Here is a 115,743-nt window from a genome sequence, read left to right on the forward strand (position 1 = left end):
TTTGGATTTTTAAAAGTATCACTTCCATGATTTCTATTTCCATGACCACCATTTGCATAGTCTAGCAGCACAGAATGAATAGAGTTGAAGATTTCTTTATTGTAATGTGGACTCCCTTGAGTATCCTCCATTTCAGAGATTTCACAGAGACGCACAGGCTTTAGTTTGACAAAAGTGCAGGGGTGAGAGCAGGGGACCTTCATACTTAATTGAATGTCCATTCAAAAACACTTGACTGTTTTTTTCCCATAATAATAATTGGACTCTCTTCTTCTGAGAAAGGATCTGAAGCAGCAATCTGTCTCTAATTAATGCATTTTCTCCATGATTTGGACTACATTGTTGAAGTTCTGAAAAGAGCACCGATGTGACAAAAGCTGCTTATCAAGCAGCTGAAGTCAGTGAAAAAGATGATTCTTTGAACAGAAAGATATCTCCAGAACTCATTATTACAGGGATTAAATGTTGATAGGCTACATTTGTGTGCTTCTGTCTGTCTTGGTTCCCTTTCCTTTCTGTTTCTCCTCTATCCGTGTTTGTTTTGGATCTTCTTGCTTCACCTAGGAGGGTACATGGTACAGGTTCATCTGTTCAGCATAATGAAGCTATGAAGTCATCAAACTGTGAAGGTGACCCTTTTCTGTGCACAAACTGTTCTGGATGCTTTTTTTCACAGCTGCACACACATTAGAAAGGTTAAATATTCGGATCTTAGTTAAAAGTCAATATTGATTTGCAATATGGATTTACATCTGAGGATGGAGGCAGAGCAAGCCGACTAAAACTATGTTAGCACGTTGGAGGGGAGACAAAGGGGTTTGCAGCAGCAAACTGGAAGTGTTTGATACGTGTACACAGTCGCACAGGCCAGGACTGCACCGCAAACAAATGTAGGCCACATAATCCTGTGGGAACAGTGCGGCCATCAGAAGGACGTACCGCAATACCAGCTATCGGGTTGATACGATACGGGGATGAGAAAGGACGAGGATCATTTCAGAAGAAAAAACATATTCTGCAGGAGAGAAGCTTTAATTACAGACTCGGGGTGCTTTGTTGTGCTTTAATTGTTGAAGAGAGAAAATTAGGTGTCTGAGACAAAGAGAAATGGGGATTTCAAGTTTGTAGAGGAGGCGGTGGGAGAAAGAAAGGCTTAGGGATGAAAGCAAAATGAATGCAGATGGTGGGAAACACAATGGAGTCAAATGAAGATATTCAAAGACAATTTAACATAAATTCCTTCCACCAGAAATCCTCAGAGCAGCTCTGGATTGTGAACAGAAATGACATCACTTTCCTCACCAGCTTCCCCTAACTAGCTTCTATATTATATGTGATCTGTATTTATTATGAATCATCCCAATGACAAATGTCCATGAAATGCCATAAATGTTCTATGTGTGAGTAGATGTGTTTTATTCAGGTGATGATCTTGATAATCGTAATGGCTTCCCTGTGAGAGCTGTAGACTCTGCAGGGGTTCCTGTGAGGTTCTGCATGCACCGAGGAAGCCTGTGGGTTTGAGAAGCTAACTGGGTCACTGAAGCCAGACTTCAAATCCCAGCACCACAAAAGCTTCCACTGCCGTGAAGAAGTATTTGTGCCATTCCCTGCAGTTTTTCATCTACTTTTGCTTTCTTGTGGCACTTAGATGTTTCAAATAAATGCAGAGATATGATGTAATATGATGCAGAGATAACCTGAGTAGACAAATTATTTTCTATTTAGTCACATTAAATGGTTTTGAGCTTGAACAGCATGTTGTAAGGTCATTCCATTCAGTCAACCCATTTCAGTTGGGTTTAAATCTGGACTTTGACTAGATCACTTCAAAATATTTATAAAAATATCCGTCCAACGTTTTCTGCTTACCCCACCTTTAACAATAGATTTCTATAAGATCAAATAACTTTAGATTTACTCGTTAATCGAAAGCTTGCATCCCTGCTGTACAATCAACAAATCACTTTTAACAGATCTTGTCTGATAACATGAAGTAGGCAAAAAATCTCAAGAATTACACATTATACATTGATCTAAAGATATTTAAGAGCAGATGGAAAACAAAACCATTGGGAAAGGGTTATAAATCCACCTCATGCTCAGTCACACATTTTGGTGTGAGTTATGTAGCAGGTCAATGACCCAAAAAATAAAGCCAATCCACTTCTGTAAGGACCAAACAAGCAAAAAATTAAATATTTTGTTTTGATGGCTGAGACATCTGATGAGTTTTCTCTTGTATCAAGATGGCCAACCACCTTTACATAACATGAAGGGTTAAATTTTTCATAATATGATAAATAAAAAAACAAAACAAACATTAAATATAAAAAAATGTGTCAGCTGTATTAGATGCTGACTGAAAATTGTGGTTAAGTGAAACACTTAATCCCCCATGAACAGAAAGATGTTCATACAAAAGTCTGTGGTTGCTCTTGAAGGAATGTCAAAACTTTGTTCTTTAAAGTTCATTAATTCACGACAGCCCTCAAAATAAACCATCCTGAGGAACTTGTGTTTATATTTAAAGAGAGAACTGCATAATGTACATTTTACATCCCACACAGGACTCATTTTAGACAATTTATCTTCTATGATCCTGCCATCTTTATTTCTGTATCAACTGGCGCTGCTTAAGAATGACTAGTGGTGCCATCTGCTGGATGGCACCCAAACTACAACACTAAAAGGAAATCTAAGTGGAAATGATTAGTTTATTGATTAGAAATAATTTTAATTTGATCAGGCATTAATTGAAATTTAATTGTAATTATTTATTTGCATCCCTATTGTACAGGTCTGGCAGTGACCTGACCTGCCTGTCGCTGGATGAAGTCAACTTTCCAAAAAAACTGGGAAATCAGGGCTAAGTCATGGTTTAACAAAGGAGACAATTTCCATTAATAAGTGAAATCAATAACATTAACTAAGGTTATCTTTGTCGAATATTAAAATATTGGATGATCTGACACTTTTAAGGGTGACAAAAAAGCAGAAGGAGGCAAATACTTTTCGACAGCACTGTGTGAAGGTTCCTACATGCGCAGATGAAACCTGTGTGTTTATGAAGCTAACTGGGTCACTGCAAGCACATTTCAAATCTCAGAACAACTCCAACTTATCTGTTGGACTTCAGTTCCAGCTTTAAAGTAATGCTGCTGCTGTCAATTTCGTCCTAAACCCATGGATGAATATTGAGGATTGAGTCAAAGCAAAACAGAACAGCTCAGAAATTGGGTTCATATTTTCTATGCAGGTAATTTAGACAAGCAGCATGCAGAAGAAGAATGGGAGTGATTTCTCATTTACGTCTAATAAACTCCAATAAATATGCAGCCTAGCTTCTCCTACAGCAGACAGTGAGAGTGCAGCTGTCATCGGTTTCTGCGTCTCAGCGTGAGTCAGGAGAGGCCCTCGGGCTGAAACAAGTGGCTCCTTCTTCCTCTCATGGTCCATCAGTCTTTAACTGGACAGCGCCAGGGAGTTTCCTTGTAAAGAGGAAACTCTCCAGAGATTGTTATTTATTGCTCTTGCTGGTTGTTAGAGCAGCTAATGCCAGTTGCATGTATTTAATCATCTGTTTTTCTTATGTTCTCCATTTTTGAATGTTTTCTTATTATCAGAATCACACACGACTCTCTTATGTCTCCATCCTCCCTTAGTTCATGAGTCCTTACAGCTTTTTGGTGTTTAGTTAATAAGACACACCTGTTCATTGCTCCACTAACCATCCTCCTCTGTTCATACTCTCCACAATTTTTTTCCAGCCATTGTCAGATCTTCCTGTTTCCTGCAGTTATTGTTTGCCTTCAATAACTTTTTAAAACAAACATTTAATGAGGCATTCACATGGCAGCAATTCTCTTTAGTGCAGAATTGAAAAGCAGAATTGGAGCCTCTTGCACAATCAACAAGAATGCAGCAAGTGGTTTCTGGATGGTAGGTCAACAACAAAAGACTTGTATTTTCCAGCAGCAGCGGTGAAACCAGCTGACCAAACATGCTGGAGCTCAGCCTGGGTTGCTAGGTGACGGGCTGGGCTCGGCTGGGGTTGCTAGGTAACAGTACAGTGTGACTTAACAATTGGGAGATTTTTGAAACGGCTCACTGTCCAGGCACCAAAAAACATTAACCTATTGCCTTAAAACAGCTGGGCATTTTTTTAGACACAAAAATTCACATTTTGCTCATTTTGTACAAAAATGTACAAAATGTGAATTTTGCATAATAGGTTTCCTTTAATACACCTCAGAAGACTATAGCAAAAGCTGCAAAGGCCTTTCACGCTCCGGATGATTCTTTATGTATGTCGGCTTCATCGAGTGTGACAGTACTCAAACATTGCTTTTTCTACTCAAAGGCACACAGCTAAAGTTTCAGTCCTCTTGTCACTGAAGCAGTTGTCACTGCTGTCCTCATACCAAATAAGATGGAGTTGTGAAAAACTGAGAGACGGCTAATTAAGGCAAGAGTGAAAGACAGGCTCAAGGCTGGTGCCTGCCACGACGGGAAAGGGTGAAGCTGATGTGTGAAGTAGAAAATGACCTCTGCAGGAGGAGGAATTGATTTAAATATGAGGCTGGTATTCATATTTAAGGACTCAACAGTTCGCTGTCCTCGCAGTCTTCACTGAGCATTATGAAAAGAGAAAGAGTTCAATGCTTACAACTTGAGGAGACAAGTATAAGAGCGTCTTTAGAGCTTGACTGTGTCCTCTGATCCCGAAGAATCAAAGACAAACAGGACCTGGGATTAGACACTTCAGACTTACACATTGTGACATTTCACAGCACCACTGCAGATACAGAGGACTTTTTTTGGACCTGCTTTCACGTCCAGACGTTAACATGAAGTGACATGCTTGTTAAGACAGCAGCAGAAGTCGCCCAGAATCAGTGTTAAACACCAACCAGGATAGTACATTTACAATGAAAGCCGTTATCTATGTGAACCCAAACAAAGTTTGTCACAAAAATAGCAAAAACTACCATAAGAGCCATCAGGCAATTTCATTAAACTGTTCATGTTTGGTCTTAAAGCTGCACTGAGGAAGGCATTTAAAAAAAAAATTAAACATCTGACTCCCTGATCACCTTTAGCAGCAAAGTTTAGCTGCTTGATTTTAGAAAGTTTGGGGAAAAAAACAATGCCACTCCAGTCTTTACTGGACCAAAACAGATAAAATTCAGTTAACAACAGCAATGAAACCTTCATAAAAGCACATTGCTCAAGGCATTTTTAAATGGCTACAAGAAAATTAGGCTGTTTGGAAATAACACAGGTCTATGCAAGCATGCAGTATCTTAACAAATACTGTTCTTTTATTAGTGTTGACATTTATTTCTGTAGCTCCATCAAATCTGAAACGTCTCTCTCATGTCTTCTATGGACGGCTTTTATCATTCCTGCTGCTCCTTAATTCTCAGGGAACTTTACTTGGATCAGACTCAAAAGCACCAGAGATTTCTGAAATACTGGCCAAATTTCATGTTCTACTGATACTCCAACATCCACGCCTGCCTTTGCCACTTACACCTTATTGAATGCCAGACAGAGTAAAGGTTGGAAGAGGATACCTCCAGAAAGAAATGGCATACATGTACTATCTGTCATGTAAATGACAAGCAGAAGCAGAGATTTGAAAGCTTTTATTTTTTTATGTTTTTATAGAAGAACGACTGAGCTTTCCAACACATTGAACTACTTTTTGTCCTAGCAGTGTTGAGAACATTTCACAGATTTCCAGCTAATTTTTAGTTTAGTGCTTGAAGTAGTTAGACACCCATAACCAGCTAAAAACCAATCTTTGATATGTATAATTAGAGAATTGAGATGGTTTATTTGACTTTTTCCACACGATTGTATAATTTGTTTAGACTTTTCTTTTTAAGAACTAAATTTGACTACAAGACACATTTTTTCAAAATAACAAAAATGTTATACAAGAATAAATAAAATATCAACTATACAGTTTTAGTGAAAGCTGATTACATCAATTTCTTAAAAATTGTAGGATTAATTTGTTTGCTGCCCATTGATTGAACTAATAAAAATGTTGCTACTCTTGCATGCTTGGGTCATTTAAAGATAAGAACCAGAAATGTCTTTGATAAGAAAAGTAAACCAAATTGAGTTTAAAGGTTTTTGTTAAGCCAAGTTTTTCCTAGTTTAATAAACCCTTTCCCCATAAGAATAGACATTTTAATCACAACAGCATTGGTTCTATAGGAGACCAAAGTTTATATCAGAAAGAAAAATTTGTTAGTCATCTTAGTTTTAGATTATTTTAATAGAAATCCAAGGAACAACAGAGATTAAACATAACGTTTATGTGTGTATACATTGCTTTCCTTTTTTGCCACCAGAGGTGAAAAATACATGAATGCATGTCACAAAATCTCCCACACACCTTGAAAACATTTACCAAATCCAACAAAGGAGATATCAGCTCAATATATTTGCACAAATGTTTTCTGATGATACTTTATGATTGGAGTGAACTTTAAGACATAAAGCATTTGAAGCTAAGATACATGCTTTTAACTATAGCTTTTAAAAAGTGTTTTCTTTCTTTTTCTTACATTCTATTTCTAGAAAATAGGTGTTTATTTTATTCTTCTATATCCTACGTTGTTTGTTCACAAACGTCACAAATATTCGGACTCTTTATGCTACAACATTCCAGTATACTCACATATAAGGATTGGCGACCCGTTAATGTTTCACTTGGCATCGCAGTTCTGACAAATGGAGGTCAAACACCGTGACCTCCAGAAAAAGAAAGGAGTCTCACACCGGCCACCATGGGGGGTGCAGGGCTAGTCGAGGACAGCGGAGGGAGGGGGACGCACGCAGCAGTTGGGCCGCCTGACATTTTGCAGCATTGACCTGAAAATGTTCTGCTGCCTCCTTTTGTTCTTTTTCCCACGCTGCGGCGAATCAACGCCGGAGATGGATTTTCGGAAGGAAGTCTGAGCAATCAGCTTCCTCTCCTGCTCCCTGATTTTGCACTGCAGGTGGCTCTGAATGGCAAAACCAAGCGACTCCGGGTCCACAGACGCCCCATAGACCTCCCACGTCATCCCCTGTTCGTCCCAGACGACGTCATGGACGCTCTTATCCTTCTGCATCTCTGACTGATCGTCCTCCTCCTCGTTCTTCTCTGGCTTTATCCCCTGCTCGGCTGAATTTGTTCTCAACTTTGATGCTGTGTTAGCTGTTGTTATGGTTGCTGGTGGACCTTGAGAAAACGCAGAATTGTTTCTGTCAGCAGAAGCGCCGGCCGTCTCTGGGGAGGGAGCTTTAGCGGTGGAGGATAGTTCAACTCCACTTGCCACTGTGTCCTTCTTGTTGCTGTGCTCAATGTTGATTTGATAAACTGGCTGAATGCTGCTCAGAGCTGATCCAGGTTCCTTGGGCTTGGCTCCTAACCTGGAGTCAAGCTGCTGGGCCATGGTTGTTGAGCACAAATCTGCAGCTTGATTGGGGCACATCTCTGCCTCTACGGTGAGTTTCTCTGAGGTGGAGAGGGAAGTTGTGTAGATCTGATAGGAACCCACAGCTTCATTAACTGGAAAAACAACAGCTAGACTCTGCGCCTCTTCCCTGGGGACTCCACTGCCAGCGAAGGGCAGCAGACTTGGACTTGTACCCACAGCTTTACTGGTAGTTTCTGCTACAGCCTGGACCTCCATATCATGACACTGCTTGGCGGGCGAAGCAAATGAGGTCATAGTGGAGGCCTCCTTGTACTGCATGCTGAGCTGCTCTCCTGTGCAGACAGCTGTGTCAGTTTGGCTCATTTCCTCAGACACCTGCCCACACGTTGGCTTGCTTTTTGCAGCCTGGGGCACACCAGATGAATCCTTCTGTGAAGATTCAGGGTGATGTTTATTGGAGGAGACCTGTGTTGCCTTTACTACTGGGAAATCCCTCTCTGAATGTGATGAACATATATTTGTAACCGTAGTGTGGATTTCTGCTCCTTTACCTGCTGGTGGAGGTTTAGTAGAGGTAACAGTTTCCATCCTGTGTTCAGGTTTTTGTGAGTTATCTGGTTCTTGGATTTTCTGTAATGATGCGGTAGATTTGTTTTGTGGAGCCTTGACATCCTGTTGAGATGAAGGCGCTGCTTTTTGTGACTGACTGGTGCTGCAGATATTTTTATTTGTATTTTTATCGCTGGTCTCTTGTGCTGTGGGTTTGGTTGAAGATGCCATCTGGACAGGCGCTGCCTCTGAAGGACTCGTCTCTTTTGCAATGCGTGCGTCGATCTTTGATGCTGCAGTTGCAGTCAGTAAACCAGCGGCGCATGTATCCTTTCCATGAGACGTTTTTATGTTAGCATTCGAGTCTCTGTGGTCAGTTTTTGTCTCGCTACCAGCTTGACCTGTTAGCGACAGGTTAGCGGAGTGCTGCTCACCAGCTGTCCCAGGTTCAGATTGTGTCCGCTTCCCATTGCCGCCTGCAGGCATGTCTGCCACCACACTGCTAACTGCTTCACCGCCCTTACATGAGGATTTATGGATGTGTGGGACAGGGTTGGCAGCGGCACCTGAGATAGGCGGGTTATCCTGCTGGTTGGAAGATGTGAGGGCGGTGTTTGGACAAACCTGAGAGAGTTTGAGGTGCGACTCGTCACCCCAGTTGGCGTTAGACTCCTTGTTGGCCAGTGGGTCCGCCACAGCCAGCTGAGGTACCATCTGGACTGTCACTGTCCTTTTAGGATTAGTTCCCATCCCGAATTCACAGTTTGGATCTTCAGATATTGTTATACTCCAAAAATGTGGGCAGACAGACAAATGCAGCTCCCTAAGAGAAGAGGGTAGAAGAATAGAAGTAGTTTACTTTAAATGTACACTGATCAATGCATCACCAAGATTTTTTCGGATTAGACCTGCATGACACACTTTGTGAAATTGATTTTTCACTTTTTGTAAATTGCAAAAATAGCTTGTTAGAGTGAAAGCATGTGAGAAATCTATAAAACATTTTTACACCTGTTTTGAACTCAAAGGAACAAAAAAGATGCATAATTAGACTTTTACTTTATAAAAGTCTAATTATAAAAGTTTTGAAATGTACAATGCATTAGACTTTTTAAACCGTAAAGCCACGGTTTTCTTAGACCTTCATTTAGATTTAGATAAATAGCAGTGGGTAACTTTTATTTTAAACAATATCTTTTGTACATATTTGTTAAAACTGTCACTGTGTTGTGATAATATAATAAGAGATAGATAATCTGTGAAAAAAGTCAAGCTACTCTGACTTCTCCCTATTGACCTGCTGTCATCTGAGAAAGTACACAACCAATCAGAAACAACCAATCAGAGCCAGGAGGAGAGCTGTCAATCATTCTTGTGTATGTGCTGCACAGACACTCCCCCTTTCTCTCCGCTATGCTATTACTGGTTCACCACAATGGAGCCTGCTATGAATAATAATAATAATAATAATAATAATAATAATGGCCACTGGCCATTAGCACATTTAACAGCTCATACTTGATTTAGACCCTCCTCCTGGTTCTGATTGGTTGTGTTTGACTGGGAGTTGCTCATTTCTTCAGACAACATTAGTAACTCATGGGAGGAGGAGAAACTTTATCTTTTCACAGATTATATTGTCACAATATAGTGACAGTTTTAATAAATATGTTAAAAAAAAACATTTTTGTAAAAATTGCTTACTGGAGCTTCAAAGTGAGAGTTTTCCAGGGTTTTTTTGTATTTGTCATTCTCACTATCAATGAGACCTGATTAAGAAAAAACGTACTTATTTGAACACAAATAATTGGTGGGTCACTAGAAACAAATCTGATTATTCAGATCAAATAAATTTTGATTTATAGACTGCAGTTACAAACTGTCACTCTACGTTAAGCTTCAGCTGCTCTGTCTTTTGTATTTGTTTTTGCTACTGTCTCCACACCATGCATGGTCTTACTAGCATCTTGTAAACCTTCACTTCTCTCTTGCAGCTATCCAGTCACAAATCACTCCTGACACTCGTCTCCTTCCACTCCATCTTGCCTGCACTCCCTTCTTCACCTCCCTTGTGCAATACCTGTTGCTTTGATCGGTTGACCTCAGGTCCTTACTAAAGTACCTCTCTCATTGTTGCTTCACTGTTCCACCTGTCTGCTTCTCATTCTCGCATGCCTTCTGTCTTGCTTCTGCTAACTTACATTCCTCCACCCTACATACAGTACATTGTTCTCTCCAGGCTCTTTACTTTCAATGCAGATCGCAACATTGTCTGCAAACGCGATATCCTTTGGGACTTCACTATTTCCCTCCTTCGATTTAATAACACCTTTCCACTGTCTTACTGTCTTTGTATGGGTCATACTTCATCTTCACATACTTCTTTGCCTCTGCTCTTCTCTTGGCTTCCTATCTATTCTCTGGATCCTCAAAGACACAATATAACACCTTCTGACAACACTTTCAAAGCGAATGTCATAAATATGTTGGTATTTCCCTGCAAGAAATGATTCTCACTTCAACAACAATTCTTTCCCAAATCTCAACTTAGTCTCGATCAAGAGATACTAAGACATATAAATGTTGAAAAGAGGCTACTATATACAAGTTCAGTTTGATTTAATGTTTATTACTGAGGTTTTAGACTTTTTTGATTATTTAACAATTACAAAAATCATAAATCTTTATATTTACAAATTATGTAATGCGAAGTAGTATTTATTAGGTATGATATTCCTGAAGAACTCTCTCCGAGAGATAACAGGGGTGTGATGATTCAATCAGCTCACAAAATGAGACAATGCAAGGTACAGTGCTCATAACACAAGGTTAGATCTCAGCAATATTATGAGGAAAAGAAAGAAGCTGTGTTTTTTATTTATATATATAGCAAATAATTCACAAATCAAAAACTGTATTAAAATGTTTACCTATTTTAGGATACTTTGATTCTAAGGTGCTCTTCATGCATCTTAGAAAAACAGACAATAAAAAACAAATGAAATAAAAGCATACAGAAAATGCTATCTGTGTTTTCACAAGTAAAACAAATGTTTCATCAATCTCAACCATCTCTGACCAGAGTATAATTTTCCAGTCCAGGTAATCTGTCCAGTTAGATTTTTGAACAACAAACGATCAAAGAAATTCCAGACAAAAGAGAAAAGAAGCTAACTTTAGCATCTGAATTCTCAGTGTTCACAAATGAACTGAATCATGTCTGTTATTCTGTCAACTTCTCTTTCTGTCAGCTGAATACTCAAAATGCTGCCAGATTTAAAAGCGCTGTCAGTTTCGTTGATGCTTTTGTTACCAAGTGTTGTCAGATAGCAGTTTACGAGGAGACTCCGGGCAACTCAAGAACTATTTTCTTTTTTTTTCTTCAAATTAAAGCCACCACCACAAAGTTATCACAACATCACTTCTCTATTAACCCTTTAACAATATTTTTTACCAGCGTTGCACTGAGAAGTATCTCGTATAATGAGCTCAAAAGTTGCACAGTTCCACCAGGTGTTTGCTAGTTGCTGCTGGCTAGTCTGTAGGATCTGAGCTGGGGAGTATAGAGAGAGGGATGCTGTCTGAGGTGGAAGTTCAGAAGCTTGGAAACTTCAGCTCAGAGGAGGAGTTGCGTCTTGAAGGCGGGGCTAGGTTCACCCAGGCGTTTTGCACAGCTGAACGGTTGCCATGGAGATGAAAGGATTTATCAAACATGCATGGAAGACTCAAGGCAACACTCCATGTATATTTTTGATGAGGGAACAACATCATAACATGATGCAAAGCTAAAAACAATACATACTACCCCTGTAAAGCACACACCTTCCTACAGTACGTCAACCCACGTCAACAAACAAAGTTACATTCTGAAAGCAACTACATAGAAATGAATGAGACAGACTTGAACTTGCCAACCCACACTGTGGGAGATGTGCCTCGACATGTCTTTGCACTCCTAATGGATGGTGTGTAGATCTCTGCGGACCTGACCTTGTGGAAGAACAGCACTAGGATCAGGAAACAGGCCCGGCAAACACTGCTCTCTCCTAGTAGCATCCTCGTAGCATACGACAGAGCTGTGGCTCTGATACTGCAGATGGTGGCGCGAACAATCAAAGGAGCTTTAGGCTCTCATTTGGGTGCATTTTTTTGTGAGTTACGTAAACATACAGTGATCCACACCAGTATGCAGGCAGATCTATTGAGGATACTCCTCTTTGACAGCAGTTCTGCCTTCAACATCATCATTCCAGACATACTGGTTATCAGCCTTCTCCTGGATAAGACTAGCTAGCAAATTTCCCTCAGACAGTGAAAGTGAGGTTCCACCCGTTGTCACCATATATGTTTAACAGCATAGATGTAGAAGTAGTGTTAGGTTAGTTCTGATTTGTTCTTTTTGTTAAATTTTGGTTTATGGGTTTTAAAGATTTAAAGAGGAGCAGCAAAAACAAATGAAGTGGATTAGCAGTTCTTGTTAGTAACTGATACTACCATACAAGATATATTACTCTGGTGTAGATCATCAGATACAGTCTTCAGGCAGAGGCCTCTTCAGATTTACTGTAAGACTGACTGCTACTGGAGATCTTTACTGCCCACAGGATCACTGTTCACACAACTCTGAAAATATTTTTACAAAATGAGATCTGACAATATTTAATTCCCCTCAGAGATAAAGTATTTGAATTAAACACTGGATCTATTATTCTGATTATGTAAAACTGTGCTACAGTTCAAATATTTTATATATATTTTACAAAAAATTATGTATAAAAATGACAAAATCATATATTGTTAATGTAAATTTGGAGTTTATTTGAAATAGTATTTATCACATATGTTTTTGTGTATTTTATGTTGTTAACTCTTAATGTTATATAAGCTTTAGGTTCAGCCTAAATCTCTCTGGTTTTCTATTTCTTTGGTTTCTTTTGGCCTTCAGTTTGTATGTTCCTAAACTGAAAAAACACATGTACATTTTCTTGGTAAATTTTGGCGCCTTTGTACAAACAAAAAATTGCTCAAACGCCTACATCTCTTTAGGCCCACAGTGTACTTATCTTCTGATGATTTCCAGCAGGATAAACCACCATGCCATGGTGAAGGTTAAATAATTTGCTGAAATAATGCAGTCAGAGCAGTAATTAAACCAAAAATGTATAAAAAATATATACATTTTGTACTTAAGATAAAAAATGTCCAGCGCAGTATTAATAAGTTGAGCAGAAAGAGCTGAGGTTTTCACATGTTGAAATACTTTATTAGCTGCAGATGATGAAGAGTTCACTAAGCACAACATTTTATTGCATTGTGGGCAATTAAATGTTCATTTCATTATTTAAAAAAAGGAATTTAACTGTTTGTTTATTTTTACCTTTTTGTGTATTTCTAATATTAATAATATAAGTTTAAGTGGTCAATTGAAAAATCTGCAGAAAGTGCCATTTTTATCCCGTTCATAAAGTAATCATCAGAATGATTAGTAGAATAATCGATTCCTAAAATAATCATTAGCTGTAGACCTAATCTGCAGTAATAATGTGATGTATCATGCTAATATGGAAACCTCTGAGGAAAGTTTACGATACCCTGGAAGCTGTTATGTGTCATAAAAGAGCGACCTGCAGAGGATAGTGAAGGGAGCTGGGAAAATCATTAAAAGATCCTTTGAGTTCCTCTCTGTTCCTGGTTCTGTTTATAAGGTTTTAATATTTCTTTTTCCAATGTGAATCTGTTAAAGATCCCAGATGATCTGTGACCTGTTGCATGCTACTGGTTGTACAACAAAATGACCAAAATGACAATAAAGTATTTTTTAGAGGGCATTTGTTCATTCTGACCCATTTGCTTTCACAGTGCTTTGCAAGAACATCTAGTCAGCAGTAAGCTGTGTTTACATCCTCTTTTGTTCAGTAAAGGGATTCATGTAAATTGACTGCCTTGACCTGTGGTACCTCATAATTCTCCAAGTGGTGATGAAGGACTTTCATCGTTCTGCTCAACATGTGAAAGCACCATTCTGTAAACAAAGTGCCATCAGAAACAGAGAAAATCATATATGTTGTCTTTGCATTGAGTGAGGATGCATGCTTTAGTAGGTATTACAGTAAGTTTTTTTTTAAATTATAATGTTAACCTCAGCTTTTGACCATATCCATCGTTTTATATGTGTGTTGTAATGATTATATGTCATGCAGCCTGTCTATGAGCACTCGGCTATCAGCACAATTAAAACAAACAGTTGGTTGGTGGTTTGGGTCATGGACAGGTTTGGCCCATCTGTGTGTGTTTGCTCTGCCACAATGAATCCATCTGTCAGTCCTCAAAGTGCAAATGTTTATAGAGACCGTATCCTGGCTGGGATCCTTGCTGGTTTCGAGGTTTAAAAAAAAAATCTAATATGGAGCAGTTTGCAAATGACACGAAACAAAAACTGGAGTGCATGAACAGCGAGAATTGATGCAAAGCAGTCTGCATTCAAGTAATGCACTCGACCTATTCAGGCCAATTAAGATCTGTGTCATGCACCGGAGCTCCTTGTCTCTGGGAGATTTGCAGCTCTGATCTGACCTTGCAGACATCTGCGAATAATTAACATTCTGATCATAAAGAAAAGACGAGGTCGCTTTACCTTGATGTCCCGTGCGATCGGCTGCCGTTTGCGCGCCGCTGTTCGTGAGATGAAGCAAAATCCCGGGAATGAATATGGAAAATTCACCCCAGTGTCGGTGACACCAAGCCACGCCTTCCTCCAATCTCAGAGGTATTGATCTTCCGCGGCCGAGCAGCGCCAAATCGGAGCCCGAAGTCGACCGACTGACCGTGCGGAATGAGTCACCGCCGGCTGACCGACGGACGCCGCTTCCCAGCTCTTTGTTACAAACTGAGGAGCGTTCATGAAGCTGCCCGCTTTGCAGCAGCATCCCAGCCAGACTGAGCCGTGCCAGGCAGCATGATGACGGGATGAATGGGAGATGTGATGCAGCATCCTATCTGTGGCCGCCGCAGACGATCACAGGAGGAGGGTCACTTATTGCACTGCAAATTTATTACTTTAAGGTCCTGCCGCTGCTGCTGCCTCCTGAGGAAGGCGATCATTTTCCAGGAGCAGAGGAAGGTTATTTCATCAGCGCCGTTTCTGTCCTGCACAGATGGGTTCGTGAATGAACATTCAATCTGAAGCGGTGCTTTTGACTCAGTTGAAATGTTTTTAAAATTAGATTGTTTGCTGGTTTTTCATTTTCTGTGGCCGGTGTGGACGTTGAAATAAACGACTTTATAAGGGGGCAGGGCCGCTCCCAGAAAGTTCTGGAGATGAGGGCAAATAATTCAGCAGTGGTAAACCAAAACCAAAGAGTCTGGAGTTTTATTTATGGATGCTGGTGTGTCCAAAAATGATATTTAGGTCTTATTTAAAATAAATCCCGATTTTCTTTAGGAATTTTTGAACAAACAAATATTTTGAAAGTTCAGGTTTTCACATATAACAAAAAAACTAACAAATCTGCTTTAATATGTTAGAAAATGCTTTCTTATATAACATTTTTATTCTAGTTCACTTTATCTCTGTTAAGTGAACTGAGCATGAGTCCTGGAATAATCTGAGAAAGGGTTGACGTATAAAAAAGAGTTGTTGTGAAAAAACAAACTGTTAAAATAAACAGAAATGTAAATCATTAAAACTTGTAATTCATCCTAATTTTATTAATAAAAAACGTAAAAGACTGACTGGCTAGTTGCTGGCAGCAAGGTAACTGGTACTGATGGAGAATAAAGCTTTTGTGTTATTAGATAAATAGTTGGTCTTTAAAATTTACAAAAGTAAGTAAAAACAAAAGTACTTAATAAGTAAAGCACTAAAGAAATGCTTCATCATTATTTTTTTTGTGTTCTGCACCTAATTACCAAAAGACATCATGAACCCTTCTAGAACTTAGCAGGTTTGTGTTAGCAATACCTAATTGGCTGGACAATGCAAACCAATGTGGTATGCCCCACATTGCCTGCCAGAAATTAACAAAATAATCACAAATGCAGGCAAGAGAGAGGCAGAGGTGGAGACAAAATATTTCATGTCAAACAGAAACTTGCAAATGGATGAAATGAAGTACATGAAACTTTAAAAAAAACAACCCAAAACAAAGCAGGAACATGGAGGGAAGCTGACTGAGCCGTGCATAATTGAGCAGACAAACCTGCAGAACACAGTTCAAAACCGAAGAAGACAGGAAAAACTCAGAAACAGGAAGCTAACAGGAAGTAAAGAGAACACAGAATAGAAACTGGCAGACCACCCAAAAGAAAAAAGAAACTCAGAAGCATATCTACTCAACAGATTAAGCAAAGTCCAACACATGACAATCGTAATTTTGTGTACTTCTATAAATTTATTTGAACTTTGCTAATGGGGGTAGTGGTGCTTGATTATAAAGCATATAACTACTGTAAATTTTAATTACAGTAAACAATTACTGGTGCAGAAGTTAGCAGTTGTTTGGGCTTTTCTTGGATTCAAACAGGATCAAACGCTTACATGCACCCACAATCATATGTGGATCTCTTTCTTTGCAAGTTGCATCTGTAACAGGTGGTATCAATGAGTCTCACAAGTCGTTCAGGTGGGTCTCAACCAGATATTTTATTTTTTTATTCTGGGGGAAGAAGGGAAAACAAATGAACAACCTCCTCAACTCCTTCTCCCTGCACTCCGACTCCACAGCAGCACAGAACACCCTCTGCGGGAAAAAGGGGGGGCAGAAGAGCTACGAGGGCTGGAGTAAACTACGGAAGCCCAGGAAACACAAACGAGGCGGAGAGCAGAAGGGCGACCCCCGCAGGCAAAAACAACAAAATAAATAAAAATAACTGAATAAGATAAAATTCACAAATTCTCAATATAAAATGAATAAGAAATAATAATTTAACAAAGAAACACATTTGTAACTCTGTTACACTCACCCCCACTGAATTTTATCGAACACGAGCATCAACCACACAGTATACATCATCGGAAATAACATAAATCACAGATCACCTGGGGTCAGCATTAAGAACACAGACAACTAACGTATCCCATAAGGATGAAGTGGTATGAGGGTAGCGCTTATCCCCCAATCCATCAACTGCCTACAGGGTGCCTTGTACACCCCACAAAACCCCAACACACAGTGTAGTACAGGCTCATCACACAATACAAAATGAAAATATCATGTCCAGACAAAACAAAAAAACGTCAGACCCAAGAAGATTATAGTTTAGCTGGCGAAGAAATCAATCAGGAAAGGCCTGGAACATTGATTTGCAAACAGCTTTAACATCGAACTTGTTCTGAACGACATCCTGCCTGGACATAGTCTGTATGAGCCTGTTCACAGGTTTGACTAGGCGACCAAATCTGGACCTAACTTCCGTCTGTGCAGTATAGTCATCACAGTGCACAGTCGAGGTCTGGTCAACAGTATGCAGAATGTCAGAAGCATCATCTGTATGGCCCACAATACGAACGCTGGGATCTGGGTCCCTTACATCCACCGGGACGTTCACAGCGGTCAAGGCAGCAGAGTCACCTCCCACAGATTGACCTGTCGTGTAGCTCACGGGCAAAACTGAGCAGTGTTTGGGACTGGAGGTCATACTCCGTAAGTCAGCTACCTCCCCCACTGATGAATTCGGCTCAGACAGCTGTGTTATCCATTCAATGGTTCTCCTCTCGGAATCCATAGGCGTCGGATCAGGCGAAGGGTTCCCCACCCCTTCCAGAACACCAGGTAAGTCCCCAACACTGCCACAATCAAAGCCAGCACTTGTCTCATGCATGGTGTTGTTGTAGCTCTCATGCAACGTTTCCTCCTCTCCTCCAAAGTCATCTGCGTCTGGGACTGAGGATGCATTAGCAGAGAGTGAAAAGGCAGAAGCAGAATCAGATACTTCACATGTGGGATCCACTGGGAGGAAACTGGCCAGCATCAGCATGTTCCTGTGAACCACTTTTTTCTGTCCAGTGACTGTGTCACAGATCCTGTACGTATGTGTCGTTGGATTAATATCTGTCACAGTGTAGATGGTTGATTCCCATCGGTCAGCAAGCTTCCTCTTACCCCTCTCTTTTTTGTTGGCTAAGAGCACTCTGTCACCGACGGCAATGTCAGTGCCCTTAACTTTCCGGTTGTACAACCGAGCATGCCTTCTTTGTTCTTTTGAAGCATGGTCCTGAGCAATCGTCATGGCCTCCTTCAGGTCGTTGGTAAGACACGCCACATACTTGTCATAGTTCCCCACAGCAGAGTCATCAAGGACAGCATGAAAGAGGACATCGACAGGCAGGCGAGGGACCCGGCCAAACATGAGGTAAAAGGGGGGGTAACCTGTTGTCTCATGAACCGCACAGTTATACATGAAGGCTAGTGTCTGTAAACGTCGTGGCCAGTCAGCCTTCTCTTCAGGGGACAATGCACGGATCATGCCACCTAAAGTGCGATTGAACCGCTCCACACTTCCATTCCCCATCGGATGATATGGAGTTGTGTGTGTCTTTCTGACACCTGAGACCCTGAGGAGCTCACTTATTAGCTGACTTTCAAAATTAGCTCCTTGATCACTATGAATTCTCTCAGGAAAGCCAAAGACACAGAAATATCGGTCCCAGAGAACCCTCGCCACCTGTTTAGCTGTCTGGTCTCTACATGGAAATGCCTGAGCCATTTTTGTAAAGTGATCAGTAATCACCAAGACATCAACAGACCTGTTTCTGGAATCTTCGGCTGACCAAAAATCAATACAGACAAGCTCAAGCGGTCTGGTTGATGTTATAGACTCCAATGGAGCTCTGCCCTCAGGCTCAATGGTCTTACTGACAATGCATCGCTGACAATGTCGAACATGGTCTCTGACATCTCTGTCCAGAGTCAGCCAGAAAAACCTCTGCCTTGTCAAGCCGAGGCTCCTGAACTGAGCCTGATGACCTGCTCTGTCATGAACTCCATGAAGTACCTCGGTCTTGAGCGAGTCAGGTACAATGTACTGGAATCTTTTCGCTTTGGTATTCTGGTCCCGAGAAAGCCTGTACAGCACACCGTTTCGGACAGTTAGTTTATCCCAGTGCTTTAGATACTTTGTCACAGAGACAGACTCTGCAAACCTCTCTCTCCTAGAGGGTCTTCTACGCCTCTCAACATAGTATAGAACACGAGAGAGAGTTCTGTCTTCCAACTGTCTGTCACGGAGTTCACATTCAGTGTAAGCAGGTAAAGTGTCTTGACCAGATGGAATGAGCTGAGGCAGATGATGGACCATTTCAATGGCACGGGTTCTCGCGCCAGCATCCCACTCCACTTGTGAGTGTAACACAGCAGACACATCCTCCATTGCAACAGACTGGGGAAACAGTTTTAGTGGGCTGCATGTTGACTGAGCGTTAACACTCACTGAGGAGGGTTCTTTCTGACCACTGGATGATCGAAAGGCAGTCTGGATTGAGGAGTTTGACACATCTCTAACTTCAGCGAGAAGATTGGCATAGGGTTCAGCGAGCAGCCTGCGGCCAACAGTCTCTCGAACAAATGGCTCACGACTCAGTGCATCGGCCACAATATTCTGCGGGCCTGGGATGTACTTGATGTCAAAGTCGTAACTCGCCAATTTAGCCACCCAGCGCTGCTCACAACAGTCCAGTTTAGGCTTAGTCAGAATATGAGTCAATGGATTGTTATCAGTCCAGACTGTGAATTTATGGCCTTTCAACCAGTGGCTGAACTTGTCACAGATGGACCATTTCAAGGCCAGAAACTCCAACCTGTGAGCTGGGTAGTTCCTTTGTGACCGGGACAAAGACTTGCTGGCAAAAGCAATGGGCCGAGCACGTGTCTCACCCTGCTGAACCTGAGACAGAACAGCGCCTATGCCATCCAGAGATGCATCAGTGGATAACACAAAAGGACAAGTGAAATCTGGGTGAGCCAACACAACGCTTTGCGTCAGTGAGGACTTCAATTGTTCGAAGGCTTGTTCCTGTATCGTAGTCCAGTCAGAGGCTTTCAACTTTCTGGATGGCAGTTTATTCTGATGATGTCTGCCTTTCCTCCTGTCACCCTTTAACAGATCAAACAGTGGCTTGGCGATGGCAGAGTACCCGGGAAGGAAATGTTGGTAGTAGTTTATCATCCCCAAAAAGGATCTTATCCGCTTCTGAGATGGAGTCACGCCATCTGGTTCCATAAGTTGGGCCGCAGTCATGTTGGCGATGATCTCAACCTTACTTGGGTCCGTTGAAACACCATGTTCGTCAACAATGTGGCCAAGAAACTTAACAGATCTCCTCAAAAAGAAACACTTTTTGGGAGCCAGTTTCAAATTGTGGCTTTGCAACCTAGCAAACACCATCTCCAGGCGCCGTAAGGCAGATTCCTCATCAGGCGCAAACACCAACAAATCATCCAAATAGCACAGTAGACTCAGATAGTTCTGGTCTCCGAATATGCTGGTCATCATGCGCATAAAGCTCCCAGGACTATTGCAGAGACCCTGTGGCAGACGATTGTATTCATATAAGCCCATAGGAGTAGTAAAGGCAGAATACTTCCTGTCGTCCTCGTGAAGTGGCATATTATAAAACCCAGAGGTCAAATCCATGGTACTGAACAGACTGTTTCCCCCCAATGCTGCCAGACAGTCTGCCTGATGGGGAAGGGGATGGGCATCTCTCAGGGTTCTCTTGTTCAACCAGCGAAAGTCTGTGCAGATACGGAGATCTCCATTTTTCTTCCACACGAGAACTAGAGGTGATGCGTACTCGCTTGTGGATTTTCTGATAATTTCCTTCTCTTCCATCTCACTCAGGACTTGCCGCAGTTTCTGATACTGGCCAGGGGGCACTCGCCTGTATGGAAGCCGGAAAGGTCGGGTGTCGGAGAGGTTTATACGGTGCACAAACCTCTTTGCTTCTCCACAATCAAGATGGTGGCGGGAAAATAAACCCTCATACTGCAAAACAAGGTTAGCCATTCTTGTTCTGCAGTCCTCAGAAACTTCACAAGACTCGATATCAACATCACCGAGCCCGACTGATCTCAGCGCATCTGTGACCAGACTGGCATCCGCAGTAGGTGGCATTATAGATTGTCCAGAACTAGCAAGTCGAACCTCTGAGCACTCTGCATCATCCATGTCTTCCAGCGCCACAACGGGGTAGACATCAGCTAGCTTTGTGTTGCGTCTCAATAACACAGGTCTTTCGGACATATTGATGAGCTTTAATGGAACCCACCTGTCTCCCCACAATGTGGTCACAAGCTTTGCAACCAGAACACCTCGGGGTGCCGAGCGGGATGACGTGGGCTCTGTCATGATGGTGCTGCCTGGAGAGACAGAAGTGTTTCTGGGTAGTTTTCCCCACACAAGATACTCTCGTCCAGGCTCAAGGCAGGTAGCTGAGTTACACTTTACAGTACCGATTTTATCAGGAGCATTTCCATCCTTCCATGGATTAAGACCAGACAGCATGGACAGGAAACGTTCAGTTTCTGGATCCCCAGAAGGACACGGGGTGGACACCGTCTTCCAGTAGGAATCACACTGCTTGAATTGATGCAGGATGTGTTTTATGACATTAGTGCCCAGTATCAAGTCATCATGCTGGCCTGGAACAACGAGTGTTGGCACCACCATTTTACAGCCATACACTTCCATCTCCACATCAAAAGCACATTTAGGCTTAACACGAAGTCCGCCACATCCAACAAGAACCACATCCACATCAGATATGTTTTGGTCAGTTAACACTCCAGCTTCTTTCAGCTTCATTTCAGCTGCTTCACTGATGCTGCAGGCCATTGAACCACTGTCCAGCATTCCGCCCATTTTAAATGTCCCACCCACGTTCACAGAAGTGTAGAAAAGACTGTTACTGCTGCTAACTCTGTGAATATTCTGATAAATAACAGCTCCTGAGCTACTACATGAGTTCTTCTCTGAAGTGTAAACAGTCTCAGCATCTGACATGTCATCAGTTTGGGAGTCGTTAGTGTGACCTGCACTGCCTCCCTCCGAATACAGGTCCTTTAGTTTCCCTCCGACTGGGACTGGGAAGGATTCTTCATGGGGCAGTTCAGTTTGGTGTGGCCAGGGGCAAAACAGACAAAACACAGCCTCTCAGACATACAGTGTGAAGTAGTGGTGTGACTTGAGTCATTACAAACTTTGCAACCTGCCACTCTGTTGCTTTGTTCACGAGGCGCACGCTGGAACCTCCCACCCCGGGTAGGATGAAAAGTATTGCGTTGCTGCATTCTCTCCATCATTTGCTGAAACATGTCGACCATTCGAGTGAGAAGCCTCTCCTCTGATTGCTGAATATGTTGTGTAACAACTGGCACTGAGTCTTTGTTTCTAGTATCCTGGAGACCACCCTGACAGGAAACTGCTGGAGACTGGCACGAAGAATGATGCTGAGATTGGAGAAAGGAGGGTGAAAGTAATGAGCTAGGAGGAGAGTAACAAGGCTCATAAGCTGCCAGACCAGGTGACACCGGGGTAGGCAGCTCTGGGCTGATGGCAGCAACCTGGCTTCTTAGCTGTGGAACACCAGTTGCTCTGCTAGCTGCCCTCAACTCTCTCTGGTAGTCATCAATCCTTAACTGAACATCACGTGAAGTCCACTCACGAGCTGGCTTGCACTTCAAAATGCAGGATAACTCCGGGTCAGGGCAGTGTTTGACGAACATGAGAGCCACTTCATCATTCATGCTTTCCGTCTGTTTCCCACGCTTACGCTGACCCTCAAGAGCTAAGTCTGCTGCCTTGTTTAGTCTTATCCAATAATCAACAGGGTTCTCCCTGTGTCTGGGCAGAGTAGCATAGAAATCGGCGAGGGGGAGGCATGATGGGGTTTCACTGAAGTAATGGAGAAGAACATCATATATCAGTTCAGGATTCTTTGTAACATCAAGTGAAGGATCACTGCGCAATGCAATCTGCACCACATCCTTTGCCTTGCCCATTAAGTGGCACATGATCTCCTCTCCTTGACCACAGGTAGGTATGTCTTGTTTTCTGAGGTGCATTCTAGTCAAGTCAATCCAGTCACGGATTGAACATTTGTCAGTGTGGTCACCTCTGTATGTCTGAAGTACCCTATCAGGTCTAACATGGACTGTCAAATGAGATGGGTCATGTCTGTCACTGTCACCACGTGAGTTCTGAGTGACACAAGAAGGCTGAGGTTCACTGTTCATATTTACAACACCAGCTGACATTAGTTTAGAAACAATTGATTCACCAATTTGTGCACCTAACTGGCCAACCATGTCTGTAAGGTGATGAAGGGGATCAACATCACTGCAGGGTGTGGAAGTAGGGGGATTCTCCCTCATGAACCCATCAATAGCAGTACAACTTTGGCTCTGACCTAGCCCTGATTCTGCACTAGCATCATATGTGAGTTTTGAATGTCCTACATCTCCACTGTCAGCAGTACGGCTGAACCACACACCCCGACCTTTAGGTAATTTAGGAGTAGTAAACTGATCCATCTCTGATACACCAGTTACCTGTAACCATAAAAGGCACCACAGTATTGTTTCCAATCAAAGAAAAATACCAAAGCAGAACAATCACTTAAATTGGATTAAAAAAAAAGTAGCACACCATAAAATAATTGTTTTTTCTTTTTTTTTTTTTTTATATTTACTCAGTGATCGTAAAAGAAAGTGTTGTAATTCCAAGTCTCTTATTGACCTGACCACAAAAGGATCCCGAACTGCAGATCAGGTCAGGTGCACAGCAACCACGGCGAAGAGCGTCGAGCTGATCTGTAGATCCGAAGGGTCACGGCACCAGTGTAACAGGTGGTATCAATGAGTCTCACAAGTCGTTCAGGTGGGTCTCAACCAGATATTTTATTTTTTTATTCTGGGGGAAGAAGGGAAAACAAATGAACAACCTCCTCAACTCCTTCTCCCTGCACTCCGACTCCACAGCAGCACAGAACACCCTCTGCGGGAAAAAGGGGGGGCAGAAGAGCTACGAGGGCTGGAGTAAACTACGGAAGCCCAGGAAACACAAACGAGGCGGAGAGCAGAAGGGCGACCCCCGCAGGCAAAAACAACAAAATAAATAAAAATAACTGAATAAGATAAAATTCACAAATTCTCAATATAAAATGAATAAGAAATAATAATTTAACAAAGAAACACATTTGTAACTCTGTTACACATCTTCTGCTGTCAGATTTTTGGAGCCATCAAGCAGCTTCTGGCAAAGCTTGGATATTTGACCTCTCTGCTGACAGAATGGGTAGAGATCCATGACACATGTTACTGTCACTGAAGCTTTTTCTCCATAAATAAAGATGTAAAATCTATTAGTTTAATGTTTACTTTATCTATTGCACTTTTCTTAAGTCTAAAACCTTCTCCTCGACACTCCCAAGGAAAAAAAACAACATTTTTTGACTTTGTGGCTGAAATAACTAATTAATGTGTTTTTCTTGCACAATCTAATTAATTTAATTTCAACTGTTAAATTTCTAAAAAAAAAAAAAAAAAATCTGACACATTTATATAGAAAATTGTTTTAGTGCAAAGCAATGAAAGGTGTTTAAAGACATGCAAACCATCTGTTTATGTTTTCAAACACTTGCTGCTTTCACATTTGCAGTGAACGGAGCTGTACACTGCCTACTTATTATGCAGTAGTAGAATGGGACCGTTTATGAATCCTCTGTGATATTTGCTAATGCGCTGCAGTTGACCTGCTCTTCTCCGCCTCTCACTACTTGATTCATTCTCCGCAGGGCTGCAGTTGGTTGAGTTCAGGCATTAATTTCAGACCCTCTGATATGGAGAAAATACACATGCAAATTGCAGTGTAGATGTTTGGATCATTTAAATATCTCTCTCTGATCTCTCTCTAGCTAAAGTTTCTTATTATGTCATTGTGGAAAGATTAAAAGTGGGCCCACTTATCTGGATAGTAGGACTTATTCTTCTGCAATATTTCACAACGTTGGAACATAAAAGAGGGAAATCTTTGATCACTAATTCTGTAGATTCTCCAGATTTCTGGGTTTCCTGTAAGATTTAGATCTAGAGACTATGAAGAAAGTTGAAATTTAGGTTATAAGTTTTGGTTCATTATCCCACTCAAAGATTTAATTACCAAAGATTTCCAGGTTACTAACAGATCCATCAGATTTTAACTTCAAATTCTCTGGTAATTCAAAGAATTCATGAAGTCATACACTGTGACAAGGTTTCCTGGGCTTTTAAATGAGAAACAAGCCCACAGGATCACAGATCCACTCCCATACTTAACATTAGAAACAAAGTACACTCTCACATGTGTTTGCAAAAAGCTCAGTCTTTGTCTTATCTAACCAAAACATAAAACCCCCACCACAGTTCTAGATTGAGGAAAATATCACTTGTAAGGACAGGTAACATTTTTTAAAATTCTTTTAAATTCACAAATTTTACAAATAAAGTCTTAAAATTACAAAATATGCTTGGTACAACATAAGTTTTGTGTATTCTTTGTCCAGGTTTTTGCTTCTATTGCAGTTTTTGTTAAGGATTATAGGAGCACAAACTTACAGCAAAACAATCAGCCCCTGCTAATTATTTTTAGAAAATGTATGTCTATATTTGTATGTATGAATATTTCAAATATTGATTTGTTGGAATTGTAAATTTGTTTTGTTGTATACAAACACTAGGGCATAGTTTTGAATTAGAGTTGATATTTTTAGTAGTGAACGTTATTTGTAGTTGATACGTTACGGTTGTAAGAGCTTGTTTTTGTAGCTTACACTATCTTTTTGTGTGTGGGTTTGTGCATACAGCTCCTACGGTGAAACTCAGGGTTTACTCCCAATAAACCTCACTGTTCATCAGTAAAGCCACAATCCTTCATTTGGGGGAGGGGAGTATGCTACACTGATGTTTATTTCATTTTTTATTTTTTATTACTGCATCCTCCTCAAACTTACCACGGTCTCCTTGGAAGCAAAACATTAAGAAATGAGGGCTGATTAGAGGCTTTTGCACAATACTGCTACTGAGTGTGCCATTAAGTAAATAAAAGATCAAATTTCTGTCATTTTTAAATTCATGATGTTTTAAAATAGCCCAGTCTTAATTTCAGCATTATAGTCTGTATTCTAACTCATCCTCCTCTAATCTTCAGACTATTGCTAGAAACTAAGTGCTTTACTTTGGGGATTTGCCTTTCAAATATAGCCTGCCTCAGACAGGAGCTCTTCTTCTAATGCAGTAATTGTATGGGATACACCTCCAGCCTGTGAAAACCCAGAGGGACTGATTAGGTGAGAGACTGTGACTTAATTAAAGTCAAGTGCACCAACGGTGACAATCTGAAGATCGGCAGCATTGTTGATAAACCAGATTGCTGCTCAAGCATGAGGGGAAAACGGTCTGTGGTTTTGTGCTGGATCTTGCTGTTGTTTTTAACAGTGTAACCTCTAGTCTAATAGCAGCAGAATTACTCATCTGCAAATAAATACTCATTATAAACACCTCATATAAATTAATAAAACTATTCCCTCAGTGAACCTTGCACCATTTTTATTTGTAAATTGTGCAGCTTACCTGGAATGACTGGTTTTAAACATATTTTAAGGACAATGGAGAATGTTTTGCATTATTTGCTGTTACTTCAGCTTTGAACTTTATCTCTGTTTTTTGTACATTCTTGTAGATGCTGCATCTGGCCTGTAGTTCTTTTTAGCTGAGATACTGCAGCTAACAACTTAATGTTCTAAGTTCATAGATGATACCGTTGCCCTGTCTTTCAGTGCTTAACCATCCTTGACAAAGCCATAGGCTGAACTTCTACAGCAAATTATTATTTTTATGTTCTCTTTCGTTTCCTTTAAAAGGGTTACAGGGTTTCACAATATAAAAATCTGCCAGGAAGCAGCAGTCAGCATGTTCTTATACATTGTCGGTTTTTCTGTTTCGCACTAAAACGCAAACTGAATATATGAATGTTTTTCTGCTTGAGTTTGTTTTCTGGGAAAAGCCCAGAAAACTGGAAATCGATGCTCCAGGTCGTGTGTATTTTTGTTCACCAGATGGCGCACTTGTGCCAGATTTGAGTTGGTGAGTTCAAAGACATTATTCATTCAGTTCCGTAATGTAATTCCAGCTTAATTTTTAAATATCTTACATCGTTTTGGCTAGTTATTCTTTTAGAAAAGTTTTAAAGAGACTCAGTGCAACGACTATTTGCTCTTATATGTCATAAACGTTTTGTTTTGTTAGTGCATGTAGTTGAGTAGCTGTGTGTCGGATTTGAATATGAACGCACCAGAATCATAGCGCCGTTGTCAAGAGATACGTTGCTAACCTTTTACCTCGAACACACGGGTTAGCTTCGAAGTAGAAGGAAATACTTGAGTTCTGTAACATTTTCCAACAAAAATAATAAGGTAAGCAACAGCACAACTGGTTTTTAATCCTCTGTGCTGCCACCCGGTGTGTTTGCGACGTAACCAAGTCCTGGTGATGCAGGAAGCTAACAGACAAATCAATGGCAACCTGTTGTTCTGAGCTGTCACTTGTGAATTGAAATGCTAGCTAGGTTAGTCTGTGAACGAAACTATGGATTATAAGCTGACAACTGGGTAATGCCAACATGCTTTGGTTGCTAAATGGCGAGTAAACTCGCGGAACATTTGTAAATTAACGGAATAATCATGGTCATTTGAAGTTAGCATCGAGGCTAACACAATTCTGCTATTGTTTTGTCTGTTTCAGCCTCATGGATGATGTCATTCTGAGATTTTAGGCTGAATATTTATGCCTACACTGACTTAGAATCACCCGACCTTCTCAGACACTGACTGGGGACGATTTTAATGCCGTAGGGACTTTGTTGCTGTGAAACAAACAGATAAGTTTAACTTGTGTCCTACTAACATCGACGGAGTGGTCGGTGAGAAAGTATATTTACTATCAATTTACTATCAATTCGTGGACCGCGAGTCTGTTGAAATAAAGAAATCAATCAATCAATTCAATAAGTTTGTATTTTTATCTGAAAATATAAAAATAGGGGAAAACTTTCAGCTGTAGTTTTTGATTTAATAAGATTAAATCAATCAGGAAAATATCATATTTGCTAAATAAATGACAAGTCAGAATATTATGACTTGTCTGTTATATAGATCATTGTACTTCCAGTAAAGTTTTATTAAAAAAAAGCTGGAAAGCACGAAGGAATAACATTATGTGCAGTCAGAATTTTTATTACTAAAGTATCAGGCTTTTATTCTAAATCTAAATCTTTCCTTACATTTATGGTCAGTGTATTATATAATTTTTAGAGCAGAAAGAATATGTTATTTTCATATTCACTTTTATTTGAATTTTTCCATTAATTTTGTGAAACTGATATCTTTTACTCAAAAGTTCAAAGAATCTCATGACCCATGTCTTCCCACGTTGACACTGGCTTTTTACTTCCCTTTCGTAAAATGTTATTTGTACTTCATAATTGTGGATTAATTTATTTTCCTTTATTTTTCTTTGTTAAATTATGGAGATATGTAATCAAAAATGCTCAAAGTGGTTCAGTATTTATTTTAGTTGTCTTATTATTTTGTGGTTTTAGTCTACACTTTGTTTTCATTGATGATGAACTGTATTTGGGCCTGTCAGCTCTTTACAGAATGTTTTGTTGCGCTCGGATAAAACAAAAACGACTCTGAATGACCTCGTGTTGTTTGACAATATTTATCTGAATCGCATAACCCAAATTTCTGGAAAGTCTAATGAGATTTGAAGAAATTTGCTTCAAATTTGCATCCAAGCAAAAAAGAAATATAAGTGGCAGACAGCTTCCTTTCCTAACCTAAAATGTCTGAAATTGACCAAAAAATGAACAAAACCCCATTAACTCTTTCTTCTCTCTAAAGATACAAATGAAAATGCTTCTAAAATGGATTTAGAAAAATGCAAAACTTTGTTCAAGTAACTCCTGCATGTTTCTTTGCATATATTGCAGAAATGATTCGGCGTATCTGGCAGTATATTTACACATCGTTGCTGAGAAGTTGGTTAAAGTGGCTCCTCAGGAAGTCTACAGGGACTTGTGAGCTGCAGAGGATTTGCTCTGGAAGCAAACCAGGAGCCACAATGACAAAAAAAGCAGGTAAAATGCTCCTCCTCCAGTACTCCTCTTGTTGCTGGGCAGAATCCCCCTTTCACTAATCTGCTCCCTGTTTCCTTGTCTTCCAGAATACTCTCTTCAGTCATCTAAAAATAAAGTAAGATATGCAAGCTAAAATATTGTACATTTCAGATTCAGTTGAACCACTTCTTTTTTGTTATCATTTATTCACGATATTTAAAAATAAAAATTATTTTATCTAACTGGTGAAAAAACAACTTTTAATACAGTTAAAAACCAGAAGTTGATATACTTAATAAAAAGACGCTTTACATTTTTTTTTCTCACTGTCTGAAGTTAAGTCAGAACAAACTTCACTTGTTTCAGTTAGAATGATCTAAACTACTTCTATTAGCTAAAAGCTACAACAATGAGAGAAAGAATATGTCAGAAATTTATTTCATTGTCTTTTAAAATATGCAGCTGCATCATAAAAGAGGATAAAAGCTGACTGCATCGACTGTCGGACCTTTTTATCTTCAGACTGGTGGATTTTGTGAACTTTAAAATCAGCAGATCTTCTTATTTTAATCTGTCCTTATCTTTGGCAAACCTTGCCAAGTGTAGAAAGAACAGATCTAAATGTAATGTATTTCTAAAGCCATTTTCCAAGCCAACAGTCTGAGAATACTGGTACTTTTTCTTTCTCAAGTGAATTTAAAAATCTCTCAGGCTGATTGTTGTTTATTGAACTTTTTTTTGTGTGTGTCTGACGCACTTCTCTGTTGTTTTTTTGATTGTTTTTCCCTTCTCAGGTTTTGAGAGGAGCTTTGGAAACAAGCAAGGAAAATGTAGAGAAACATGTGGATCAGATTCTGAAAGAGAAGGAAATCAAGCCCCATTCAGATCAGCTGTACGTTTACTTTTACATTTTTATCCACGTGCTGATCTTCGACTTAGTTGTTTTGTTGTAGGTTTGAGTGACTCATTGCTCCTTTCTCTGTTCGTCTTGCAGATTTAAGGCAAACCTGCACATCTGCCTGCTGCAGATAACAGGATACAACCAATTGTATGTTTGTGTGGAAGACTTGAGGAAGGAAGTCTTCAACTCGGATAATCCAAAACACGAGGTCATGCTGTTAAAGGTGTGGGTTTTATAGTTTTGTGCAGGGATGCACGACATGTCAGGTGATGTTAGTCAATTTTTAACACATCAGTATCGGTCCGATAAGTAAAACTGGGCCGGTATTAATAATTAATGTTTATTTCCATCACGGCTGCAACTAAAAGCTTTTCAATAATCATTTATTCTGATAATGAATCGGATGAAAAAATTGGCACATTCTGCAGATTTTCTTTGTTTAACCACTTAAGCTTTTTTTACACAATATTAAAAATACATTAGAATATGCAGGAAAGGAAATGATTCAATTACTTTCTTTAAATAAGAAAGTAAAAATGGTATTGCCTAAAATACAGTAACAGTATTCCTTTTCTGTACCCTTGACTATTTGTTGCAAAGGCTGCATCTGCAGCTAAAATATGAAGCAAAAGGTGCATAACATGAGATTTATTTTACAGAATTGGAACCAAGTGAAGCTAAAATTGCCATGTTTATATTCTTTGTACAGTTTTGACTCAATTACTGCTCTGAGAATGTTGTTCTTTCAGCAAAGGGCCACTTTTAAAGTCTGTATATTCCAGTTTGCGATTAATCAGTTGCTAAATTACTTGCTGATTATTTCAATAAGTGATTAATCATGATTGATTTGATTAATCGTTTCAGCCCTAATTTCCATCTTGTTGCCGATTGTGCTGCTGGGTAAGTGGGAGGGGCTTAGTCAATGTAATATTAGTGAATATTTTTTAATTTGCTGAAATAGCGATATTAGTATCGGTATTGGTCCAACTTTTCAAATCGGTGCATCCCTTAATTTGTGTAAAGAAGTCACTATGAATTAGTTTATCTTCTGTGTATGTTTCTGCTACGTTTATCCAATCCTTTGTAGTTTTGAAATACTAGTTTTATTAAGTGAATCACTTCTTTTGTTTCTTTTCAATCAAGCCGCTGCTGCTGTAGATGATAGCGGACATCTTTGTTCCTGTGGTCCATTCCAGATGCCGTTTGGATGTTTGACTGTAGAACTTTGTGTTTTTAGCTTTGGGACTTGTTGATGCCAACAGTGAAACTGGAGTCCAGGGTAACGAAGCAGTGGGGAGACATCGGCTTCCAAGGAGAAGATCCAAAGACGGATTTCAGAGGAATGGGCCTGCTGGGTCTCCTCAACCTGCTGTGAGTAATTATCACATCCCTTCATAGAAACTTACACTTTTTAACACAAATTAAGTACAAATACAATTCTCTAACTCAGTAATAGAGGATTTAGAAGAATATAACATATTGTAGCTCTATACAGTGCCTCCCAAAAGTATTTACACCCCCATCTCACATTTTGGCCCATTATACCCAAAGCCTTTGCTGTAGTTTAATGGGATTTTATCCCATAAACCAGGAGTATGCAACCTGTGACCTTCTACAATAGCTCTTTTAACTTAAAAATGATAAAGATCAAACAAATGTTTTTAAACATAGATATCATAACAAATGCATATTTTTTTAGCAGTTTTCTCATAGAATAACTGCAACGAATTTGCATAAAAGTACTAGAAGTTTCTTGAAATCTATTTTCTGGTTTCTAGATCGGGGATTATAGATGTAAATTGTATTCCTTTAAAAATACTGACAAATTTCTTAGATATTATTGAAAAAATTCTAAGTTATCTTTCTTTCGAGACATTTCTTTTTCTAAAAAAGTTTTAATTTGGTGGATTTAGGGCAAAAATGTCTCTTTGGGTTGCAGAACTCTGCTGTAGAGCAACACAACGTAAACAAATATGGAGTGAAGGGAACTTTATGCATGGGTCTAAGAAACGTTTTACTAAAAAAAATCTGAAAAGTGTGGCATGCCTTCTTTATATAGCCAAGCTAATTTCTATAGAACATTTCAGCAACAGAGCAGCTTAGATTGCTTTACAACATGAAAACATAATAAAATAGCCAATTATGAAACATCAATACATATTGTCAAATGCTATAATCAAAATAATCAAATATATTGATCAGCGTTCCAGTTATTATTAATTAAAGGCAACCCTAAGCATGTGGGTTTTAGGCTTGATTTAAAGGGTTTTCTGGACGTTTGTTCCAGATTAGTTCATAAAAATTGTAGGGTTGTTCTTCCTCTTTCTTCAGTTCTTACAGGGACTCCATGTTTTACTGGATGAAGTTGTTTATTCAGAGAATTAACCCCTGAGTTGAGCTGAAATAAATCCTGACGTTTTTTGTTTTGCAGCTATTTCAGTGAAAACTACACAGCAGAGTCTCGCCAGGTGCTGTCTCGTGCAAACCACCCCAAACTGGGGTAAGAGGCAGTTATTTCAGCATCATTTCTGTTTGTTTGTGGAAACCTGCTTGCATAATAGACGTGAAATGTGTTTCAGGTATTCATATGCTATAGTTGGGATCAACCTGACAGAAATGGCCTACAGCCTGCTGAAGAGCGGCGCTCTGAAACCACATTTCTACAATTCAGTCCCAGGGCCTCCAGAGCTCAAGGACTTCCACCAGTTTTACTGTAACTATAGAGCTTCATAAATCCATTCAGACATATTTAAGTTCCATATTTGGTCACAATGCAGCCACAAACCTCAATGTGTTTTTTGGGGATTTTATGTGATTGACCAACACAAAGTAGAGCATAAATTTGAGAGGAAGAAAAATGATACATGGCATAAAAATTGGAGAATGCACTAATGTTGTCAATACTTTCCGGATGGCGATTGTGGCTCAGTGGGTGGAGAAGTCGTCTTGCAAACTGAGGGTTGTGGGTTTGATTCCAGCTTCCTCCTTAACCTCAAGCTACCTGCCAATTGGTGTGTGAATGGGTGAATGTGCCCATTCACTCACTAATGGGTCTAGTCAAACACTTGACGCCCGCCCCATGACGTCATGCTGCACTATGTCTATACTGAGGTTTGTGGTTGTGTTACAAAATGTGAAAGACTTTTTCAAGCCACTGTGTCTGTTCCACATTTCTCCTTCTCAGTGTGGAAGTTTTTCTTCAGCCTCTGTTTTACTTTCCAGGTTATCTTGCGTATGAGTTTGATAAATTCTGGGTTGCCGAGGAGCCAGAGAGCATCATGCACTTCAATCAGTACAGAGAAAAATTTCACAACATAGTGAAGACTCATCTGCAGGACCCTGACGTGTCTCTCACACTGAATGTCGCTTGCAATTAATGTGATTCGACGCATTTCTGCCTGTTTACGTCCCAGTTGGATCTGATTGAAGGAGGCGGGATTATCAAAGAAGACCCACAACCAACAGCAAGCAAACTACAAATCTAACTTTTTCAGTTTCTTTAGTGGTGCCCAGTCAACCTTCGTCCAGAACAGCGACTATTTTCCACATGCAGCACAAACCCGAATCCCTGTACCTCCAAAAAGTGACCATTCCAGAGACTGTAAAGAGAAATGAGAACTGCTGCAGAAACTCATGTGGAGATCATGACTCATGAGGCTTTAAGCACCGTGGTGATCAAATTTTCACATAAAAAATGTAATTACCATGTTTCCTTGTGTTTAAGGTCTCTGTGTTGTGACAGATTTACCCTCAGGTTATTCATGTTTATGTCCTGAGCTCATGACTTAAACATAAAACATGGCGCTCCATCATTGTGCGTGGTTTAATATCTCCCCACTCGTGTCACGCTTGCACCCTGTTTTCAGTCTTTTTATTTCCCAAGACTGAGGTTTTTATTGCTCATTACATTTTATGCTACAGTTTGCAGTTTCGAGAAACTTTCTGCTTGAAGTCAATAAATTTCACATTTGAGTTAAAAATTGTTGGTGTTAAAGTGACATATACGCAGCATAAAATCTGTAGGACACATAAAAATGTATTTAAGATGAACAAAAACATGTTTTACACGTTTTAATAACAAACCATTTTATTAAGATGTAAATAAGTGCTGGTTTAGGCTACCTGAGCAAGTTCTGACATGCGTTACTTAAAGTGCAAACTTGTGTCAACGGCTTTCGCTCCCGCAGTGACTGCATTGGTTCCAGAGTATAAAAAAAGTTACGGTAAATACAACACTGTCTTCAGGGAAAATAAAGCTTCAACAGAAGCTGGTTTTCCCTGTATTAGAGGTTAAACGTCCAGGTTGTTTTAAGGTTTACGTTCAGGCTTTTGAGTCTGGAATCTCAGTTTGGTGCTTCGATTCTTCTGGACATCATCATGGCTCTCTTGATTTGCTCGAATGAGACGAACATGACGACGTTCCAGGATCCCAGTCTCAGAAACGAAGGCATAAACCTGGAAAACAAGAAAATTATCGATACCAATGTAGAGCTATCGTAAAAGTATTCATACCTCCTAAACTATTTTGTTGGGATTTTGTGTAGCAAACCAAAACAAATTGTGCATCGTTGAGAAAAGGAAGGAAACTGTTTGTGGTTTTCAATCTTTTACAATAAAAATCAGTTAAAAAAATTGTATTCAGTCCCACTGGTGTCAAAACTAAGGAGGATAGAAAGAGTATAAGATCAGATTTCAGTTGCCAGTGAATATCAATTGCATTTTATTCTGGACTTTAACTAGGCCATTCTAATATGAATGTCTTGATGTAAACCATCCCACTGTAGCTCTGGTTGTGTGTTTTTGTTTCTGTTCAGTGACCTTTGCTCCAGATGACTGTGTTACACAGAGTCTTAACAGGTTTTCTTCTAGGATTGCTTGTAATTATTTCCACCCATCGGTGGCGCCCCCAAGTGGTGGCCAGGGGGTGCTGTGGCCACCCAGAGAAGATGACCACAATTGTAATAATTCATGTTCAGTTCATACAAACACATACAGACATCTTCAAACAAGACACAAATGTAAAACACAATAAATGAATACATGAAAAGTCTGTGTGCCTATATTTACTTCCATTTTTGCTTCTTTCTTTGAAATTATTTTTTCTTTACTTCTTTCTTCACTTTTTTGTAATTCTTTTTCTTTAATGCCTTTGCTTTCTTTAGTTCATTCCTTACTTCTTTCTTTTTTTTTTTTTACTTCTTTCTTAATCTTTACTTTTGTTTAATTTCTCTACAACTTTATTTCTACTTTATTTCTTTACTTCACTTTCCTTGCTTTACTTTTTTCTTCTTTACAACTTTATTTCTTTCTTTGCTTTTTCCTTTACTTCTTTTTTCTTTACTTTCCTCTTTACTACTTTCTCTCCTTATTTGTTTCTTTGCTACTTTCTTTCCATGTCCCACCTCACAACCTCTATGAACATTTTCTACGGTCACCACTGCCATCCATTGTTCCATCAACTTTCAGCTTCCCTTTCTCTAGTATTGAACAGTATTCCCACAGCATGATGCAACCACCACCACGTTTTATGATGTGGATATGGCTTTACCAGATTAGTTGTGTTTTCACCAACAGTCCTCTAATTCAGTAATCAGGTGGCTGATTGTGAAGACCCTCGGTTTTTATTTACCCTTTGTAAAACGCAGTTGGTCCCTCTTTAGTCATCATGGTCCAGGCGCAGTTGATGGCGCTGCGGTACTGGCCTGGCGGAGAGTTCATGTATCTTGTTTTCACCACATCCACTGGGGAGGCAATCACCGTAGTGACAAAGCCTGCTCCGAACGCAGACACGAAGTGGCACGGAAGATTATCTGAAGGGAGATAATGAAGGATCCCATCAACTGTGAGGTGATTGTTCTGGGTCTGTGTCAGCAGTTTGAATAATCTGAATGGAGCGGAGAGGATGGTTGTGATAAATCTCACATTAACTACAGTATTTACAGCTTTCTGTGACGGGACATTACAACATGTTCTGTACTGGGCTGGTTATCAGCTGCAGGGGAGGTGAGTGGGTGTGGGAGTCTGGTCCAATTGGTAAACTCCTCTCAAACAGAGGAGTGTTAGAGCATATTATGGAAGGTTGTTGAAAACACACTCCTATCTCATGACTATGTATTTTTAAGTAACTTTAGAACCTGATGTAAAGCTAAAAAAAAGTCGATTTTACATAATCCTGTTTCATTATTATATAATAAGTTGGCTTGCCATAGAGTCCCAGACTGACGAACTCTTACCTGACAACAGTTTGTGTTTGAGAATGGCCTCTTTGATCAGGTCATAGGTAACCAGTTCTGTGCAGTTCACCAGTGCATTTCTTGTGATGTTGGGTAATGTTCCTGAAGAACACACCCACACTTAAAGCATTACTCAGCAACATTGTTTGTGGATTTTGTCCCCTGATGTGGGAACCTCTCCTCTCACCTTTCCACAGGCCTCGTAAGCCCTCATTGAGGTAGATTTGTCTGTAGGCTTGCATTGTGCCGTTGTAGCGCCGCGCCACGCCGTTCAGGTTCATCTGGGCCTGGAATCGAACCTTGACCACGTCGGTGGGTTGTGCAAACGACACGGCCATGGCACCTGTTGTGCAGCCGGCCAGTATCCGCATCAGCACGCCTGGATCTGGAGAGACGTGGAAGAGGAGGATGTTCTTAGCTTGTTTTTTTTTTTTTTTAGAATTTTACATGTAGAATCTCTTTGAATGTCGCAATAGACGGACTGTAAGATTTTGCTCATCCATCAAGCATGAAGAACCATGCTACATGCTAACCTGTCCTAAAACATCCTACCAAATATTTTGGGAGTAGTTTCTAAACATAGTTTACTTGAGTTAAGACAAAACTCACTTACAAATAACTTTTTAGCAATATAGGAACTTGTATTACGTAAACATTTTCTTACTTTTGATGAAGATGGGAAATTATTTCACTTATAACATGGGAAAATGTCTTGTTTTTAGTGAAATCATCTCCCAGCATACCTAATACTTCTTCATCAATATTAAGGTTTTATTGACCTCGAACAAGTTCATGAATCGTGCCAAAAAAGTTACTTGTAAGTTAGTTTTGTTTTATTTTAAGTGTACTTAGAGATTTCCACTAGAAACTAGATCAAAAGATTTTGTGTTTTTGCAGTGTGCAAGTGAAATCCTACTTTCTTTGCCTCCAGTGTAGAAGTTTTTCACGTTGTCATAGAGACCGATTCTGATGGAAGCGAAACACAACTGCCTCTGCAGTCCGGCCACCAGCCCGTTATACAAGGACCTGGGCCCCTCGGTCCGGACCATGGTGCTGATGGTACCAAACACCCCTCTGTAGCGGATGCCACCCACCGCTTGCTTCTCCCCTTGAATCTAAGGAAGAGGTGCCATTTAGATTTTTCCAGAAAATCAGAAGATAAATCCATTCTGTTGCAAACATCCTAATGTGTACTCATTTGGTAAAATAATATTTTTACAGACAAAGAAGTTTTTTTTAATAGTAATTGCAAAATGTTTATATTTTGTGAACATAGACTTTTATAGTCTATGTTTTCCATTTATTGATTACTAAATTAGTTGATGATTATTCCAGTAATCAATTAATCATGATTGATTTGATTAATTGTTACAGCCCTAGTTTTTTGTTGCCATTTCTGTTCCTGTTGAAAGGGAGAGAGGGTTGATCAATCTAATATTAGTGAATATTGTCAATCGGCCGATATTGTGATAATAATATTGGTTGTCTATATTGGTCAATATGAATATTTCCATTCATAGTGGCTTCTTCTAAGACTATTTATGCATCCCTAAATTTGTATGAAGTCACTATGAATTAGTCAGTTTATCTTTTTTGTATATTTCTGCTAAATTCATCCAAGCATAGGCTTTATAGAAATACCATTGTATATTTTTAAAATATAATTTTTAAGTGAGTAATTTTTTTCTCTTTTTCTTTCAGCAAATTGCCATTTTTAATGTCTGCAAACTCCAGCTGAGGATTAATTGATTACTAATCATCAATAGATTAATAAATCAATTAATTAATCATGACTGAGTCGATTAATCGTTTCAGCCCTAATTTCCATCTTGTTGCCGTTTGTGTTTCTGGAGAAAGGGGGAGAGGATTATATTAGTGAATATTGTTGATTGTCTGAAATTACATTACTAATATTGGTTATCAATATTGATCCAACTTTTCAAATCAGTGCATACCTAAATTTGGGTGAAGAAGCAACTATAAATTATTTACGCATCGAAATTGTCTTTCAGGAATATCTTCATATATTTTTGAAATACTAGTTTTATTAAGTGAATCATTTCTTTTTTAAAAACAAGTAGTTGTTTGTAGAGCCTGTATTCTCCACTTAACAATTAATCGATTATTATTTCAACAATCAATTAATCACGATTATTTTGATTAATCATTTCAGCCATAATAACTGATGATTATTATTATAACTTGCTGGTACCTGCAGTCTGACTTTGGCTGTGTCCAGAGGAAATGTGACCATGTCCGCTATGCAGGCTGCTGCTCCGGCACTCGCCATCTTCACCCCAAGAGGAGGAGGCACGTCTGAGGGCTTGAGTCCCACCATGTTCCCTGCCTCTGCCAACAATAAACATAAACATCTTTGATTTCACATTAAATCAGGGAACACTGACGTCTCAGTTAGAGCTGCAAAGACACTTACATTGTTTAGGTCTAATTAAAGGTTCTTGTTTTGATCCTGAGATGTTACCAGGCAGGGTTTGAAGGACCAGATGGTAATCCTTGAAGGGCCCTTCTAGCACAGAAAGGGAAGAGGCGACTTTCGCTCTGTAATTATATACTTACTGTCTGGTTTTTTATGGCATCCGCAGAGAGGCGTCACCGTGCACTTTTGTATGCCCGGGTTCAATCAAAGTCCACTCCCTGCGAGATAATCAATGTTCAATTCACCTCACGGGACCTTTCACTAAAAACAAGAACAACACATTCTGTTGAGAGTGAAAAAAATGTTTATATCTCAAAGTTCTTAGACATAATTTAACATCTTTATTTTATTGGTTTATTGGGATGCCCACATCTGGTGCATTGAGTACAAATATGTGTCAGAAGATTTCCCACATAAACATTCAATAATATTAGGTAATTATTTACACAGCAGGAACATCGCTGATATCTGATGAGGTTTTTGGGGGCTTGTCCGGGCTTTCAGCCAATAACAGCACAAACATGCAAACAGCAGAATCACAAACCCAATCTTCAATCACTTCTGCAGACTTTACAGTATTCACAATTTCATGCTGGGTTTTGTTTACTGACTTAGTCTGAAGATATGTCTGTCAGTTTTTTCATGCTTTCTGGCTGTTTTTTCAGTTGGTTTTGTCAAATCAAACATGAGGAGTCATAGATCTGAGCAGTGACGTTCATACATGACTGAAGTTCAATCCACAGAAGATAAGAACTTTGAAATCACATCGCGTTATGGCAGAAGCTGAGTCTGTTATATAAGAATAAATGTACATATGCAGTGACTGGCAAAAGTATTCACACTCAGACATTTTTAGATGTTCATGTTTTCATCCGCAAACTTTAATTTATTTTTGAATGAGATTTTAATTGTGAAATGGAAGGAAAATGGTTCCGTCCGTCCGTCCGTCCATCCATCCATCCATCCATCCATCCATCCATCCATCCATCCATTACTTCGGTTGTAATAGTGAAAAGGAGCAAACTACATCAGAAAGTAAATTAGAAAGTAAATTAGAACAAATGCAGTTTAGTTCTGATTTACAGTAACTCCTTTCTTCATCTACAGGTTTAATAGGACTGTTGATTTTTTTCATCTTTAATCAGCTATTCAGGAAATGGTTTGTCAGACTGATCATTTTTATTATGTTGTTTATGTTGCCAATTTCTGACCGACTTGTTTTATTACCAAAATCAACTCGTAAAATGGGAGACAACATCCTTTAAAAGCAGCTATGAAAAAACTAATTTATTTGCAGACATCGAACCATTTAAAAATGATATGCAATGTACTGTAAATTAAAATATTCTATGATCTAAGGTCTTTAGTTGAGCCTACCCAACTATAATGGTAAAATTGTAGAAGGAACATTTATAGGAGATTCAAAGCTATAATAACTTTCAGCCTTTTTAACTGTTTGGGACCTGAAACATTTTGAATAATTTCACTTAATAAAATTTCCCTTTTAATGAAATGTCATACGAACTTGGACTCTTTCAACTGTTCCCTTCAGACAAGCATAATGTTCAATGGATTAATAATTTATTGCTCCCTCAGGAGTCCAAAAAAGGCTTGTTCCCACCAACCAGTGGCATTCTGAGCTGTGATTGGACGACTGCGACCACAACCCCCAGAAGCTCGGACATTAGAGACGGATGAGCGGAAAGAACCGAGGCTTGTTTTTCTCGCTGTCTGACATACACACATGCTGTGAGAGAATTAAGACTGAAACTTAACAGATTTTAACTATAATAACTCTTTTGGTCAGATGTTTCCATCAGAATCACAACTTCTATTTGCTTAAAGATGATTTTGAACTTTTGAAACGGAATACTTTAGTATTCATTAAACTTATTCTGTAAGCTGAGTACTGTTCTTAGAAATGTTAGTTTTTTTTAAATGTATTGATTTTGCTTAAAAAATCTGTGGACTTTGCTGTGTTAACTCAGTGTGTGCCAGATTAAACTAGTGTGTATCCACGGGTTCTCTCCACAAAGTGAAGGAACACAAAGCCGGCCTCTAGCTGGACGTGTTTGGTATCTTCACGGGCCATTAGGTCAGAGGTGGAGTGGCAAGCAATATAAATTTATGCATCCAGTTGAAGAGTTGCAACAAAAATGACTGTTACATCCACAACTCCAATTTCTAATAAGTGGAAGAAAATAGATGGATGAAAAATAATCCACATCAGGGGTGTCCAAACTTTTTGGCTTGGGGACCAAAAATATCAAGTTGAAAGAACCCAGAGGGTCGCAAATAAACAATATTTTAAATGTAATGAGAAAAGCAATCGGATTTCTGTATGAGAAATATGTAAATTGTAGCTTTTAAACAAACAAAAAAAGGTTTGCCAGATTAAAAGAAACAAAAATACAGCAAACCATATAGTATATTTTTCATCTTATTCTGGATTTTTTGCGTCTTTTTAGTAATAACAGAATATGGCTCTGCGAGTCTAGCTTCATTTTGACAAGCTTGTTAATCTAAACTGCCTTTTGTCTCCTCTTACTCTAAAAAGAAATTATATTCAAAGTGAAAACCTGAATGAATACTTTGTGTGTCAACTGCATGTACTGTGATCAAGGGCCATTCAAAATTGTTCCGAGGGCCGTAAATGGCCCCCAGGCCGCACTTTGGACACCACCGATATGTTTGGCTCAAATAAAGGAAATATGAGAGTTCTGCCACTAGATGGCAGTCACGCACCATTACAGGAAGGTGAATAAAGCTCTGAAGGCAGCAATCTGAATTAATGATACTGATTTTAATTAGACGAGTGATACACAACGCACCAGAATCCAGAGCAGCAACATGTGGTCAAATAAATTCAACATATTTACAGTAGAAAAAAAAATTATGTAAAAATGCACAAAATAAAAAAAATTAAAAAACGCATGTCTGGAAGGACAAAAATGTAATAAAAAAATAAAAGGCAAGCAGATGCAGTAGTGAGCTTTGACACATTGTAAACAAAGAAGCTCTTCATTTTAGTGTGATAATACTGAAAGAAATGAAAATATTTTCTCTGTAGCTTAAATAGAATGTTTTAGGAGTTGAATAGAATCTGTCTATGCATTTGTTGTACAGGTTGGTTTCATTTTTTGTCAACTGAAGAAAATAAATAATCTGCTAAAGTGACGAACAGCATTAAAGTGAACTGGAGTGTTTTCACAACAATGGATCTCTATCGCTCTGTCTTCTGGCTTAGCAGCAATCAGAATTGCAACTAAAGGAAGCAACAGTTTGACCAGATGTGATAAGTGACGATACACACTGTAGAATTATTCATATCCTAGTTGGAACCATACTGTACAGAACTGTGCAAAAGTTCTTTAAAAGTTGCTTGAACTTTTATATTTCCCGCTGCTAAATTTTCAGTAACGGGTTCAAAGGTTACAAGAAGATCTAACAGCTCTGAAGCAAAGTATAGAAGTGGTTTCAAACACTATATGTGTGGACATCTACACAGCCTAGTTGTACAGAGATATCAGATTAATACCACGTATGCATATTGTCTTATAAAGGTACAGCCACTACTTATACACACTTGATTTTATCTGAGCAAACCGTGAGCGAGTCTCTACACTGCAAAAACTCAAAATCTTACCAAGTACGTTTGGTCCATTTTCTTAGAACTCTTGAAACTAACTTACAAGTAACTTTTCAGAAAGATATGAGAGCTTTTTTAAAGCCAATAATTCCTTAATATTGATGAAAACATTCTAGTTCCACTGGCAGATAATTTCATTTATAACTATGTGTGCACCGATTGCATTTTTACGGCCAATTATAAGCTTTAAAAAGCCTGACCTGCAGGTTCTGATTTTGGCCGATGCTGATTTTTGTTTGTCTGAAATGTTGCTAAATATAGCAAGAAATTCGCTGAGTTGGCAACAGTGGGTTGACTATTGTTAACAGCCAACGAGCAGAAAGTCAAGCCTCTCTCACTGCAGAGCAGAAGAGGACAGAGGTTGATTTTTAAACCGCCAAGTAAGATCGGTGGATAAGATCAGCTTCACATGTATGTGTCAGCTGATCAATGATCTGATTAAGGAAATCAAGACTGATTTATCAGTGCACCCGTACTTGCAACATGGGGAAAATATCTTGCTTTAAGTGAATAATCCTCCAGAAGAACTAGAACTTTCTCATCAATATTAAGTGATTATTTACCTAAACCAAGCTCATGCATTTTCCTGAAAAGTTACTGGTAAGTTAGTATACCTGAAATAAAACAAAACTGATATATTTGCACTAGGAATTGGACCAAAAATACTTGGTAAGATTTTGTATTTTTGCAGTGCAGTCTTTTCAGACGACAGGATCTATTGATTTACATAGTAGGTTTTAAATTTCTGGTAAAATACGTCATTAGAAGCAGTTTTGGTCACATTCTTTCACATATACACTTGTACAATTTCCTCCATAATCCTAGAAAATGTTACAGAAACTCTTCAGAAGCACTTTAGTCCTTCAGCCAGAGAGAGAGATCTCATAGTCACTTGTGGACAGCAGGGGGCGCCCGACTTTCCGCACGTTCTTGGCGTTGGTGATGCGTGCCGCCACGTCCACCGGCTTCTCGAAGTACCGCACCAGAGCCTGCTCGGTGAGGACGGAGGCCAGGAACTGCTCGAAGGTGATGGCCCAGTCTTTGTCGATGCTGGTGCTGTGTGGCAGGCCGCCGCCGTTGGGAATCCCCCTCCGTTCGCGCTCCGAGGGCCGCTCGTCGCTGCGCACCAGCACCGTGTCATCGGCGATGTCTTCGCACTGCAGCTTCTCGTCCAGCTCGTGGGAGCCGGCGCTCAGCACCGAGTACGACGACATGGACGTGTCGTCTTTTGTTTCGTCGTCGGAGATGAGCATGGCGGACGACGTCCCCGTCTCCTTAGGGGACGAGTCTTCCAGCTTGATGTCCTGCATGGGCGCCAGCTCCTCGCTCACATCCTGCCGCTTGTCGTCCTCGCTGGGGCTCGGCTTGTCCTCCAGCTCCGCCGGGATGAAAACATCTCCCAAATCCGGAGGGTCTTGGGTGAATTTGAGATCCACCAAGTCTCTCCTGCACAAACTCGACTCTGAATCCGTCTCCTGGCTGGGGTCTTTCCGGCCGCTGGAAGTGAAGAGCTTCCCCACTTCTCCCATTTCCAGCAGCAGACTGGTGACGGTTGCAGTGGCGTGATAAAGCTCCTGCTCAGCTACATCCTCACTGAACATGCTGTAGAGCGTCTTACAAAGCTCAATGAACTGACTCTGAAAGACAGAAACAATACATCACAATTCATATCATTATAAGAAATTACCACAATAAATGATAAACATTATGATAAATGCCCACATCTAAACAAGGGTTGCTGGTGCCTATGGAGATTTACTCTACACTGAGTAAATCAGAGTGTAGAGATCCATGTAAGATCCATGGATCCACTTTTTCACTTCCAATATGTGAGGTTTAGTATCGGCCAGTACCAGTCCGATACAAAAAAACATTGCTGAATTAACTTAAAAAACGTATTTGTCTAAACACACAGACATAAATGTACTTAATTATGATCTCTAAGCACAAAGCCATTTCTAGATCAAATCCTACCTGGTTCAGCTTTGGAAGGTCCTTTGTGCTTTCTCGTTTGGGCTTCGTCTCCTCGTTCCACAGTTTCAGGTAATGACGGTAATCAGGAGTGTTCAGTTTCTTCACTGTTAAATAAATATGAAGAATCTCTTCAAGGTTTTCACATTTAAATTAGACGCTTGGGTTCCATATTACAGTTAAGACATTCTATAAACAGCCACACATTTTCTTGCCAAGAGCCAGAAACATAGTAGTAGCATTTAGTAAAATTGCCTTTTGAACTCATAACTTGGGTCAAACATTTAGGTTTCCACAAACGTCTCACAATAATTTACTAGAATTTTAGTCCATTGCTCCTGACAGAACCTTACTCAAATGGAGGAAATTACTTGAGCGCTTTAGCAAACTCTAAAGCTTTAGCTTTCTATGTTGCTTTTTGAGTCATGGCTTCTTCCTCTGCGAGCGGCCTTTCAGGCAGGGTTAATAGAGGACTAACTTCACTGTAGATAATGACACATAATTAGCTTCAGCCTGCATACGCCCATTCCACACACAGACACATTCATCTCAGACACAGAACCTTCTTCTTCCCTGATGAGGTTTTTTATTAAGCATCTTTGATTGTGTAGTATGATTCTCTCACCTTTTTCAGTCTTGAACGTAACTCTGACGAAGCCATCATCCTTCTCGCCTCGACCCTTTGGGTCCCGACCTGAGAAGATCAGTAGTAAATAAGGAACCTGAGCTACAATCAAAGCATACTCATGTTTTAAAATGGTCTAGTCAAAGTCCAGATTAATACCCAAGGTGAATCTGTGGCAAGACACAACATGTTTTTTTTTAAATTTATTCACTTGATTTTAATTGTGTATCTTATTTGATGGAAACATATCTATATATATCTAAATCTACAGACAAAGTGAGTTCACACAATATTGACATTGTGTTTGTTTTTCATACATGATTTCAACAATTAACACTGAATTTTGTCATATTAATTTGCTTGTTTGATGGGCTTGAATGGAGAAACAGAAAAGTGGTTGAAAAAAGCAGCTAAACTATTCAAACTTTTGAAAGACCTTAAGGATAAAAAAATGGAAAGTCTGTTTGAAAGGTAGAAGCATGGACTTACTTTAAATAAAGGCAAAAAACTGGTTTATTGTTGCCTTTGACTAGTAGTAAATGAGACATTTATCAACATAATTTATGTGTACTGATGATTTTGATAATGGAAAATTGTTAAGATGTAACAATTAACTGATGTAACTGATGTTTTTATGGTATATAACACTTGTTGCTGAAATGTGCTTTACAAACAAACTTAAATGTATCCATTGAAAAGCTTCTGCAATGCCATCTAGTTCAATCGGCATTGCTTCAATCAGACAGTGGGATTTGTGGTTGCATGGTTAACTCGATTGCATCCTTCACATGCAAATCACATCGCCACAAAATCTGATTGTACTCGCAAACTGCATGATAAAAATCTCCAGTCTGCTTTCTGGGTCTGTACGCCGATCTGCTCTGACTAAACCTGAAAAATAAAATATGTGCTCCACAAAGAAGTGATCTGTTAGGAGTTTTAAACTTACTGATGGATGTTTCTGGGGTGATGTCTTCGAAGAAGTACTGAGTGGCTTCAAAGGCCGAGTCGGGCTCTTCTTGCTCATGAGTGATCTCTGGGGAAAAACAGTTTCTTTACAGAATTAGGCTAAAATGAAAAAGTTCAAGGAGGCTCAAAATTTTTTTATCCTGTTGAAAAACAGCATAATCGCTACAGCAGTGCAAAAAACTAAACTTTACTTTGTTTTCTGTCTAGATGCTAGTGCAAATATTTTAGTACACTAAAAATAAGATACGTAGCTCTATTCCACTGGCCATATAATGCCACAATGTAATATTTTGAAACTAAATTAACTTCATAGAAACACACTAATTTAAAAAAAACTCTTGTTTTTTGATAAAAAATGTTGGTCTTAAGATGAGGTGTTTCTTTTGGCCGTATCAAAATAGTTTTATTTTGCAAAACCGCAATCACAGAAGTCACAAGAACAACAACCAGATGTCACTAATGGCGGAAAGACAAATTAGAAGACAGGAAGTAGTTGGAGGATGATGGCACAGCATGTTTTTTAAATTTGTTTATGTGATTTTAATTGCATTTCTTATTTAATAGAAACACTTTGTACTTTGACATTTGTAATGGAGTGCAGCTACTGTTCAGTAGTATCAAATATTTGTGCTGCCTGTCTGTCACTCACCAGGTAAGACGTGCATCTTGTAGAGGAGCTTCAGCTTCTCCGTTAGATCCCCATGACACAAAACACCTGCAGCACACAACATCGAGTTGAGAGCTGAGACAGAACCAGCTACATCCAGAACGGATGTGTTCGTAACCCATCCCTGCTAACCCAGGCCGTTGATGAAGTCTCGGAAGTTGAGGAGGGCGTCCCCGTTTTCGTCCAGCAGACGGAAGAAACGCACCGCCAGCGGGTCGGAGTGGGCCCCGTTGGCCCAGGGGAACAGCAGGGCGAACAGGCCCTTGAACAGCTCCACGTCGATGCGGTACTGCTCCAGGTAAGGCAGGCTGGGGTCGTGGTGCTCGGTGGGGTTACTGCTGCTGCCCCAGTAACAGCTGCTCAGGTGCTCTGCCTGAAGAAGACAACAGAAGAGACGGGTACAAACTTTAAAAAATGCAGCTGGAACTAAAGTGCTGTTTGTTTTGGCAAATGGACAGAATGTTGGTAATTCTGACTGACCTAAAACAAGAGAAGTTTGATCTGATTTAACTTCAGACAGTGAGAAATAATAGCAAAGCTTCAAACTGCCAATAATTATTTTAGTGGTTTTTGGTTTCTGTTCAACAACTATGATAAAAGATAAAAGAACAGCATTTATTGTTTTTATTACTGTGAACTTTCAGTTGTTTTATTTAGTGCTGTACTGGTCACTTGTTTTAAAATGGTTTTGTAATTTTATGAAGACTACAATCATTGCAAAGTTGAAATTTTAGCGTCTTTTGTGAGCGATTAGCATAATTAGTGCTGCTGTAACCACAGTTGTTACTGTGTGTGTGTGGGGGGGGGGGGGGGGGGGGGGGGGGGCTGTGTGTGTGTGTGTGTGTGTGTGTGTGTGTGTGTGTGAAAAACAAGTGCAATTCTGCAGCGATATGGTCAACTTTCCCATTATCTGCTGAAAGCTTTTCTCTCTGACTCTCTGAAAGAGGATTCTCTTTCCTCAATAACAACATTCACACTGAAGAGTGTTGCTGCACCACCTAATAGCGTTCAGTATGGTGATGTTGACTAAAAATTAAACCTTTTTTGATTAATCTGTTTAGCGTCAATCAAGCTCAAATTGTGGCAACCTTCTTTCTATAATGATTAAGATTATATCTTGTGTTTTCTTACAATGAAAAAGTTGCGACTCACCTTGAAGAGCACATAAAGCTCCTCCAACTCATCAATACTGAAAGCCGTCTCTGTCACAATAGTTCGAACCTGGAATAAAAGAGGACAAACCGTGAGAATCTCATCTCTAAAACGACATCAAAGCTTCTTTCATTCTCATCCAGTTACTTTTCTGCAGTTAGATTTAATGAGCAGCATGGAATAAACCATGCGTGAAAATGAAACTCTTAATGATTGCAGACGTTTCTCACCACGTTGCGTTTGGTTGTGTCCTCAATGGTCTGAATGACCCTCAGTCTCTGTTTGAAGCGCATCTGTTCAATCACGTCTGCGCGAATCGAGCCGAATTTCTACAGAAAAGGAAAAAACACAGACATGAAGGATGGATCTCTCTCAGTACACTGAAAAAAATAACACAACATCTTCAAGTTATTGTGTTAAAAACCGGCCTTGCTAATCAGTCAGACAGATACAAGATGTTTTACCTCATAGGAGCTGCGGACCAGTTTGAAGATGTCCACCTCTGGATGTGGTTCTCCGTTATCGGTGAGCAGAGAGTGAAGGTGAGGGATGGGAGGGAGGGTGCTGTCCTTATTGGTCACACTGTCCAGGTACCTGCACACAGACAAAATGAGACCGCATTAAAACAGACAATGATTGGGTCAGCAGCATAACAACACAAAACATAACAGAAACAAATTAGTTTTAAGTTGCTGCTGTTCAGCTTCTAATTAAAGCTGCATGTACAGAAATGTGTCCAGATATCCACAATAACCAAAATACAGTCCCAAAATATAATTTACAATAACCACATCTGCTGTTTCTGTACAGCAGCTACCAAAGTGAGATGTTTCTGCCTAATTACACCTTTTATTTTATCAAAGGCTGAAGGAATGAGACTGTTTTTCATTAGACCTGTAAATGTTATTTGGAAAACATAAAAGTGATTTTCTATTAAATTAAAAACAGATTTTAATGCTAAAATGCCAGAATCTGTAAGTTGTTGAAAGAAGTTTTGTGCTCTAAGGATGAACTGACTGAAATTTGAAAGCTAAAGTGTTAACTTTACTGCTGTTCTTGCAAAATATGTGCACCGACTTATCAGCTTGCCAATTTATTGGTGCCAATTTCCTTAATTTTGGGAGATTGGTGATCAGCAGATACTTGCATGTGATCCTATTTACTGATCTTATCTACCTCAGCAAAGGTCTAAAAATCAACCACTGTCCTCTTCTGCTGTCCCGTGGCTCTTTAAAGATCAGTAATCGGCTTTCAGCCAGAAAACTGTAATCAATGCACCCCTAGTTGCATCTCTAGCATCTCCTCCTCCATACCTGCCCAGGACTGTCATGGCCTCTCCGTCGTCCTTGCAGCCCAGTAACTGGTGGATGCTGGCGTGCAGAACGGACAGCGCCAGCTGAAAGATGACCTTGATGCCGTCGTAGAAGAAACAGTCGACCACCACCACGGCGCTCTCGAACGGCATGACAGACAGGAAGAGGGTGAGGAACCAGGAGAGAGAGATGGTGGATATGACGCCCAGGTCCTGCATGCAGTCGTAAAGCTGTGGCACGTACTCGCGGGCGAGCTCCTCGAACACTCCCTGATCAACCAGGGCTCCTAAACGTGAGGGTACGATGCTGTTACATCTTCACACACACAAATCACTAAATCAAACGTCTAGCTGCATGTGTTCAGACTGACCCACTACTCTTGTGTTGTAGTAGTCAGGCAGCATCCTCTCGCAGAGAGCCACGAGGAGCCAGAAAGCTTCTTCTTCTTTAGCGTAAAGCAGCAACACGGACGTGACGATGTTCATGGCCTGTCGAGACAAGAAAGATTCAGAAACAGAACAGGAAGGCAGCAGCAGCTGGGGACGTCCAAGTCGGACGTTTTGAGTCCCGACCTGATACTTCCAAAAATACATTAAAAAAATTAAGAGTGAAGAAACAGATCCAGGATAGAACTGGACGATAAATCAATTTAATATGTTGCGATAGACACATGATCTGTATCAAAAGATAATACGTCTGATAGAATATTCTGATCCAGTGTTCAGTTCTGGATCACTGAACTGCACAGCATTCTGGGAGATGTAGGCAGAGGAAAAGCTTTAGAAGCTCAACCTCTCTCATCTACCTTAGCTAGGTTGGTGGAATCAACTAACTTACTCACTCTTTGATTACCTAGCAACTCACTCACTCTTTGGTTACCTAGCAACTCACTCACTCTTTGGTTACCTAGCAACAACCTGTTGAGTAACTTGCGCAGCAGCAGTTTAGAGTTTCACCAACGTTCCTCATAACTGCTTAAAAATAAAAAATAACTTTGTGGAGTGAAAACTGCGGATAAAACAGGAAAGGTCCCATTTACCAGTTTGGCAGTATTTCAGACTAATCAATAATTATCGATATTGACTGATACAAAATGATAATATAATTTTTGTCTCATCATACAGCCCAATCCGGAATGTCCCTTATTTTTTTATTCGCCTTATTTATCAATGTTTGATTCCGATCCAGTCTGATACCACTTGATCGGGCCCGATTTCCAATCTTGTGATCGGATAGCGACACCCCTCGCTGCTGTTGCCGGGTCATGTTTGGATAATCAGAATCACGTCTTCACCTGACAGTATCCGATGTTAGGGTTCCTGAAAGCGTAGGCGGTCAGGACCCTGCGCAGTGCGGCGATGCCCATCTCGTTCTGGAAGGCCGGGTGCTCCGGCAGTGAGCGGTGCAGGTCCCTCTCGATCTCCTCGGTGGCCAGGTTGTACTTCCCCATCGATTTCTCCACCAGGTCTTCGTAGTAACCGGGGTGAGTCGTCATCTCGTTGATCGCCCCTGTCCAGAAAAACACACAGGGTTTAAAAACTGAAAGCAGCAGCATGCATGACATCTGAAATTATTTTTCAGTAAACTAAATATATATATATATATATATATATATATATATATATATATATATATATATATTACCTTATGTATTTTACATATAAGGTATAATATGTTATAGTGCAGATACAAAGTAAATAAAACTACTATTCTGTTTTTGCTGCATTGTCAGATTTAAATGATTCTGTTAAAAGTAAAATAATGTGTAGAAATCTCAATAACTAAATATATCCTATGTAAATCAATATTATTTGTATTTTAGAAATTTCCACCCAAATTGGAAGTTTTTTAAGTTTGCGGCACAAAATCAGTTTTGTTCTCCTTTTCATCTTTTCTCAGTTTAAATTAAAGACCAGAAGCTACACATTTAACACCAGATATAGTCTATAAATGTAGTTTATATGAACAAAATGGCTTCATTTAACCTGTTAATTTAAACCTGCAGCTGATCGTGCTCCACCTTCAAGGACGGTTTTTATTCATGTAACACATCTCTGCAACAAGGCAGTACAAAGTTCTTTACACCATAAAAACATAAAGCATCAACCATTTATGAAACATGCAATAAACATTACATTGTCAAATATGATTACTAAAATAAAATGAAATATGTTGATTAACGTTCCAGTTGTTATGAATCAAAGGTCACGCTGAGCTGGTGGGTTTCTAGCCCTGACTTAAACGAACTCAGTGTTTCAGCATCTTTGCAGTTTTCTGGAATTGCGTTCCAGATTTGTGGTGCGTATAAGACTGAATGTTGCTTCTCCATGTTTGGTTTGATATAATTATGCTTCTTGCCAAGCTGGTTTTCATACCATGTGGTGTAAAATGACGCAACAGCTGCATGTTTCAGAGATCAGGGAAGATCAAGGTGATTAAAACTGAACAGTGAACTCTGCCTTCTGCACTGAGGATGTGTTTACTCACTAACAACTGGGTCAGGCCGTCTGTGACCTACCTTCACTCAGGTGATGATCTGCAGCTGCAGGCATGTGACACATGACTGTGGTTGTAAACTGAAACCTCTGGATTGTGTTCTTGCTTGCGGCGTGCTTTGAGTGGTGAAAGATTTCGCTACACGAGCCGAAGCTTGAAAAATGACACACTGCTGCTGTTCCCTCTGATTCAAGTAAATCCAGTTGTGTTGGATTAGTTCCCGTCAGTTCCATAATTTGCAACTCTGTTTTTGCACGTCTCCTTTTTCTATATTAACCCTTTACAGGCTGAAATTGACCTGATAATTGCCTTTAAAACTTTTGAGACGTTTCTGGAAATATTTTGTAAAAACGTGCAGTTCAAACATTATGTAATAGCAAAGGCCGACACCTGAGTTTTTCTTTTACATCTATTGTCTTTCTCAAACAGTTCAAGTCTTTTTGATCAATTTGTACAATTTTGTTCCAGATTTTTTTAATGCAAAGTGATTTAACAAGAGGACCTAGCAATACACTTAATAACAAAGCTAATATTTTTAAACAAAAAACTATGACCGTGCCCATTTTTAATATTGGACAGGCATCCAAAAGTATTCACACCTCTTGACCTTTTCCACATTAAATCCACAAATTTTGATACATTTTACTGGAATTTTGTGACGTAGATAAAATTATTCGCCTAACCTGCTTTAGATAAAGCAGCGCACATTATTCCAATTTAAAAAAGAATTTAATGTATATTTGTTCTTTTTAGGTATTTTGAACATTGTGTAAAGTAGACCCAAGTGGTTAAATGAACAACCTGCAGAATGTGCCAAGTTTCAAATCAGATTACTCGACTTGAACGTCAGAATACTTGATTATTAAAGTAATCATTAGCTGCAGCTCTGGACAAGAGCATTAATGTTCAGTTGTAGCCGTTTTACACAGAAAAATGGGTGAAGAACATTTCAGTGTCTATGTTTGCAAAGCTGGCCGAGAAAATCTGCAGCCGGAAATGCAGCAAAAAGGTGGTTCAGTAAAGTATTAAACTTATTGAGGCTGAGCACAGAGTAGAGGCATTTTCCTTCCACCTCATTATGCACTATTTTGTAATGGTCTAAAAAAATTAATTCTAATTAAGAACATTGACGTTTGTGGTTGTAATGTGACAGAATATAAGAAGGTTGAAGGAGTATTAATGCTTTTTGAACAAACTGCAGTTTAAACTAACTGAAAATGAATCAAGCTGCAGACGTTTTAGAGAAACTTCTCCCAGCAGATGTTAAACTGTTGTTCTCTAATCTGTAAACAGGAAGTCTTCGTTTCATAAAAAGCGCCTGAAATACGCTTCGGGTTTCCTTTTCGGCTCGGTGTGTGGTTTCCAGCACGGGTTTCTGCAGGTAATGCGTTTGAATTGCTTGCCCACCTGAAAACAGCAGCCACAGCTCTCCCCTCATGCTCTCGGGGATGCCTTTGAGGACGAGCTCCTTCGTCTTCTCCGTACGGTACATGCACACCCCCTCGCCAAACTCCGTGAAGTGGTTCTTCCATGCCTGCTCCTTCAGGAACTCCTTTGCCTGAGAGGAAGTGAATCGGCAGGGATCAAAGGTCGGGCAGACGAGACGAGAGGATTCCTACCTGCAAATCGTAATGGGACTCACCAGTTTGGGGTTAAACTCCTCAGGTGAGCGGCGGCGGTACATGGTCATGAGGGCCTCTGAGGTTGTCGGCACGCTGTTGTCGTTCAGGTTGAAGGTGCGCTCGACGTCTGAGGCCAGACTTTGCTGCGGACTGCAGGACAGCAGGGAGCTGGGATGGGAGTAAACCTGCAGAAGAGCAACATTTAAATGTATGTTTGACAGGTGAGGCAAGTCCCAAAATGGGCTTTTAGCTTTGATGCAAACAAAACTCCTCAGCGTTTTAGCAGTTTTTCTGGAAGCTTGTTCTGGATTTGTGGTGCATAGAAGTTGAATACTGTTTCTCCATGTTTGGTTCTGGTTCTGGGGATGCAGAGCAGAACCAGAACCAGGAGACTTGAGAGGTTTGGAAGGTTGATACAACAGCAGCAGATCTTTAATGTATTGTGGTGCTAAACTGTTCAATGATTTATAAACCAGCAACAGTATCTTAAAGTCTGTTCTCTGAGCTGCAGGGAGCCAGTGGAAGGATGTTAGAACTGGTGTGATCAGTTCCATCTCCCTGGGTTTAGTGAAAACGCCAGCAGCAGCGTTCTGGATCTGATCTTTAGGCAGACCTGTAGAGACACTGTTGCAGTAATTAATGTTAGGCTCTGCTAGTTCCTACTTTTAACTGAAAACTAAAGTATTTCATTTAGAAATTCCACATTTATTATTTTCCTTGTATAGACTCTTATTTATTTATGCATGATCTAGAGCAATATCCTCCTCAAACAGCAACTCCCTACTTTTTGTCAGAGGCAAGAAAGATCTGAATGAACCCCGACTCTGTTTGTACCTCGTCATCCGAGCTGTTCAGGCTGCTGTTCAGCTCCTTTTCCAGGTAAATCTTGGAGGTGGTTTGCTGCAGAAAGTCGGAGATCCTCTGTACCAGGAAGTCTCTGTCTTTCAGGTTGGCAAACAGAAAAGTCATGCGATTCTTGGTGCTGATGGAGAGCGGGCTCGGCAGAACGTTGGAGCTGTCTGCCTTCTCCACGATGGTCACCTGCAGGGCATCGAGAGAAATTAGGAGTGAAATCAAAGAAAAAGAAAAACAGATTAAATTTATGTCTCAACAATCTTCAAAAAAAACAAAAAACTAAATCGTTTAGATTTTCCTAAAGAAGACTCTCCTCAAATCACAAGTTGTATTTTTACAACCTGCCTTCCCAAAGCAGACAGGTAGTGACACGCCACGACATGCAAACTATTACAACATGACCAAACTGTATTTCCTTCCTCACCTCACGCAGGGGGATGATGAGGCTGCACAGCGTCTCCTCCTTGCTGGTGAAGCAGATGTAGTTGGTGGACACAAACATCTGGCCCAGGATGTGCATCTTGTTAAATGGCGTCCACAGCGTGCAGTCTGTGTGTCCATCTAGTTTTTCGTCTTTGGGCAGACGGAAGAGTGCCCGGTAACGCTCGCTCTTTGCTCTCGCATCCAGATCTCTAAAAGGTGCAAAATGCTTGTATTATATGATGTTTAACAGAGGAACTTTGAAAAAGATTAAATGTTTTAGTGAAGTTTTACAACTTATGTGAATGAATAGACCAACAGACAGTGCAGTGCACAGCAGCCAAGTCAAATATTTGTCTAGATAAAACATAGCCAATAAGCACAGGCTCAGGCTCGGTTTATGTTACCACACCCTTTTGTATCCTGCACTGCAGAAACACACAATCTTACCAAGTAGTTTTTGGTCCAGTTTCTTGCACAAATATCTTAGTTCATTTGAAATAAAACTACAAGTAACTTAAAAGTCCTACAACTTTTCAGCAAGATGTAGGAGCTTATTTTAAATCAATGATTTCTTAACAATGATTTTAAAAAGTGTTTGTTCCATTGGAGATGATTTTACTTATAAGACATTTTCCCATGTTATAAGTGGAAAAAATTATAACAGTGGTATTAGTACTTTTTCATCTTGCTGAAAGTTTACTTATAAGTTAGCTTTGTATTATTCCAAGATATTTGCACTAGAAACTAGATCATAATTACTTGGTAAGGTTTTGTGTTTCTGCAGTGTAAGAGTCACTTCCACTGACACTTCATCTAACGTTAGCGTGGTTACGTTAGCTTTCTCGTACCTCTTCAGTGCCGACACCTTCTTGGGCGACTTCTTCTTCAGCTTGGGCAGCGAGCGGTCCAGTTCGAAGCCTTTGTTGTCCAGCAGCCGCCGCATGGCGATGTTGGCCAGCTGTTCCGCCAGTTTGAAGGTCTCGTTGATGTTTAGGAAGACAGAGAAGAGGTGCTCGTTGGTGCGAGTGCTCACCTTGATGACATCGGGCAGAAGAAGGGTGGCGCTCTTCTCCAGCTGGGTGATGTCGGCCCAGCGGACCACCAGTTTGGCTGAGAGTGACAGAGAGAGGAAATGATACGGTTCAATTTTAGACATGATTAAGCTATCCTTAATGAAGGCTAGCTGTAATTGAACCTTGACTTAAAAAACTTGTAGAGCTCATTTTTAGCTAAACTAAGGTTGCATTCACACCAGCCCATTTTAATCTGCTTAGACCAAACTATAGATTGTTTAACTAAAAAGTCTAAACAAACAAACCTCCCCAAAGGTGTGAGAGGCATCCACACCTTTGGGGAGGTGTGAATGCATAATCAAACTTTAATGCGGACTAAAAGAAACAAAACCTATGTCTTGGTTTGGTTGAAGTGAACTCTTGTGATGCTTAAATGTATATGTAGACGTCAAACAGTCCAGAGACCCCTCCAAAAGCATAAAGTGAACTATAGTGAAGGGCATTCTGGGTAAATACAACCAACACAAACTCAAGAATCTAGCACTAAAGGTAGAAATGGCTCTTGGTCTTTTGAGAAGACAAAAGAGAAATCCTACAACTGCAAAAATCTGACAACACTCCATTTCTGTTTTCATTTCATGAAGAAGGAATTTGCGCTCAGCGTCTTTTTCAAAAATGACAAAAAGGTTTTTGTGTTTCCTTCTGTAGTTCTTAGTGCAGCGCCACCACAGGCGAGGCGGTGTATAGGTTCATCAATTAGTTTGGATCATTTTAAACAAAGCAGTGTGAAATGTAACAAATGGTGCAATTTTGGTCCCCAACTGAACAGAGTCTGAAAGACTATCAGGTGTGAAAACACCTGAAAAATGTTGCTAATCAATGAACCAATGGTTGAACCAACCAGAATTTATACATCTCTGATAAATATCCTTCGATATGCTGATGATCCTCAGCTATATTTCCAATCCAATGAGCCAAATCGACTACAAGCATCTCAACTTTTTAACTTTTAACCGGTGATGGGATGTATTTTAATACACAGATAATACACACCTTCTTTTCCCAGTAAATATGAGTAGAAGCAGAGGTGGTTGATGCTGAGGTAAAGCCATCCTTGCCGGGGAACCTTCCCCTTCCAGTAGCTGCAGGAGTAATAGTTGACCAGCTTCTCTTCATCTGGCATCCCGAACAGTTTTCGAAACTTCGAACTCGCCTCCTTAAATTTGTCCGTGTCGTCGTCCTCTTTGACGTCATGATTCTTGTTGAACTCTGCGATTATCCCCTGGAAAAGAAACAGAAAATTGACAATTACAGAGACAACAAGATGCTGAAACTGAGAAACTCAGTGGCATTACTGTTTTTTTAAGAGTCAACAGCCTGAAAAAATTTTTTTAACAATATTTTATGTATAAAAAGAATAATCTGTGATTTTTACAATGATGCACATTCAATTTAAAGAGATGATTTTGGATCTGGTTTTACTCAAATAAAAAAAATGCTTTGAAAGAGTCCATATAGTGTGAATAAATACTATGCAGATTGATTGAATGTCAATCAAATTCTTTTCACCCAAAAAACAAACAAAAAAAAGCCAAGAAAATGTAATGTTTTTGAAAACAAGACATAAAGGGGCTTTTCTGCATGAGGCTGAGGACTTGCCTGCACTTTTCCTTTCACAAAGGTGGTAATGTCATTCTCGTTCTCGAAGATGGACAGAGTCTGCAGCAGGTTGTGTTCGAGCCACTCCCAGTGCTCCGTGATCTCTTTCCGAGACGTTCCTGCAGGACGAGGAGGACAAATAAAGGAGGACTGAGGAAATGCACTGCGCCTATGGTGCTATCATGCTGCATGGACAGTTAATTTATGAAATCCACTCTTTGTAAATCATTTGAAAACTTTCTCCATCTTTAAAATAAAATTTTTCAAAACTTACTGTAAGTGAAAAAATATTAAGGCTTTAAAAAGCTGCAATAACCTGGATGGATTTCTCTGCAAATCATTAAACAATTTTGAATCACTTTCAGCATTCAGTCTACTCCTACCATCAATTAGAGTAAATCCTATTAAGTCAAACTAATTCAGCCGTCTTTTTCTAAGGTTCGGGATATTACAATACGTCAGCTAAGGCCATAATTTGCAGACAAGTTGAAAAAAATCAAAAGAATCTATAAAAATAGTCAGGAGAACAATACAATACAAGACAGCTTAAGGCACTTTACAAAAAAACAAAATCATTTCAATTCATTCAGGCATACATTTGAGTTGATCCTTGTTAACAAACAGTACAGTATGCTTAATTAATTATTCAAAGTAGTTTAAAAAGTTTCCATCTAAGGAAACCCAATAGATTGAGTCATCTGAGAAATATGGACCAACAATACTAATAAAACTGAATATTTCCCTGACATTTCAGAAAGAAAAAAGAAAAGCAGGACAGATGTCTTTCCTTCCAAAGATTCTGGATAACAAAATTAAAGACGTTTGTAGGAGAATGAGTTATTATCTAATTAAAACCAATCCGGGAGCAAAATTAATTCAGTATTTGTTAGTTTTCTACAATAATTGTAGGAGATGGTGTCACAATCTGTATGAAAAATTTACAATAGTATGTCAGAGTGTAATTTTTGCAACCTAAAATCTAGGAGTTTGACCACATCAGACATCTTTATACGGGACTTTATGAAATAAAGAGAAATGTCAATATGTGGGAAAAACCCCAAGAAAACCAGCAGTATGTTTATATTCTGGTACCATGTTTTTATTTTTTCTAGAAACAATGAACAAAGAGTCTTTCATAGTAAATTCAATATTTGGCTTTTAAGCGGTACAGCCAAGAAAACAAGACCATGAGAGCGAACCCCTGGGGCTCCGAGAAACTGTTTCAGCACAACAGAAGAGCCAAACAGTCAGCAGGGAGTTTATCCAACAGAGGAAATGAAGATAAAACCCTGCAAGTCAACAACACACACTTTAAACTTTCATTTCTGATAATTCTGTTCTGGCTTTTTTTATTATTTCAAATTAAATTAGTTGATGCTTAGATGTGACAGCAAAACAGATTATTTAGGTAGAAACTGATCCCAGAACAGCGATGGCTGCCACACGCTGCAGCCAGCAGCCCTTTATTTAATGGACCCTGGCCACATTAGACATCAGATTACTGGGAGGAGGAACAAGGAGCTGGGAGGAGACGAAAAAAGAGCCAGATCTATTTTAGAGTCAAGCTGTTGCGTTAAAATGTCTATTTCAGACAAATGACTCCGTTTAATTACAAATTGGTTGTTCACCTGTATAAATAAACTCAACTGTAACCTTCATTTAATTAAAAAGAAACAAAAAATTCCTGCCAAACGACGCAGAAAGCCAATCAGGGAAACATGCAACATGATGCGGATAAACGTGGCGAAGACGATATATCTTGTGATATGTAAACAAATAAACAGTGTTCATCTCAGCGTCCTTTTAAAACAACAACAAGCATCGCCACATATTGCTATTGTATCATGCAGGAAGGCATGGCTAATATTTGCCATCCAAGCAGTTCTTTGCAACATTAATATTGCATAAAGTGATACTGCAATGTTGATAAATTTGCAACATTTTATGCAACCCATGTCATTCAGCCTTTATCTGACTCCATACAGCTAAAAATAAACTTACAATTTAAGGTGTGGCAGCTCAGTTTATTGATCTCTTTTCGTTCTTGAAGATGAACATGAGGTGTGGGAGTGAAAAATGTTCTCATACCGTGAGCGATGATCCAGTAGACTAAAGAGTCCGGGGTCTGGTAGAGGATCCGATAAGGAGCCATCCGAGCACTCGAGTCCAGAACGACATCCAAAGTCCCAACAAGCAAACCTGCAACCGCACAAAATAAATTATTAAGCAAAAAAACTGAAATCTTAAACTTCAGATTGTTCTCTAGCAAACAGGAGGGGAAAAAACATTTGATGCAGATTTTGATACCATAAATTTGTTGCAGACAAAACCAAAGTTATCTAAAAACATGTCAGTATTTTTTCCATTTCAACAGGGAGAGCGCCACAATTTAAGTTTCCTGAGGCTTCAACTTATGTTTACTTACTAAGCAGTCATCCTCTGCAACACCGTTACTGCCCAGCATTTTTCAAACAAGTCCTACTTAAATTATAGATGAGTTATAACCAATGGCCTTATTAATAGTTAATAAGCCCTTTAATAATGTATCCATTAGTTGTAACCAATTAGCATGAATCCATTTGAAGTAACTGACTATTCGTCCAGGTTTGTGTGTTGATATGCCAGCGCTTCTCAAACTCAAATCTTCCAACTTAGCATGTTAAAACCGATAATTTAACATCAAGTTAACGCTGTTTGGGCTTTTTAACCAGTCTTGCCCAGGAACATTTAAAATGTGGGCCACAGTGCAAAGAAAGGAGAAATCGTAACATCTGACCTGCAGAAATAAAATGTTAAGTAAATACTTTTAAACAAGAAAATGCCGACTCTGTTCAGGCCCCGGCAGATCCAGAAACACGTAGATAACTTTAAATCAGAACCTGATTTAAAGTTAAAGGCATTACAATTTCAAACTAGTGAAGAAGTTTTTGTGTAATTTCAATATTCAGTTTGTTTCAGCTCAAAGTTTAAACTCTAGTGGAAGTTTCTGAATTTCTGCTCATTTGAATCCTTTAGCTCAAGTCACAGGCCCAAGACAACTTAGAAAGCATCAAAAGTTCTTATTGTATGAAGGTATCAGTCAGGAGAAGTGTACAAAACCACCGATAGGAAAATAGTGACATAACAGACTTTACAATTGCAAGGAGGTCGACAGCAACACCCAAGAAGCTACATGTGAGAACAACTTAAAAAATGTTTAGCATTCTAAGCTTTTTCTAGATAAACACTAAAGAGCTCATTTATTTAATTATTGTGTAAACATTCAGCTGAATAAAGTCTGACACCTGCAAAATTTGAAATCTTGGTTATTGACTTGAAAATTCTTCAAATAGTTAAAATGTTTATTTTGAAATGAAGACTTTATGCAGCAATTCCATTACTTTTCCTCCCACTCTCTTGCTTTTTTCCCCTGTAATCATAAATACAAAATCTAAGGGTATTACACAACATATAAAGTATGTCAAAATTAAATTGGTGCTTTCACAGGCAGATCTACCTTGAACTGAAGTGAGCATTTAGCATTAGCTTCTACTAAGTTTGTGTAGTACTTTCGCATCAACTACCTTTTAGTCAGTGGTCCCAACCACCCACAGTCTCCTTTAAAATTCAAACGTCAGAACCAAGTAGGTTTGCAAGACAAGATCCTTTCCAAGTTATTTTTGTTTTAAAGCTCCTTTGTGGCAAAATGTATGAGTCATATATAAAATGAGTAGGTGGGGGAGGATAGAGGAGACAAAGGAGGGAAAAGAAAGCTTCCTTATTAACAAAGGGAGCAGCTGGTGTGCAGGAAGAAAGCTCAGATTTCTCCTTAATATTCCTTCTCATCTTACTTTCAGCATTCAGCACCTATTTAGCCATGTAAAACAAAGCTGACACTCAACATTCTGCTAAAGAGGAAGCTGCTTTTGCATTCATGACATGTTTGACTACAGAAAAACAGCAAGTTAACGCCAAGTCACTGCTGACGCTTGCATGCCGACCTGAAAAAAACAAAAAAGGCTTGAAGGTGTTGGTGTAAACCAACGTGTGAGGAGCTGCCGCTCCCTTCAGAAATCTTGTGGTGAAACTTTGTGAAAACCTGCAGCTCTGGACTCTAGTTGCCCTGCATGACACAACAGGCTCAATCAAGGTGAGAGTTGAGGTTTACTTCAGGAAAACCAAATGAGAATAACGGTGCCAAGACTGCGGTGGAAACAAATAAAGTCTCTGGGTGATTTCAGTAGAAACTATTAGCTAAATCTGTCATTTTTTTAGTCCAGCACTGGATGAATCTGTGTTTTCCTCTTCTGTGTTTGATGCCAAACATGAAGCCTGCAGGATTAACTCATGAAAACACAACGTGTTCACCCCACACAACCTAAAAACCAAACAAACAACAAAGCAGCTCTAATAGTCCAGTTATCCTTTCTGACTGGAAAACTCATGCTGATCAAAAATAAACTCTAAAAAAAAAGAAAGAAAAAGTCATATGATACCCTGGTTTCTCTAAGAAAGAGACAATCAGATGTTCCTGCTGTTCGAGCGAAACGAATCACATTCTGAGCGTGTTTTTCCATGTGGTGTTGGAACAGGAAACCAGGCTCACAGCATGTAAACAGTTACCTGATTTTCGGTCCTCCCCCGCAACTTGAAAAGAAAACAGAGAATCTGTGGTGGGTAACCACAAATGTCAACAATAAGCCCACTGACCTGAAACTGATACAGAAACCGACCAAATTAGGCTACCCACAGCAGGGTAAATATACGTTCCCATCATCTCTAGCCATCAATCTTCACTTACAATAAGTGTTTCACTGCAAGCTGAGGCCTGCAGAAGGAGAAGCATGATCCTCTTCAAACAAAAATAATCTGTATTATGAAATGCGGTGCAAAACGAGAATAGTTTTATGCTATGAGCCCCCTCGTGTTCAATTATGAAACAAATGACTCAACAGTCTGCGACTTAAAGCATTTACAGTGAGATCAAATGGGGTTTTGTTGTGTATTTTCCTATTTTGCTAAAAAACAATTCCCCTCCTGCAGCTTTTTTCATCAACATGACGCCTGGAATATGAGATACAACAATAACATACCAATCAGGACTTTCTGACAGCCCACATGCAGATATGATCACTGCATTTCCATTACAAATGCGTGAAAATCTTTGTTGATATTCTGCTGATGTTGAAACAATTTTTCAAACAATTGAAGTGTTTCTATTAAATAAGAAATTAAAATCACCCATAAATAAGCTTGTTCACTCGATAAGTTATTAAAAATCATGTCAGCGACAAATGTGAACAGCTACATGAGATATAGTCATAATTCAGCCATGATGCCAACACTAAACACTCATCAACCAATCAGAGGAGACGTTGGAGTCTTGTTCAAGTCCCGCCTATTTGGGAGTGGCTACTTATAACCCCTCCATTTCGGCATTTTGGGGAAACTGTGTACAATTTTACAGAACAGTTGTGGATTCGACACATTTAAATGTTTAAATTTATGAACTGTGATGCTGTGAGACTTTTGGTCAAGCCAACTGAGATGTTCGAAAAACAAAAACAAACCATCATCTTCCTGCCACTTCTTGTCTTTGTCGTTTGCCCCAGTAGTAACATCCAGTTGTTGACTTGTGTAAAGTGAAAAAAAAAAAGTGCCAAAAGAAAAACCACCACATTTTAGTGCAAAAACTATGAAAAAAAACTTGCGTTTTTTCTAAATTAGCTTGTTCCCATTTCGCAAATTTATTTTTATAACTTCATGCAAAGCTTCAATTAACTTTCCACTTTGGTGTCTCTATAAAAGATCTTCTGTCTGTTGACCTTTTACTCACTGCTCTGACTGACAGGCAGATTTTCAGGCCTTAAATGCAAATCTGCATACTTTCTCATGCCCTGATCTTGGCATAAACCTCAGGTGGAATCTTCTGGGGAAGGAATTAAACATGGAGCCGTGCACATTCAGAGAAAGGGCCACCTGCTCTAAATGTCAGCCTGGAAAGCATCCAGAGACGATTACCATTTTTCTATTTCTCAGAGGCCACAGTGTCATAGTGCTGCATCATGCAACCTTCTTCACACTTGATCGGTTTCACTGTATTCTGCACAAACTGCCCATTCAGACTACATCCTGTCGCGTTTTACGCCCGCGCTGAGCTTCTGGTTTACATGCTCTGCTCTGGTGCTGATGGTGGCTGCTCAGCATCCTGGAGGAAAAGCCGGAGGGCCGTGCCAGTGTTGCCGGGCACTGCTCAGTAGCAACTGGCACGCACAGCAAGTCAGCAAGCACAGCTTTTATATAACCATGACATCATCCCCTGACACTACTTGGCACATTTAATATTGCCAAAGCAGAGACTTGGTTGGTGTTTTTGATGAGAGTTCAGTAGATGTGGCGCAAATAAAATGATCTAGTTTTATTAATGCAGCTCTTAAATAATACTGGTGCTATACTGGTTTCCATTCAGGATAACAGACGACTCTACAGCTGTAATTCAGTATACAAATCAAACAATCAACTGGGGATCAGGTAATTGGCAAAGGAATGGGAAGACTAAAAAAAGTTCTAAACAATTAAGTGTCTGAACAAGTATGAACAGGTATAATGAGCTTTGACACCTCGAATATAAAACAATAAACTGGAGCTGAAATGTGTGCGGTTTCTTCAGATGTCTAAATAAAGCAGGGGAAACGCGCAGCAAGGAAATTTACTCTCCTTGCTAAATAAGCAAGATTTTATTTAACAGCTTCTCGGATTCAGAGGCTTTGACAAAAACTATTAATACCAAAAAATATTTCCACCCAGGAACTTCTCTGAATCTTGTTTCTAATTTTTCTATAACGTTTTTGTTTAATCTAACTGTGTTTGAAGGTGTTATGCGGCAATAAAGTCATTGTTATTTAACCTTTGGAATGACTGAATAAAAATGAATTGCTGGTTGAGGCTTAGGATCCGAACTGAAATCTATTCCACCGTCTGGAAAGCAGAATGAAGCCTGTAGTGACTTTACTTAACAGTAACGTTACTCAATCTGCAGCAGAATCTTTTCTTTTCTGACAAATATGATGATCTGCATCATTGTGAATAAAGATCTGAAACTAAGGCCCTGTTTTGGGGGCTGTTTCTTTTTTTTTTTAAATGGTAACTTTTTCACACAAAAAGTGTTTTAGAGGACCCTAAATGTTTTTTTATGGATTATAATATATTAATTTTGATGAATTAATAACAGATTTTAATGTGTTTAGAACATTTCATTGTGTTTTGCTTTTTTAACATGCAAAAGTCCCTGAGCTGGAACTTTTGTTGCCTGTTTCTGGTACGCCCGTAAATTTGACGTACAAATAGCAGCGATGATCAAGGAAGCCACTTCTCTTGTACAAGATAATGTTAGCAAAGCTAGCATCAACAGGAATCTAGATAAGTAGTGTCTTAAAGCCTCCATTTGAAACATTTCCTTCAAATGTTTAGACAGGTTTTTGTCATCTATTCATAGACTTTGACCATGTGACAACCAGTCAGGACGCACGTTGATAAGAATTTGGTGTAAGGGCCAAGAACTTGTGCAATCCATTTGGCACCTAATATCCTCAGTGAAAACAAAATACGTTCATCGTTATTGGTGTCTATTTCTAGAGATTTTTACCCCAAAATAGGATTTAAATGTCATTTATCAGGTCAATTAGAGGGTAACTGGTGTGAAATATTGCAGATATTGACTAGCTATCATCCACACCAACATGTTTTAGGTCAATTCTTTAAGCTGCGATCGGTATTTTACTTTTTTAGTATAAAGGATCTGTGTCCAAATAGTTTGGACTTGATAGCTGTTGCTGGTCACTAAGCTGCATCTGATTGAAGGTTTGTCATTAATCTGACAGCAAAGAGACTGCAGCCCTCTGTGGTCTGCTTGTAGCCGTCTGAAAAGATAACATCACTAAAATCACGACTTTTCTCCAGCACTAAACAGGGCTGGTATGAACGCATCCTTAGGATGTTTAAGCCCTGTTTAGGGCTTAATTAATCAAACTAGCTTGATTAATTGATTGAATCAAACTAGTTTGAATTTAGGCACCATTTGAATGCATGATGTGAATGCCAAGAGGACCGGAGACTGCTCCAAAAGAAGGAAGTGGACTAAAGTGTAGGGCATTCTGGGTAAATACAACAAAAACAAACTCGATATTGTAGAGCTAGCAAGAGAAATGGCTTGAAAAATCCTATAACCGTTAAAATCTGATGCCACTCTGTTTCTGTTTACATTTTGTGAAGAAGGAAGTGTCTTCTTCAGAGGTTATCGTGTCATTTCCTTCAGTAGGTTTTGGTGCAGCGCCACCACTGGCGAGGATGGGAACAGGTTGCTCAAAGGGTTTGGTTTGTTTGCCACAATGCAGTATGACAATGACCTGCAGCGACTGAAAATGTAACCAATGTTGCAACTTTGGTCCCCGACAGTGCAAAAACACCCAGTAATTGCTGGCAGGGTTAGGAAGACTATTCTGAAAACAGTAAAAGTCTTCCTCTGTGCACCGATACTCCAAAAACTGCAGTCTGACTTTTAAAGCCCCAAAATCACCACAGTCAGCTGATTCCAGGCCAGAAAATGTCCTGCGTTTCGCAACTCGGAGAACATCAATATCTCAATTTATGAGAACTTTGGCCAGTTATTTCAATAACCTCCTCATCCTCCTGCTGCCGTTTGACCCATTTTAGATAGAGTATGCCAATGAGGAAGAGGAGGATGAGTGAGGAAGAGAAGGAGAAGAATGATTCAGCATGAACAAGCAAACAGAATCACTCTCAGGCTGTTTGGCAAACAGATCCCCTGTTATTCAGCCTCCGAAGCTGTTAGCAGCAGCAGCACAGCAGAAAGCCTCATTGTTTGGGTAGGAATTTAATTTCTTCTGCAGTCAATATCCTTACAAAATCCCCAGATAAGACAAAAATAAGTTATTTTCTGTGGAGGCTAAGATAAGATTCAGCTGTTTTTTACGTCTTGAGTTGATTAATTTCGAAATCAATAAGCAGCATGATTGATTTGTTACTGAAGGTGAGAGGTCGCCTCACAGCTGATTGATCATGTGACCATCACCTGGCCACCCGACATCTTTAATTAATGGTAAATGATCATATTTATCTCTGTGGTGTTGCACAGTCATGGCAGCTCAAGGCTGGGACTCACCGGCCAGTCCGCCGCCTCCATCCCCGTGGCCTTTCCGTCTCTGGAGGATGAAGTACGGATTCGCTCTCTCGGTGAGCCACAGCGCTCCCGCCAGCAACACATCTTCGGGAATGACCCACATATTTCTATTTATTTGTATTTTATTTTATAACAGAACCATTGAATTCACTATCCCGTCAAACTGGTCCTAGTAAGCAATGTTCATTAAATTAAAAAAAAAAACCAACTACGGAGGCCTTGTTATTCACCTGGGCTAATATCTATCATTTATAACCATTTAAGATTTAATGATTGAGGAGAAAAAAAACAAGCAAGCGCTACTATAAATAAACCGAGAGGTTCGGGCTCGGCTCGGCCTATAAACAAGTGCTGTTAACCAGCAGATTCTGCTACCGAGTTTTAAGGAAAACTGTATTTCTTTAAGGGGCCGGAGGCAGCCCGGCTCGGTTCTGCGCAGCCCGGCTCGGTTCTCCGCAGCCCGGGGAGCAGCGCTGGCTTCAGTCTTTGTTGTCCATGCCTCCGCGGCAGGTGCGAATCAGTCCGCCGATAGCGCTTGTTTACAGGCGTTGTTATATTAACTAGCGGTCGATTTATCCACAGGAATAAGCGGAAATGTCTTCCTGCTGTCGTGTCCGTCCGTATGCAGAGGAATAGCCGCGATTTTAACCCCGAGAACGCGATAAATACCGCTGCGCCTCTGCGCTCCTCCTCCTGCTCTTCGGCCGAAGCGCCGCCGCTGCTGCTGCACATAAAGCGCATAGTATGGAAAGCCGTTTGAGGATTTATTCGATGCACTAGAATAGATAAAGATTTTCCTACGTTGGTGTCGGAAAATCAACTGATAATTCAGGGACTGTAAACCAAACGAAAACCATCGTAAGAGAGGAACATGCGGTATCTTTGGGAAAGGGTGTCTCTAAGTGTGTTTTACACAGAAAATGCTTCCCAAATTAAAAATCGTCACCTTCCTAAAATAATAGCCTGTCATAATTTGCCAAAATTGATTTCTTTTTTTTGCTTACATCATCTTTAAAAAAAAAATTACCCAGGCAATTATACTTAGGAAGGTGATGAGATGTTGTTTGGGCAAAATAAAATCTGATTACTTTCATATCAAATCCAATTTCCAATTTTAATCGAGTTTTTTTTTTCTCTTGGATCCTTTGAAAAGAAATCACCAAAAACAGAAAATATTTTGAAAAGCTGTTTTTTATTTCAATCATCCCATCCGTGAGTCAGCATGAGTTTAAAGTTCAAATAAATAGAAGCTGTAAAACATGTAAAACAACATGGTACGGCGTTGGCAAGATGACGTTACTCTGACTGTGGAAACCCATTGGTGACAAAAAATAAATAAATCTTGAATTCTTTTTTCAAAAATTATATCTTCAAAAACAGAAAATACAATTAATCAATAAAATCAATCGATTGTTATGTCACCCAGGCGGCTTCTTCGGTTCTGAAACTGGGTTTGGAAGCATTTTAGTTGATGAACAGCTCAGGATTTATAACACTAATTAACAACCTTATATATCCAGATGACCTGGGGGTTTTGAGTCCAAGTTGTGCTGCTCTCCAAATAGCCAAAGCAGTATAGGGGCGTCCTTCTTTAAGTCGAATAAATGCTCAAACGACTTTCCATACAGCGCTCGCATGTAGTCAGCGCGCAGGAGGCGAGCAGCGTGAGCCGATTTCGTCCCCTTAAAACTTAAGCAGTTTAGTTTTGGTGTGTTCCATTAACTCGTATGTGAAAAGGAACAAAAATGTAATTTGTTTGTTCTTTTAGTGATGCAAAAACAACCGGAGATCACACTGATAGGCGACTCTCATGATGTTTCTGAGCGTCAATGGGCCTTTCACTGTTCCAAGTTACATATTCATCAACTCCCTGCAGGCCAAGCAGAAAGACTACCTCTGTAACCGTGGTAACATGCATGAGAAAATGCATTTTCCGGATTTACACGCTCATTTTGCAAGTCACAAGAAAACCTCTTGTGTTAACTAGAAGCCGTGTGTGTAGATTTATGTTAACGAACCTTTTGCGAGAAATCTGCGTCATTGTGTTTATGATTGTTAGAGGTGGCTTTGTTGGTGAAAATACACACTTTTGTGAAATGTCATTTGACGGGTTGGGTTTGATTAGATTACGCATAACTTGTTTTAATTACTCAATAAAAATGTATTTGTTATGTGCATTGGTTGGTTGGCAGTGTTTTTGCAGTGTGGCACTGCAAAAACAAGTATTTATTGTGTCATTTCTACTGCAAATATCTCAATACCTGAAATAAGACAAATCTAACAAATAATTCTTTGACCAAGACATCCTTAATTTCTTAATTATTTTTTTTTAACAAAGTCCTACTTCCTAGCCCTAACTTTTGTCAAAAAAGACATTTTAACCATGTTTTAAGTGGAAAAAATCTGCCAGTGGAACTATCACTTTTTTATCAATAGTAAGGAATTATTGACTTAACCTAGATCCTATGTTACTGAAAAGTTATTTTTAAGTTAGTTTTGTCTTATTTGAAGTGTATTAAAATACTTGCACTGGAAATTAGACAAAAGTTCATTTTTTTCAAAGTGCAGATGCATATAATTTGGTTGTGTGACTGAGGGAGGCTGAATATACAAAACAGCACTTCCACTTTAATATAAAGTCCTGAATTTGTGGTTGAAAAGATGAAGAAATGTGAAAAAGCTCCTTTTACAAGGCAGCTAAATCTAAATTGTGGATGACCTGGAGCTCTGAGTTCAGGTTTGACTCTGCAGAGATTTTCACCAGAGACCTCACTATGAGGTGACACTGCTAACCACCAACCACTATGTGCCCCAGAATCATATATGCCTCTACAAAAGTTCAGCTTGAGCAGACGAATAAAGTCAGAGTTTGGGAGCGAAGACCGTTGAGCGCCCAACATGCACACAGCCTGAGAGCAGCTTTGCTTTGCTTCCTGTTCTGTGTGGCCTCAAAAACAGGATACAGAAAGATGGGGGAGCAGCTGCTCACTTGTCGGTTGACTCAGCTCTGGCTTCAGGTGGTTGTTTACGAACTTTCCCCTTCAATGAACCACTCTGAGTCTCCACGCCGCAGACTCTCAGGGTTGACAGGGTTACAGATGATGGTTCTGCTGAGGCAGAGGAAGAAATGAGTAATTCTCCATACTGTACCTGTGCTTTGGTTTCCCCCCTCTGTGTGTTTATATAAGAGAGGTCTGAACTGCAGGCTGGTGGGAATGACAATAGTATCAGTTCCTGACCTTTTGATACCAACAACAACTTGGCCACATTTAAATTTTTCGAAATGAATTGCTTTGAGGTATGGAAGGAAATCTTTTGTTGAGGTAACAAAAGCCCCTCAGAGGGACTGTCAGTGAATATTGGGGGATTTACCCTTCATTTTATTCACTGTAACATCAAATTAAACGTATTATACCCATAAGAAAAGGATGACAGCATTCACCGTCAGATGAGAACGGATTGTCTAGGACTATTTGTTCCACTTCTTGGTTCCTAACTCACATCCCCATTCTTTGCAAACACTGGCTCACTTCTTCTTTTAAAACACAGGAAGGAAATCCATTCCTGTTTGTTTTGCTTTTTGGTTCAGGAATCCACAGAGTTTAAAAGAATTGCTGATTCAAACCTGCATTTATTGTTTTTACCTTTTGGTGAAAAGAAAACTGGAGATGAAGCTGCTGCATATAGTTCTCTCCACACTTTTGTTTTTGTTGCTATTCATGGTAAAAAAAAATGGGTTTAAATCCTTTAATAAAATCGATTTTTTTATTCTGGGTGTATAATCTGGTCAAATTCTGGAAGATTCAACTTTTAATTTGAGCACATTTATTCAGTAGGGAAATAAATACCACATTAAAAATCAGTCTAGAAAAAGATTAACCTGGATTCTGTGCAGCGCCCCCTACAGGAACATCTGAGGACGCAAAAACACAAAATCTTACCAAGTATTTTTGGTCCAGTTTTTAGTGCAAATATTTTAGTACACTTGAAAAAAACAACAACAACTAACTCACAGGTAGCTTTCCCAGAAGATATAGGAGATAGTTTTAAGTCAATAATGCCTTAATATTGATGAAAAACTACTAGTTCCACTGGCAGATAATTGCACTTACAACAATACATTTTCCCAATTATAACCGCAGTAATATTTTTCCTTAGGTCCTCTCTGATCAGTAGTATAAAAATGGTGGCTTTTAGATGGCCTGATCTCCAACCCATGACACTTACACCTCCGAACGTAAATAAAGAATAAAGAACATTTATTGAAACAGATCTAGAACTGATACCATATTTATACTGAAAGCTTTAGAAGATTCATTTTGCTGTTGAAAGAAAGCAAAACTGTTAAAAAAAATCCCCCCTCTCTTTCAAAGGGAATTTGCTCTGCTGGATTTTAATGTCAATTCCCTGGAAATGACCTTTTATATTCCAGTGAATAAAGCAAAAGATTCTCTGATAGGTCATTGATTTTGAAAGTGCATCTCATCCTATCTTGAACTAATCAGCGAAGTGAACTTTACTATATACTCTAACGCCCCCTCTTTAGGATGAAAGAACTATCGAAGAGATTATTAACAAGTTTATATAATTTATCTGTCTCTCTTGGTGTTGGCCCACATCATGTATCAAACTCAAGGCATGGCCCGCTATAATGTTTTATTTGGCTACAGAACCTTCAAAATAACAGTTGTGTGATTAAATATTGCTTTATCAATCAAATCAAATACTTTATCTGTATTCTGCCAAATTACCTCAGTGTGAAAAGCTTGTCAGTATTATTTAACTATTTATGGACATTTTAACAGTTTATGAGAAAATGAGTTTAACAGCCCATATCTTCTCTATGCAGTTCCTCTTCCCATTTGTTTTCTCCACCTCCTCTCCTCTTCAAACAGCCTTTTTAACCAAAGTTTTTTTGATACAATGTCTGTCTGGAGCTAAAATTATTTTTTTTACCCTAGTTTCAATGAGGAGCACTCTATAACCAGCATGTAATATCTTCTACCATTGTCTATTACTCCTTGTAATAATCAGTTTCACATGTAGATGTATAATTTCTGATTTAGTGACGTTGGACTTGCTACTTGAACAAAACTGTTGAATGTAATCTTCTTCTCTGTAAATCTTTCCAAAAAAGGAAAACAGAGAAAAAGCGAAATAAAATAAAACAGATTAGGATTTATTTCAAAATGCATTCAAACACATGCATCGAGTGGGGCACAAGAAACCAACACCATGTCGTTACACTGCAAAACTGAGTTACTTATGTTTGGTCTTATATTCTGCACCACACAAAACAGAGAAAATCTCAGAATATTTTCATGTGCATCAAATCACTCACATTGAGTAATATACCCCTTGTAGCTACCACATGTGCTTTTATAGTTTAAGTTAAGTTTTTCCCACCATCAGAATGGTTAAAGTGCAACACGACTGAGAGTAAATACATCCATAAGGACAGTGGCGGCTCATCCTTTAATGTTGCCCTGGGCGGATCCCCTTTGTCTCCATCCCAACAACAGTTTAAGATTAAAATGTCCTTTGCTCCATTTGTAATTTAACAAACAGAATAAAGGTTTCATAAATTCCATTTATGAGCCATAGATGATTAAATACAGCCACAATTCATTAAAAAGACAGTGGAAAATACACAAGAGGCTGCAAATGTTGTAGATGTATTTTCCTACAATGATTACCTCGTATTGAAGGGACATGTGTGGAAGCAAAATTAAACCTGTTTGGGGCACAACTGGCAGAAAACAAAACAAAAAAATAGTCAAGTGCTTACGTGTCCCCAATTATGTGCTGCCCTGGGCAGTGTGCCATACAAACCACATAAAAAACAAACAAAAAAAAACAAACATACAAAAAAAAACCTGTATACAGAAAGTTTTAAAAAATCCAACCAAGACTGGCTGCCTATGATCTAAATAAAACAATGACTTAAGACTGAAGTTTACAGATCTACAAATGAAGCAAAATTTTAAAATCATTTTCTAACAATTCCTTGAAATTAAAAACATAAATAGCTTCTAGTACTTGGAGAGGGTTTTTGGAGTTTTTTAAATTAATATCTATACATTCCTTTATGTTAACAGTTAATCACACAAATCTGGAGACAAACAGTTTAATTGTTATCAGGCGGTTCCCAGGACGCCTGACAGTCAGTCAAGACCCTGTAAACAGTTAATGGACGCCATTTTCTGCTCAGCAAATCTAATTTTACTGGACTTAAATGAACCTCTTAGCATCTTTTACTGCAATGAACGAATTGCTGCTGTTAGCACCCCCACATTTACATATTTGGAATAAATAAATATGCATAAAAACACTTGATGGCTCTATGACACAATTTGTTTTGCAAACAGGGAACTGGAACCTTTAGCTCTTTAGGGACTTCACTTAATAAGTTTGGGCAGATATAACTAAGCAGTGTTTCAACAGTTTGTTTTTATGTAATTTAAAGGGGCGGTATTATGAATTTTCATGGACATAGTGCCATTTTTTGCTCAATTAAGTAACTGTTACTTTTAGTTGTTATAAAAATGCTATACATATTTAATATGACATATAGGAAATTATAGTTTGTAATTTAGTGCCTTGAAATTGGGTCCCTGTCTCTTTAAAAACTCCTGTTCTCTGCCTTCAGGAAGTCATCACAACATGGCTCCTCTATTAACTCTTTAGCAACATATTTACCAGCGTTGCTCTGAGAAGCATCTTGTAAATTGGCTCACCAAATGCTCAGGTGTTTGCTAATTGCTGCTGGCTAGTCTGAAGGAGCTGAATGGGGGAGGGCTGCTCTGTGAGGTTAAAGCTTGGAAGTTTGAAAACTGCATCCTCTAGGTGGAAGAGCTATGTCCACCAAGCTGAATGGTTGCCATGGAGATTATAGGATTTCTCAAACATGCATGAAAGAATCAAGGTAGCACTCCAGGTTTGTTTTTGATGAGAAAATAACATTATAACATGATGGATAGCTCAAAAAAGTCAATTTTACATAATACTGCCCCTTTAAGAACCAAACTGCAGTAATAATAATATATTATTATCCCTAAGATTACGAAATCCTTTTTAACTTCTATTAAAATATGAAATAAAAAAACAACATGCTTTTATGGATCTTATAAAACGATTACAGAACCTTTCTTATCATTTTTGAAAGTTATTGTAGTTTCGCAGCTCAAAATAAATTGTATGAAGGAGGAAAAAGTGCAAAATTGATTTGTTGAATTTTAAAGGGTGCCGACCCCTGACCTGAAACATTTCTATAGAGTTTGACCTTTGTATTTTGAGCTTTTATTATTGCTACTCAGCATTAGTCACACTTTACCCTCCCTTAGTAGAAGAAAGGCTTAAGCTAAATTAGTATCTACTTGCAGTAACTTTATTCCACTTTCAGAAGTAGCCAACCCTTAATTTAAGATAATTTATTTAGTGAGGAAAAAAAAGATTCCCATTCATTATTGGTCGTTTGTAACAAAATTCCCAATGTCACAAATTACTTTTATCCTGAACAATTCCTCTGAAATACACGCAACTGAATAATGTTTTTGTCTATGTTTTTTTCCATGGGGAATAAATAGGTTACACAGAGACCCATGTCTCTTAACCAATCTTAAATATTACAAAGTGATGAGAACATGCCGTTTAAGTGACGTAAACCTTATCCATCTGGAATTGGCTTGCCTAAGCTTGTTTACGCTCACAGCCTAAGCAGTAACGGAAAAGATTAATTTAACTGGAACTGCACAAACCACAATGTTTCCTGAAATTCTGCTACTTCAGTGAAAGATTTTCTATCTTTACCAAGAATAAGAATAAATGTGGAGGGTGGTAGCAACAGGTTAAACGGTTTATACCAATCAAACTGATACGTAAAATTCTTCCTCTTAAAGATGACACATCATCACTCTGGGCATTTGTCCCATGTTTGCAGTTTGATCAAATCTAATAACATAAATTATTTTCACCCAAACTTAGCTCATGAACATGTTTCTGTAAAAAACACATAAGCATTGATTCATTCACTAGGATAGCTGGTACATTGTTCTCTTGAAGGATAAGGAAAAGGATTTTAGTGAGAAACTTGGCATATTTGGCTGGTTTATGAAACAAAAAGTTTTAGTTTAGCTGATACTCAGACATTTACGATCTCTTTTCATCCTGAAACTGTCTGCTACATGTGCATGTGCTGGTGTACCAATAAAAGAACGATCTCCAGTTTCTTAGGCAGTAAGTTAGAAAAGTTTTCCAAGCAGAACATTTCGATTCCCGAATCATCAGCTGTTAAAAAGCCAAAAGTAAATCTCTAGAAACAACAAGGGCTTTTTCAATGGGGGCAAAGGTTTCTGAAACAGGGAAACGTGCAATAACATGAACCAATTGACCCAAACAGCTGTTACAACAGAACCTGCAAGACAAAACAAAGAGAAAAGTCTGAGTTGCTAGAAATAAGAACTTCTGATCAAACTCCACGAAGAATACCTGCTTGCTTGGAGAGCCAAAACATTAAATTAAACAAAATATGTCTAATTAAAATCTAACTTGAATGTAGTTTTTCATATTGTAAAGTAAATAATTATAAAATTGGAGCTGGCATAATACTATTGTCACACAGTTTTGATCTGCTGAAACAAGTAAACCTAAAAAATATACTCTTTCAGAAATGTTTTTGGTTTCTTTCAGTTTCTGAGAGGAATTTGTGTCTCCAGTGGGTAAAAGCAGCAGAGTGTGTCTTTGTGTTGCTTGATCCTCAAAGGTAAAATGTAAAAAGTTTGCACTACTGTGAAAGATTTAGGAACAGTTCTTTTTAACAACCAGAAATTTCAGATTTAAAGAGTAAAAGCAAGTGAGGTGGATTAGCAGTACCAGTACTTAACAACGGATGATGTCATCCAGGACTTTTCTGTGGAGCTGCCCAGATACTGAGTTATTAGCGTATCATGTCAGTCATAAGACACAGCAACAGTCTTCAGTCAGAGGCTGTTTCGGATTTGTTGGAAACGCATCACCGACTACAATGACTCTTTGAGTAATTTGCTGATTATTGTTGGTCACTTTTTTTGTTGTTGAAATGCTGGAAACAGGGACATTTTGAGCTCTACCTGCCCCATAAACCTGTGCTTTCATTCAAAAATATAAACAATGCAAAAACGTAGCAACAATTAAACAGTGATGTTGAACTCTTAGATGTCACGACTCTGGGATTATTAACTTCTGGTATCGGAATATTCAGCAGCAGTTTCAGAAGGGCAACCAGGACATCGCTTCAAAAATCTAAAGGCTGACACAGAGATCTAGTTGTGCTTGGTTATTTCCATAGGAGGCATTTACAGAAAGTTAAAAAATGAAAAACATTTACTTTTATAAAATTAGAAGAATGTGTGCTTGAATTTTCTAACTTCTTGTTTGGAACCTTTTAAAAAAATTGTCAAGTTTTCAGGTGATGTATTAAATTTGGTGAGGGAATTAATAGCAGCTGTTTTGGACTGAAAACTGCTGGTATATGAGCTACAGAACTGTGCAAAAGTCTTCAGTCACTGCTGATTTCGTTCTTTCCGGTTCTTGCAACCTTTAAATGTGGTTCAGATCAGTTTTTCTCCAGAGTTTCTAAAGGTCTTACTAAATATTTCATGTGCTCAGAAATGAGGGGGAAAAGGCAAATAAAGGAATGATTTACAGGACTAAAAACGCATCTACAGCACATGAACAGTATGTGAACGGCATGTAATTAAGGAATAGAAAAAATTTAAGCAAAGAGACGAAAGAGACGTCAGAAACTCTGGAGAAGTGCTGATCCAGATCACATAGAGCTGGAAGGAAATCATGAGGCATGACTCAACACTTTTGCACAGTCCTAAGTGTGCACTGTATGTTTTTGGCAGTGATCCTTGATGTCATGCTGACTGAAGCTGCACACATGCATTATGGAGGCCATGTTGTGTCCAGTCTCCATCATCATCGTCAGTTTGTCTTTGAAGCTTGTGAAACCGCTCTGAGGTTTAACAATGCGAGAGATATTCCTCAAGGTCTGGTTCTCCATGAAGCACAACAAGCAACATGACAAATCTGTTTATAGTCAGTGAAACAGAACCAAGTGTTTTTGGATCTTCTTTACGACCAGACGTGAATAATCTCTCAATCCCTCATGTGTAGCTTTTGTGCATCTTTTCTGAAAAATGTCTCCTCAACATGTATTGTCCCGGGACTTTGCGTCATCGCGCTCCTGCTCCAAAGGAAAGTCTGCTTCTGACGCGCTGGCATCAACACTCAGGATAGCAGACGTGTCTGAATCGCTGCTCATCGGAGGCTGGTTCTCACCTGAAGGGTCAAACAAAGGTGAGTCAACGTTGCAAAACACAGAGTCTTACAAAGTATGTGTGGTCTAATTTCTAGTGCACACTTGAAATAAGACTAAATAAACTTTAACATAACTTAGAAAAGTCCGGGTTTGTATTCTGTTGATTTACTGCCCCCTTGTGGTGGGATTTGAGTTAGATTTTATGGCGAGTTAGATTTTAAGGACGATGTGGTCCTTTTGGCTTCATCAGATCGTGATCTGCAGCTCTCGCTGGAGCGGTTCGCAGCCGAGTGTGAAGCGGCCGGGATGAGGATCAGTGCCTCCAAATCCGAGGCCATGGTCTTGAGCCGGAAAAGGGTAGAGTGCCTTCTCTGGGTCACGGGGGGTGTCCTGCCCCAAGTGGAGGAGTTTAAGTATCTCGGGATCTTGTTCACGAATGGGGGAAGAAGGGAGCGGGAGATCGACAGGCGGATTGGCGCAGCGTCTGCTGTCAAGCGGGCGCTGTACCGGTCCGTCGTGGTGAAGAGAGAGCTGAGCCAAAAAGCGAAGCTCTCGATTTACCGGTCGATCTACGTTCCCACCCTCATCTATGGTCATGAGCTTTGGGTCATGACCGAAAGAACGAGATCGCGGAGACAAGCGGCCGAAATGGGTTTTCTCCGTAGGGTGGCTGGGCTCTCCCTTAGAGATAGGGTGAGAAGCTCAGTCATCCGGGAGGGACTCAGAGTAGAGCCGCTGCTCCTTCACATCGAGAGGAGCCAGTAGAGGCTCGGGCATCTGGTCAGGATGCCTCCTGGACGCCTCCCTGGTGAGGTGTTCCGGGCACGTCCCACCGGGAGGAGGCCCTGGGGAAGACCCAGGACACGCTGGAGGGACTATGTCTCTCGGCTGGCCTGGGAACGCCTCGGGATTCCCCCGGAAGAGCTAGAAGAAGTGGCTGGGGAGAGGGAAGTCTGGGCCTCCCTTCTGAAGCTGCTACCCCCGCGACCCGACCTCGGATAAGCGGAAGAAGATGGATGGATGGATGGATTTATGGCGTCCTATATTATGGCCAAAAAGTCAAGCATGGTCATCCACAGCATGTTATCATCATTTTTAAGTCTTGGAGTATCTTTGTCCATAAATTAACAATTTTTATGGTATCAGAAAGTTGTTTTGATTAGTAGTAATTAAGTTTAATAAGTCTAATCTGCCTAATACTTCTGTGTTAGCTGTAGTTTAGCTAAATGTATTGCTGGCTAATATAAATATGCATTTAAGGTGTGCAAAATGTTGATGCAGTCTGTCTAGCATAGCGTGCTGCCTATGAAAGGACAGAAAAGTGATGCTATGTGAATGATAGAAAATACCAAGTCAACTCCAACGTTCACATCAAAAACTGATTAAAATTATTTAGTATAAAATTTATGCCTCCGATGATAACATTCAAACTACATAATCAAGAAGCAAGTCCTCTGCACAGCTTGCAATTAACCTTTTAAGCCACTTGGTGGCAGAAAATTTTTATTTTTATTTTTACCTCCCTTATGTTTTCAGTTATAAAGCCAATCACAATGAGTTCAGGTCCATATTTCAGGCTAAAACCTTTCCACGCTGACATGTTGGTAATGCGATGAAGCATGTGTAACCTGTGGACGTACAGCTTGCAATAATGTGGCTCTGTCCTGCCTGCGACGTCGTTTCTTGGTAATGATGGAGTTGATGCAGATCTATCACCCTTCCCACAGGATCCAGCACCACTGAACTTTCATTGACTGTGATTTCACTCGCAGCGCTGATGGGATTGGTCAGAGGACCCCCAACACTTGTCTCGTAATCTGGGGGAGTCTCATTGGTGCAGTCAGCACTGAACTGGAACAGATTAAACATGTGTTTAGCATCTTACCAGCTTTTAAATAGGAAATAACATTAGTTTAATGATGCAGTAAATAAATAAATCAAAAATGTAGCTTACAGGAATTCCCAGAGCTTTCAGGATGTTTATTTTGCACATCGGACACGTTCTGTGGTCTTGCAGCCACGGATCTACACAGTGTTTATGGAAGACGTGTCTGACCAGACGAGATGATACATACAAATCGTAAACATGGTGAACAGTGGGATGTCTAAACACTGGTGGCTCTGGTGTGTGTGATCAAATCGATGTTAAGACATTAGGCGAACAGAAACCTCACCTGCAGGGTAATATCCTCACAACGTCATTAGGTTTGTAGCATTCAATGCAAACTGCACAGTTGTCAAAGTCTGGCTCAGTTTCCTTCAACGCAAATAAGACAACAAGAGGCTAAATTCCAGTGTTTTCAAGAAAAACACTGAAATTTTTCTTGAAAAAAAATCAAGAAAATTCTTGAATTTTCAAGAATTTTAAAATTCTTGACAATTCAGTAAGCAGTAAGCAGTAAACAGTAAGCACACTCCTGCTAAAATGCCATGATCTGGTAATATTTTAAGTGGAAAAAAAAGGACCAGGATAAACAATTTCAAAACTTGTTCCTACTTAAGTTGAGGTTTACCCTGTAAATCTCACATAGAACAGTTTGAAGGAAAAATTTCAATTTCACATTTTGAATCGCTGGTAATTTGTCTGCCTTACAAAATTTCACAATCAATAAACATTACAATCAAAACAAAACCAGGACAGACTGCTATATGTTTTAAATCATTAGCTTTTTGTTGTTTTTTATTTTAATTACAAAGTGTGCAGAATCTGCTTTACCTTGTCTCCTTTCTTTAAAGTACGCACTTGAAGCTTACTTATGGCCTTTTTAGCAGCATCTCCCAAACGCCTCTGCAGGCAGAAAAACACACAAAAACAAAAACAAATGGTCAGAAATGGACCTCTGACCATTTCAGAGGTCAGAGGTCAGATCCCTCTGACCTCTGAAATGGTCAGAGGCATCTTTCTGTTTCAAATATGCTTGAAAAGCCATCAAAAACAAATTAAGCTGCAAACAAAACTAGCATCTCACTGATTTGCTTAATTTAGAAAATTTGCAACAGACATTAACAGATTTTAATGGTTTTTATCTCCATCTTGGGTTTTGCCTGTTATGCAGCAAATAGCAGGAAGGCTAAATGTATTACAGTTATGCTTTATCTATATAAGCTTTTAAGCTCTGTTATTAAACATTGCATTCTTTTAGAAATTTTAGAGTGAATGTAACTGTCATGATTGTTGAAGACATTTTCCAAATATAAGCTTCAAAAATCAATTGGGAATCAAAAAAAAGAAAAAAAAGTCCTGAAAGGTTTGAACTGCATTTGAGCTACTTAAAAGATTTTCTCCAAATCAATTACTGACAGAAACCCACAGACAGTTTGGTTTGGGTGCAACTGAAAGACACAAAATGCTTATTGAAAACTGTGAGATTCAGACCATTTGCCCCTAAATTTAACTCGCATAAATGAATCTCTTACAAAAATTGAGATAATATCAATATACTCTGAACGGTCGCGGTCGGTCATACCTGGTTGCGGTCTCGTGCGTTAGCGTAGCGGAACCTCTGGATGTAGTAGAACACGAGCCAGGCGAGTGAGATGATCATGAGGACGATGAAGGAGATGGAGACAAACACCACAGACGTTCTGCTCACATATTTCTGCAGGTTGCGGGTTCCCACACTGATGTGCATCACCACCACAAAGCGCTGCTCCAGCAAATTCACAATCTCCCGACCTTTAGGTTCAGGGATCATGATAGCCACGATGTCGCCTGTATCTGTGCAACACATGAAGCACAACAAAGACCAAAGTTGAACAAGACTTCACAACATTAACAAAAATGTTCATTTCTCCTGGAAGGAGTTCCAAGTGAATGTAAATGAATGTTATGTTTTAAGACCCAGCCAAAGCACTGTGAGAAATCTTGGGCTGATTGCTGGGAGCTTAGATGAAGAAGCTCAACCAAATCCTCTCTTAAAGGCTTCCTGCCAGCAACCATCTGTTGATTAATGCACAACTAGGATTTTCTATCACAGTTGTGCTTCTGTCCATCTCTACACCAAAAAGAAGTTACAAAAGTTTTAGAGTTTTAGAGAATACAGTTAGGATGTACTGGTATAAAATGAACTAAATGTTTTCAGTGGAACTGATTCTATTCAGACCCATTGATGGTAGAAGTCAGACACAGTGTATTATTTAAACATTCTTAAAATTGTGAAATTTACATACATTTCCTTAATACTTTGTTGACTCTAAAACATTGACATCATTGTGTTGCAGCTACTTTGGTGGAATGCTTATTGTCCATTTGAGAGCAAACCATTAACGTCCTGAAGGAGATCATGAGAAGTTTCTTAAATATTTCAACGTTATGTTCTTTCAACATGATGCCATGTTTTTGTGAATTTCAAAGAGCGGATGGTGTTCTCAGGCTTGCAAACCTTCATTTTTTCCCTCCAAATGTTGTGATGATCATTTTAGTCTCAGTAGACCGTAAGACATTGCTCCAAAATGAATTTTTTTAATTTACTGATTTAATTTAATGAAACACCTTGAACTACAACTTCAACGACTTCCTCAAACTGAGAGATTAGATTTAAAAATCTGTGGAGCAATGCTGGACGTGTCATAGGAAGATGACAAGAGAGAAACATCCTGAGTTACTACCGAAGCTCTCCTCCTTCTTCTGCAACTCAGATAATGACTCCAAGAACTGTTTAGCAATCGGAGCACAGTTACATCACACTCCCTCTGTTGCCTGTTTGTGACAGAGAATCAGACAGTCAGGGAGGCTCCCTGCGGTTTTTCATCCATTTGTCACTCCCCATAAATGGCGCCTCATTACCAAACAAAACTTGGGTTCAAACAGATAATGATCCTGCAGAGGGAAAACATGCTTCCTGAAGCGTTCGAGGCTTTGAATCCCACACATTAGCAACATTTGCAGCACTTTGGTGACTTTTGTCTGTCACACTGATTATTCCCTTTATGTAACGAGTCTCTTGTAAAAATGTTCACAGTTGCTGCTCGTGTGGTATTCTGGTAAAAATCCCACTAATGTCATTTTTTTATTATTAAACACTAAAGCAGACTTAGTTGAAAAGTTTTACTGTTCCTTTTCTGAGGTATAACAAGTATATGAGATACAACTTCAGCACCAAGAGTTGATCCTGGCATGAACTGGAAAGTGGTAGCTGTCAACATGGACAAGACAGGTGACTTTGTTTAGCCATATGGATATTACATACAGAATTTTGTGGTACTGTGCCTAACTGAATCAGATCTTATGTTTCAGACTGTGACTACTTTGTGTCACTTGGTAATTATAAATATAGGTGAACATAAATCTAGTTTGAGGTTCCTCAAGGGTTTATCCCTGGGCCACCTTTATTTAAAAATGTATATAGTCCCCTTAGCTCTGATTATACACGACTAACTCATCATTCACCATATCCATGTTTATGACAGCTTTACTCTCATGTGAATCAGTGCATCAGCTTATGGGTCAGAATTTTCTCCAGCTTAATGCAGATAAGACAGAAGTCATACCAGAAATGCGAGGCTAAATATCAGCACTCACTCAGACTCAATGGGGCAAAAGACCAGAGAGCAGACAAGAAACCTGCGTGTTGTTTCAGACTTCCAATCATGTAAAGTCTGTTACTAAATTAGCCTAAATATTCTATTATCTTAAAAAATATTGCCAAAATAACAGCTTACATGTGAAAACAGCATGAAGAAAAATTGGTGCAGGCTTTTATTTAATGCAAATTAGACTGTAGTTGTGTTTTTACTTGGTTTCTATAAAATAAAAACAAAAAAATCAATTAGGCAGACACAACTTAGCCAGAATGCTGCTGCCAGAGTCCTCACCCTCCCCTGAAAAATGGGCTTCATAAAACCTCTTTCTATTTATGATATAGGTTTTAAAGATGTGTTATTGGTCTATGAAGCACTATGGTCTTGGGTCAAAATACATTTCAGAGTTGCTTGTCAACCATGTTGCCGCCTTCCATCATCAGAGATCCTGTGTTCCCAGGAGCAAAACTAAACAAGGCTACATTTAGTTTTTTATGCTCCACACATCTGGAGCAAAATCCTTGAAACCCTGAACTGTTCAGAAACTTTTGGTTGCTTTAAATCAGGACTGAAAAACATTTTTGCTTTCGGTCAAAGAATCTGACTAACAAACTGTTGCCGGATCACTGATGAGAGATCAAAGAATAAACTCAAAGACAAAATTGCATTTTAAATCTCAGTTTTAACATTTGTTTCTTCTCATGCAACACTTTAAACAGAGGGAGTGTGATGTGACTGTGCTCTGATTAAACTTCAATGACGCTTAAAACATTTTGTTGTTTTTGTTTGTCTCTCCCTTGATATTCTGTGAAGAACTTTGAATTGCCCCAAGTATAAATTTCTGTGACCCACAAGGACTTTCAATGATACGATGGAGTATTAGGGTCATCCTAAGAAAAGAAATAACAATAAAATTACAACAAAGACATAATATTATAAGAATGAAGTCATAGTTTTACGAGAATAAAGTTGTAAAATTACTTTATTCTCGTATTTTGACTTTATTTTGGACATTTATTTTTAAAATTTTCTTAGCATGGTCCTAATTCTTTGGTAAAATGTTTGTACACCACTGCTGTAATCTGGTGAACACCTACATCTAGTCAGAGGTCACATTAATAGCAGATTCAACATCCTTTGTTTTTGTCTAAACAAACAAAATAACTAATTGTGACTGTCTGGGCACTAAGACTCCCTGACAGTGTTTGAGTAGTTATTGTTTCGCAAATTAATGTTTCACCTTTATAACTTTAAACATCTCCACATGCACATTTATGGTTTTATTGGCCATGGCCATATGGAGCTGGTGGGAATGAATGCATCTCTGCAGCTCAACAGAGTAATTTAAAGGACAAACTCTGTAAAATACAATAATCTATGCACCAACTTTGAGCTTTATGTCAACAGAAATAATTGTAGAGTTGCTTAGTGATGTCCGATTTATCTTTTCGTCCTCCTCAAAGAAACTGACAGTAAATCATAAGAAACCATCTGAAAGAGACACAAAACTAATGAGAAAAAGGTTTCAGATTCTTTCAGCAGAAATATGAACTCAAGGAGAAAATGTGTAAATGTGGTTAATAATAGCAGTCACCAATTCATATATAGTATTTTACGAATACTTAGCCACATTTAAAATAACGTTTCGTACTGTATGGTATAAATTGCCAAATGATTGTTTGATTGAATGTTTTGTGCAGTGTCCTACACAGACCCAAATGAACTTTGTTTAATTACAAAAATATTAAGGTTCCATATGAACAATTGCTATGAAAAGCAGCTGGTTTGTTGAACATGTTCTTAACAAAAAATAGGAAAGATTGCTATGCAGGGAACACCTACGTATTTGTGTTTCAGTATTTGCAGATTTGCTCGCAGAGCATATCTAAAATTTTCAAAGAAAATGAAGACTAAGAAGCTGAAATCTTTTGGCACAATGCTACTTGACATTATGACATTTGCAAAGCAGCCAGTCTGGGAGCGGCTTTTATTTTCTTTGGTGCCGTTTGGCTGCAGGAACGGAAGCAAGAAAGACTGTAGATGTTAGCTTCTGTGGTAGCGCCAAGATTGTTTTCACTGTGCGTATTAATGCATATTAAATTGTTATTGAACTATTGAAGCTTTTTCCACTCAACATCTGCTAGAACTCTACGGATCCTTTGCTCCAACACTCTTAAAGCACCAAGTTTCTGTTGAATCTTAACGATGGGCACACCTTTATGAAAAGTAGCAACAGGCTGATAACACACTTCTATTCAACAGGAAGAGAAAGCTCTGTCAACAAATCCGACTCTGACAGCAACACCAAAACAACAGAGAGCAACTCCGGGTTTTGGAGTTGCACTTGTTGACGCCGAGGATGGTACTACCAGTTAGTAGATTTAAAGGGGCAGTATTATGTAAAATCAACCTTTTAGTTATAATGTTAATCAAAAACATATCTGGAGTCTTGCTTTGATTCTGTCATGCATGCCTGAGAAGTCTTTTCATCTCCCATGGCAACTGTTTGGGATAAAAAATGAAAATGTTTGGTGTTACACTCTCCAGATCAAGCTTCCACCTCACATAACACCCCTGCCCAACACTCCCCACTCAGCCCCTTCAGACTAGTGGCAGCAGCAATTAGCAGACACCTGGTGGAACTGAGCACCTGCTGAGCTCATTATATGAGCTACTTCTCAGTGCAACACCCATAAGAATGTAGTAAACAGCTTAATGTAGAAAGGTTGTGATGACATGCTGAAGGTGAAGCGTCAGAAAGAGCAGAAGTTTCTTAAAGAGACAGAGGTGCAATTTCAAGTTAAATTGCCAAGTCAAAGTTACATTTGATGTAACATAGTTATATAATACTGCCCATTTAAGAGGTGATTATTTTTTCACTATGAACCAGGCTGGATTTTAAACCTCTTTTTTTTTTTTAAATAACATGATTACTTTAACTCTGTAATTGAGTTTACTCTGGTTCTCTATTTCTTGGAATGGAAATGAGGTTCACCATCTGAAACTTGACTCCTGCAGCTCCAGTCAGCATCTGAACTAAGAGGAAACTTGTCCTTGGGGATCCGGGTCATTGATTCGGTTCTTCAGCCAGATCATTCATTCATAATATATCAGATGCCACTGATTCAGGAGACCTCAGAGGCCCCAGCTCCAGGATCTATTAATCACCCTCTAACTTTCACGCAGTGATTAGTGAGAGGCCCTCTGAGGCCTCGCTTAACCAGCCGGACACCTGTAGGAAGATCCGCTTCTCTGACATCACCGCATCAACCGCAAACTGTGAAAATCTCGGAGTTTCTGGTCCGATTCGGACGGGTTTCCTCTTACCTGAGTGGGGCATCGTGATGGTGTCGTTGGCACTGTTGTATATAACAACCGCAGACGCGTTGCTGTTTGCGGCGATGCGGATTTTCTCTCTAAATGTGCAGTTTCCCTCAGCCACCAGCGCCACCCAGGCCGTGTTCTGGGGAACCGGGGGAAAGCGGACGTTCGGGTCGCAGCCCTGTCTGTCCTGCGGGAGGCCGGGGATCAGAACCCGACCTCTGGCTTCTCTCTTGGGCGAGTGCTCTCCGTACCGGCCGCACTCGGTCTTCTCCGTCCGCACCTCCGAGGAAACGGGGTCCAGGTAGGTGATGTTGACGAAGGCCGTGTACCACTCCTCCTTCTCTGCAGCCGTGAAGTCCAGGCAGAGCAGCTGGACGAAGCAGAAGGACAGCAGCCAGGTCCACACAGCCAGACTGCGGCAGGCTCGGAGGAGGGACGGAGCCATGGTTCGGCTGATGGATGGACGGATAGATGGCGAGTTCAGCGCTAAACTCGCATCGCATCTGCTTCAGAGGATCGTGACTTTAAACAGACATGAAAACCTCCATGATGTCCGAGCTGCAGCTCCAACAGGCGGACAGAGTGGCAGTTTGTGCGTGGAAGCGGCCACGGAGCATCTCAGAGAGGGGTGTGCATTGTGTTGTTGTTCAGCGTCAGTTGGTGGGCGTGGCACTCAGAGGAGGGACTCTGTTGACTGAGCCGATCCAGTGTGCAGGATCTTTTAAATGAACCGGACAGTGATTTTTTTCCCCGTTAATGTATGGAATGGTTTAATTGCGAACGCTAGAAAATGAATACATGAGCATTATCTTGTTGAAATGAGAATGTCTCTCACTAAAACTGATTATGACAAGATTTGCATTTTCATTAAAACAAAACAAATTCCCGTTTAAATGCAGGAGGTTTGAATGTTGTCTTGAAGATAATCAGAGAGAAGATGGAGCCATTTTATGCCCGTTAAGAAGTCATAATCTGTCAGATTAACGCATTAAAGCAATAATTCTGATTTATTAATTATATTGATTTTAATGCATTAAAAATGTAACCCAACTAATTGCATCTTCTTTTTCTCTATGAAAAGTCCCAAGCTTGAACTTTTGTATTGTGTTGGTGGTACGCCCAATAAAGACCATAAAGCTGCTTCTAAATTCCTGTATATAAAAAAAACAATAAATGATTTAATGAGACACTGCTGGAGAAAACTGTTATTCTATTCAAGTTGTGCTAAAACTAATAAGCCTATCACCGAAGCTACTATAACCTCAAATAGCATCTCAATGCTGAACATGTTGCAGTAGCTCAGACGTCCCCCAAGCTAATGTCAACACAGTCCTCATCTCTAAGGAAGGATTTTTTCCCCCCTCGAACACTTGAAATCTGTTTTTGAATAACCAAAACAATTTATTAAGAAACAAGAAGTATTTTTGATATTGAGCTGGTGCTTTGTTTATGCAATAAGATAGCAGCAAGAATGTCTTTTGAATTGAAAATATGCTTATTTTATTTATTTATTTATTTATTTTTATCCCATGTGCACCTTTTGGTTCCGCCCCTGTATATGTGTGAATACTACATACATATCAAAACTTGACCTGATAATAAAAAAGATTTAAGCATATATGACAAGTTGTCTAATATTATGATCTCTCCCGGATCATTTAGCTTATCTGAGCCAAATGATCCGGCTCCTGAATATGAGCCGGAATTCCCGTCACTAACCGGCTGGCTGATCATCAGCACGTGACCTAACCTACACAAGGCTCACCTGACTCTCAAAATCACATGGAAGTAATAAAGATGTACAGTTGCCATAAACCTCTCATCAAACTAGACACTGAAGCTTCAAAATGTAAATATTAGCTTTTCTCTATAAATCCTGATTGAAAAATAAAATATATTTTAAAAACAAAAGGTATAAATAAACAAATTCTTTATTTTTAATTATGTTAGAATTATTATGTTTAATAACAGACTTGTGATAAAGTAATGTAGGGCCTTCTCTTATATTGTTAGAAAATATTGGTATTATGTGTAAGGAATTTTTTTATTTCTCTTTATATAACAAATATAACAATATTTTTATTAATTCCCTTAATCTAAAAGTAAACGTAAAATAAATGTGACGTTTTAACCAGTATGATGACTTTTCCTAAACGCTACAGTTTTCTTTCAATATTATAATACTGACGAACATTGATTTCCCATCCCATTACCTTGCCATTTCTTTTTGACATACAGCTTAACTATACTTTTAACATCACGTTTGCTCATTTTTACATTCTTTCTTTTGCAATATTTTTGGCAAATTTGTCAGCTAGTTTGTTCCTTTCTTTTCCGATATGTGCAGGAGCCACAATAATTGAACCTCCTGACCAAATTATTTCTGGTCTTGAGTATAAATCTAAACATATTAAAATCTTCTTATACTTCCTGTACCCAATCCAATGGCATCAACATTGCTGTCAATTATTTTATTTGTCATAAAATTTTAACGATTTAAGTGATGTAAGATTCAGTCCACACTCCATTCCAGCTGATGGTGGTAATGCGCCAAGAGAAACGGAGAAATGACTGTTGTTCCACTTGCGGAACCCAAATAACTGCATTATGTTTCACCGGACACCTTTTTCAGACGGACTTAACGCTAGCTTCGCTGGGTGAGGTAAGGAAAATTTAAAGTTACCTCTTATATCTGAAATGACATTTTTTATTATTATTCAGGAGAGAGTTAGTGTTTGTATGCTAGCATTAATTAAAATAAGACCTAAAAATAAATTAGTGGACGCCATTAGTTTTCTACTTCTGTTTTTAAAAGCTAAGATCACCATTAACTTTTCTCTTTCCTCTTACAGTTATTATTGATTCCAGAGATGCCCAAAAAGAAAACCGGAGCCAGGAAAAAGGCGGAGAACCGCAAAGAGCGAGAGAAACAGATCCGAGCCAACAGGGAGCATGTGGAAGTGGCCAAACACCCCTGCAACGTGAACATGGTCTGTAGCCGCTACCGCTGCTACTGCTTTGGCTAACAGTGCAAACACTGCAGCGGGCTAATCCTCACTGTTTATTGTGTTTTTACAGGAATGTGACAAATGTCAGCGGTAAGTCTGTATTTAAAGCAGATGAAACGGATTCAGAAGAACTTTGATTTGAAGAGAAATAAACGTATTCCTGCTTATTTTTCGTAGGAAGCAGAAGAACAGGGCATTCTGCTACTTCTGTAACTCTGTGCAGAAGCTGCCTGTCTGCGCTCAGTGTGGTGAGTTTTTTTTTTTTTTTTTACTTTTCTTTAAATTAAACATCAAGCTACAGACCGATTCCACCTAATTGTTCACTATCTCAAGCATTTTTAATTCATTTAAGAAAGTTACTCATGTAAGTATCTTCAAAAACTTGTGGACAAGAAAGATTTCTAGTTGCAGACAATCTTGCAACGAATCTGAGTAAGCCTGTGACTGAAGAGTGGTGTTGTATGACTGTCCTATGTCTTATTAAATTACACACAAATGGACTGTTTCAATTTTATTTAGAATTATTGGAGTAAAATAATGTTACTGTTATAATAAATGTTGATTTATTTGTGTTTGTTAGGTAAAACTAAGTGCATGAAGGCTTCAGATTGTGTTATCAAGCATCCAGGGATCCACAGCACAGGAATGGCCATGGTGGTGAGTTTATATCAAACCATAATTAAATCTTGTTCTGATCTGGACCTGTTTTAGAAACTAGATGGTAACAGTTACATTCTCTGGTTTGATATACAGTTCTAGATATTTTCTGTGGTTAAATAAAATTAGGCACTTTATTAAAGTATATGCTTATATGAAACTACCTACTATTTTATCTAATGCAAGGCATTCTTCTCTTTAGAAATCTTGTAATTCATAATTGGTCTATTAGTTTCAGTGTTTATAAAAAGGCAGATTAAGTGCAGAACATAACTATGTCATATTTTAATTGCAGGACTTTATTTATTAGGGAATTAAGTTGAACTAGTCGGGAACAGAGTGAAGAAAAAATGAGAATGAGCTTTAAGTGTGCAAAAGCCAAGAACATATTTCCACTAGTGGGCACCGATTTTTCTTTAAAATGCTTAATATGCTGATTCCAATTTTGACCAATACTGTTATTTTTTTAAATTGACTGCAAAGATTAAAATAAAATATTTTCATGTCTTCCCAAAGAGACCAAATTTTTGCATGTACTCTAAAGAAGATAGGAGCAGTGATGAGGAAAAAAATAAATCACATTTTTTCCTCAGAATTCTGTGATTAAACATTTGTTGTTTTATTCTAACTTGTCTCAGAAATCTGACTTTAATAGTGTGAGATCAATAGTCAGAATTCTTTTATTTATTATTTTCAGGGGTCCTGATCTTCCATAAGAACAGCTGCTGATTTAATTTTGGTCATTTTTTTGTCAGGCTGCTGGTTAACAGGCTGAAAGGGACTTTTTATTTTTACCTCCTATTTTAATTTTTTTTATATTGAGCTTCTTTTTTTATGTTGGCATTCAGCTTGAAAGTTTTCTTTTCAGCTCTTTAAGAATTGTATCCAAGTATCCCTGGTAGTTTTTCCACAAAGAGCTTTTTGTTTTTGCCTCGGTCCTTCTTGAACTAATAATACTCATGTGGAATATGCTGCCAGTTTTTCTCCAATTGTGGTTCAGTTAACCATGGTTCAGTTTTTTTATTCTGTCCAGATATGTAAAACCTGTTTTTATCCACAAGGGGGCAGTGTGTGACTTCTGTGAAGCCTGGGTCTGCCACGGTAGGAAATGTCTGAGCACCCACGCCTGCTCTTGTCCTCTGGCCGACGCCGACTGCATCGAGTGCGAGCGTGGAGTCTGGGATCACGGTGAGATACTCCCTCCTGCTTGTAAACCAATCCCATCGGCTCGAACACTGAAAATCAACGGGATGCTCCATTTCCTTTGCAGGAGGTCGGATTTTCCGCTGTTCCTTCTGTCGGAATTTTTTATGTGAGGATGATCAATTTGAGCACCAGGCCAGCTGTCAAATCCTACAGGCAGAAACCTTTAAATGTGAGTCATGTGGTTTTACTCGCCCATTCATGTGGTTAAAAGGAGAATAAATTATTTGTTCTGCAGAGTAATATCTGGAAGAGATTTGTGCATTGGAGAGAAAGTGAATGCATTTTTTATCTTTTCCTGCGTTTTGTTTCAGGTGTTTCCTGTAACAGACTGGGACAACACTCGTGCCTGCGCTGTAAGGTGAGAATGTTCAGCTGGAAATTTTATCCATCCCATCAGCATGCATCACACGAGAAAAGACCGGCCCTCAAAATTCCTTTAACATATTCTTTGAAGTAAAATTAGACTAACGCAAGTACGTTTTGTTTTCGTTTGCACCATTTAAGGAAATCTTGCAGGTATTCTGAGCTTGAACAAATGAAACTAAAGATTAAGGCTTTCCTGTCTGAGCAGCTGCGAGGAAACGCTCCGATCAGATAAAACTTGACTTGCCAGAAACTCGTTTGACCTCCTGCGGATGGGTTAGACTTTAAACAAGGCTAAAAATAAGCATGTGTTGTTGTTATGCAAGCGCTACCTCAGGGTCAAGTTATCATGGTGTTTAAAATGAAAATATTTTCAATACCCAGTAAATTAAATGGAATTCTTTGAAAGCAAAACACTTAAAAGGAGTGGGGGGGTCAGAGAACATGATAAAAAAAAATTAAATACCACTTGCAGCAGTCACTGTTGCAAAAGGTGTTTCTACATGGTATTACCATCCAGTGTGGTATGCATTAATATAATGTTGAGCATTAATATAATGATGAGCATTAATAAATGCATATTATATTAAAATGCATTATATTAATATAATGCATACCATTAGTATAATGCATATTCTCAACTATGCATCACTTTCTGCTGGCTTGTTGCACAAAATCACAAAAAACACATTGAAATGTTTTTTTAAAAAAGGGACAAAATGAGGAAAAGCTTATAAAAACTCTGCATCGTGATCCCAGTTGGTTATAGTTATTTAAAGCAATTTCCGCGTTAATATTTTTTAGTTTCAAACAGGATATAGCATTTCTCCAGTTAGATTAGAAAAGAATTATAACCAAGGTTAAGCTGACTCAGCATTTTTTAAGGCGTAAGAGGTTTACATAAACGCTTCTGTTGTGGAAGGGTTGCACAACAGCAGCATGAAAGGAAAACGTTAAGTTCAAAGGTTGCAAATTAAAGGGTGATTCAACTTTTATAACAAAAAGAGTTGGAACAAGACCATTCTGTACTTCAGAGAACAGGAAATCGGTGTGCCCTCTGCGGCTGGGTTCAACATAAGATGTCGCTTCTGAAGCCATTTCACAATTTGAAAAGGTTAAGCAATTAGATCTGGCAACTTCTCACAGTTAAAGGAGAAGAAATGATGAGACTGTGTGATGAACTGTGTTTTGAGGCTCTGGATCTTTGATTTATTATTTACACTGCAAAACACAAAGTCTTACCAAGCATTTTTGGCTAGTTTCTTGTACGAATATTTTAATATACTTGAAATAAGTGTAACTGGTACTTTTTAATCACCATCATGGAATTATTGGGCGCCTATATCCTGCTGAAAAGTTACTCTTCAGTTAGTTTTGTCTTATTTTAAATCTACTACGATATTTGCAGTAGAAACTAAACCAAAAATACTTTGTAGAATTTTGCGTTTTTGCAATGTAGAAGTTTTGATCAGTGGAAATTTCCAGCATGTTGACTCTTGACATTTTGATGTGCTGTCGCCATGACAGAGTAGGACAAGAAATCTGGTCCTGGAGGCTTCAGATCTGAACAAACTGTCGATTGTAGTGGTATGGGGCCTTGGCGGAGGCGGAACAGATCGTCCATCATGGATAGCAGAGTCCTCACTGACTTTAGTGTTCTGTTCTGGGAGTTTTCCAGCTCTTTTCAGATTCCTCACTGACCCTGGTGCCGGGTTTTGTGCTGTTGAATAATGAGCAGAGTGGTTGGTCGTCTATTCCCAGCTTCTTCTCCATCCTTCATCATCCATCCATCTTTTTGTCCATCCCCTGTTGATCTTGTGCATACCCTCTTATTCATGTTGGCCATTGCTGGGGCGCTGGTTCCTGCCTCTAGTGGACATTGACCGCTAAGCGGGGTCCACTTGGAACTCACTGTTTCAGCTGTTTTTCAGTTTTCCGGAAGTTTGTTTCATTGTGGTGCAAAGAAGCATCTCCATGTTTGTGTACTGGCAAAAATGTCTTCATATTTGCCAATAAGCAGAAAAATCTGCTGCAGCCTTTGTGTCGCTTCCTGCCATATTTTGCACCACTGACCCTAACACATTGAATTGGTTGGTTGGTTTCATACCTGCATAAATGGCTGTTTCAGCCTTTGATCAATCATTCAGTCTTGTGGTTTTCCTCAAGGCTGCATTCTTGGGCAACTTTTACTCTAGCTGCATTCTCTCCTACTGTAGCTCAAACTGTGAAGTATTACAACTTCTGTAAACAACTCACATAAACTGCTTTCTCTTTTAAATGGGATTTTAAAAGGGCCATTATTTTTTTCATGGTGTTTAAATTTGTGTATAAACAACTGGAAGTAAATTCTGTATTGATTTTTGACTTCTTCCACTTCCTTGTTTACTCAGCATGACTGGTTTTTCTATTCAAAGGGGTAAAAACAGAAATGACTTGACTCAACTTGTTTATTATTTTAGTTCTGTCCTTGCAGTGTCGGTTTCCTTTGTCGTTCTGTCGCTTGAACATTTCTGGAACATTTTCTGTTTTTAATGCATAGTTGAAAGGACAGTGAGTATTAAAAGTTTTTTTTCTTCACATCTGCAGGCCTGTTACTGTGACGACCATGCCAAGAGTAAAGTGTTCAAACAGGAGAAAGGCAAGGCTCCACCTTGTCCGAAGTGCGGCCATGAGACCCAGGAGACTAAAGACCTCAGCATGTCCAGTGAGTTTCACACAACCGGAGCTCGTCTTGCCTTTCCTGTAAATTTGACAATTCAAGCAAGCTGCAGCAACCTCTTTTTCCTGCTTGAATGGTTTTGGAAAGTGAAACAGAAAATGCACTGATTACTTCTTGGCACAGGGGCTTATTTCCCATAAATGTTTATAGAGAGGGCTTTATACAAGCAACTTACCCTGAATGCCTTTTTTCTCTTTCTTTTCTCTTTTTATTATTATTTTAAGCTCCATCTTGTTGAGGTTTACACATAAAATTCTATAAAGTATTTTTCTTACTGCAGTGTAAGGGGAGAGAATGGAAAATGTCCCTGTTGTTTAACACAGCGGTGGGCAGCTGCGGTAGTTGTTGAAAGCCAGATCCTTGAGTGAACACAACTTTTCTCCATATTTGATAGTAAACTGTAGCAGTTTTATTGTTGTCTGGCAACATTAATATAAAATCTGACCTCAGCTGTAGTACTATGGGAACCCTGGGAGGTCCACCAGTGTAACATGGAAATAAAATGCTCTTCTAAAGATCACCCTTATTTACTTTACTTCTCAGCTCACACAAGTAATTAAAAAAAATATTCACACATTTTAACTCCTTAAAGGGTCAGTATTATGTAAAATTGACTATTTTTTAGCTTCTTTTTTAACTTATAATGTTATTACCTCAACAAAAACATACCAGGACTGGTATGTTTCACGCGTGTTTAAGAAATCCTATAATCTCCATGGCAACCATTCAGCGGTGCACAACTTCGAGACGCAGCTCCTCCTCTGAGCTGCAGTTTCCAAGCTTTCAACTTCTGCCTCACAGAGCAGCCTTCCGCAACTCAGCTCCTTCAAACTAGCCAGCAGCAATTAGCAAATACCTGGTGGAACTGCAGTAAGCTTCTGTCGAGCTCATTATAGGAGCTACTTCTCAGTGAATCGCTGGTAAAAACCTTGTTAAAGGGTTAATAGAGGAGCCATGTTGTGATGACAGGAGTTCTTAATGAGACAGAGGCCCAATTTCAAGGCATCAAATTTTAAAGTTAAAATTCTTTTAAGTCATATACTATATATATATATGCATATATATATAGTGTTTGAAGGTAACATAGTTACTTCATTGTGCTATAAAATTGCACCATGTGCTTCAGAAATACATAATACTGCCCCTTTAAAAGGTTTATGGGTATTGTTGGAGCCTCAGTGCCAAATAAGGCTTCAAAATACCTTTGTTTTGGTGCCAAGTCATCAAGAACAATTTTAATTTGTTTAGATTTTTTATATGCAAATATTGTTTTGTGAAAAACAAAACATGACATTTTGAATGGATTTCAATACAAAAATTGCTGAAGGGTCACAGATTGCTCTATTTAGATTGGGGGAAAAATCTGACTTAAATGAATGAAAAAATGTTACCAATGTATCAGTGCTGCCACATGTTGGCAGAAATACCCTTTAACACTGCATAAAAGGATCCTACATATCCTTTATACAAACAGCTGCCAATTGTTGTTTTGTTCCCTGCTTTTTATCTCCTGCATGTAATTTTTATTGTTTAAATTCAAGATGTGATTCCAAGGAGCAGGTCTGTTTTCCACAAACCGAGCCCCACACCTTTTATATGTAAACACTTGTCTTGTTAAAACTCCACATTTCCTCTTTTAGCCTCTTTACTTTTATTGCAAGGCATAAAAATAAATGTTCCAGGATGCCTACTTGAAAATGAACACAGTGAGATGAGAACTCTTGAGTAAAAAACTGATGATGTTGCCTTCAAACTAACTGCAGCCTTTTGAAAATTATTCGGATTCATGCAGAGAATTAATTTGTGCAAGCCTGATTTTCATGCAAACATGCACGTCTGCAGCAGAGGCTGTGTAGAGAACGAGATCTGCTCTAAATCTGATTGGTCCGTTTGTTCCCCGCAGCTCGCACCTTGAAGTTCGGTCGGCAGGCCGGCGGCGACGACGACGACGACTATGAGGGCGCGTCCGGGTACGACGCCTACTGGAAGAACCTGGCAGCTGGAGGAAGCCGACAAGACGACTATGGCGATGATGATGACGACGGCGATGAGGAAGAGGAGGATGACGGGTATGAGGAGGATGACGAAGAGGAAGAAGATGAAGGTGAAGAGGAGGATGAAACTGCCTCGGAGTCTCTGGCTGAGCTGAAGATAGATGGCACTGCAGCCTAAAGTAAGACTGAGGAGTTGATGGTCAGAGTGGATTTTAACTGAGTGAAAGTCACAGAGTTTGGCATAAATACAGAGCATTTTGCATTCAAGCAGCCTAATGTTCTTGTAATCTTTGGAAGTAGTTTATATGTGTGTGTGTGTTTTTTTTTTTTTTAGCTTTACACATTTTGTTTTTGTCCAGTTCTGGTACCAATGTGGTATGATGAGGAAGTGGAGGACAAACGGAGAAAAACCATGAACTGTACCAGAAAGCCAAAGTTTACCCAGGAGTGAGGAAATAAATATCAAAAGGCCAAACTGACTATTAAAAGCTGCATTCTGCAGTTTGTTGACTAAGAACTATGAGATTCTCACAGTTAGGTAGGGTTTAATAAAAGAACCATCTATTAAAGGATATTTACAAATTAACACATATATAAATAAATATAACATGATTTTTCCTTAAAAATATAGAAAAGCAAAAATTATTTTTACTGCTGCTAAAATAATCTACATTTAACTTGCTGCTGTTTTGCCCATCTAGCATAACAGGAGTATATTATTAAATGATCAAGTTTGTCTGCAAAATGTAATAACATTTCAAAGGTAGGCAGTATTTAGCATCATGTGGGGGAGGGGCACTAGTAGATTATTGTAAACTCCTGTACACAATGGATTTCTTTTGCATTGCATAAAAAGGACTTTACAAAAGCATTTCATTGAAATTCAGGAGCAGAATTTAGTTTTAAAAGGCATAAAGCGGCTTCCTCTGCTTTACTTGTTTCTTCTAGGCTCAACCATCACACAAGGTGTTGCCGTTTTACTGTTATGACTTTTCTCGTTAAAACAAGAACATGTTTTGGTTTTAACAAAATATAAAACTTTACTTTTTTTTTATCTCGTTAAAACGTAAAACTTTATCGTTTCAGCAAGAAACTGTTCCTGAAACGAACACTTCCGTACTTTCATGTGTAAAAATGATACGATGGGAAATCTTTTGTAGTTCTTAATCTGTGCCAGATCTCTGAAAGTTATCCAGACTGAATGGTTACGTAGTTGTGGATTTTCTTTAACGCTTGAGTATTAGCAAACAAAAACATAACTGCCATTATGTAGAAATGACAATGGTTCCTCCCATGAGATTTTTCTTGTCAAAAAGAGTTGTGGGTCATGTATACTGGATTGAAATCAGGTGAAAAGCAGTCAAAGTCTAAGGAAAATCTTTTAAGGGCCCTCATGAAGCCTGATTGAACTGTTGATCAAAACCACTGTTAAAGTTGAGAAAGTCTAACTGTTAGAAAGCATAAAACAACATAAGAAATTACTCTAAACTGGTTCTCTATTTTAAGCTCCTTATTCATTCCAGTACTCTCTGGTGACTTTTAGGAATGTTGTGAACTATTTTAAACTTCACCCTTCTGCACAGAATTGAAGGAATAAAGTTTAATATGAATCTAAATCAATAAAATTGTTACTGAACATTCTTTATTTTAATTCATTCTCTGAAATGCTTGGTTTCTAACAGGGTTGGGACTTTAATTTTAATGACTAAATTATATAAATTTAACTCATTTAATTGGATATTTTTTAACATACAAAGCTCCTGGGTGGAACCTTTGTATTTGCGTGTTTCTGGAACACCTGTACATCTGACGCACAAGTGATAGCTAAAAATCGTGATGGACGACAAAACCGCCGGTTTGGTCCACTGGGAATAAATTTTTGCTAAAAACATTCTGATGGGAATAAACTATTGAGCTAAAAGGTGTTGGACTATCAGCGAAGCTATTCAAGCCTAAAACAGCATCTCAATGCCAAACAGACATCCCCAATGCTAATGTCATTTTTTCCAAAGCAGGGGTCCCAGAAACACTTAAAAGCTAAATGGTTGTATACAATAGGTTTATGAATTGAGTATCTTGCTTAAGTTGCTTTTTATTTAAAATGTGATTAATTGTAATTAATTACAGCCCCTGCAATTCACTGGCAAAAAATTTTATTTGAGTCCCACCTCTATTTTTTAATAGTTGGAGCTCCACTAGTAAAATTATATGAATATATGAATTCAAAATCTCTTGCTGTACTGAGAACCTTGTAGAGAGATCAGTGGGAAGATCTCATGAAGAATGTTTCCACTATTGTGTCCAAGGTTTTTGGTATGGCATGTGTGGGAGTTTGATTTCATCATGTCTGTTTGTTATTTTTGTTCATTAGTAAAATCCCATAACAAGAGTTCACTTGTTTTTCCGTCATTTTATAGCTAGCTGGATTGTCCCTACTACAAGGCCAGATGAATGTGTCACCCTTCATGTCTACTATAACAGAGAACGCAACATGAGCCTGACGTGCAGCAGGGCTACTTCAGTTCATTCAGTTCTTTTTGAAACAGCTTAAGGAACTCATACAGTTGAGCTTACAAATTTTTTCCCCCACTTAATTACTTTAAGATGTGTTTTTATGATCTGACTGGCCAGAAGATTGTGAACTATTTTTATGTGTTTTTGTGGCTTTTCTCATAAGGATGGAATTTTTCCTTCAACGTCTCCATGACCTTTTCCAATTTAGACAGGATACACATGCAGGATGATAGTAATCAGCGGTTTGACTACTCTAAGGGATGGAGAAGGGCAATGTTTTTCTTGAATTAATTAAGATTACCTGAATAAACAAAATAAAAAAAACACATTTTCTTCTCCCTGTCTGAGAAACTTCTTTTGTTCAGTTAAACTACCAAAATAATTTTTTGTCGTAAATGCTACAATAAGATTAAACCAGAAGATTACTTATATTTTCTCAGTATTTAGCAAAGTTATTATAGTTTAAGTTAAACGAATGGAATAACAAAATCTGAAATTGAGAAAACATTTTTAATTGAAATAAATAAAAGCAGTTAAAGACCTCTGGTCTGGTTCATCATTGGGTGAAATTTGCCTTAAGATGCCAAAAGATATCAGCACAAACATCTTGGGAATGTCCAGTAATTTTACCTTCTGCGAAGGAGGTGGAGTAATTTAAAACAAAGAAAAAAGTCTGGTAATCCTACTACCGATCTAATAGAAGAATAATTCCATCAGATTCAATCTAAGAAGTTGAGAAAAAAAAAGTGTTTTTTAAATACAGCAAACACAACATCTGGTTTCAACTAATCATAGTAATTACTGATTCTACGCTTCCTTTATTGTTCCAACTCCTAATCTCCAGTCAAAGGAACCACTTAGTAATTTAAGCATTTGACAGGCTGCAACAAAAGGCAGCAGTTTGTGTAATGACCACAAAACAGCCTGAAAAGTTGTAAATTATGATGCAGATGACACGCGGTGTAGGCGCTAAATCAACACAATAAAACAAACAAACCAAAAAAATGATCATGTTGAGTCTGAACGCTTCTGGGAAACCATCTGATCTCTCCGTCAGGGTGAAGCTGCAGAGGTGTTCCCGTAATAAAAGTGACATGTCAGCTGAAAAACTTTTACAATAATTCCTAAAAACAACTCCTTTGCAGAGATGAAGGAGGAGTGCGCGCTCGACGTGACGAGAGAGATGCACAGGGAGGGCGTGTGTGAGTCTCTGTGTGTGTGTATATATGTGTATGTGTGTGTTGGGAGAGAGAGTGGAACTGCGGAACCGCTCGGCTCAAGTGTAACCAACAGTGGATTTCGGACCAATGAGACAAAGCGGAGTTACTGTCGCAGATCCAATGCGAAGATGTGATAGAGTTGTGCTGGTTCTGTGCTGGGTAGAAGAACCCCCGCGGCAGCTGCGCTGACGATAGAAGAATTCATGACGGCTCTCCAGGTCATCCTTCTTCAGCTCACATTGCCCCGGGACCAGCGAGCGGTAAGCGGTTTTACCTCCCCACTCTGACCCGACAGCAGGGCCCAGGTTCGGATATATTATAAGAAGCATTTTTTTTTCTTATGATTATTATTTGTAGCAAAGTAACTGTGCGCAAGTTTAATCCGGGGCGGTCTCACTGCGCATGTGTCTACCTTTCAGCACCTTTTTTCGATCACCTTCAGGCAACGCTCTTATTTGGTTTAGAAAACTTGAAAAGCCACCTTTTCAGATTCACTTTCACTTTCATTTTCCAAGCGCTTTTGGCTCCACCTGCTGTTTGGAGGTTGTAGGTGCCGGACTCACCAGATACTGAACTAGGTAATTGTGCAAAGCAATTGCTTGTTTATCCATAAGCAAAATGCAATTTATACAAAACTGCATTTTTATAATTTTTCTATCATCTTGCGAAAAAAGATGATTTCATTTGATGTATTTTATGTTCCCATAGGGCAACTTATTTGCAGGAGAGTCTAAAGCCACTTCACAACAGTACACTCCCACTCCCCGGAGGACAGGAGAAAAACAAAACAAAAAACCTAAACACACATTACAAATTTATATCAGGAACCCAACAGCATGATCCATCTGAAACCATTTCGAAACCCTGCAGCTAAAGCAATAAATTATCTCCAGTATCTGTTTGATATTTGCCTTTTGGGCATAAGTAAACCACCTTCTTGATGGTAGTAGTCTGAACTCAGAGTGCAAAGAGTGCTCTTGCCCTCATGAACTCTAGTTTCATGATTTGATTCATGTTTCTTAAAACACAATCTATCATTAATATCTATACCGCTCAATCTCTCTATTTGTCAAGCTGAGATTTCCGAACCAGTACACCATGCCAAGAGTTAAAATGGATTCAGAAGAAAAATAAAACACTCAAGATTAAAAACAAATATTTATACTGACTGACAATCTCTACCACTGTACCATTAATAACTGTTTGTACGATTGTAGAGAGACTCCTTTGAAAATCAATCAGCGTCTCTTTTGTTTTCAAAACATTTCACTGCAAGCATGACTTATTGCACCAGTGGATAAATTGTTCTAAAATAAAACAGGACTAAAAAGCCTAAGTAGAAGAAATCTTTAAAGGGCAAAGACGTTTTTACAGCACTGAAGCTGTGGGTTAGGTCAGATGTGAGGATTTATAGGCATCAGTACAGTTTTACACTGAGAACGAACAATACAGATGCAAGTTTTTCTTCAAGGACGCAGAGAGAGAAGGAAAGCGAAAGCCAGAAGGAGCTGCATTGCAGATTTGTAGATTTAAAGTACAACAAGGTGTTGAGCGATGAGCTGTGGTATTACATGATTAGGTCTGCATTGGCAGAGAAGTATGCTAAGGGCCCTGCATGGTTAGAACAAAGTCAAACTGTTGACACGCGTAGTTTCAGGACATTTGGACACACCCTTCAAGGTCCACAAGACACATCGAACCGGTGCCTTGTCATATTTGTGGTTTACAAGAGTTACAGTAAACACAGCGGCCATGACGGAGAGGAACATTTCTTACAAGTTCACAAATTTGGAGGAAATAATGATTGACGAGCTGCAACATCTTGTTTTATTTTCAATCTTAATGGGAAAACAAAAAACAGAATGCGATGGCGGGAAGCTAAGCCACCCAAAACTATCCGCGCTCCTGTCAATCTGAAGATCCTGCTTCTGGAAGTTGAGTAATTGAGGCTGGTTTCTGCATAAACATACACACTCAGGAAATTCTGACCAACCACACTAGTTTCGCATGCAGAGGGGAGCAAAAAGTTTGCCACAGAGTGTGTGACAAGATGGCGCGGACAACAAATTGACACACAACTCCGACAACGAAAACAGTTTTCGGCAGTTTAGCCGGACCATGCAGAGTGGGGTAGGACATGCATGAAAGCTGTGAGAGAGTAGTGAGGTGTGCTGATGAGTTCAAGGTAAAGATCAATGGAGACCTCAACATGCAGAAGTTGAGGTTTTCTCTGGACGAGGATGGGTAGGATCAGGAATGAATACATCAATCCATCAATAAAGTTTATTTGTTTTGCACATTTCAGCAACCAGGCAGTTCAAAGTGCTTTACATCATGAAAACATAAAAACATCATAAACACACAGACACTCATCAGAGGGACAGGCCACGTCAAATGTTTTGGAGATAAAATCAGAGAGGATGAACTGAGTGTTTTTTAGACATCAGTGTTCAGAGACGCAGATGCAGAAGGATGGTGAGGTTGGAGCCACAGGGCATGAGACAAAAGGAGATTTATAGATGGGTTGAAGTGAAGTTAGTTGATGGAAGGGTGGACGATGCACCTTCTAAATGGAGAGAGATGATTCACTATGGTAATAAGGGAAAAGCTTAAGACTTTTTCACAGCACCGTAAATTACTTTAATCCTGGTTCTTGGTTCCAAAAGCTGTGGTCTGAATATCTCTGAAAATGTGAATCTACTGTGATTTTGGATGACAAAGAATGATGAGAGGAGAAGCTGGAGCCTTGTTTGAGATGTTGTATACTGTTGCTGACCATGTGCATTCCTATGTCACCACAGTGTCACATTGTTTGCACCGAGAAGCTGAATTACAATCACTTAAAAGTCAGAGGAAGTTTGTAACATTCACATATTTTAAATTCTTAGCCCGAGAAATGTGTCACATAGCAGCAAAACCACTTCTAACTATGGAAACCCAGTGATAGCATCTACTTGATGACTTTGCCTCCTTCTGACTGAGCATACAATGACAGGGAACATTACATTGTGAATGGTGGATCACATTCAACAGTTGTGAACCTTGTATTGAAATGTTTCTGGTTTAGCACGTGGACAACTTGCAGTATTTAATGGAACACTGAATTCTGCTCTCCACCAGGAATTTCAGGAGAATGTAGTACAGCTCTTACACTCTTGGGTTTTGTAGCCAGAAAAGCACAACAGCAAGTTTGAACCATAAGCAAGATTTTCCAGTGGCCACTTAAGATATGTGTGATCTTAATAGGCTGGTCATGCTCAAAAACCCTGTCCTGTAGCTAAATTAAAACAATTCTCCAAGGGAGACTGGGTCTAAATCCCCCCACAGTGATGTAAAAGGCCTCTTGTTTTAATAACAAACGCTTGATGGTGTTATTTAATTTCACATGGAGCCATATTGTGGTAGATAGCACTTTTCTATCCTTTGAAAACTGCATTTTATATCCAGTTACATCAATTTGGATATGAAATGTTACCAAACAAAAGCAAAAACTGAAGAAATCTTTCAAAAGACACTTTAAACACTTTTAAGGGCATTTTGAGTGATTTTAAACGTTCAGTGGTTCTTGGTGCCAAATAGGCAAATCTGGGTGTCTTTAAAATGTTGACCTACTGGGATTTTCACACCATCTCTTGGTTGACAAAGATCAATCAGAGGAGAATGGGGAGTGTTTTTTAGTGAGCTAATTTTTGAAACCTCTGTTGACATGTAGACTCTAAGCAACGCATACACACTGTCTGACATTCCTCAGTTCCGCAGTTTTTTCCACATGCACTCTTTCCACCAGCTCTTGGTGGCAGCCCTCACTGGCTGATGTCCATGCCTGTCCTTATTTCACAAGTCCCAGTGTAAGACTTCTGTGTGATCAGCCACCTCACCGGTAAAGGCATACAGCTTGTTTACAGAGAAAAGTGTATTATAGCATCTTAGAATAAGACATATAGTTAGAAAAGCAATGCAGTGCTGTGCAAAAGCCTGCAGTCATTCCTTATTCATGCTTCCAGGAGGCCATAGTTTTAAATTTGAAATTGTAACTTTGCTTTAAACTTCTCCACAACCTTCTCATTGACCTGCTTGCTGGTCATGAAGCTGATTGGTCACTAATGTTCTCTGAAAAACCACTGATGCCTTCATGAAACAGATTTATTCACACTGTTTATAGGAGGTCTCTATTTATTAAGTTGGGAACTTTTCAAGGCCATTGGTTGCACTGGATTTTTTATTTTTATTTTATTTTATGTTAGTTCTGTCTTGGTTTTTTTTGGAGACTTTTGCTCATAATTGTTTTCGGTTGAAGGCATTTCATGTTTAGAAAATAATTCCCTATGATTTTGGATACTGTGCAGATCGAAGAATTTGTGCTCTTACGTTTTTTTTATTTTCAGACAGTTGTTAAGATGCGTAGCCATGGCTACGAGGGGCAGTTCTTACCAACAGGAGCAGCTCGTTAGCATCTCAAAAGTTCTAATGATACCTCAACTTTGACCCCAAATCCCAGAACTGAGAGAGGAGAAAGTCCAAACCATCTCTTTCATCAGTTATAATGGTCTTCAGTCAGTGACCTGTTCAGATTTATTGTAACACTGACTGCTACTGGAGATCCTTCCTACTCACAGTATCACTACCACAACAACTCTCTGGTGATGCTTGGGTGATATGAATGACAACAACATTTCATTTCCCTTTGGAACGAATAAAGTATCTCCAAGTTCAGCTGAACTGAATTGAGCCAATGGGGGCTGAATACAAATGCACATCACTAATTTAAAGATTTTTATTTGTAACAGGTTTTTTTAAACCGAGTATCATTTTCCCTCCATTTTACAATTTTGCACCACTCTACTTTTTGTTGGCCTCTCGCACAAAATCCCAATAAAATAAATTGATTTTGCTGCACTGCTTACACAGATTGAGAAGTTGTGAGGTGACATTCCTAACCTCTGATTAAATGCCACCCGTGTTTATTATTGGTTACAAGAAAGGTTGTTGAGGAATACGTTACTTCGAACATCTACAGTGCACAATATTATGAACAGAATCTGGGAATTTATCGTTAGCCATGCTTTGATGTTTTTCCCATCACTTGATGTCTTTGGATTGGAAACTTTGGAGTTGTTCTTCATTTGTGTCAGAAGTCACACATACTCATGTGTTGGAAAACCAGCGGGATATGCTAGCTGTTCTACTCTGACCAGACTAGCATCTCTAAGCAAACATACATTGCACTCAAAGAGTAAAGAAACGTGTTTGGAGGTAGACGTTGGACAGGTTTGACAGAGTTAGCGACATTCAATTATCCAGAAGTCAATATAAACAGACTATTGATGCAGCTATTGTTAGCTTATTGTTGGGCTGTACAGCAGCCATTTTAACTTTTGATGTCACAAATCACAATTGGGAAGGGACTGTGCCCTCCTCAAGATGGAAGATAGAGGGGCATTGTAGCAGATTTTTTCTATCCTGAAACTCATATTTTACTGCACTGTTAAAATTCAAAGTTTAGCAAAGCCTGTTCTTTCTCAGTAAACATTATTCTCAACAATTTCTTGTGTTCAGAACAAATAAAAAATAAAATCTGTTTCAATTTCAGATGGATACTTGTGATGCTGAGAGGTGAAATGTTTTAATGTGACGAGTTTCCATAAAATATTGAGAGGATCACTGGTTCAACAAGTTAAAGATGGAAAAATAAAGGATTTTTTCTGCTGTTTACAAAATTATAAATCGAATGTTTACACATTTTGAACAGGCGTTGTAAGCCAACATCAAAGGTGCATTTAAACTCTGCAGATATTTTAGTAATTATGCAGTACATAATGCACACTCTAGCATTAATGGAGGAAGATTTCTGCAGCAAAATTAGTTGGTTGCTACTAAAATACTCCAATAACACTCCAGACGACTAACAAATTGAACCAAATGTCTACAAAATACTTTCCAAAGGTTTGATATAAGCAGACATATTAAAGCGTTCTCCTTTTATGACTTTTAGAAAAGTGACCTGTTCCAGTCGACGTGGAAGCTGTGCTGCCGAGATAGCCACAAAACTCAGGTGTGGCTTTGTTTCTTTACTCTGAGGTAGGCATACAGTCTGCGACTTGATAGCAAATTAATACAGCTAAATATACAACTGGAATACTTAATGGAAACTAATAAAACTGGAAAACATAAATTCAAAAACGGGCAAGTGCCATTTGAAATGTCCAATTGGTACTAAAAGTATACTTGCAGAGCTCGTAGCTATTTAGTAGCTAGTAGTAGATAGTAGCTATCTGATCAGACAAAAAAAAGTTTATCCAGTATGACGGAATGTTTTAGTGCTTTTGAAACCATGAATTTTTCATACCACGGTATACCTTGACAGCGGTAACCGTCCTATGGCTAACTCATACATGGCTAACTCATACCTTTGTATGACCCAAGACTTGTTTACTTACTTGCATGGCAGGAAAAAAGTGCAAAAGTGAAGGATAATATTAAAGCAAAACAGGAAATAAAGATATCTGCTCTGTTTGTCTAGGACGTTTGCTCCCTTAATGACGTGTTTTGTAGAAGATACAGGGGTAAGGAAATCCCTTAGCAGAAGCTTGTGTCAGCACTCGAGGCAAACAGCAGGAAGTAATAGTTCCTTCATATCCTTGAGAGATGACCACAGAAAATCTGTTCTCATCTTTATCTGTCTTTATTTAACTAAGAGCTGAAGTCCAAATAAGACCAGGTCCTCAAATGAAATACTTCAGCTTATTTAAGGTTGTGCAAACTTCTGCAATCTGTGTTGTATCCAGGCATTTTTAAAGTGTTAGGAACTTTGTGAAACATGATAGGAAGCAAACAGCTTTGACTTACAGAGTTGAAAACATATTTTTATAAGAAAAGACAGAAGAACTGCAGTTCTCAAGACAAGCTTCTCCAGGTGCAGAGACAAAAAAAAAAAGACTTCTGTTGATCTAAAGCTTGCAGCTGCAGACAGCAGAAAAGCCTCAACTACACCCAGAGCTAATAAGTGAATTAAAGACAAAACATAAATCATAACTTCAGACAGGCATGAGTTTGAGAAATTCAAGTTTTTTTTCCTGTTGTTTTTTTCAGTTGAATTGTGAAGCATAAATGCCACATAAAGGTGGAAGAAGCTCTAAAATTATTAATCTTGGTCTATTTTGTCTTTACCCATAAAATAGGTGATTGTGTAAACCATTTGGCACCCACTTTAAATACATTTTTCTAACTTTAGAAAAATAATAGTAAAAGAGGAAATTGAAAATGTTTTACTAAATAAAAAATAATTATTTTATTTTATTATTTCACTGCAGCTCAGCGAAGGACACACCTGGCACCTTTAGCATAAAAAAAAACAACTTTTATCCATTAGCCTCCTTTAGACCTGTCTTCTGTATATATTTACTGAATTATTTGACTAAACTGCAGTGTAATTATGGTGTCTCCTTTGTCTTACAGCTTGCTGACTTCATGCGTTAATGCTACTCCTGTCAAAGTACAGGATCTGCAGACCTGTCTCCAGAAAGATCTGAAAGGCGCCATTGAGGTGAGAGAAGGTATCAAATACACTAAGATTTTGTTTATTATTTTCCTTTAAAACTCAACCGTCCATCCAAGATTGCTCTTATGTTACTCTTATGATTGTGTTGTTGGCAAAAAGACCAATAACGGGACAATTCAGGCTGTTTAAATTGTGGTTATGTGGAGTTGTATGGAGGAGTCAGTGTCTTATCTGGTGTAGATGGTAGTAAAAGGGATCTTACTTTCCAGAGGCAGAGAGAAAATCATGACCCGAATGACAACCAGACCTCCTCGGCGCCAATTACAACGGCTGAGTGAAGTACCATCAGAGATCATTGAGAATGTGAATGCAGCATTGAGAACAATCCCTACCAACACCATAACAGAAACCAATGAGCTGATCTACAACTCAGCATCAGTGATCCTTGAGACACTTGGCTATAAGAGCAGCCATGAGACCCAATACCCACCATGGAAAAGACAGTTAGAGGCTAAAATCAAGGTAACAAGGAGGGAAGTGAGCCAATTGTCAGAGCTCCACAAGGGTACAATGAAAAGACCAGTACCCAGAAAGTACAGGCAGATGCCCATACCTGAAGCACTCGAAACTGCCAAACAGAGGCTCCAAGCCTTGGCCAGCCGCCTAAAGAGATACACAAGGGAGAATGAATCCAGAAGGATTAACCGGCTCTTCTCCACTCAACCAGCTAAGGTGTACTCTCAATGGCAGGGTAATAACAACAGAGTAGACCCACCAAGGCTGGAGACTAAACAATACTGGAAAGGCATATGGGAAAGGGAGGCGTCCCACAACAGCAATGCACAGTGGTTGATCTCTCTACGAGAGGACCATAATAACCTCCCTGAGCAAGCCTTGGTAACCATCACTGTGACAGATGTCCAAGAAAGGATTGATTACAAGAAAGCCTATGACTCAATGCCGCATACTTGGATCATTGAATGCTTAGAGATGTATAACATCAACAGGACTCTGAGAGCCTTCATTGCAAACTCGATGAAGCTGTGGAAAACCACCCTTGAAGCCAACTGCAAACCACTTGCACAAGTGTCCATCAAATGTGGCATATACCAAGGAGATGCTCTGTCCCCGCTACTGTTCTGCATAGGCCTGAACCCCCTCAGCCAAATTATCAACAAGACTGGCTACGGATACCGACTCAAAAATGGAGCCAACATCAGTCACCTTCTCTACATGGATGACATCAAGCTGTATGCCAAGAGTGAGCGAGACATTGACTCACTGATCCACACCACCAGGATCTACAGCACGGACATTGGGATGTCATTCGGACTAGAGAAGTGTGGTCGGCTGATCACAAAGAGGGGGAAGGTCATCCGCACAGAAGGGGTCTCACTCCCAGAAGGAACAATAGCAGACATAGAGGACAGTTACAAGTACCTAGGTATACCACAAGCAAATGGCAACCTCGATGAGGTCACAAGGAAAGGAGCCACAGCTAAATACCTCCAACGAATAAGGCAAGTCCTGAGAAGCCAGCTCAATGGCAAGAACAAAATCCGTGCGATAAACAGCTATGCCCTGCCAGTAATCAGATACCCTGCTGGAATAATTAGCTGGCCAAAGGAGGAGATAAAAGCCACAGATATTAAGACTAGAAAACTACTAACAATGCATGGAGGGTTCCATCCCAAATCCAGCACCCTGAGACTGTACACGAGCCGCAAGGAAGGAGGCAGAGGACTAGTGAGTGTGAGAACCACAATCCAGGACGAAACAACTAAGATCCATAAATACATCAGGGACAAAGCCTCAACAGACAATGTGCTCAGTGAATATCTCAGACAACAGGGAACGGAGGTTGAGGTGCCAGAGATACCATCATGGGAGGACAAGCCCCTACATGGGATGTACCACCAGCAAATAACCCAAGTGGCTGATATCAGTAAATCCTACCAATGGCTGGAAAAAGCTGGACTCAAGGACAGCACAGAGGCCCTCATCCTGGCCGCCCAGGAACAGGCCCTAAACACCAGAGCAATAGAGGCCCAGATCTACCACACCAGACAAGACCCAAGGTGTAGGTTGTGCAAGGAGGCCCCTGAGACAGTCCAGCACATAACAGCAGGGTGCAAGATACTGACAGGGAAAGCGTACATGGAACGACATAACCAAGTTATGTCGTTCCATAACTTGTGTATGGAACGACATACACAAGTTATGTATGTCGTTACATACATAACTTGTATGTAACGAGTTATGTATGTTACATACATAACATACACTTTCTGCATAGTGTACAGAAACATCTGTGCAGAATATGGACTGGAAACCCCGAGATCAAAGTGGGAAACACCCCCAAAGGTGACGGAGAACGCCAGAGCTAAGATCCTGTGGGACTTCCAGATCCAGACAGACAAAATGGTAATGGCGAACCAACCAGACATTGTCGTAGTGGATAAACAACAGAGGAAAGCCGTTGTGGTAGATGTAGCAATACCAAGCGACTGCAACATCAGGAAAAAGGAGCACGAGAAACTAGAGAAATACCAGGGCCTCAGGGAGGAACTGGAGAGGGCCTGGAAGGTGAAGACCACAGTGGTGCCTGTGGTCATCGGGGCCCTCGGGGCAGTCACCCCCAAACTGGACCAATGGCTACAACAGATCCCAGGAACAACATCAGACATCTCAGTCCAGAAATGTGCAGTCCTTGGCACAGCCAAGATACTGCGCAGAACCCTCAAGCTCCCAGGCCTCTGGTAGAGGACCCGAGCTCAGAGGATAAGAACCACCCGCGGTGGGTGAGAAGGGAATTTTTTTTTTTTTTTATATATATATATATATATGTCTATATATGGTGTTCCTCAGAGAAACAGTCTGGAGCGTATCACTTTGACATGTATTCCTGCCCTAGTTTGCAAAACATTGTCACATCTGTCTAAACGTTAGTACAATATTTTATTTAATTAATCTCAAAGTCATTGTTTTTTTTTAATCTTGTTCTGATGCTGAAGTTGGCTGTTTGGAATGTGTCTGAAAAATGAAGGAAAGTTGAGTGGAAGGAAAAGTCTGGTAGGAAAAAAGTTTGCAACTGTATCCTTCAGGAGTTGGAAGCAAAGTCAATTGAAAATTTCAGGTGTGAGTCACAATCACACAGAGAAGTATTCATTTAATTAATCTCCAGTTTCTGGGGACGAGGTCGCCGTGGTGGTTAAAAAGCTCCTCGAGAGCTGAGCCAAAAAGCGAAGCTCTCGATTTACCGGTCGATCTACGTTCCCACTCTCATCTAAGGTCATGAGCTTTGGGTCATGACCGAAAGAACGAGATCACGGATACAAGCGGCCGAAATGGTTGTAGGGTGTCTGGGCTCTCGGATAAAGCGGAAGAAAATGGATGGATGGATAATCTACCAAACAAAAATTTGATTTATGGAGCTGTCTCATCACATTTTTCAGTTCCCATGTTTCTATCTTAATTTTTAGTCTGAAATAGTATAAAAATATTCTGAGAAATGTGTTTTTATTACCTGCAAACCATATTCATTATTCTCTGTCTTATCACCTTCACTTTTTCAATTGAATAAATTAAACTAAACTTTTAGATTTTTTTTAATCATGTGGTTTTATTTGCACCAATTAAATGTAAAGAACAAGGGCCTTAAATGCAGGAAATAATTGAGCCTAATCATAATTACATCATAATTATTGAAAGTTCAAGGAAAAACCCACTGCATTAAAATAATTTTGTCATTTAATTATTTTTGTGCTCAAATTTCACAATAAACCCCAGTGAGAGTTAATCTTTACCAAAGTTCTCATCCTTTGTGAACAGAGTATCTTGGTGCAACCGATTATAATTTAGTGGAGGAGTTAAATTATTTCTGAAAATGGAGCAGGAGATCAGTAGGTAAGTTGCAGGCGCCAGTGCTGTACCAATCTGCCATGTTGAAGAGATTTATGGCAGCTGATTTACCAGGATTCTTTAAAAATATACTTGTACAGGGCTCTCACTACCAGTAACTGCGGTCAAATTCACCCAATGTAATGACCGGAGAAACATTCTTAATCACCCAGTGAAAATTTTAATATGCAAAACTTGTTGCCTCAGAACACAATCCTGGAGGGACTGTTTTAATCTGCAGAAAAGATTATTTTTATTTTCTGCTCTCCTATTCTTGAGTAAATATTTTGCAGTGTATGTTTTGTTTTTGAAAGTAATTGTGTATTAGGAAATAGTTTTATTAAAAGCCCTTATGTTGTGTCATTTTTTCCCCCTTCCTTTCAGACATCTGATGCCAAGCTGTACGCCCCAACGGCTGAAAACGTGACAGTAAGTTGTAAATGCTCCAATGCAGATTCCTTTTCACCTTTTCACTCAGGGAAGAGTAAAAATGTCAAAAAAAATGTGCTTAAAGAGTTAACTCAGACTAAAGCACACTTAAAACAGCTGATGGCCAAAGGGTTGCACATAAAACCTTAAAATAAAATAATCATAAAATAATCACAAAGCAAAACAAACACGGGCAAAACCTATGAATAAGAAAAAGCTGAAAAAGAAATAAATAAGAAGCTACGTGGGGATTAAAACAGGATTTAAAAGATATGAGCAGTCTGTTTTTGTAGTTTTGGAGCTTTCTCTGTGCTTCTGAGGGGAATGGGTGCGGCTCTTGCTTCGATTAGCAAGCAAGAGTTGATAATCGACAAGTAATGGCACATAAAAAGCATGCAATATGAATATTTTATCATTCCTGCTGTTTTATCCAATTAAAGGCTTTCACTGTTCACCACACCTACCAGTGAAGACATACACCATGAAATTCCTGCTTCAACGAAGTAATCCGGGTGTGAATACTTTCTCTTTCACACAGAGGGATTGAATTGCACTGAGCGAGGGAGAGAGACCAGTTGCATCCCTCTTGGATCTGAGTTTTGGCTCTGTCAAAGGCGAACCATTCACTTAGCTTGTGTAACTACAACGTTATGCTCCCCGCCCTAGAAAACAAGCCAGTTCTGAAAAGAGAGAAAGTAAGAAGAAAAGCCAAGTCTGGGATGAGGAATGCATTTCCACGTTACAGGCATACATGGGATGTATCAATCTGCAATGAGTTTGGTGAACCAATTCCCACAGTTCGCAGTTATACAGTTTTTTTGTAAGGATGCATTAGTTAAAAAGTTCATCCCAAATAATAAACTTTGGGAATCGGGGGCTGGGACAAAGGCACATAGCTTTTCATAGAGGAGATGAAGGTAAGATGGAGGAAACATGCAGAGACAGAAGTAAAAACTCAGATACAAAAAAGGTTGGAAGAACAAATGAGCAGATCAGATCAGTCGCTCACACCAACACTTTTTGAAGCCAGGTCTCAGAGTGAAACTTTTCTGTAACACATTCGTAGAACGTACAGCGGTACGGTTAATTACACACATGCAGATAGATAACAGTAATAACAATGGCGGATAGCATTGTGCTGTGCTGTGCTACGTTACCTGTTCAGTTTAGCAACGTTTCTGATAAAGACTGCATGTGTTACATGAGCATTTCGTTCATGGAAGAGGGAGACGGCTTACTGCCTACGATTAGGGAGAAAGCTAGGGGTCAAAAGATCATGCATGTTCGATGACATGCTAAAATTATAGTGCCAACTAGGGGCTTGGCATGACAACTACAGCTGAGTCTGGGTGTCTTGGCATTGCCGTCTAACTGTGAAACCTTTTTCCAATCAACATCCAGAAACCGTCAATTTCCAGGCTCATAAGCATATCATAAGTAGCATAAGTCTGAGGTACAAGATGCCATGTCTGTTTTGTAAAAGAAAGAAATAAAAACCCAGGGCCTGATGGCATTACAGGCAGATTGATAAAACCAGTGCAGCACAACTTGGTGTGTTTTAACATGTTTAGAAAGTTCTTGGAACAGATAAAAAACTCTAAACTGTGGAAGTAGTCGTAAATCATTCCTTTGGCCAAATGCATTTCTCCCAGAAAAAGATCTGGAGCCTTAACTTCACTGGTGATGAAGTCCTTTAAGGAACATTTATATTGAAAGTTAATCTTATAAATCAGGTACAGACCTGCTGAGAGCCCATGCAGTTTGCCTATAGACCATGAAGAGGAGCAGCGGATGCTTGCATTACATCCTTACATATACAGATGATACAGTTATTGTTCTTCAAAAGAATGGCAACGAGGACAAGCATGGGCCTGTGGCGGAGCCATGAAGCCCACCTAAACCGGAACTCTGTGAAAACAAATGAAAAGCAAGAGCTTAGGAAACCCAAAGTACTTTTTGCACCTTAAATTCAAACTGTTTCCCATAGTTACAGAGGCACACGGGTCAGGAGTTAAAGGATAAAGAAAATATTTTCTTACTATGTAATACAGTTTTTAATTAAATACATATCGTCTTATTCAATCCCAGTGATTTCATTTTTATTTGCTTTTAATTGCTATTGCATTGGTTGTTGGATGTGAATTATTGTTTTAATGCTGTTTCTGGATGACTTGTTCCAAACTGAGATTTCCTATTATTCACACTTAGAAGATCAGAGCGGTATAAGAGTTTTACAGCATGGTGGTGGAGGGCTGGTGATCTGGGCTTGTATCACAGCAGGAGCATCTGAGCATCTTGAGTTAAAAAAAACATGCAAATCTGAACAAACGTTTTTCAGAAAGGGACAATGCACAGCTTTACAATTAAAGTCATTCAGATTTCAGATTTATTCGTATCCCAAATTGGGCAATTGATGTTGCAGCAAGTATAAAAACTAAAAAACAAATGATCAGAGATTAAAAAATAAGGAACAACAAAGAATACCAAAAGGACATGAAGTACAAATCAATACATAAAGGAAAGAATACAGCAGTCTGTTTCATTATTGACCCTGATCTAGTTGCTACACTAGATCAGGTGCAAGTCCCTCTATCTTGTCCTGCATTAAAAAGATATTGCTGAAGGGACAAAGGAGTGCTTGTACCTGTTACAAACACTCCTTGGCTAGATCAGAGTACATGACTGATCTAGCTAACAGGTGATCCTTTGCAGACAATGTCGGTTGTTAATTTAGCAAATATGTTTTTATTGTTTTAGCATGTACATATATCACAGTATCATCAGCATACATCTGCAAATTCAGATCAACACACTGCTCAGAAAGATAATATACAAGCTAAATAGTAAATGCAACACTTGACGTGATGCATGGTCTTTGCTACTTTGCTAAGCAAAGTGTTCTGGAGTGAAATGTGTGACATCATCTGTCTATTATCTGAAACTGGACCAGGAAGACAATGGTCCCAGACATGATGGCTGAAAACTGAAGGAATATACAGTAGGTGTCGTAATGTCCTAGTAAAAGTCCAGCGCTCAACCGGATTGAAATGCTGTGCAGAACCTATTTTCTCCAAACCGCAGCATACTTAGCAATGTTTTGAAAGAAGACTTGACCTAAATTCCTGAACAGGGTTATGAGAAATTGATGCGATCAGATGGAAAACAACATGACTCACCTGAGGCACCATGAAAGGTGGATTTACAAACTGTTGAATCACAGTGTGCTTTTGTCTTGTTCTTACAAGAGTACACTTAATACTGACCTAAATATGAATCTGTGCTTTCTCATAATGAAGGATGTTCTTCTCTTGCAGGATAGCTGTCAGCAGAAGGTGCTCTCTTGCTGCATGTTAGAACTGATGATGGTCTTTGAAGAGGAAGACACGGACCCGAGCAAAACACAATGCATCTTTAACTTCAACAGTACACTGTCACCTGAGGTGAGTGTTTGTAGCTCCTGTTTGTATTTTTTAGCCCTTCGAAAATATTTAGAAAAAACGTTTTCAAGAAATCTTTGTCTCTTCTTTGAAATTTCAGATAAATTGTCCAGCATGTGAAATCTACTCCCTGGAAAACAGTATAGTTTTCTACGACAGACTTTTGATCATTTTGCAAAAGATAAATGCAAATAATGCAAAGTAAAACATGTATAGACTTGTATATAAAAATATTTTATTCTGTGAATATTGCAATGTAAGCATCAAAACAGATGACTGCCGTCCTCCTATATGAATGAATGAATGAATGTATTTTCATTGTTCATACTCCAGGCAAATGTATTTAAAAACAGTCTGAATGTATAGTATGACACTGTTTCACCATATGCTTTTTGTTGTACAGTTGTACTTTGTAGCCATGTTGTATATTGAAGACACTTCTTAACACTACTGAATGTAACACGTATACAATTTGTGTAAGAATTAACTCTGCAGTCTTCAGCATATCTACCTTTGCTGTAAATACAGATTACTTTAAATGTGTTTGATTGCTTTGCATTTTATTTAAAAATTTGTTATAAATTTCCAGAGGCTGTTGCGTTGTAAACAAGGAGAGGTGAATTTGAGTGTTAGCAGGCACTCGAAAAAAAAATCTGCAATGTTTCACAAAACCAAACCAAACAAAACAAAACAAAATAAAACACACGCATGAGGCCTGTTAATGCTCTACAAGTACATCCCAATATATCAGAGTCTCATTAAAAAGTTTATTAAATGCTGTGGTTATTTCACTTTTTAACCTTTTTTCTACCACACTTTTTCCCTCCACTCAACCTTCCATCAATCTGTTTGGATACAAAACTTCTTTAGCTTCGGTCTTTTGTGGTTTACAGTGGACCCATTGTATTTTTAGGGTTTAGTTGCCCACAAATATCTGATACATACAACAAATACTTGACATCCTCTCTGAAAACGCTTTTATCTGCCCATTGCAACATTTCAAATACCAAATATACCTACATATCCATTAATACGCACAGTGGAAACCATCTTAGCACTACCACAGAAGTTAATATCTACAGTCCTCCATATTTTATTAATATCTTCAAAATGATAGCGGCACAAACAAAACATTTTGCTGCATAAACGTAGCACAAACTTTTGACACCAACTTTGTTGACTTTGAAGAAGGTGTGGGGACCGACTTCACTCAGGTCTTAAACAAGTCTTAAAAAACAACAGCAAGATTTTGAGCTTCACTTTCACCAGCTTATGCTCAACGCTGTCATGGTCGCTAGGCGACAGAACATATGCCGAGGTAATGGCGGGAAAAAAATCTGAAGACTGGCC

At 39.2% G+C, this 115,743-nt stretch overlaps 6 protein-coding genes across 6 annotated transcripts; 2 read left to right on the forward strand and 4 right to left on the reverse strand.

Annotated features, from left to right (window-relative positions):
- Positions 1 to 6,131: 6,131 nt before the first annotated feature.
- Positions 6,132 to 16,544, reverse strand: gprin3b (GPRIN family member 3b). Its single transcript, XM_028018040.1, has 2 exons — positions 14,626 to 16,544; positions 6,132 to 8,814 (listed from the first exon to the last, which is right to left on the reverse strand). Exon 2 carries the CDS (start codon positions 8,739 to 8,741, stop codon positions 6,822 to 6,824), a length of 1,920 nt encoding a protein of 639 aa, XP_027873841.1. The 5' UTR covers positions 8,742 to 8,814; positions 14,626 to 16,544; the 3' UTR covers positions 6,132 to 6,821.
- A 10,733-nt stretch (positions 16,545 to 27,277) lies between these two features.
- elmod2 (ELMO/CED-12 domain containing 2) lies at positions 27,278 to 34,019 on the forward strand. Its single transcript, XM_028018042.1, has 9 exons — positions 27,278 to 27,435; positions 29,013 to 29,159; positions 29,246 to 29,274; positions 29,933 to 30,030; positions 30,133 to 30,262; positions 31,277 to 31,410; positions 32,471 to 32,539; positions 32,619 to 32,752; positions 33,262 to 34,019. Exons 2-9 carry the CDS (start codon positions 29,015 to 29,017, stop codon positions 33,414 to 33,416), a joined length of 894 nt encoding a protein of 297 aa, XP_027873843.1. The 5' UTR covers positions 27,278 to 27,435; positions 29,013 to 29,014; the 3' UTR covers positions 33,417 to 34,019.
- Positions 34,020 to 34,108: 89 nt separating this feature from the next.
- ucp1 (uncoupling protein 1) lies at positions 34,109 to 38,866 on the reverse strand. The gene is made up of 7 exons (XM_028018041.1): positions 38,707 to 38,866; positions 38,485 to 38,621; positions 37,189 to 37,387; positions 36,460 to 36,657; positions 36,273 to 36,374; positions 35,669 to 35,849; positions 34,109 to 34,494 (listed from the first exon to the last, which is right to left on the reverse strand). The coding sequence occupies exons 2-7, from the start codon at positions 38,608 to 38,610 to the stop codon at positions 34,383 to 34,385; spliced, it is 918 nt and encodes a 305-aa protein (XP_027873842.1). The 5' UTR covers positions 38,611 to 38,621; positions 38,707 to 38,866; the 3' UTR covers positions 34,109 to 34,382.
- A 2,625-nt stretch (positions 38,867 to 41,491) lies between these two features.
- Positions 41,492 to 67,028, reverse strand: tbc1d9 (TBC1 domain family, member 9 (with GRAM domain)). The gene is made up of 21 exons (XM_028017510.1): positions 66,284 to 67,028; positions 59,212 to 59,322; positions 57,124 to 57,242; positions 56,518 to 56,746; positions 55,300 to 55,561; positions 54,453 to 54,660; positions 54,008 to 54,214; positions 53,194 to 53,358; positions 52,959 to 53,109; positions 50,350 to 50,564; positions 49,426 to 49,543; positions 49,056 to 49,341; positions 48,207 to 48,336; positions 47,973 to 48,071; positions 47,743 to 47,811; positions 46,723 to 46,963; positions 46,573 to 46,638; positions 45,904 to 45,990; positions 44,955 to 45,023; positions 44,333 to 44,436; positions 41,492 to 43,995 (listed from the first exon to the last, which is right to left on the reverse strand). The coding sequence occupies exons 1-21, from the start codon at positions 66,402 to 66,404 to the stop codon at positions 43,222 to 43,224; spliced, it is 3,831 nt and encodes a 1,276-aa protein (XP_027873311.1). The 5' UTR covers positions 66,405 to 67,028; the 3' UTR covers positions 41,492 to 43,221.
- A 4,427-nt stretch (positions 67,029 to 71,455) lies between these two features.
- rnf150a (ring finger protein 150a) lies at positions 71,456 to 86,412 on the reverse strand. Its single transcript, XM_028016225.1, has 7 exons — positions 85,452 to 86,412; positions 80,072 to 80,322; positions 79,321 to 79,392; positions 78,779 to 78,861; positions 78,559 to 78,655; positions 78,245 to 78,455; positions 71,456 to 76,624 (listed from the first exon to the last, which is right to left on the reverse strand). Exons 1-7 carry the CDS (start codon positions 85,891 to 85,893, stop codon positions 76,491 to 76,493), a joined length of 1,290 nt encoding a protein of 429 aa, XP_027872026.1. The 5' UTR covers positions 85,894 to 86,412; the 3' UTR covers positions 71,456 to 76,490.
- Positions 86,413 to 87,991: 1,579 nt separating this feature from the next.
- znf330 (zinc finger protein 330) lies at positions 87,992 to 98,246 on the forward strand. The gene is made up of 10 exons (XM_028016226.1): positions 87,992 to 88,110; positions 88,301 to 88,438; positions 88,527 to 88,546; positions 88,634 to 88,704; positions 89,037 to 89,113; positions 90,175 to 90,301; positions 90,384 to 90,488; positions 90,631 to 90,677; positions 93,269 to 93,386; positions 95,305 to 98,246. The coding sequence occupies exons 1-10, from the start codon at positions 87,994 to 87,996 to the stop codon at positions 95,571 to 95,573; spliced, it is 1,089 nt and encodes a 362-aa protein (XP_027872027.1). The 5' UTR covers positions 87,992 to 87,993; the 3' UTR covers positions 95,574 to 98,246.
- Positions 98,247 to 115,743: the final 17,497 nt, after the last annotated feature.

This window comes from Xiphophorus couchianus, chromosome 5, assembly GCF_001444195.1.
Source record: "Xiphophorus couchianus chromosome 5, X_couchianus-1.0, whole genome shotgun sequence".
NCBI lineage: Eukaryota > Metazoa > Chordata > Actinopteri > Cyprinodontiformes > Poeciliidae > Xiphophorus > Xiphophorus couchianus.

Bases quoted from the DNA above. Each gene is read 5' to 3' on its own strand.
- ucp1 (XM_028018041.1), bottom strand. From the start codon at position 38,610: ATGGTGGGACTCAAGCCCTCAGACGTGCCTCCTCCTCTTGGGGTGAAG. The intron at 36,375-36,459 runs GTGAGAGGAGAG...TGTGTTCTTCAG, and splicing joins CTTACGAGGCCTGTGGAAAG to GAACATTACCCAACATCACA. The intron at 34,495-35,668 runs GTAAATAAAAAC...CTTGTTTTCCAG, and splicing joins CCAACTGCGTTTTACAAAGG to GTTTATGCCTTCGTTTCTGA.
- znf330 (XM_028016226.1), top strand. From the start codon at position 87,994: ATGCGCCAAGAGAAACGGAGAAATGACTGTTGTTCCACTTGCGGAACC. The intron at 88,439-88,526 runs GTCTGTAGCCGC...GTGTTTTTACAG, and splicing joins ACCCCTGCAACGTGAACATG to GAATGTGACAAATGTCAGCG. The intron at 88,547-88,633 runs GTAAGTCTGTAT...TATTTTTCGTAG, and splicing joins GAATGTGACAAATGTCAGCG to GAAGCAGAAGAACAGGGCAT.
- rnf150a (XM_028016225.1), bottom strand. From the start codon at position 85,893: ATGGCTCCGTCCCTCCTCCGAGCCTGCCGCAGTCTGGCTGTGTGGACC. The intron at 80,323-85,451 runs GTAAGAGGAAAC...TGTGTTGCACAG, and splicing joins CATCACGATGCCCCACTCAG to ATACAGGCGACATCGTGGCT. The intron at 76,625-78,244 runs GTACGTCCACAG...TTGACCCTTCAG, and splicing joins GAGCCACATTATTGCAAGCT to GTGAGAACCAGCCTCCGATG.
- elmod2 (XM_028018042.1), top strand. From the start codon at position 29,015: ATGATTCGGCGTATCTGGCAGTATATTTACACATCGTTGCTGAGAAGT. The intron at 30,263-31,276 runs GTGTGGGTTTTA...TTGTGTTTTTAG, and splicing joins ACGAGGTCATGCTGTTAAAG to CTTTGGGACTTGTTGATGCC. The intron at 31,411-32,470 runs GTGAGTAATTAT...TTTGTTTTGCAG, and splicing joins CTGGGTCTCCTCAACCTGCT to CTATTTCAGTGAAAACTACA.
- gprin3b (XM_028018040.1), bottom strand. From the start codon at position 8,741: ATGGGAACTAATCCTAAAAGGACAGTGACAGTCCAGATGGTACCTCAG.
- tbc1d9 (XM_028017510.1), bottom strand. From the start codon at position 66,404: ATGTGGGTCATTCCCGAAGATGTGTTGCTGGCGGGAGCGCTGTGGCTC. The intron at 54,661-55,299 runs GTACGAGAAAGC...TGCACCTTTTAG, and splicing joins AAGGTGTCGGCACTGAAGAG to AGATCTGGATGCGAGAGCAA. The intron at 45,024-45,903 runs GTAAGTTTAAAA...TGATCTTCTCAG, and splicing joins CACCCCAGAAACATCCATCA to GTCGGGACCCAAAGGGTCGA.